Source organism: Polyodon spathula, chromosome 1 (genome assembly GCF_017654505.1).
Source record: "Polyodon spathula isolate WHYD16114869_AA chromosome 1, ASM1765450v1, whole genome shotgun sequence".
In the NCBI taxonomy this organism is placed as follows: domain Eukaryota; kingdom Metazoa; phylum Chordata; class Actinopteri; order Acipenseriformes; family Polyodontidae; genus Polyodon; species Polyodon spathula.
In genome coordinates, this window is record NC_054534.1 from 78,345,420 (window position 1) to 78,489,598 (window position 144,179).

Sequence of the window (144,179 nt, forward strand, 5' to 3'; positions counted from 1 at the left end):
CAACCTATCGATCTGCGCTTCAGCAGTTCACTCAACATCCCTCTGCCCTAAAGCTGCAATTACATCAACTTCTAAAGCACCCGGTTTCGCCACTAATTCATACAGATCTTCAGTACCTAATCCTATACATTCTTCAGCTCCCCTCGATCAATCCACAAGGAAAGACAAATACGGGCGCAGTGTTAGATTTTCAGAAAGAAGACAAATCTGCAACAATTTCAATACTGGCTTCTGTTCGAATAGGCAATGCAATCTTATCCACAGGTGCAGCAATTGCGGAGACGCTCACTCTACTCTCTACAATACACCCTTTAAAACGCAAGTGACTTTCCCCGATGCTCACAGTTTTTACTCCTATAAACATCCCGGCATTATCAAGTAAATTACAGAATCATCCCAACAGTAATTTAATCAATTACCTGATCGATGGATTAAAAAATGGTTTTTCAACCGGTCTGACTCAAATTCCTTCTTCCTCGTTCAAAAGTAAAAATCTTTATTCAGCGACTCAGGAACCACAATTAGTGCAATCTCTCATTGAAAAAGAAATTATAAAAGGATTTATAGTCGGTGCGTTTTTAGCTCCTCTTTTTCCAGTATATAGAATTAATCCTATTGGCATTGCCACGAGGAAAATGTCAGGAAAAAAAACCGTCTCATTATTGATTTATCAGCACCACGGGGAACAAGCACCAGCACCATTAACTCATTAATTCCCCAAGATCAATTTTCCCTGCATTACATCACTATGGATTCTTCTTAATGTCTGTCATGTCCCATTCTTGCTACACTTGCTGGATGATTTTTTAGTAATTTCTCCTCCTTCAGATGCACCAGCAGAAGCGATTTCCAATCTTAAAAGTTTATTTTCTGAAGTTGGCGTTCCGCTTTCAGAAGATAAATCAATCGGTCCCCTTCATTCTTTGGAATTCCTTGGAATCATTCTAGATACAGAAAAGTTTGAAGCTAGCCTGCCTGAGTTTAAACTTAACCATATTCGTTTGCTCATTGAGGATTTTCGGATCAGTAAAACAATTAAAAAACGGGCACTGCTTTCATTGCTGGGTTACTTTAACTTTGCAATACGTATCATTCCACAGGGGAGGACATTTATATCTCGACTGCTAGTGCTGGCATCAACAGCAAAAAATCTGGACTCCTATATAAATATCTCCTCAGAAGCTAGGAAAGACATTAAAATGTGGTCTGCGCTTATTCAGCACTGGAATGGTCTCTCTATGTTTTATGATGATTTCATTTCAGCTCCACGCGATATGGCTTTATTTACTGATGCCTCATCTCTGGGATTCGGAAGTCTATTTAACAATCAGTGGTTTTGCAGTACATGGCCTGAGGAAATCGAAAACATATCTCCTCATCTAAAATCCACAGCTCTGCTAAAGATATACCCAATAGTAGCAGCTGCCCAGCTATGGGGTCATCTCTGGTCTAAGAAATCAATACTATTTTACTGTGATAATTCAACTACAGTGCATATTATAAATAAAGGACGTTCCTCTTCTCTTCTTATCATGCAATTGCTGCGGCAGCTAGTATGGATTTCAGTCTCTAATAATTTCCTAATTCAAGCTCACCATCTACCGGGCATTTTTAATAATGCAGCTGACGCTCTATCTCGTTTACAGATTTCCAAATTCCACAGTTTTCTGCCCACAGCTTTGCAATATCCAACAGCAACGCCACTGTTCAGTCAGCTGATTTTCAACTAAATCCAACTATTAATAAACTTCTTAATTCAGCTCAAGATTACAAGGCATCAGCACTTGCCCCATCTACTAGATCCTCGTACTCTACAGGTTGGGCTTGTTATGTAACTTTTTGTTTACAAAGCAGGATTAATCCTACTCCATTCAAGCAGGACTGGATCATCGTATTCATAGTGCACGCAAAGGACTCTCTACATCTGGCACCAGCTACAATCAGACTATATTTGTCAGGAATTCAGCATCAATTTCGTTTGATGTCCATCAATTCCCCAACTCTACTATCAATTCCAGCAGTTCGTCTCCTTTTACGAGGAATTTCTAAGTGCTCTCCGGCTCCTTCTTCTGGTTGCCTGCCTATTTCTATAGACATTCTCAGTAACTTGATTTCAATTCTGCACCATGGCTGTTTTTCTCCATTTGATGATTTAACTATGGAAGTCATATGTCTATCTGCATTTTTGGGTTTTTTGAGATGTTCTGAATATACAGTTCCTTCTATTGCCACCTTTCCTACCCTCGGTATCTGCTTCAGTGACCTCAAGCTCATCCCAGATTCTCATTTCATCTTATTTCTTCGCATTTCAAAAACAGATCAACTGCGGCAAGGACAATGTATTCAGCTTTCTAAGATCAGCTCTCCTCTGTGTCCCTTCACTTCCATGTTGAAGTACATTGCAGAACGCAAGGCCATTTCATCCTCCGATCCTTTATTTATCAATTCCAGCCGGTCCATTGTATCAAAGCATTGGTTTTCAACACCCCTTTCCACCATGGTGTCCAGAGCAGGTCTTCCTTCGCAATTCTACACTCCTCATTAATTTAGAGTAGGGGCAGCTACTTCACCTGCAAAAGCCAACATTAACCAGCATTTAATTAAAAATATGGGGCGCTGGACTTCATCAGCAGTTGAAACGTATATTTGTTCTTCATCATCTGAAATATCCTCCGTACATCAGTCCATTGCTAGTATGTCCGGAGTTGGGACGACCTTTTTGCCTGAGCCACCAAAGATTTCCCCCTAAGAAATAAAATTAAAAGAAAGGTTTTTTTTCTTTCCACTGTGCAGAGGGTCTTCACATAGTCATTAGGGTACAGTCTACTAACCCCTTTGTCACGTTAAGTGTTTGTTTTCTTTTGTCTAAATGTTTTCTCTTCTTTCTTATGCATTGGCGGTTCTCTCTTTTTTCTTCTTCACGTTGAGTCAGCGGGGAGCCAGGGGTCCATCTTTTGGGGGGTTAGTGATTCCACTTTCTCCAACCCTTTGTTAAGCTCCGCTTCATTTACCTCATAGAGGAGGGTTCTCCATGAGTCAGAGGGGACCCCTGGCCAAACCCTTCCATCTGCATGTATGTTTCTTTTGGAATTCTTCTTTCATGTCTGATGCCTCTATGTGAGGGTCCCCAAGAGGTGGCATCCCTCGTGTTTGTCAGGTCTCCTCAAAGACGGTGGCCCCTCTTCTGTTTGTCAGGTCTCCTCAGTGACGGAACCCCCCTTCTATTATGTTGGGCTTTGAAGAGGCGGAACACCATGCATTATATGTTTTAACAAATACTAACTTTGTTTTCTTTCCGGTTCGCAAGCCTCTTCGTATGTCGGGTAACCTCAGAGACGGTGCCCCTCTTGGTATGTTGGGTCACCTCAAAGACGATGGCCCCCCTCCTGTTTGTCGGGTCTCCTCAGTGACGGAACCCCCTACTGTATATGTTGGGTCAGGAAGAGCCGGAACCTCTTTTGTGTTAACAACACCAATATGTGTTTTTCTTTCCGGTTCGCGAGCCTTTTCGTATGTCGGGTAACCTCAGAGACAGTGCCCCTCTCGTATGTCGGGTCACCTCAAAGACGGTGGCACCCCTCCTGTTTAACGTGTCTATCAATCAAGCAAATGTTTGGCCTTGAAGAGGCAGAACCCCTCTCTCCATGTGTATATGTTTACTAACTCTGTCAATAAACACTATCAGGGGCCATAGCTCCGCCCCGTGAAATTATAAAGATATTCATGTGTGGGAAACGACAATTGTAAAACTTGTCAGACTTAAAGATTTTGTACTTTTCCTAAAAACCATTTGATTTGACAATAAAAGGCTTGCAGTTTTTTGATACAACCCAACCCAGCTACAACTACTTACCCAGTTATTTGTCCCAATATATTTTTTTCACAACTGTAAATTGGTAGTTGTATTTGTATGCAATTTCCAAATTGTAATTCGTTAAAGAACCACCAGGCAAACAAAGCTAATTACTTATATATGAAAGAGTAGAAAAACACTGTCATGTTACTGTCCAAACCTGCCTACTTACATCATCAGGTACCTGTAAACTATTATGGTTAGTATAATGTTGTGTCCTATACAAAGTTAGGTTTTTGATTCTACTGAGCATCACAAAACCCAACTTTGTGCAAAACAACAATGAGTGTTTTATAGATTAATTTAGAAAGAAAGTTAATTGTCCTGGCTTTTAACATAATGACATGTACAAAAACAACATTGGCTTGGATTTTATCAGACTTTCATGAATTAGGCATGGCTTAGCCTAATCAATTACTAATTTGATAAAAAGACTTCCAAGTGAATCTATACTTTTGTATGTGTCTTTAACTAGAGGTCATCTGTCTCTCCTAATGTACTAATTAAGAGAGGTTGTTAAAAATAAAGGGTGCAGCAGTATAACATCCAAAAATAAAATAAATATGTTCTCTTTAGAAACTGCTACTTCTGGTCACATTGTAAAGTTGTTGTTTTACGAGCTTGCAGAAAATGGATGTATTTAAATTACAATTGCAGATTTTTTTTTTTTTTTTTTTTCAGAGGTGGCTTTAGAAAACATTGATGACAGCACCCTTATAAATGTGTAAAACACATTTTAGAGATCATCTTTCCTACAGTATAATTTGTTAAATACATGATTTGCGATTGGTATTTGACAGTGTTATTTAAGATGATGAAGAGCACATTTCTCCAGCTGCTACAGGTTTCCCATATCAGTATCTGTGTTTTTTCTATATTATTTATATCAATAATATATTGTTATATGGTTATAAAATTTGTAAACCCAAACATTTAAAATTTGAACAGCTGACATTTTTACCGTATCTATGATTTTAAAAAAATGTTATTTATTAAATATTAAAATTTTATAACATCTTTACATAAGCGCACTGAAAAGCTTAAATAGCAATGCACGCCGCTGTATTGCCTATCATTGTTATTATTTACTGCTGTTTCACCATCAGGCAATTGGATTATAAAACAAAACACCATTGCACCTGGATTACCATTGTCTGTCTGTTTATTGATCACCTGCACCAGCATACTGTTAACCACTTTCGGTGTTGTGTCGTGTATATATATATATATATATATATAATATATATATACATATATATATATATATATAATATATATAGATACATATTATACATAAATAACATATACAGCTTTCCTATAGTAGGACAGAGTAGCTTCCGCAATTCTGATACTTATGGTAGACTAGGAACAGAGCTAACTTTAACTTAATGATATAACAAATCTCCAGCAAAATGGACTGCAGAGTACTATCATTTTAGAAGTCGTCTACAAATGGCAATCAGTTGAAACACTGAATAAATTGTGACACACTAAAAAGAAAAGCTTACAAAATTAAGAGTCCTGTAAGCCCCTTGTATGCTTATTTTTTTTCTATTTGATTAAAGGAGCTTGCCAGCAGATCAGCAGATCAGCAGATCTCAGTTGTTATGAAGAATTGCTTAAAACAGCCTTTTTTTAATAGCAAGTTGTGCAAAGCCACGTCACAGACAACACTTTCCTGCTGAAGTCTTGTGAATATATGGTACGGCTTTCGAACTTGCGTGATATTCTTTTGGAATTTGGAGTGTCTAAATTGCATGTAAACCAAGCCATTAGTACAGTTGCAATATACAGGGGTATTCATGATACCAAAGTTATATAGCAAAATGTGTAAAGCTTAGAAAGTAACTTAATGTGAAATCATAATTTAGTCTAATCAGTCATACAAGAGGGAGGAGGCATGTTATCACAGTCACATGCTCGGTATCTGATATCTATTTTTTTGGCTTCTGATTTGAGGTTGGCACTTCATATATGTTTTCAAGTTCAAGCAAACGCTATTAGAAGACATTCTCTTTTTATGCTGCATTTACTGAGGTGAGATCATCATCAGCCACAGCAGAAACTGATTTTAAAGGTAATCTTTCAAAACTGTATTTGTTACAGAACCATTGTTAAATTCAGCTTTCCAATAATGGCATGTCAATAATATAATTAACATACAATGTTTGCATAATAATGTTTAGTAGGCTGTAATAAAAATTGTCACTGTATATTCTGAACAAAATGACACATTTTTTGTAAGGAATGTTAAATAGTTTTTTTCAGTGACTACAGAATGTTAAACACTTATAAAAATAAGTGTTACATTAGAACATAAGAAGAACATAAGAAAGTTTGCAAACGAGAGGAGGCCATTCGGCCCATCTTGCTCGTTTGGTTGTTAGTAGCTTATTGATCCCAGAATCTCATCAAGCAGCTTCTTGGAGGATCCCAGGGTGTCAGCTTCAACAACATTACTGGGGAGTTGATTCCAGACCCTCACAATTCTCTGTGTAAAAAAGTGCCTCCTATTTTCTGTTCTGAATGCCCCTTTGTCTAATCTCCATTTGTGACCCCTGGTCCTTGTTTCTTTTTTCAGGCTGAAAAAGTCCCTTGGGTCGACACTGTCAATACCTTTTAGAATTTTGAATGCTTGAATTAGGTCGCCACGTAGTCTTCTTTGTTCAAGACTGAACAGATTCAATTCTTTTAGCCTGTCTGCATATGACATGCCTTTTAAGCCCGGAATAATTCTGGTCGCTCTTCTTTGCACTCTTTCTAGAGCAGCAATATCTTTTTTATAGCAAGGTGACCAGAACTGCACACAATATTCAAGATGAGGTCTTACTAGTGCATTGTACAGTTTTAACATTACTTCCCTTGATTTAAATTCAACACTTTTCACAATTGTTCACTAGGAATCTATAATTACAATATCCACTTACCTAAAGCTGTCATCTAAGTAACAATATGATTTGGTTACTAACTGTAGTTTATGTATATTATACAATTAACTTTTGTGCCACATTAGTGCTGTTGAAGAGAAGGCTGTCTTTGTTCTCCAAATCTTCTGTGGTGATCTTGCCCACAATGAGGATGGTCTGCCTGGACTCAATCTAATCTGCTGACTGCAGCCACTATACCAGAATGAAGAATGGTTACATAAAAGAAACAGAAAACATCTGAATGTGAAATTGCTAACATCAACTTTCAAAAAGCTGTTTTAAGAATGAAAAAAAAAAGAATAATATTTTTTGCATATGGGAAAGTACGTACAAATAGTGGATAGCATCATAAACCAAACTCTGAATAAGACCCTGAAGAAAAGATTCCAGCAAGTGTTTGTTTGAGAAAAGTGCTGTTGGAGTTTTTATCCTTGATTTTTTTTTAAATTATTATTATTGTCTCTGCCTATGTCATAATATTATGAGTGGGGTTTTTTTGTGTGTGTGTAATGTGTGTCTTATTGAATAAGAGATGTCATCTTGTACAGTTTGGACAAGAGTACACAAAATGACATTGCTGGCTGTTCAAACTGTGCAGAACAGTGTCTGTTCACATAACCTATTAACTTGGTACCAAGTTAACCCAGGCTTAGGACATATGGTACAACAAGGTTTTTTCCACCTAATCTAGAAAAAGCCTCCAGCTTTATTCAAAATTTTGTGCATTCATCACATAACATTTGTTCCTACAGTTCACAGATGTTACAGTGGTTGGTGGAAAAGTGTTATACTTTAATGCAACTCAGATTGTCCACTCAACAGTTAACATAATTCTTCCCATTTCACAGTAATGCACTTTTCATTATTTTATTCGATTTCTTTTCATCAGTTTTAATTTAATTTGAACATGAAATCACATCTGTACCAGAGCCTATTGTTAGCAGTTCATGCTCGAGGGGACATACATTAGGGGTCAGATTTTCACACGTCTAAATAATTTGGTTTAGAAAGAACTTCAAGACAGGGTTTTTATGGAGTATATCTTCAAAAGCTCACAAAAGCACAGCTATTTACAATTACTTAGTGTACACACAGATTTAATGTAGTTATTTTTTGTTTCTGTCAAACAACTGGGCTTTTAAATAGCCCAAGCCTTCATGTTTCATTACAAGCAGAACGTAAAAACATGATCACCACATGTAAATAAGCACCTAATCTTTATAAAAGCTGTAATGAAAAATAAAGCATTTTTGGTGGACACTATTATAATCGTTATGACGAGTAACTGTATTTAAATTAATGAAGATGAGTCGCTTCGGTATTTAAATGGCGAATATTTACCTTCAGAGCTGGAGCCTTTGGTGTCTCGCAATGCGCTACAGGCTTGAATTTTTGCCCAAAGGTTGTGGACAGGTCCCCCCCCTCCTGACTACGGGATTAAACTAACCTTGCCTATGGGAAATTTTGTTGCTGTTATCAGCCTGGTAGATGTGGTTAATGGTCCAGTTTGCTTGTATTGTCTTATTTTTTTTAATGAATCTTGTCATTGTCTCGTGAACAGGATTGTCTTTTCTGTTTAAGAGCTAGCCTAGTTCCAGCACCCAAATAAAACTTCGAAAAGTGTTGTCTGCTTCTTCTGTGTGCACTGAGACAGACTGGGGGAAGAGGAGACAAAAATGGAGTCCAGGAGGGGCTAAAGGATTACATCCCCCAGAATGCCATGGGAGGGAGCCAGGATGAGACTCACCTGGCTCTAATAATAAATGAGTGTCACCTGCCTGTGATTAAACAGGCAGGTATAAAGAAAATTCACACCTGTTTGTTCAGGACAGTCTCCAGTCTGTTTTTAGGCTGTCGTTTGTGAAGAAACCTGTGTGGTTTTCTAAAAGGAAGAGGATAAAGTTTTTTGTTTGCATATGTGTAAAATAGTTTTGTTTAATCAGTAAATGGCTTAGCTGTCTAATGTGCAAGATAGTACTGAAAGAAAAAAACGTGTAGGTAGTACTCCATGAGTGAGTTAGGTTTTTATTTTGTTTTTGATTTTCTGTAATTATTAAAAATGGCACAAAAGTGCTTTAAACTTCAATTTGAGTATGTTACTCAAGCTTTCACAGCATGGTTGAACCTGCCAGTCAGGGGACCCCACTGTACTCCGTCTTGAGAAGTCGTTATCACCCTCGTTAAACCCTGCACCTGCAGGTGATAATTAACAATTAACAAGAAATAAAACAATTAAATTAAACAATTAGCTTAGCAGAGAGGCTTTTTAACCCTGTCCCTGCCATAAAACAAACTGTCCTGCTATATATATCAATGTAAATTGCCCTGTGGTTATTTTGTACACTGTGTCGTGATATTTTAAACTGGTAAGAACTATAGTGTAATATTATGTCATGAAACTTGACAATGTACAACTGATTTGTGATATGTAAAATAGATGTCCACATGCATAAAGCTTGAGTGAAAACTAATTTATGCTTTGAGAATTGAAGATTAAATAGGTTTCCAGGAAATATCATCATCAAATCCAAGCAAGAGCTTACTTGTTACTTGGAAGAAGATTACTTGTTGTTATCAGGTATGAAGACTGCTGTGTAGTTTCTATTATTTTGCACGTTTTCAGTAGTCCACAGTAGAAAATGTGCTTTTTCCAGGAATTATATATATATATCTATATAAGTCTACACCCGCTTGAACTTTTTTCACATTTTGTTGTGTCAGTGCCTCTGAGTTTCACGCATTTAAATGAAGATTTTTTTCCACTTATCTTCACACCATATTCCACACTGTTAAGGGGAAAAAAAGTTTTTATTGAGAATAATATTGCATAGTAAAAATACAAAACTGAAAGATCATAATTGGTTAAGTCTCCACACCCCTGAGCTAATATTTGGTGGAAGCACATTTGACAGCAATTACAGCTGTGAGTCTGTTGGGATACGTCTCTACCAACTATGCACAACTAAATTTGGTAATATTTGACCATTCTTCTTTACAGAACTGTTCAAGCTCTGTCAAGCTTCTTGGGGAGCTTTGATGGACAGCAATCTTCAAGTCATGCCACACATTTTCGATTGGATTTAGGTCAGGGCTCTAACTGGGCCACTCAGGGACATTCATTAGTGTAGCTTTGGCTGTGTGCTTTGGGTCGTTGTCATGCTGAAAGGTGAACTTCCGTCCCAGTTTCAGCTTTCTTGCAGAGGGCAGCAGGTTTTCTTCAAGGACTCTGTACTTTGCTCCATTCATTTTCCCTTCTAGCCTGACAAGTACCCCAGTCCCTGCCGATGAGAAACATCCCCATAACATGATGCTGCCACCATCTTGCTTCACAGTAGGGATGGTGTTCTTTGGGTGATGCGTTGTGTTGGGTTTGCGCCAATCAACGCTTTGCACTTAGGCCAAAAAGTTCCATTTTAGTTTCGTCAGACCTCAAAACTTTTTACCACTTTGCTACAGAATCTTCTGAATGTTTTTTTGCATATTTCAAACGGACTCAAGACTCAAGGTGGGTTTTCTTGAGTAATGGCTTACTTCTTGCCACCCTACCATACAGCCCAGATTTGTGGAATGCTTGGGATATTGTTGTCACATTCATACTTTGACCAGTCTTGGCCATGAACGCCTGTAGCTCTTGCAAAGTTGCCATTGGCCTCTTGGTAGCCTCTCTGATCAGTCTCTTCTTGCTTGGTCATCCAGTCTGGAGGGATGGCCTGATCTAGGCAGGGTTTGGTGGTGTCACACACCTTCCACTTCTTAAAAATTGTCTTGACAGTGCTCCAAGGGATATTCAAGGCCTTTGATATTTTTTTATACCCATTCCCTGATCCGTGCCTTTCAACAACTTTGTCCCAGAGTTCTTTTGAAAGCTCCTTGGTGCTCATGGTTGAGTCTTTGCTTTGAAATGCGCTACCCAGCAGAGGGAACCTACAGGAAATGCTGAATTTATCTGAAATCATGTGAATTACTACAATTTAACACAGGTGGAGGCCACTTAACTTTGTGTGTGATTTTGAAGGTGATTGGTTACACCTGAGCTAATTTAGGATTGCTATTACAAGGGGGGTGGACACTTATCCAAACAAGCTATTTCAGTTTTTAGTTTTAATTAATTTTCTACAACTTTCTAGAATATTTATTTTCAATTGGAAGTTGTGGGGTAGGATGTGTAGATAAATAAAAAAACAAAACTATTCTAATGCATTTTAATTCCAGGCTGCACACAGAAGAAAAACATAAGACACAATGGGTCCCAAGAATCATGGTTGGGAAGCCCTGTCCTAGAGGGTAAATGCATTTAAATCCAGAGTTTTGAGCAAAGGACATTTTTTGATTTTTTTTTTTTTGGTGTAAACTTCATTAACCTTTAAATCTGAAATCAATTACAAATCTCTTTTGGGGAATTGATTTAAAAAAAAAGAAAAAAAAAACTAAACAAAACCTGTACTATAATAGGCCATATGTATTCTCTGCTCTGCCTCAGATTCACATGAACAAGCCTGGAGTTCTATGTAAAATATCCTCCTTGAAATAGAGGTTTAAACAATATTAAGAAACAGTCATGTGACAAAAAAGCCAGCATGAAATGCACAGGAGTGCTCCTTGGTGGAAACAAATTTAAATAACATTGCACTATAAAATCAGTTATTTTATTTTCACCAGTTCATCGGGATACATGCAGGCTTTGGAAGATATTGTATCTGTAATGCTATGCCAATCTTATGACTAGACTTTTTTTTTTTAATTGCTTGACCCCCATCTTAACCCTAAATTAAAAAAAAAAGGTCCAGATAATATTAATAGTTATGTTAGTATTATTCTTCTGATCCCCTTCTTAACTTAGTACCACAAACTTAAAAAATGAGTCTGGGTATCTAAAACAACCTGTAAAAAGCCTTAATCCTTAGGTGTAAGCAAATAATGATTGTATCTAGAAGGCCTGTCTAAGTGCATGCTCTCTCGGCTTTTTTAATACATAGACAAAACAGCATTTAGCAGGTTTTGTTATGACATTAACATTCATCAAATAAAACATGTATTGTTGTATGTTTTTCTTATTGCTGTTGTTCATTGGATTAACAATATATTGGTTAACTAATTATGTGCTCATTTGATGGTTTCTCAAGTTGCATTAATGGATAGCCACCACATCTGTAAGCACAGAGCTACCAAATAAGTGAAGGTAATAATACTTTTGTCACCAGTGACAACTATTTAATTAATTATTTTACCCCACTGATGTCAGTGTTTCCCCCTGTGGTGGGAAAAAAAAACCTACCCTCTGGACAAGTCGCCAAAAGGTCAAATTTTATACTTGTATTTAGGTTGATCTCTCAACCTATAGTGGCGCAGTCAAACCATAAACACAAACAGGCATTTGGTAAATTACAGGTTGAAAGGTTTGGTAATAAGATGCAGCTGACATTCAAGATTTTTTTTCAGTGACACATAAATATTTAATATCAACCTGACACAGGTTTTAATGACTGTAAAAGCCACTAATACCAGCCTACAAACATCAGAAAATAACACAAACTACAGTGAATAGGTTCAAATGGAACTTGGCACATAGAGTAACAACTAAACTGTTCCACAATAACACATAAATTCATTTTACCCTCACCCCCCCCCCACCCCCTTACAACACACAATGCATATATATATATACACACACACACACACACACACACACACACACACACACACACACACACACACACACACCTTAACTAAAGTTCAGATATAGCCGTTTACATAACACATACATCAATGGTTCTTTGTTGAAATATTACCTTCTGCCACAACATACTCTAGAAAGATTGATTTTTTTTTACAATAAAATCTTCAAGTTCCTAAACCAATTATCAGAAAAAAGCAAAAACAAAACAGAAATATCTACAGAAAAATGATGTGCAAGAATATACATTTTTGTTCTAAGGCAATAGTTGTTGTTCCACAGGACTAGTGGTGTCAATGCGATGACGTTAACCGTCTTTGTTCTTCAGTTGCAGCCACACATCGTTCAACATTCATACATGTTTCTGCAGGTTGTTGGCTCATTAACTCAAAAAAGTTATTTATACTTGGAATAGCACCATAGGAAATCCCTTCAACAGCAACTGTCTTGCTTTCAAAGACTTGGTTTCATACTCCCAAAACGTTCTATTCACTATTCACTAGGAAATAGAACAAAAAACATCCAAGGGGTGGCTTGCCCATTTACCTTTAATGTTTCATATCGATGTAGACAATTCCTTATCTGTAACTATGGGATATTTCACTTATAACTGCAACATGCATAGCTATGTTGACTAAGTTTTGGTGATGTTCCCCATTGCCCAATTCCACTGATTAAAAGATCTGATTCCTTTCTAGCTTAATAGGGTCCTTACTTTAACAACTTAGAGGTGTTGGCCAGACCCAATGCATTTCTTTACATTTTAAGTGCAAAACAAGAGCTCAATACTATGGTAGCACACTTTGATATAAAGCCAACGCTTACAAAATGCATGGCTTCACAGTTGCTTTTTTTTTTTTTTTTTTTTTTTTTTAGGTGGACATTTGCACAAAGCCCTAAGAATGACACAGACAGAATCACGCGCACATACACGTACACACATTCATGCATGCACACGCACACTAACCAGTAAAGAAAAAAAAAACCACCAGTTTTGAGATGTAAAAGTCAGTTACAGTAAACAAGTCTGAATATACCAAAGGCTTCAATTCTATCCTCATTATTACATTGTTATATTTCTTTAGCCTGGTTCTATACTTTTTTTCTTGATTCAAAGCACAAACGCATAATTTTGACTTAAAGCAGCTGACCAAACAATGCAGATGCCAAAAATAGAATCAACTTTAGGGTGAATCTCTGAATAAAAAAAATGTTGAGGTACAACACTGTTTTCACCAGTAGAGAGTGCTAACATGTTTTACTTTATTTTGGCTGAAGTACCACCTGTTTGACACAAGGTGGCATTGCAGTTCTACTTGATGAAGCAACCCTCTAAACATTGAGGATTGGCAGGTCAGATATTTAATTAGACACAGTACATTTTTACAAGACAGAAATGCTGCAGTTTTTGACTACGTGTTGCTTTGTCAGACCAGCTGAGCTTTATTTCAAAGCAATTTCAGCTATGGAGTATGCGTTTTTAAAATGAATAGACTATTAACTATAGCTAGGCATACTGTAAGCATTAAGGGGGATACAGCTAAAAACAAGAACAAAAGCTTATATGTGACTGTACTGAACAAGCTTACTGAGTTGGTTAGTGAGGAAATAAGAAATATTACAAATACAGTAAACAAAATAAAGTCCTCAGCGGTTTATTTTAAAATACTTGTAACTGTAATGTTTCAGTCACCATAAATATATGTACGGTTTTACATCAAGCAGAACCACTTCAACACTTTCATTTATTAGTCAATGCTGCTCAGTAATCTCTGAAAAAGTATAAATTTACCAGTGGCCTCAAGTATCTTTTTCACAACGCCTGTCCAATTACCATGGTCCACATGGGCGCCTTCCTCCCATTTTAAATTTGCAGGCATCCACAGTAAACTCCAGCCACTGATAACAGTCTGTATAGTCTATCACGTGGCTGGATGCTGCTTTCACAAGATCCTCAATTGGCCTCCAACACAGAACATATCTTATTTAGTATCTACTCCACTTGGATACAAAACTTTCATTCTGCACTGAAGAGTTTAATTTACCTTTTCTGACTTTTTTTTCCAATGATAGAAAAAAATGTCGGTTTCCTTTTATATAAAAAAAAAAAAAAAAAAAAAAAAAAAAAAAAAAAAAAAAAAAAGTTGCTGTGTGATGATATTCCCCGATTTATTTTTTGGTACGGAGAGCCTCTTGAAACTTTGTGCTTGTGTATCGTATATGGAATCCTTTCTTGCTGATTGTGTCGTCAGAGTGGAAGTGAAGCAGGACAGCATCTCCTGCTGTGTAGATTTCTTCAGGTGGCTGGAAGAGGAAAGAAGTTTTACATAACATGTACGCTGAAAGTACATTCCAGAGTAGATATTCCACATTCTGTATTTTAAATTGTCATTAGTGTGAAAAATAAACTTGCTAACCCAGATATAAACAACAGAAAACATTTAATTTTGTGGCCTGCAGTTTTGTTTTAAGTTGTTTTCATATGTCAGAAAAATAGTAGAAAACTTTTCTAAACAGCATGAACCTGGAATTAAAAGTCCAACAAGCAGAACAAATTAGATACAAAACTATAAAACCATGTCATACTGTATACCTGATACTACATATATCTCTCTATTTTTTATTTATTTATTATCTCTGGAACTTATTATTGTTGTTTACCTTCAGAATGTTTTTTTGTGCTACATGTTTGTTGTACGAAAGGTTTTGGTTCAGAGATGTGTAATTACCTCCTTCTCTCATTTAAACTAGGGGACCAAATATGTATATGGATATATATATATATATATATATATAATATATATATATATATATATATATATATAGATTATAATTAAATTGTTTGCAGGTGCCTCATGTAGGGCAGCTGGGAATGAGAAGTGCTTGTCTAGCAGTAAACTAACAAGCTAAATATGTTTATGATGCCTGTTAGAAGCTTTATGGCATTTTGGGTGGAATTTACAGTTTTACTCAAACCTGTTTGCCAGTTTCACACGACATTATTGTATGGACTGGAACTCTATAGTACTGTATTATTAGGACTCAATGTACAAATAAACTGTGTCAAGAATCCCCCGCAGTGCCGTTACCCCAGATCCACAGAACCGTCCGAGCCTCTGCGATGTGCTGTCATAACCATCGAACAGTTCCACGTAGTCATAGCCACAGTCTGCTTCCTCTTCCACCTCAAATGTCTGGAAGGTCAGTTCTATGCCATATCCCTTCTCTGCAGTTATCATCCACTCACAATCCACCTGCCCTGGGTAGTTATTGTCTCCAAACTGTGCATGTGAGTACAGGTCTTTTAGTCTGGTCTCAGCTTTCAGCCTGCCTCCACATTCTGCAAGAATCCAAAAATGAGTGCACTGTTGAAGCCATTTCGGTAAACCAATGCACAACTACCATTAAACAGACTTATTATGTTCCCCCAAGCATTGCAAAACAGAAGAATGAAACCTTTCAATGACACCCATTAAGAAGGTTGCATCTGTGTGTGTGCGGTCTGTGATAGTGAGTGTAGAATGTAATTTTATATTGTAATTTTAATGCCCTTTTACTATTTTTGGATAAATACATGTCTCTTAGTAAACTCGCCATGTGATGACACTGACCATATTTACTGCACTGTTAAAACCTCACAACTTGAAAGTGAAACCTCTAGGCAGTTTTTTTTTTTTTTAGCCAAGTCTGTTTCTATTTAAAGAATATGTGTCTGTAATTAAGATCCCTCTCAAAAATAGCTGCCAAGAGAAACACTCAGCTTCCTGATGAAGATTATTATAGAAACCCCAATCAAAACCTCATTAGAGAAAACAAACAGCTGGGAAGCAGAGGGTCAAACCTTCTCAGTATTATGTTCTGTAAGGAACAGAAAGAACCAAAAAAGAGAAAATCAAAAAAGATTATTCAAGTATACCTACAATTTCTTACACTTTATGTTAATCCCTCTATTCATGCAAAATGTAATCTCAGCAAACATTTATTGTGCATCTCAGTAATTATGTACCAAATCTAACCATTCCCTTTACTTTTTTGCAATATAGTTACACATACCCTGACACCTCCATCTTTGCAGGGCCAAATGAAAAAATAAAATAGCTGTTATATAAATATCTTTGAATATAATTAATGGGATTGCCATTGGGCATATGTTACAGGAAATGATGCAAATCTAAATATTGAGTAATACAAAATATTTAGAAATAAATATTAATAAATAATAAAAAGTAATAGAGATTGAAGTTTTCATCTCAAGTACCAGTGTTTCCAACAGACACCACAAGGTGTACCAGTAACTATGTGCTATCTTAAACTGCTGTTGGAAAACCTACCCCAGTACAACCAAGTTTGTTGTGTCTGTACTCACTTGTTTGTTGTGTCTGTACTCACTTGTTTGTTGTGTCTGTACTCACTTGTTTGTTGCCTCATTCTGCTGACTGGTTAATCTATGCAGCTGATAACTGCAATGAACTCAGCATGTTTATATTTTAAATATTTTGCAAGTGTTGCGTAAATAATTGGTGACTGCACCTTTAACTGTGTACAGTTTTAATATGGGAAATGTCATGCTGCAGCTCCCATGCTCAGTGTTAGTGAAGTCCTGATCTGACATCATGTAACACAGACATATGATTACATGTTACCATTTATTTTTTAGTAAAAACCAAGTTTAAATTGCAGTGAGTACATTCTGCTACATTTATGATATGAAACACACCACAGCAAGCACATGTCTTATATTTGAAATATTTTCATTCTCAGAGCTAATTTTAATGAATGGCTTTTTTTTTTTTTTTTTTCAATCAAGTAAGCTGCAGTACATTTCATTTTGAATTCCCTTCTTTTTTTCTAGGCAGTACACTTCCTTATTACAGTCCCAATTCTTTCACATTTCTTAAAATGGTCAGTTTGAAAAAATAAACTTTGTTTTTCCCTGCAACAGCTCACCCTGCTTTAGTACAAAACTCACGTTACGTACTGTTTTACATAATGGTAACGGTACTCTTAAATTAATGTGTGTGCTTATTTGGCTGGAAAGATGATCAGCTTATCATGTAACTGGGAATCTCTATATCTGGGATGCAAGATGTAAAAAAAATCTGTTTGTGTTGACTCAAAACTTTATTTAGACATTTGCATGCCTAAATTTGACTGGCGAAAGACAACATTGGTTATTGGAGTTCACAAAGATAACCTTTTCACTTCCTTTTTTGTTTAATTGTTTAGGTTTTTGCTGCATTACAGCCCTTAATTAATGTTTCTTTATTTTAAGTTTCCAAGGCATTTTGTTAATGGCACTTGTGCAAACCTTAAGTGCATTTTTATTTTAGTTTTTTGCTCGTTCTAGGTTTCTTAAATGCAACTGTATATGTTACCTACATTTGTACACAACAGTACTCACACACGTTTGGTCACCATCACAACTATTGCAAGAAACTGGGGTTTGCATATTCTGCTGGTGTTAATACCTCCCTGCACTTACAAGCATTTCTATTCATTCAAATTGTTACTGTCTCGTACTTTATTAAAACATGTTTTTTTTTTTTTTTTTTTTTTTTTACAGACAAACGTCATGTCACATTCATAAATATTGACACATGCTTTTGGGAACGGCAGCATTTTTGTGCCTAACTGTGAAAAGACACTTGTCAGCGCCTGCAGCTCACTGAACCGCTTAGTGGAGGTGATAGACACGAAGGAAGGCTGTCTTCATAGACAGATACTTCAACTCTATGGAGTGTATGGGCTCAAATGGGGCCTTCGTGAGAGCCTCAAGTAGAATATCAAGGCTCCCTTTGGGGAGAACAGTCCTCGGAAGAGGACGTAATCGCTGAGCACCTTTAAGGAATCGCGTAGCCAAAAAATGCGTACCTGGAGACACCGAATCCAGGGGAGAATGGCATGCAGAAATAGCCGTTAAATACACCTTCAGAGTGGCAGGTGACCTACCAGCCTCAAGCAATTCTTGTAGAAACTGTAAGATAACTGGTAAGGGGCAAGAGACTGGGTCATGACTCCTGGCCAGACAGCAAGTCTGGAAATACTTCCATTTATAAGCGTACAACGACCTAGTGGAATCTGCCCTAGCATTCTGCTGTGTATCCACAGCTGCACCTGATAACCTTAGAGCTAACCAGCGGTCCCTTTTAGGGGCCAGACCAATAGCTGGAATCTGCCCGGTTCTGGGTGCCAAAGAGTGCCTCTTGACTGGCTGAGGAGATCCACGCAAAGCGGGATCTTGCAGGGGTGGCCTTGTAAGAGCTGGCGCAGGATCGAGAACCATATTCTTCTAGGCCACTTGGGGGCCAATAGAGGAACCAATGCCTTGTCTAACGGGACCTTTTCGAACAGCGGTATAGGTGGGAAAGCATACAAAAATGCTTTGGGCCATTCGTGTGCTCAGTGCTTCGACGGCGATTGGATCGAGTGTGTTGTCTCCCTGAGACTAAGTGATCGACCTGCATCTTCCCGAACTGTTACCAAATGCGCTTCACTACCTGAGGGAGGAGTCACCACTTCGATTGATGCGGGCCCTCCCTGGAGAGGAGGTCCGCTGCCCAGATGACCACTCCGGGAATGTGTGTCGCCCAGAGGGCCAGCAACTTCCTCCAAGGTGGCAAGTTGGATGCCCAGGCACTGAGCACATAGGGTGTGCCTGTCCTCCTGAGAGATGTTGGCCCTGCAGGACATACAGATGTGGAATCCGGTCTTGCTTGAAGTCATATTGGCGTGTTCTGCACTGACTGAACACAGTGTGCACGAACACTGTTTGCACTGGGTACTCAGTGAGCTATAATATACAGTGCCTATAGAAAGTCTACACCCCCTTTCAAATTTTTCACAATTTGTTGCCTTATAGTCTGGAATTAAAATGCATTAAAATATATATTTTTTCATTTATCTACACATCCTACCCCACAACTTCCAAGTGAAAAAAAATATTCTAGAAAGTTGTAGAAAATTAATTAAAAATAAAAACTGAAATAGTTTGGTTGGATAAGTGTCCACCCCCCCTTGTAATAGCAATCCTAAATTAGCTCAGGTGTAACCAATCACCTTCAAAATCACACACAAAGTTAACTGGCCTCCACCTGTGTTAAATTGTAGTAATTCACATGATTTCAGATAAATTCAGCAGTTCCTGTAGGTTCCCCCTGCTGGGTAGCGCATTTCAAAGCAAAGACTCAACCATGAGCACCAAAGAGCTTTCAAAAGAACTCTGGGACAAAGTTGTTGAAAGGCACGGATCAGGGAATGGGTATAAAAAAATATCAAAGGCCTTGAATATCCCTTGGAGCACGGTCAAGACAATTTTTAAGAAGTGGAAGGTGTATGGCACAACCAAGACCCTGCCTAAATTACGTCATGCCTCCAAACTGGATGACCGAGCAAGAAGGAGACAGATTAGAGAGGCTACCAAGAGGCCAATGGCAACTTTACAAGAGCTACAGGCTTTTATGGCCAAGACTGGTCAAAGTATGAATGTGACAACAATATCCCAAGCACTCCACAAATCTGTCTTGTATGGTAGGGTGGAAAGAAGGAAGCCATTATTGAAGAAAGCCCACCTTGAATCCTGTTTGAAGTATGCAAATAAAAACAATCAGGAGATTCTGTAGCCATGTGGTGAAAAGTTTTGTGGTCTGACAAATCTAAAATTGAACTTTTTGGCCTAAATGCAAAGTGTTATGTTTGGCGCAAACCAAACACTGCGCATGTTATGGGGATGTTTCTCATCGGCAGGGACTGAGGCACTTGTCTGGATAGAAGGGAAAATTAATGGAGCAAAGTACAGAGAAGTCCTTGAGTAAAATCCGCTGCCCTCTGCAAGAAAGCTGAAACTGGTATGGAAGTTCAACTTTCAGCATGACAACAACCCAAAGCACACAGGCAAAGCTACACTGGAGTGGCTAAGGAACCAAAAGGTAAATGTCCCTGAGTGGCCCAGTCACAGCCCCGACCTAAATCCAATCAAATATTTGTGGCATGACTTGAAGATTGCTGTCCATCAACACTCCCCAAGGAACCTGACACAGCCTGAACAGTTTTGTAAAGAAGAATGGACAAATATTGCCAAATTTAGGTGTGCAAAGTTGGTAGAGACCTATCCCAAAAGACTCACAGTTGTAATTGCTGCCGAAGGTGCTTCCACCAAGTATTAACTCAGGGGGTGGAAACTTATCCAATTATGATCGTTCAGTTTTGTATTTTTAATACAGAATTTTTTTCTCAATAAAATACTTTTTTCTCCTTAACAGTGTGGAGTATGTATGTAGATAAGTGTAAAATCCTCATTTAAATGCATGAAACTCTGATTGCACCGCGTGCACTGTGCATGCTCAGCACCGTGAGCATCGAGTACCGCGAGCATTATGTGCACTGCGTACCGTGCAGGACCATGCACTAGCGCTGTATCACTGTGCGCACCTAGTACTGTGAGCACTACGTGCATCGTGTGGCACCGTGCGTCCCTGCACTAGCGCTGTAGCACCGTGTGCTACCACGAGGCACTGTCCGCCAGTGCACTTGCGCTGTAGTGGTGGGTACTGAGCACCATGTGCATCGTGTGCAACGTATGCACTGTGCGTACTGAGTACCGTATATACAGAGTACTGCGGGCACTATGTGCACTGTGTACTGAGAGGCGCTGTGTCCATGCACTGGCACTGTAGCACTGGGCACTGTGTGTCTCATGCAATGAGCACAGTGCTCACCTAGATACTGAAGTACCAAGGGCTATGCGTGCACCACGGTGCCGAAGCACTGGGGGTGGCTGCCATGCAAGATTTAGTTAGGGTGAAAATCTGTTTAGATAGGACGAGAAAAAGGTTACTACTAAATAATGACCTGCTTATCAGCAAAATTTAGCTAAGATCTAAAATTGTAAAACTTAACTTATATTAATAAACACTGAGCAGACTATTTACGAAGATTTTCTGGGACAAAAATATTTTGCACTATAAATTATATTAAAAAAAAATATTTAAAAAAAATATATTCCCTGGGACTACTAGCATATATATATATATATATATATATATATATATATATATATATATATATATATATATAGAAAAAGTGATGCAGTAAAGGGTTAAGGGTTAAGGACTGTCGTATGTGTCCTGTTAGTGTTTGAGTCTAGCAGCAGCAGTACAATTAATGGAAAAAATGCACATTTTATGCTATTTAATGCTAAACTGAAAACCTGAAAACTGTTAATATACTAAAAGGAAAGCACTTGTGAAGCTTCAATCAAGAATTTCAATGAGTTCCTGAAATGCAGTATGATGTATTTGTACACCACATTGAGCCTATTTTAACACAGGGGAATCGAACAATGCATTGTCTTTTCCAGAACTCATTTAGGTCTGTAAAGAACACGACCTGGGATGTCTGTATCCTGATGTATTCAATCTACTGTTGCTTCTGGCCACGCTGCCTGTTACAGTTGCAACTGCAGAAAGATGTTTCAGTGTTAAAAAGCTCCACAGTGTATGGACTTTCATTGAAATGGCGAGCGTAATGCTATTTATATAACCATATCAACACACCTACATAAACCAGCACACACACACACACACACAAACACCATATATATATATATATATATATATATATATATATATATATATATATATATATATATATATTAGTTAACCCTTCTGGGGTTAATAATGTGCGAATGCACATTTGTGTGTTTGTTTGTTAATTGTTTGATTATTAATTATCCCCTCCACCTGGTGATTATTGTTAATTAGAGCCAGGTGCATGGCATTTAGAGAAAGGAAACAGTTTGCTCAGGGCTGCTGCTGTCTGGAGGGCCTGGCTGATGGTGTTTTCAATCGTTGGAAGAAAAAAAAAAAAGAAAGGGGTACCTTTTTGTTAACAGTTAAACAGCTTAGCTGTCCTGTTTATGTTTAGTTCTTGCTCAAAACAGAGCTAGGTGTTTTGTTATTTTGTGTTTGTTTGTTTTGGTGTAAATATTAAGAATAGCGTGTAAGTGCTGAAACTTCCATTTCCGTGTCCTGGGTCCTGCTTTCAAAGGGGCAACGAACCTGCGTGAGTTGCAATCTTATCACACATATATATATATATATATATATATATATATATATATATATATATATATATATATATATATATATATATATATATATATATACACACACTCACACACAAACACACACAGTGGTTTGCAGATGTATTCACCCCCCTGCAAAGTTTTCACATTTTGTGGCACCTGAGCGTACTCCACGACGCTTTCAAATTTGACTTTACATGTAGAATCTACACAAACTACTCCACATAAAGTGAAAAGTTAAAAAAAAAAAAAAGGCATATAGAATACGTAAGATATTCAGAGAAAAACAGATTAATCTCAGTTGCACAAGTATTCAACCCCATTGCTACTGCAGCCCTAAATCAGCTCAGGTGCAAATTATTTGTTTGAAAGGTCACAAAATTAGTGAAATGGTTCCAGCCTGTGTGTACCCAATGTGGTTTAACTTGTAGATCATTTCCCTCAGGTATACAAAGACTTTCAAGCTGCAGCTCACATAATGATCCAACAAAGCAATCATGAAGACCAAGGAGCTTTCGAAACAAGTCAGGGATAAAGTGGTAGAGAGGCACAGAGCAGGAGAAGGGTACAATTTTCCCTTTCCAGTCTGATATCATCAAAAAGATGTAAAGCACAGGTCTCTAGTAGTTATTTCAATGGAAAAAGCTGAGAAACCTTTCAATGGCCAAGTGAGACCAATAGGAGCAGAATGAAACTGGAAAAAAGAACGTATCTCATAGCCCCATCCACTACAGAATTAACAAAGGAGGTAGCTGCTTCTGCATCCAGCACTCAAAGAATATCACAGACACTTGCAGAGCTTTTTGAGATGTTAAAGTAATAAAATAATGACTTGGATCTCATTATTGAGGAGTTTGGTGATAAAATAAGTGATCAGGAGAGGATTTATCAGTATGCACGTCTATAAAGAGGTATGTGAAAAATACAGCGAACAAGGGGTGGAGCTTGGCTGGAGATGCAGTACTGAGTGTCCTTTTGCGATTCAATGCCTTTTAAACCTGTTTTACTGCTGGCAAGCAGGAAACTGTTCTGGGATGTCACTCTGAAGCCAACAATAACCTTGAAAGATCTGCAAAGCTCTGTGTCTCAGATGGGCATCAGTGTTCACACATCAACAATAAGCTGGTCCCTACACTAAGCTGACCCATATGGACGGGTAGCAAGAAAGAAGCCATTACCCCAAAAGATTCATCTTAAAGCACGTATTAGGTTTGCAAAAAAGCACGTAGATGATACTGCAGAAATGTGGAAAAAGGTTTTGTGGTCAGACAAGACAAAAATTGAATTTTCTAGTTTAAATTCCAAGCGTTAAGTCTGGTGCCAGCCCAACACTGTATATCATCCAGTTAACACCATCCCAATTGTCAAGCATGGTGGTGGCAGCATCATATTATGGGGATGCTTCTCTTTAGCAGGGACTAGGAAGCTTGTCAGGACAGAGGGAAGAATGGATGATGCAAAGTACAGAGAAACGTGTTTGAGTCAGCTAAGACATTCTTGAGTGGCCCAGTCAAAGTCCTGACTTGAATCCAATCGAAAACAAATGGTGAGACTTGATGATTGCAGTCCATCGACTATCCCCAACAAACTTGTCAGAACTGGAGCAATTTTCCCGTGAAGAATGGGCAAAAATTCACCACCCTACTGTGCAAAGCCAGTAGAGACCTATCCAAAAAGACTCATAGCAGTAATTGCTGCAAAAGTTGCTTCTACCAAGTACTAACTTAAGCGGCTAAATACTCAGGCAACCAGTACATTTCATTTTGTACATTTTCTTTACAAATTTTGCTGACATTTAACATCTGCCTCAGATAACAGTGTTTAGTTTAACCACTACAGGTTTGAATAAAAAAAAAAGTTTGTTTGAAAAACTGTGCATAGATTATTTGTAATTCAACAAAATGTGACATTATTGGTAAGGGGGGGGGGGGGGGGGGGTGAATACTTCTGCAAACCACTCTGTGTGTGTGTGTGTGTGTGTGTGTGTGTGTGTATATATATATATATATATATATATATATATATATATATATATATATATATATATATATATATATATATATATGTTCCTACATGGGGAGGTCCATAGCCGCAGTGGACCAATAAACATTTTTAGTTCGTGTGCATGGTGTGTGCGTTGAGGAATCATGTCATCAGTGCCGGTGTGTATCAGTTGCAAGCCACACATACCACAGGTTGAAAACCACTTGTCTAGGGTATTCTTAAAATTCAGATATTTTCTAAAACTCTTTAATTATGCAACCAACATATTTCACATATTTATTCTGTAAGGGTAAAGTGTTGTTTTTCACTAATATCCACTATGCTTTAGATTCTGTATTGTGTGAGATACATTTTATAAAAACTAACAAATTACCATCATTAAAATAGAAAAAAATCCAGAGCAGAAAACACTCAAGAAGACATGTCAGCATTAATACCACTAGGTGGCACCTGAATCCTTATTGTCTGAAAGGCGGTTTTATTTATTTTTTTAATTCAAATAAATAAATATTTCGGTTTCGGGCATTAGTCATTCATCAGCTAAAATGTCACGAGATGAAGGACTCTAATGTCAGAGACATCCTCAGTACTTTTGTATTTATGTTGTACTTCGTGCACCTTTACTATTTAAAGTTTTTTTTTTGTTTATTTCTAATATTCTAGTGTGCATTCATCTAGATAGAGAGATAGATAGATAGATAGATACACACACACACACACACACACACACACACACACACACACACACATATATATTAACCCTTTATTTCTGGTTGTATCAAATCTCACCTAGTATACAAAAGCAAACTGAAACTTAAAAAGGTTTCATTTAAATTACAAATGTCATGGCCTAGTTTATCCTGTTGTGAAAAAGAAATCTAACATCATTTTAGGAATGGCATGTTAGAATCTATTTAACTGTTTAAACCCTATCACAAAATAAGAAGACCTTCATTTTCTCCTATGTAGCAGGAAGAGTCGCCTCAGCAAACACATATCAAGCATGTTAATTGGTATTGTGATTTACTAACCTGTGGAATGGGTGGCCTGAAATCCCTTCCTTTGTACTGAGGCATCTGAAATGAACCTGAGATACATCTTGTTGCCAGTGGAGATAACAGGATCTGGTAGTTTGCTGCCACATAGCCGCCCCAGAATTGCGGCTTTGTCACTCTCTCCGTCAAACACCTCCAGATGGTCGTAGGCGCATTCCTGATGCTGTTCGATCTCAAACTCATTAAAAGACTGAAAAAAATAAAATAAAACAAGAGGTTTAGGAGATACCTACATCATCCTTTTGATAAGTATAAAGTTTGCTTCTGCACGCGAAAAACAAAAAAAACAAAACAAAAAACACTGCCACTCACAATAAAAATTTTTTTAAAAAATGTCTGGAACTTATTTAACTGAGACAGGGTAGTGTCACGACCCAGGATGTTATAGGCTAGGAGAGACTCAGAACACAGAAAGGTGAAGTTTAAGTGCAAATGCACACTTTATTTACAAACAAGAAACAAACACTAAACAAAACAACATTAACAAAACAATGCATTAACCAACAAAACGGCACAAGGGCCAAAACAAAAGGTTTGACAAAAACTCACGAAACGTAACAAACAGCACAACACGGAACACACAACACTGAACACAGCCTTCCACCTCTACTACCAACAGCAACTCTAATCCTCTCTTCTTACCACCTGTGAACACCTATTTTATACGCCCGTGGCTCCCACTTTTTTTGACAGGGAGAAATTCAACCCCCTCTCTGCCAACCCAATAGTCCCCATACCAACACAAACTTACACCAGCATGGGTTTTAACCCTGCCACACTGCCATACACCTCACCCCTTGTGCACAGAACACATGGCTGCCATCGGCCATCAACCCCCTCCCCTCATGTCCATCCTGTTCCATGTGGCTTCCTGTGGATGGGTTCGTAATTGGGGTTGTAGTGGAGGTGGTCAACTCACCTCCCCCTTCTGCTGCCGGGGTGTCCCAACCGCTAACGGCGGTGCAAGACATTGCGGCAGTGGCAATGCTGACCATGGTACCTCTAGCAGCGAAAATGCTGCTAGTGGTAACGCTAGCAGAGGACATGCTGGCTCCTCCGACCTGCAGCAAGCAGTGGCAACTTTGGCAGCAACAATGCTGACAGTGATGCGGGGCACGCCGGCATTGTCGTTGGACCTGGGCACTCCGGTAGTGCTGGCGCTGGCTGTGGCAATGCTAATATTCCCCAGCCACATTCCAACGTGTTTTGACAGAGAGAAATTTAACCCCCTTCTTGCCAACCCAATATTCCCCACACCATACACACACACACACACACACACACACACACACACACACACACACAGACAAACGTGCATTAACCTAAAGTGAATATTTGGAGGACCGACTGAAGACATTAAGGACCATATTCACATAACTTAAAGGGGTGTTTTAGACAACTAACTATTAACTGTTTTTTTTTTTTTATAAAGCCCTTCAAAAGACATATCCTGAAACAGTCCATAGTCCAAAGTTTTATAAATAGGGTACTATAGGGTTCGATTCTGTATAGTAAGGGTTGCTATGACAAAACACAAACACATGGTTTATGATCTTAAGGCGACAGTGACATGGAATACATAAATAAATACACCAATTGTAAATGTGTTACGTACAAAGCACGATTTCAATTATAATTTGTGTTTTGTTAAAATACAACAACAAATGTAATTAGTCTTTTGACACAGAAATTATTACCAGTATATTTCTGGCTGGGATAATACTGTTTGCATACCATTCCACACTCTACAAATTCATGCAACTGTTTTATTGCCTGATATATTAATGTACAAAGAACTTGTACATTGGCTGATCCAATTTCACTTCACTGCTATAGTTGCTAACTATTTCCTGTGACTCTGACCTAATGTGTGGGAGTGTGTTTAAAATATGTGGTAACAAACATCAGATCTGGATTTCAAAGACTTAGCCATGTTACAGCATGCGTACTTTCAAGACAACAGCTGTTTCTTTGTTCATAGAAGTGCAATGGTAAATGAACCAGAGGATTCTGGACAGATTTTATTTTATTTATTGTACTATGGAATAGAGTGCAATGGTAATGCCATTTGAGATCGAATCGGCGCCAACATTTTTATAGTACTTTTTTTTTAATAAGAATAATCATTTAAATATTCAAGATATAGCTCTACTACAAGTACTGAAGAAATTAATAAAGTTGAAATGTTTGTCAAATAATTGTACTAGTTTATTTTAGCATTACTTCTATCTAACTGTAATGATTGGAGTACCACCACTACTTAAAATGACCCCCCCACCCACCTGAAAATACAGTGATAATATTTTTAAGGGGAGGGTCACCAATATGTATGAGTATCCCTGTCACATGCAGATATCGGTTCTATTAGTCACTGAAGAAAACTGATACAAAGACTTCAATACTGCTGAAGCCTACCAAGTAACTACAAATATGAGGCATTACTATAAGCAAGCTTTCTGTGGTGAGGAATACGGTACAAATGGTCTACAATATGCCTAGTGCCTGTAACATGTGTACAGCTTCTGGAATATGTTGACTGTAGTGCAGTGTGTGTCACATACACAGCTCTGAGACCATTTGCCTTAACATGCATATGATAGCATTACCTCATTTGACACCAGTGGCGTCCCACTCAAATTCAGGTCATAGTATTACCTCAGCCTGAATAACTACATAAGTATTGTGTATATATGATGTTTTTGCACACATGCTTAACAATATTGGTGAAATAAACCATAGCATTCCACTGGGAAAACGGTATGCAATCTGTCATCACCCCTTTCTTTCTTAATGAATCATCACACTGTAACAACATATCATAATGTATGTATCTACACAGAGATATTTTCCATGTCTAAAATCTGGCAATGAACTGAATTCTCAAATGCAGCAGGCTGAAAGATTAAGCGGCAGTTTTTGTAAGGAATGAATGGAAAACAGTAAAACACTGTGCAAATAATAGTACATGTTCTGTCTAGTACAGCAAAACTGCCTTAATCTACATAATCCCTGCTGGAATCTAACCAGACCCAGAATGTGAACGCATTTTACATTAACAGCTGTCCTTGAAGACAAGTACATACTTAAACCTAAGAAGAAAATAATGCATTTTGAATTAATAACTTCATAATAGCTTTTTTCAATCACAGACACTGCAGAGGAGTGAAAGAGATTTCCTTAATCGCACCTATAATCCTCATTATAAATGAACCTAATGTATAATAAAAACAGTTCAAGGGACAGTCAAAAGCTGTGGCCTGATCCTGACAATTATTTATTTATTTATGTTTTGTTTGTTTATAAAATTACAAATCTGTATTATTCTTCATTTTAATTAATCCAATGTAAAAAAAAAACCATACATACATAAATAAATAAATCAATAAATAAATAGTTTTACTCAATCCTATTAGATGTGTCCAGTTTAATATTGTTCTTTTTAGTGAAAGTGATACAAGGAAAACTCACACGAGAAACACTGTAAATGAACTTCAGGTAAATAGTTATTTTTACTTCTTTTGTAATTTCTCACTTAAGTAAAAAGCTGTGATAAATGGAGACAAACATCATCAGGCTAGATAAGCACAGGCCTTTGTGCATTTTTAACCATACACATCACCCCTGTTAGATTTATCATGGCAGTGATATACAGTAGTTAATTTATTATCACTAGTACTGCACTTAAAAGCCAGAAAAATCACGTTAAAACCACAGGTTATAAACCAAAACATAAGAAAATAGCTGTATATAAAATGACCCACAAATGTAGATAATAAAATGATGAATAACCTTCCTCACGGAGTTCTAAATCTTGGAATAAGTGTTTTATCCCATGAGATCCCCCTAGTAACCTAGATTTTCATATCCGGCAACCTTTTTTTGTGGCAGTCTTCCTGTGGAGATTCTAGAATATTGCAAAATCTCCATCAGTAATGAGTTTTTTCTCACCCATTGAAATGGTTCTGAGATTAAGTGAAAAAAAAAAAGGTATTTTGAAAATGTATTTACTAGGTAGGCTTTTCTTATTACAAAATTCCAGATGAAGGAGTCATTTGATTATAATGTGGTGTGTTTATCTGCCCTGCACAGTACTCACTACTTTCACACGGTGCCCAGGAGTAGCTGTAACTGCCCATGTGCATTCCTTACGGCTTGGGTACTTGTCTGGCCAGTTGGGGCTGGTGATCACTCCACTGGGACTGTGGACACTGTGTTCGCATTCAGCTGTGGTAACAAATGATAGATGAAATGTTAGTTTCCATAAATATACAGTGGCAATAAAAATTTTAATGAAAGTGGATCTTGAGTTGTAGAATAAAACATTTTTTCTAATACTAGTGGTTAGCAGTAATGTGAACATCAAGCAAAGTTGGCATCAGACAAGACAGGCCCAATGCCTGGGAAATGTGTTTATATGACAATACAATTTATATTGTTAGCACTCAAATGTTACAGATTATTATCAAATCATTATTTTACAGTTGCTTATAAACAAGTGTGTGAGGTAGACCGTTCCTATTTCAAACGCAGATCTCATCCTCCCCAAAGGGATATATGTCAAACATGACATCTGACTGTCTTGTCCACGTATGCCTTTTTTTCCATCCAAGTATGATTTACTTACCCTTAGGAGAGATAAACATTCTGCCCCTAAGTGCTCACTTTAGACCTGCAGTTAACACTGACTGAGGATAAAACCAACAACCTCCCAATCTGCTAGCTACTACGTCATTTGGTTTGGTAATGAAGACCACTGGAATTGTTTGACATAGTTGAGAGGACTTAAAATATTTTAATAATGAAATAGAATCTTGAAAAAAAAAACAAGTGCAAATGGAAGTAATGCATTTGTTAGGGTTCAAGGGTGGAAGTCAAGACCATGTAAAAATATAACTTGACACATTAGAAAATAACCACTTGTTCTGCTTCCTTTAATATCTACAAACCAGGTTCTAATTAAAGGGATACAGGTTCAGTGTTTGTCAATTAAATAACATGAAATTGACAAACATGAAACATTAGGAGGTGTTCAGGTTCACAATCACTCAATTTGTCTGATTGAATTGGTGGTTTTACTATTCTTTGAAAAATTAACATATCTTCTGTGTATAGTATTTTTAAAAAGGATGCACAATAAGTGATTTTTTTAACACATTTGCTCAAAGAAATAACAACAGGTAACAGTTAACAGGAATTGTAAAAAGCACTTCTTATTACAATCACGGTTTCTATGGGGTTTTCTGTTACTTGTACTTGGAATTGCTTCTAAGAAGTATTTATTGGCAGTTATGCCAGCATGGCAACACAGTGTGAGAGCCCCAGATGAGACGAAAATGATCTTCCAGTCAGCTTTTAAAACGTTGTAAATGTGAAGGAATGGCCGCTTTTCTCGTTTTAAAATTAACGCGTTAATGAATGGATTTATTGAATACCTGTCTGGTTTCTGGAGATGGTATTTCATTGTGCTCACTGTCAATGCACAAAGATTAATTTTAATCTGTCCAATATTTGTAACCTTTATTACAAAAGATGAAAAAGAAATAGAACTTGTAGCACTATATTTTTCGGAACCCCACTGCTTACACTTTAAGGAGCTTGAAAAAAAAATCATGTCTGGATGTGGAGACCCTTCTAGGCCATTTTGATGTGGCGTTGCCTGCAAGCGAGTTAACTTCGTGTCAGTTTTTAATTGCAATCGTAACCTCTAGATCGTAATTATACAGAATTACACCGATTGCTTACTAGCATCAATTGTCAGTACAGTTAATGCATGTCTACAGTGATAGTCTAATTTAAGCATTAGGTCATTACCTAGTATGCTATATATACAATAGTCTAGGTGGAAAGTAGGAGAAAGAGAATGCCTCCCTTCTATCGTGGTATATATCATAGTTGGGTTAGATCTACAATTGTGAATCTTCTCTCTCTCTCTCTCTCCTCTCTCCTCTCCTCTCTCATTTTATGGTCATCATATAGATATATAACAGCTAATACAGTTATAATTATCTAGATATGATATAATATTATCCATAGCATATCGTCTGTAAAAACTCACTATACTAATATTCATCTCTCTCAATTTGGAGTTGATGTAATACACACATATATCCTAACATGTAGCTAATCCTATGACCAATATTAGTCTGTATCCAACATATTTGCCAGCCTCTATATGAGTATATTGTATAGTACTTTCATATCGAATAGTGTAATCACCGTGGATCTATATTCTAGCTATCGTCAAAGTTAGCATGTTCTGAGACTTTAAGTATTGTTACCGTCATCGCTATCCCTTCTAAATACGCTGACACTACATGAGATACCAGTAGATCCTCCATAATATACTCGCTAAGTTCATAGTAACTAACTATCCAAGCAATGAATACTCATTCTACCTATCATATATCAACCTCATAGCTGCAATATTATATTATATGATGTAACTCTAGTTTTTTGATTTGTCTGTTTTACATTCACCCCCAACAAGGTAAACCCAGAATCTATTTCGACCTTTATTGTTCTAGACATCTTTCAGCTAGTGCTATCCATGTTTTACGAAGTAACAGAGAGTTCTAACTGATCCACCCCCGCACACCTCGCCGCAGTGAGCTATACTACTGATCTGTATCGGACAGGAGACCCATCCAACTCTCGTCGATAGAGGACATGACCTGTCTCGTAAATATCGAGGGCAGCGTGGCATCTGCCCCCCACACCTGACTCACAGTGGCATGTACCGACTATATACATTTGTCTCCCCCCGAGCACGTCCTGGGTACCGAGTGCGCTGACCACGACCCCCCATGCTTATTTTTCCGGTGAGATTTAATGCTGTATGACAGCTGCAACCCCAAAAGATACCTCAGATAATTGTGTTACAGGTCGTTCTGACAAAGTTAAAACTCCCTCACACCGTTAACCGTTCTCATGTGACGTTTGCTAGCAGGTAGGTCCGATCGACACGGTCACTTAACACTCCTACAAAGAAAAGAGATGTCATTCTTCGCGAGTCAGTTCAGTATTGCAACATCTTCCTATCAAGCCGTGACATCGCCAGGTTCATAGTGGCAAGTGTAGAAACGTACTCAGTGTAACATTGAGTGCGGTCCGGCGTCCTGGAGGATGTAATTCGTCAGCACTCTGTGACCTGGACAATGGAAGAAGGTCGGTACCCACTCGATCAGAGTATGCAATTTGATGGGGGGGACAGGTGCGGGGTAGGCTACAACACAGACTAGCTGGTGTCTAGTTTGGTGTCGGAGCGAGTGAGACAATGGGGTAGAACATGACCAAAAACAAATGTGCTCTGTTCCATCCAGTGTATGCGTTCTCTAAAAGATCCTGCCTGCCGAACGTCCTGTCGCTTATTTTGTGTCTGTTTAAGATTATGTCATTCAATAGCAAGCCAACTTGGCTAGTAGTCCAATCACCTCACCATCGCAGCCAAAAGTCAGGAGGCGATACCCAGAACTGTGACTGAACTCTCAAAGTTCGCAACTGCACATTATCCAGGTGTGGCTGAATTTGAGGAACCCGCACTGTATACGGCAGCGTCGACGGACGGTGACCGTAGACTACTCTTCACAACGCAGAAAGACTGCCACTTAGGGATTTCTAGTTGACCATGACCTAGTCTAGACAAGGGTCTGTCGCACATACCGCAAAACAGCACGCTCGTTGGATACGACCACTAAGAAGTGGTCACTGACTGTCTGCACGGGGTACGGTCCGACGTATGACCAATACCATACACGTCCAGATTCGAGACGCGGTTCCACATTGTGTGCTCAACTGAAACATTACGGTGTGCTTCCAAGGTCATAGGGCGGTACAGGCTGCGTTCATAGCGGTTGTGGTAACTCTTCTCCTACCACGATGTAGTAACAAGCGTGATCCGCGTTCTCTAGTTGTAGTGACCTAGTTGAGTATAGAGGAAGTACGCTTCCCTCTAACCCACAGTCGAAGACGCTCGTTTACGCACTCAAAGTAGTCGGTCTAATGAATACGGAGACACGGCGAACTAAGGTGAATGGGGATGGACAAAAAAAAATGTCCCATACGACACATGGTGTGCTACGGAACATAGCATAAGGGTCAGTACACTCTTAGGCTATCGATTCGGATTACTATGCATACAAAGTAAACCCCGTTCTAATCGTCAATGTACTTGGTACATTGCGGTAATTATTAGCCACTTTTGAACCATTTACGTACAGTACCAATGCATACAAACACACGCTCAACACAACCCACCCCCACCACACACAGGTATCTAGTCGATACTCTGAGTATTACATGCAATCACACTATGTTATATGATACTTAACTCTCATATAGTACTCTATCTATATTAATTGACGTTTATACTATGGTGATCGCGTGTTCAAGTCAGATGTGTCTTCGGTACAAGCATAATTGATAGATTGTTTCTATATGTACAATTACGTACAATCCTAAACAGTACACAACAAGATCGGCTCCACTATCAATTATTTTGGTGTTCACCAATCACATATAAATGATAGGTATCGTTACTATTGTCAGGACGTGAGTGCAAGTCAAGCATAGCGTACGTCGGATAACTAGTACTTACGACTGTACTCAATTAAGTCATACATCCACGCCGTTATCATAACCGGTGTAGAAGAACAGGCCAATTATCTCGCTGACCAAATGTAGACCCGACTGCCATCATTAACGTCAGTTCCTGCCCTTCCATCGTAAAATGTGTTACTACTACCACGCTTATCATTGACAGTTATGTTTTAACTATTTATCATTGACAGTTAACTAAATAAGTACAGTACGTGTGTGTGTCAGTCTAAATGTGTATACATTATAAATATTTCTTTAGTTACCGATATTTGTAATTACCGTAATTGTCTAAACCTTCCTGGAAATATTTATGTTAGCTTTAGTCTCAGAGAACACCTGAAATACCCATTAGGAAGACTGTGTTGAGAATATATCAAGGTAGAATGTAACTAAAATGTGGTGGTTGTATAAATAGGACACCAACATCCATATTAGAATTATACCTTTGATTGTATAGATTACAGTTCTAAAATTATAAATTATTCATGTCTAGAAAAACCTATTATGGCACATAACACTAATTTCTATTTTAAATGCCCTAATTACTGTATTTTTAAAAATAATTTTGATGAGGGTCTACTGAACACAACCTAAGGAAATGTATATCCAAACTTAAACGGTAAGTATAGATTTTTGGTTTTGAAACATCACCTAAATGAATCTTGTTTTGGGAAATCAAAAGGAGAAACAGGAATGCCTCTTCGTTATTATTTTTTCACTATCCTTTTTCAAAACCGATTGCTGTTTTTTAACTTTATTTTCCTGTTTTTCATTTTTAACTAAATCATAAGACTTAATATCAAGGTCGTATGTTGTTTTTTGAACATCAGTTATTTCCCAATGCCATTGTTGAACTTTACAGAAAAATTACAGTACAAGCCAGCAGTCTGACAACTAACCCTTGTCTGACCCCTGCATAGTATATGTTGTAACCCTGCACCCTAATTTCTCTTGATCTATACAGACCCCCAATGTATAGATCTGAGAATATATGCATGGAATATAAAATGAGGGTTCAGAGACCCTGAAAAAGCTGCCCTAGAAAAATTGCAATTCAACTGACACAAGACACAAACTTAACTTATAAGATGTACAAATGAAAAGTGTATCACATACCTTCTTTGCAGTCATGTTTGTTTTCATGTAGCACAAATCCATTGCGGCACTGGCATACATAGCTCCCTATAGTGTTGATGCAGTCATGCTGACAGCCGCCATTGTCCTTGGAGCACTCATCCTTGTCTGTGGGAGAGTGTGAATTGCTTATTTCGGAAACAAGCAGAAAAATAAGACAAGATGCTGGTGTGTTTGTCCAGAACAGAGTAAGCCATGGCAAGTGTCTCTGCAGCCTTCTAGAAAAAGAAGCCCAGCATATTTTGTCATAGTTGTACCCATTCATTAGCCTATTTCTTTGAGTAGCTTACAGCTATTGCCAGTCCGATATGGTTCTTCTGTATTACTGCTTGTGCTACATGTTTTTGTTACATAACTCATAAGCTTGTCTACTGTAGATGCATTACCATATTTTACACTATTAGATATAGTACCATCAAAGATCATACACGTGGCAAATGTTGCAGCTAATATTACTGTGTTGCTACGTTATGAATTTTTTTTCACAACCAAATTGTGAAATATATTGATATCACATCTTGCTGATGATAATGTACAATTATATTTTTTATGTGATTAATTAAAATAGAAAATCAAAGCAGGTGTCAATTCTTTTTTATTCACTGCTAATGATATTTACTTTTGACAATTTAAATAAATCATTAAATAAATGGTTGACAATGTGCTTAGCTCTTGATGAATCTGGACATATTAAAACACACAAAGAATTCAGAAGTAGTTTTCAGAAACTAGAGAGTAAAGAGACTCATTTTTTCCCCCAAAAAATGGCGTATTAAATGTAGCTGGCTCAAGGCAACCACTAAGCAGACCATTCTGTTTATTAGCAAACAAATCCTCTAAGAGAGGTTTTACTGGGTTAGACAGGAAGCTGAGGTTAGCGGAGGAAATATGACGTGAGTAAAACAGCCACTTAATTTCCCACAGCAGGAAGAAAAGCCAAACTACATTAGCAGATAGTCATTTCAAGAACAGGTAGTCATTTCAGGCAGGACTGGCCCGCCCATTAAACCAAAGCTGGCAGACTGTTTCTGACACATACTTACTGTACTGCCATGTTGCAAATAGCTCCTGTCATTTCAACATGCGGTGAAATGAAAGCGCAGTTATTTGTTACAAAAACATCTAAAAATCAGAGGATGTTGAAACTGAAAAGGAAGCTCAATGTCTTTTTCATGTGTTACTAGGAGAAATGTTGATTGCTGGTATCCTTTGGGTGTAAACAGACTAAAATAGAATACACTTTTATGTTTGTTTTCTTTTGTTTTAGATCTCCCATACTTAACAAGAGTCTTCTCAATTAATTTCCCCCTTATACAGTTGGATGTACATTTTATTTAGTCGATGGACGTCGATACTTATATGTAGTAACATCATATTGTGAAATTTCACAGTAAAATGCTTCAGAAAATTCCATACATAACTTCCATGCAAGTCATTAATCTTGCAGGGCCTGTATGTTTCTAAGCCCTGCATGATACCTACAGTGGCTCTTAAAAGTATTCACCCCCCTTGGACTTTTCCACATTTTATTGTGTTACAACATGGAAACAAAATGGATTTAATTAGGAGTTTTTGCACTGATCAACACAAAAAAAAGTATACATAATGTCAAAGTGAAAACTAAAATCTACAAACTGTTCTAAATTAATTATGAATATAAAACAGAAAATAATTGATTGCTTAAGTATTCACTCCCCTTTACTATGACACACCTAAATAAGCTCTGGTGCAACCAATTGTCTTTAGAAGTGACATAATTATTTGAATGGAGTCCACCTGTGTGCAAATAAGGTGTTTCACATGATTTCAGGTTAAATACACCTGTCTCTGGGAGGTCTCACAGTTGGTTAGTACATTTCCTAACAAAAACTACATCATGAAGACGAAGGAGCAGTCAAAGCAAATCCGGAATAAAAGCACCAATCAGGAGTAGGATATAAAAACATTTCCAAGTCATTGAATATCCTCCCGAGCACAGTAAAGTCCATTATTAAGAAATGGAGAGAATATGGCACAACTGTGAATCTGTCTAGGACAGGCCATCCTCAAAAAAGTATCCGGGAGAGAAGGGCACTAGTCAGGGAGGCCACCAAGCGGTCTGTGGCAACTCTAAAGGAGTTACAGTCTTCCACGGCTGATCTGGGAGACTGTGCATATGGCAACAATAACCCGGGTGCTTTACAAAACTGACCTTTGTGGGAGAGTGGCAAAAAGAAAGCCATTGTTGAAAAAAGTGCACATCAAATCTCTGCTAGAGTTTGCCAGAAGGCATGTGGGAGACTCTCAGACAAAGTGGAAGAAGATTTTATGGTATGATGAGACCAAAATAGAGCTTTTTGGCCTCAACGCTAAGCTCTATGTTTGGTGCTAGCTTAATGCCACACAATATCATAAGAACACCATCCCTACTGTGAAGCATGGTGGTGACAGCATCATGCTATGGGGTTGCTTCTCTGCATCAGGGTCTGGAAAGCTTGTGAAGATAGAGGGCAAAATGGATGCAGCAAAATACAGAGAAATCCTGGAGGAAAACCTGCTGAAATCTGCAAGAGACCTGGGATTTGGAAGAAGATTCATCTTCCAGCAGGACAATGACCCCAAAAATACAATCAAAATTCACACTGGAGTGGCTTAAAAACAAAAAGGTCAATGTCCTGGAGTGGCCCAGTCAAAGCCCAGACCTCAATCCAATTGAAAATATGTGGAAATAGTTGAAAATTGCTGTTCACCAAAGGTCCCCATCCAACTTGACGGAACTTGAGCAATTTTGCAAAGAAGAATGGGCAAAAATTGCAGTGTCCAGATGTGCAAAGCTGGTAGAGACTTATCTAAATAGACTCATAGCTGTAATTGCTGCCAAAGGTGCCGCTACCAAATATTGACTCAAGGGGGTGAATACTTATGCAATCAATTATTTTCTGTTTTGTATTTGTAACTAATTTAGAACAATTTGTAGATTAGATTTTTTTCACTTGGACATTATGGACATTTCTTGTGATGATCAGTGGCAAAAACTTCTAATTAATTCCATTTTGATTCCATGTTGTAACACAATAAAATGAGGACAAGTCCAAGGGGGGTGAATACTTTTGAGAGCCACCGTATACCTTTCTTTACAGGTTATTCCAAGTTCTTTTTTATATACCAGTTGATTGGTAAGCTTTTTTTTTTTTTGCTGGAACGCTGGTACAGTTTTACACCATAATAGTAAACAGCTCCAGATAACGTGGCATTCATCATCAGGTGCATGCATCTTTAGGAAATGATTCTTGAGTGTTTTTTGAAAACAAGGCTGAGTTTCCTCTCTCAGTTAGCAATAGTGATTCATTTGAAATCTAGTAAAATAAACATAATGAAATGTAAAATAAAAACACATAAATAAGCACTGTGAATGGAGTTACGGTGAAAGTTAAATATTGACAATGCTTGAAATTAAAAAAAAAGGATTTTGAGGAAATAAAATGGCTAGTGAGATTAATTCTGTTCAAGCTTCAAAGGCTAAGGCCATACTTTTTTTTTATGGAGGATAACCTTTTTTTTTTTTTTTTTTACAGAGCCCTATAATGTGATACAAACAAAAGACAGTTTAAATAAGATATGCTTTTATGATACCCAACAAAATATATACCCTTTAAAACTTTGTTAATAATTTAAAAACAAGGGATTTAAATATAACCGTGTTAATATTAGAGAACAAATGTTTGGTTGCAAGAAAACATTTGTTGCTGATAGATGGAAATCAGTCTCCCAGTTTTGAATGGATGCTTTTTCAGTCCGAGAGAGTAAAGAAAGATCCATTCCCAGTAATACGTGTTAGATTCTGAAGCAGTCAGAGGACATGTGGTCGTACCTCTGAGACCCTCAGAGGCCGCCAGTCTCTCAATAATACGTACTCGGCCTGAAGTGGCAACCTGCCCCAAGTCCTTGCAAGATTCAAAAACAAAAATTTTCTCTTTGCAGGAAGCTTCCTTGTCTGTGAAAGAAAATGTACCAAGATGGCACCAGAGGTGAGTGTGTGCTCGCCACATCAATTAATGAACTGATATTTTGTACTTTTTGTTTTAAAACCCCTTATAAACCATCACAATGCAGTACTTAGTCATACACAATTAAAGTTGTTACTACTTTGCAACAAACCATTTTTAATATGTTAATACAAATGGTAGTCATACACACACAGTTTGTGATTTTGTTTTGAAAAAAAAAAGATATAATGTTAAAAATACATTTTCCTTGTGATATTTAGTTGAGCACGATCCACTGTTTGAAAAACATTAAATTTATATTATCTCTATACAGTTATAAAGTGAAGTATATTTAACTGCTTTTAAATAGCATACTTGCTATTTACTTGTTTGCAGACTCGTTATCACCACGGCAATCAAAGGATATTTTGACCATCAAGTTGTGCTAAAGCATTGCTAAAAACCTATTGATTGTAGCTTTTTATTTTAAACATCTGTTTACAATTTTGCACTGAGGATTTAATGGGCTTCAGGTAGAAACATTTGCTAAACATTAAAAGGCAGATTTACGACCCCTCTGCCTGCCTCTGAAAGTAAATGACTGAAACATGCACAGCAGATATTCTTTATCACATTCTGACAGTAAATGACAGAAAATGCCACATTTAAGACTTTGCAAAACTTTTTTATAAATAAAAAATAGAGAAAACATTTGCAAATCATAATAAATCTTGCTCGTCATTCCAATACCTTTACAATTCTCACAGCAAAACTGAGCAAGTAGAATAATAAACTCTGTGTGGTTAAATGGTGGCTGTTAAGAATGCTCTGTTTGTTATCCCTTGGTGTTGGGCAGTTTTAAGTTGCAGTCACACATACAGCACAGGCAAAGAAAACACACACACACAAAACCCATGCACTTCAATATGTGCACATGTACACCAAGCTAGTGAGAAGAGCTTTCAAAGAACAGGATTTAGTACAGTAGGGTAGGAACAGAAGCTGAATGGGGTTCCATTTCACATTATTCTGAGCTTGATGGCACTTACTTATAACCAAGTACATAACCTTACACTGCCTGAACATGGACGTATTGTTGAGGGTCAGTCCAATAAATTATCTGGGACAACTACCAGATCACTGGATTATTTGGCATTTGGTACAACGCTTTTCACTGTAGAATAAAATGCATTCAGACTAAACAAACATAGACTCTGCCATAACCAGGATACACAGATGAAGATTAACCTAACCCATGAGGAAAAATACGTCACCTGTCAATTGCCATACTAAGAAAAGATGTCACCTTGTCACATCCGTCCGATATGCTTCACCTCTTCATTATAGACAGACACCTAGTTATCTCTGTGACATTTCTTTTTAGTAAACTGTCACTTTCCATTAGGGTATCTACTAGGTACAATAACTGGTGCCAGTAAAGTAAGTAGACAGGTTTAATTGCTAGACTACTTCATATCCATCTGCCCCATCTATACCACAAATAATGCTGAAAAAAGAGATTGGCATTTCAAAATTGCATTACAATCTGTGGTCAGGCACACTGAAAATCAGCTTTCCTGCAAATGCTATATTTCTGGTATTGCATGAAGAATATTATAGTGTACAGTATAGTACGATTTTTAAAGGCCCTATTTTTAATTAGCACTATTATAAATAGCATTTATGCAGTATTTCTCAAAATGCAAAAAGGAAACAAAATAATAGAGAACATAATTTATGGCCTTTACATCCAGTAAATGATGACCCTACATTTGACATTTGGTTACTATGCAATACATTTGGAGATTTACTCTGAAACAACAATATAAACCATATTGAAAACCATGAAATCTTATGTAACTGCTGTATTAGTGGCAATTACCTCTTGATGGACTCAATGAAAAAAAAGGGAAATAAGGACAGTGTCATACCTGAAAAGAAATGTGCCTTGAAGCCCTTCTTTGATACTGTGTTGTCAGATTTGAACTCTATTCTCATGTTGTTGTACTGGGATGTGATGACTTCAGGCACTTCTGTCCCACAGTACTTTCCATGCAGTTTGGAATCTGAGGAAAGGCCACTGCGGACTTCTATATAATCATACTTGCAAATCTAAGTTAGAGGAAAAGTTATTCTCGTTATCAGTTACATGATCTCTTGACTTCACACTAAACATGTACATTCCAGCACATTAAAAGGCAAATTAATACACATAAATAATTTCTTATTAAGAAAATCTAAATATCAAGTAATTAATTAACAAATTAATTTTCATATTGTTATAAGGACAGACTTGTCAAGTCTAAGTGGGAAAATGTATCCTTCCCACTCTCTCTCCTTTTATCCTGTATGGCCGAGACACACTGACGGCCATTTTTCGGGATATCAGTTTAACAGTTGTCATTTGCACATAAATACAAATCTTTTCTCAGAAACCAAAGGATTACCCCCTTCTTTGTTAAGCACAATTTGTTACAGCCTTCCTACACAAAAACTGATAAGCTCCTTAGAATGGCATTTCAATAATGTAATAATGATTATGTCTGGAGGGTTTTGATAGCTGTATCAGCCTAAAAGAAGCAAGATCGTTTTGTTAGGACTAAACAGGAATAAATGGCAACAACTGCATGTACATCGATTACTATGACTGGAAGATGATCACTTGAACTTTAAAATACCATTAAATACACTCTATAAATCTGAATGAAAGCTTTTAAATACCTCTATTTTTTCAAGATTAAAACATGCTGCTATCTCACTGAAAGCTATCGCAGCAGAAATCGTAAAAGACTTCCCAGGCTACAGGTCCCAATACCGGTTTAAATTTGAAAGGCACTTGTAGAAAGACTTATGTTAAATAGCTAATAATATCACTTGTGAATAACTTATGTGTGTGTTTGGGTGGAGGTGTTGGGAAGTTAAGAAATCACTTACTTCATTTCCCTCAAGCTCAAAAAACTCAAACTGCATGGAGATCCGGTACTGAGTAGGAGCAACCACTTGCCACACACAGTTCTTATTGGGAGGGTATTCCTTGGGCCAGCCTGGCGTTGTAATAGTTCCATTTAGCTTGGTCAGGAGACCACCACAGGCAGCTTAAATTAAAAAAAAAAAAAAATCATAGAATGATATTTATTGCCAACAATTTAATGTTCAGATTGCATTCTGGTTCGCTGTTTTTTTTTTTCTGTTCCAGAGTTTCTTTAACCTCAACAACTTTTACTTTCTGTGCCTGGTTCTAATCATGGTCCCATTCAAGTAGGAGCTATCTATTCCATGGAAAGCTTGCTTGTTCCTCACTATTCACTAATGACCATCAAGTTCTGGCCTGGTCATTGGCATCCCAGTATAGTTTGGTTGTTGAACTACATATTATTTGCAGAGCTACATAAATATTATAGTATACCCATTATAGCTTTTAAACATTTAAGTGCAACCCCTCATCTTCTTCTACCCAAGCCTGCATTCTTCTAACAAAAGCATGATCAGAGGCGCTTGTTTCTGCAATCGTAGTACAGAAAGGAAGAATTGGGATAACAAAGATTTTCTTGGTTTTACACAAGGTTAGTGTTTAGAGCTGGGTTGATAAAGGTTGTCATACACATTATTTGTTTGTAACTGTAATTCCATGAAAGGGGTCAGAACTCTAGAGATTAAAATACAATGTTAAAAGCTTTCTTTCATTTGTTATGATATGATATATAACATACATATAACGCATACTGTTAAACTTAGATTGAAGTGCAGTATATGGAGCTGTTCATGTCTTGGCAGCTGTCTGAGTGCTTCAAGCATGACTTGTAATAAAAAGACACCCACTCTCAATGAAGCACTCCAGTAGTTTACTAGAATGAGGTTAATAACTTAGAGAAAAAAAAATATATTTGCCTTGTTGTGTTCATTGAACCAGCATACAGTTCTGAATGTATACTGTACCTTCACAACTCTTCTTGTCTGGAGCAAGTTCATAGCCAGGATCACAGGTGCACTTGTAGCTACCCAGTGTGTTCACGCATTGCTGTTCGCACCCTCCATTGTCAGGTTTGGCACATTCATCTTCCTCTGTGAAGAAAAGAAGGAATCAGAGCACATTAATTAAGAACCATCGCGTTCCTGAGCTGAGGAAGTAAAACAATAAATGGATGTTACCCTAGGGGGCAAGGAGTTGTGTGTACACCATTATTACTGTCTGGGATGATTTATTTCTGCTGAGCGGCGCACTTTACAAACACTAAAGACATGCAACTGAAAAAATAAGTCATATTCGGCCATTTCAAACAAAAGCTGATGACAACTGCAGTTCTAATTTATAAGAACCTCTGAGAGGTTGTGTAACAGTAACAATGAAAGGGTCATGTACATAATTATGTGACTGACTGGAAATCTAGACATATGACATGTTTTTCTAGCACATGTTATCTGCAACCTTATGGTTTTCTATTAAATTATTATTAAAAGGTTACCCATAAGGCTGCCTAATTGAGACTATAATAGTCCTTGGGCAGTGCCAGATTGATATAAAAACATCATCAATACTGCTGAGAGGGAGCATTCTGAACAATGCTAAAGCTAAAGCAAAGTTAAAGCAGTACATCCTTACTACAGTTACACTAAATAATGTACTCCTATCAGGTTATAATAGTAACTATTCAATAGATTTCGTAACTTGTATTGCAGCTTTTGGATTTGTAAAGTGTGTAACAGATTTTAAATGCACAATCCTTGCACAAGTTCATAATCATACAGTTAAGACTTTGTGAGACTTTTGCACAGACCAGATTTTTCTTTTTTTATTTATCTCTTAAGCCTCTCCTGTTACTGTCTAAGCACAAAGCAATAAGCATCGACTGTGAAGAAATCTGTTATCTTACCTTTTTCTAATAACTTGCTGCAAGAAGGCAATATCAAACCCAAGGTTTTGGGATTCAGACCTGCCTAGTTCCCCAGGCTGTGTTATATTTATTAAAATAAACACATATATATATATATATATTTATTATATATAATCTATATAATATATATTTATTATATATATTATATTATATATTTCTCGACAACAGACCTCGGTTACTCCAAACCTGATTAAGGTGGGAGTAGTAGTGTGATATAGCAAACATTATGGAAACACTGACCCTTTTTCACATAGCTTATTCTAGACAATAGGTGTCCTAAAATTAAGAAATAAATCATGCTTGGTGAATACAAGTTTATTTTTTATAATGATTTGTGTTTTACTGCGTAACATTAAGAGAGTAACTGCAATGTAATTTATGTTTTTTTTTTTTTTTTGTTTGTTTTTTCAGAATCACAGTTTGATAGTATTTTGAATGCCCTTCTAGTAATAAAAACTGAACATACAAGTTCAAATGGCACCATCAAAAACACTGTTACCAAACTAGCTGGTTTTAGTTCTTAATTGTCATTATATTAGACAGCAGCTACAGTGCACTGTGAACTAATTATCTGTTGCAGTCAAAAGATAATTCTGGCAAAAATAAAGATTTTCTCATCAACATGCATGACCTTCCTAAAATAGGAGATTTGAGCAAGACACATCTATGGGATTTATATGCATGTGCTTCTGCCGCAAAGGTTTCCATATTTTCTGAAACATATTGCATTTGGTATACTTCTAAATACATTAAACTGAAGTTTGAATAGGATCGCATATACGATTGTACTGGCCTTCAGTTTAAAACAGTAGTCTCGTAGCTGTTAAATCAATAAATAATAGACATTAAAAACATGTTTTGCTTTTTTTTTATTTTTGTATTTCTTCTTGCTTATTTTCTAGGTGGTTCTTTAAATGTATTTATGTATTTATTTATTTATTTGCATTAGCGCATTTATACATTTAAATATGATTATAAAAGGGCATATTTTTGAGGAAGAAGTGTGGCAGGGCGAAAGATCTAAATGTAAATTGTGCGTGTCTGTTTGTTGGGAATATAGGGTTTGCAGAGAGGGGGTTAAAAGCCTTAATTGAATGATTAATGGTTAATTAGGCTCCAGCCACATGGTAATTAGGGAGGGGAAAAGCCTTTGTTTGGGCGTTGGTGTGGTGTGTAGGTGAGTTTGAAACTGTGTGTATACTGTGTTTGGAAGTCTGTAGTGAAGGCGAATGCCCAGCCTACAGTCTCTTGTTGTATTGTTTTGTTTAATCCTTTTATTTTGGCCCTTGTGTTTGTTTATTTGTTCCTGTTTTGGGTTACTAAAAGTGTGCAACAGCACTTAAACTGCAGCTTTTCTTATCCCGGAATCTCATTCCTGACATTACCCTGCTAGAAAGTGATAAAACAAAAATGTCTGATTTCATAAAGATTGTACCTTTGAAGAAGTTTGCAGCAAATCCAGCCTTGTTGACTGTTCCATCCGAAATGAATTTCATCCATAAGATATTTGAGGTAGATCGGATATCTTCTGGTTTATCATAGCCACAAAAACGGCCAATGAGAGGGCTGTTCTCTGTGCTCCCATCTCGCACCTCCAGGTAGTCATAGGCACAGTTATCATGTCTCTCGATCTGCCAGAACATACAATCAATATCAGGGCATATGCTTTCTATTCTGATACTTGCTCTATTATTAAAACTTGGTTTTAATAATAATCCCAATTTACCTAATTTTTTGTATTATTCAATAACTATTGCAAAACAAGAAACTCTGGATTCTGAAATCCTTTACAAATTGAGTTACTGTACCATTAGTGCTGCATGTCTATTGCTTTTAGAACACGACAAGAAAATTACAGGTTGACAAAAAATTGACAATATTGTTTTACTGCGAAATAATTCAGTATTATAATAGAGAATATATAATAAGAGATATTAATACTACTCATATTTTTACTTAATAAAACATTAAACATTTTATCATGAAAACAATATTATCTTTCACCAGCATGTGGCTTTCTCCATTATTAACATTTGAAAACATTTACATAGCAGTTTTAAGGCTGGGATCTTGTCCAATATAAACAGTGTCTTACAGATCACATAACTTTCAAAACTAATAAGTGTCAGCACCTGTACTAATTGAGTTGTGGGAGTTAGAATTTCATATTCTGCCTGCACGCTGCCTCTTCTAAATCCTTACATTTATGTGAATGAAATGATAGTTTGTTGCCAGTGTGCTTCCTATGAATTTTGTCAATGTTTCACTGGATAGACTGATTCTGAACCTGGAATTCCGCTGCACTGTGTACACTGAAGAAGTCCTATGCATCACAAGCAGGTGAAAGCTATCAGGGTTATTTATTTGCTTTACTTTCAGTTCTGTCCTGTACTTTCTGTAAGGATAGTATTAGTGTTTCTAATTTGTTTTAAGAAAAGTGATCATATTTTCAACAGCAAGAATTTTGACAAGTTTGCCAGTTAGTGTCATTTGACCACTTTTTGTATTGAAACATTTTTGGCAGAAGTAATATATGTGTACAGTGGCAAAAAAGCAAAGGGCAGTCATCTGAGACTGAGCTGGTTTGCAGACTAATCAAAAGGCCCTTGTGAATTGATTTCTCATAAGTTGGTACCCCATAATGCCAAAAGTCACTGCTGAGGGGGGAAAGGCTAGAAGCATTAATTTTAATGTGTTTGCATTTAATGGCAAATATGTAAAAATTGATTCATTCATGGCATATTTCATGTGCTATAAGGCGTAATTATTTTTTGTTTAAAGTTGTTCGGGTTATGGGGTTAGCAGTGCTGGGAAAACACGTACCATAAAATGCAATGCTTTACCTAACTTTAAAAGAAGTTATTATGCTCTACCTAAGCTTTGATAGAATTATCTACACAAACACATGTAGATTTAATTGTTCACTTTATTCAAGGACAATAATAGCATGAGTTTTAGTAATTAGAACACACTCTAAATAGACAAACATACACAGTAATCTGATTTACAGATTATGCCACCCAGTGAGCTTAATGTTCCTGAGATGTTCATCTTCCATTGTCTCATTCTGTACTTACAGGTACTGCTTTTTTATTGCTCACTCTGCTACTGCTGAGCATTCAGAGAAGCAAGAAAACTAATAGACAGAGATCACAAAACACCAGTGATTTCCTTGAAACTTTTTCTCAGGCTCTACTCTGCTTTTATACTCTGCAAGTTGCAAAGAGAAGCAGAGTGCCCATTTATTTTAATATATTGTAATATAAATGTGTGAGTGTGTGCTTGCTCGTGTACGTGAGTGGTACTATGATAAAAGGAAGCCAGAGAGGTGAGGGAAGTAGCTAAAAGTAATCAACTGATAATAATCCAGTGCTCCTAAGGCCTTAGAGAAAGAGAATAATTCAAAGCTTTTACCTCAAAAGCCTGAAAGCTTAATCCCAAATTGTAGTTTTCTGGCACTGTTATCTTCCATACACAGTCCTTCATTGGTCTGTAGTCATCTGGATAGTTGGGGGATTGAATCTGGCCCTCGTCTTTGCTGATCTCACCTCCGCAGATGGCTGATAAAAAATTGATTTAGAACACGGTTGTCAGGAGGCTCAAATCCGGTTGGCAGGCTTCCTGGTTCAGAAGTCATAATATACGTTCACTGCACTGAATAGAGCATTCTGTTCCAAGACCCTGTATTTAGGATATTTTATAGCGGTCGGAGGTTAACACTGTTCCTACAGCCATCTCACTTTATGACGAACTTCCAAGGACCAGAAATTATATATTTTTGTAAACCGTATAGTTCCCATTAAAATTCAAACCTTTTGAGGACTGTCCTCTTTAAAACATGTTGACTATATTTCCTCTACAACTACTCAAATGATGTGAAGAATATCTACTACTGGTACTTTGAAATGCACACTATCCCCTTCAGGCCCTGGGTCTACAAATACAGACATAACATAATGTGTTACACATACCATATAAGAGGACTTGTGTTTAATACTGAAAAGTATTTAAGTAATATATTATATATATATATATATATATATATATATATATATATATATATTATATATATATTATAATTGTACAATAAATAATTATTTTGTATGATGTTTTAATAAAAATGCAATTAGATTTGTGTTTGATTTACACTGAATAATTATTAATCCTATTTTTCATTATAGTGATCATACTGTCATTCTTTATTGCTTTATTTAACAACTGCATAATATATCATCATTAGAATACCTTCATAGACAGCAGCAAAGCCTTTCCCCACCCAGTTACTGCTACTGCGGAACTCTATCCACATACGACTCTCTGAAGATGTCAGAACCTCCAGGGCTTTGTCCCCACAGAATCTACCTGTAAAAGACAAAGGCTGCTTAATTTTTTTCATTTTTTTTTTTTTTGTCAGTGCAGATCAAATACGTTAGACACTGACATGTGAGAACTTCTTTTTTCTTGTTTAAAATGGAAGTAATTGTAGATTCAAATTAACTATAAATTTCATTCCTGCTGTGAGGAAATAAAATGTGGTCCTCATGGCAACAAATGAAATGAACATGGCGTTCAAGGACATACTAAATAAATCACCTCTTTATAGAAGAAAGAAACAATATGTGTTCCCTTTTACGTTGACCTTACTTCAGCTCAAGCCACATACATCACCTTCTCTTTGTTTAGAACAAAGTGTTTCATGGTGAGGGACTGAATAGTATATTTAAAGGGGTCCTCAACAGTATCACATCTTTTTTTTTTTTTTTTAAATGGTTCTCATTTTGAATTTCATGCCCTCTTTAGCTTGTAAGGCATAGGCTTCTAAGTTTGAAAATAACCTACTTCAGACAAGTCAAGGGGCCTCAATTCATATAGGGCTTCGTTCTCAAACTATTTCTAATTAACTAAGTTTGAACATTGTAGTTTTTCACAATTTGTAGACGTAAATTTGAATACGATAACAGGAGATTTTCAAACAGTTACGAGACTACCCAGCTGTCTGACAATGTTTCAATGAAGTAACTGAAGCATTTTCCTTGACGGTACTAAAGAAACAAATCCATACAATTTAGTAAAACATTAAACACAAACGTAATTCAACCATTAGTATACGTTAGTATAAGATTTGCATATCCATATCTATTAAGGCTTACATTATGAAAACTTGAAAATATTTAAAATGTAAAACTGCAAAGCATGTTTTATATATAACAGTTAGAGATACTGTGGTTACAACACCTTCTAGGATACGTAAGTTGGAGCAAATGCACAAGTTAAAAAAAGGATTTATTACCAAGTAAGGGTGCTTTCCTCCAGTAGCCATCTCTGACTTCTATGTAGTCATACCAGCACAAACTGCTTTTATAAAGATCCATTGTTGTAAAGTTCAGGACAATCTGGAACACAAATAGATACAGACAAATAAACACATTTTCTCTTTGTGTGTATTATTTACAATACATCCTTCCCATCCATACAGCTACATCAGGAGCCCCTACTGGAAAGAGATGTTGTATCTCAGTGGGATATAGTAGTATATAAATATACCTAAAGGAAGTTGCATCTGGCAAAAAGTCCAAAGAACTTCTATTTTATGCTCTGCTGTTCAAGAACACACACCACAGGCTAAAACACAACCACAAATTTAAAAAAAAAAAAAGTAATATTTAAACCGATATGTGTTAAAAAGTGTTTTGTCTTTTATTCCTAACATTGATGGTCAGTGTTACAATTAAATAAAGGAAACAGACAGGACAGACTATGAGCTGAAATTTGCCACTGTCTTCACTGAATAGTCAGTATAATTCTGAGCAAGGAAGCAGACTTTCAGCTATCATGAAAAAAAAGCCCATTGGTTGGTATCAGTGTGGTAATCGCGTCACAAAAACTGTGACTCAAGTTGAGTTGAGTCACTGGGGGGGGCAAGACTCTAGTGAAGTCACAGTCACCTATCTGGCTTGAGTCAATTCAAGTCACTAGTTCTGACAGTTTGAGACAGTTTGACTTAATCAGATGCATTTTACAGGAGATTACCAATCTACAAGTAAAAAGAAAACAACATTTTAATTAAAAATACAAAATAGAGATGCACAATAATGTGGTCATACTTGCCCACTGATGTTCACCATTAAAGGTCCATGGTTTCTGCCTTGTGTTTTGTCTCTCAATTTCAGTGAATTCATGATTCCTTTGCCTATTTATAAGCAAGTTTTGTTATTGACCATGCAGAGGCCCTTTTACCTATGCTCATTTTGGTTGGATGTACAGTAATGGGTACCACAAAACAAAATAATGCATTTAACCATTTATTTACGATTTTACTGATGGCAGTCTGAATGTTTTTGACCTCTTCTCAACAGTGAAACTCCCTGACAGTTTTTTTTTTTCAGATACCTTAACCATATAAAAAGGGCATTTTGTGTAATTTAATTTAATATGTGATATAAATATCTTGCTTCTAAGCTTAAAACATAGCAGCTACAAGAAAACAGTCCAGGTAATGCAACTGAGGTGAAATCAGAGTTTTTAAACCATTACATACTCACACACACTCACACATATATGCTCCAGTTCAAAATCAATAAACTCATGTGCTTAATATTACAGAAAGAAAGGCTTCAAAGGCTGAGTCTAGCATAATAATCTGTGTTACAAAATACCAGTAAGTAATTTTCTTTATATTCAGATAAAAAAGGATTGTTTACTAATGAGCTTTAAAAAAATAGCGAAAATATTTCACAAAGAGCACATTGCACCACAAACCTTTAATAACCTATACTTAACTCAATAAAATCTCAGTTGTTTGTCAAAATAAAATCATCAATGTAGTTAAAATGCGCATTACCAGTGTATAATTGATCTGTGCATCCACTATGACAAAATCCACAGACCACTTCTTAAGAATTCATTGCAAACAATACAGTTCCATCCTCCTTTCGTCTGGCAATGTTGATTGTGCCTTTTCCCAAAATCATGCTCCTGTGGTCTGGTCTGCCCATTTTCGTTTTTATGAATGTATTCGTTAAAAAAGCAAGACGTTTTTAACCAAACTAACTCTAAAACATCTATCCAGGATGCAAACCACGATGTATTACATTAATCAAACACGTCTAGCTCTGATTAATTCAGTTCGGGAATTCTAGAAAACAAAGATGACCGTGCAACAGCTTCATTGATCTTCTTTACCGTGTGATATAGTGCTAGTGGCAGGGTTGCCAGATGCTACTCATAAAATCCCCTATTGGTGAACCAATTTCCCCCCATTTTCAGACTTATCCCGCCATTTACATAATGCCTGGAAAGGGGAAGTTGCGTGTATTTACTGCCCTAGGATTCAAAAATAATTCAGGTGTTTTTGTAATTAACTAAAATATTAGGAATCACTAAGAAAGTTTTTTAGTCCTTGCTGCTAGAAATGCTGTAAATGTGGCTTGTGAATTTCTGGAGTATATGTGTGGTTGGCTGAAAGCTCTTGCAATCTTAACATGCAGGAGGCTTACTGCCTTCACTGACTGACAGCCTTGAGAAGGCAGAGACAAGGATGATTAAAGTGTTAATGAATCCTGTATATTTTGAGCACTTTTAGATAATTGAATAAACTATTATAATTTATGAGGGAGTGTAAAATTTAACTAAATCGTAAATGCAGTAGAATTGTATTTATTTATTTATTTATTTTAATGAAGCAACTGCCGTATGTTTATTTATTGAGTTGTTAAAAAGTAAAGTTTTAGTTTGGATTAGTTTGGAATAAATAATAATAATAATAATAATAATATAATAATAATAATAATAATAATGTAGTACAGAATTTCTATGAAAATATTTTCTGTAAATCAAACAAAGCAACACAAAATCTACATGTTACCTATCTACTATATTCAATGCAGTGGAAGACTGTGCCTGTGTGAATGGTGGAGGAGTCAAGTGTAAGGCAGGACTTATTGTAAAAGGCATGTACTTTTGGCTATTGCATAAGCCATCACTGTCATAGGGCAGGATTAATATTTTTAAAGGATCATGAGAACACTATGGAAAAGTACTAAGGAGCTCACTACAGGGGACATAAAATCCCCCATTTTTTAACTCTAGCCCCCAATTTGAAAAATATTTCCCCCTACATTTACCCCCATTTTTCCCCCGTGGCTTTGGTTTACCCCCAATCTGGCAAGTGGCTCTAAACTATGGGAAAAATAAAAACACAATTATTAAAGCTCCAGACGGTTGTTGGTGTACTCATTTCTTGTACAGTGCATTGTTACCTTAAAATTCATGTACAACATCTTTTTTTAAAGTTTATAAGCTTGTACATGAGTTTGGATTCGCAAGGGGTAGTTTGGATTTTAAAAACAGCTTATAATTTTAACAAAATGTTGGGGTTTTTTTTGCCAGTTATTTATTGCTTTCTAAAACAATTTTTTTTTTTTTTTAAAACATATTATAGATTACATATGAGAAATCAGCCAATCAAACAGCAGCATTTCCAAACATTCCTATACCTTTTATAAATGCCATCCAGTGCATAGCATTTCTGGTATTTTGAAAATATAACGCTCTAAATAAAAACATAGCAAAATGGAAAATCCTGTTATTAACTTCAACCTTTGTTTTAATTTGGAAAAGTAATTGGGACATATTACGTACCGATGTCAATGGCTGTGAATATGTCACTGAAGCATCAGCATTACAGACCAAAAATCACCAAGGTGGTCTACAGACAGTCCCAATATCACTGATATAGGAATGTACTCACAGCCAGATTTCGAAAAATGTTCTACTGCATTTAAGTTTTAAGCTTATGTAAATAAAAATCTATTGATTGACCCGCCAAATAATTATTGACTGGTAAGAAATAATACAAAAGACCAAAAATGATTTCAATTATTTTAGACACAGTTTATTTTAGTTTGTCATTTCTCAGTGCTGGCATGGTGCAGGCTGCTTATTTCTCTCCCTGTCTACTCCACAGTTCTCGCAAACTCATCGAGCGCAGCTACTCTAGATTTACCTTCCATGCTGCTGACACTCCTCTCTGTCTTTATGTTGTCATGTGTTCCTCTGTACAGAACACATAGATTACTTCTGTCACCAGAGCTGTTCAAACAGCATTTTCTGAAACAGTTATTTCATTGTAACACATGGCAAGAAAAAATTTGAGTTTTAATACGTCTTACTACAATTACAGTTGATGACGCCAAACAGTTGCTTCATGCTTTCAACCCCCGGACTGCAAACAAAATCACACACAGAAATAATAGCCTCAGCGTCAATGTTATAACAAATAACATCTCCACCCCCAGCTCCATCCAGGGATTTTGTAGTCTTTTAGCCTGCAATTATATTACTCAAATTATTTTGTGAAGCATTTAAACATTGCAATTTTCTTCAGAAGCCAAAAAATCCCTCTGGAACAATTTACAAGGGTAAAGACAAAGCATTGCATAAAAACATCAGAAGCTAACAGTGAGGCGTATTTACACAATTTGGCCTGTGACTAAGGAAATGAAACAATTGTATCTTTCAGGCGCATACACCATTTGAAATCCTAGAGGTATCATTTGATGAAACAGTATTTTTTTTTTGTTTCCATTCGTAGCTTTAAAATGTATTATTTGGGTATGAAGCTGGTTGCTTCATACTTGTATTATTTTATTCTAAATGTTAAGCAGATCAGCCAGAGGGTGTTTATTTAATCTGTTGATTTTAGGAGGCTAATATGTTATTCATTATCTACAGCTGTTGCACAGTTACAAAAATTGTGTAAAATTCATGCGAGTTTGGATTCCCAAGATTTGTTTTTGAAAAGCTTCAAATGGAAATATAAAAGAAAAAGATGCCTGAGACATCACTTCACATAATTGAACTCCTCAGAGGTGTTTCATTTTAAATTCTTAGTACAGGGAAACAAAATGAACTGTTCTGTTTCTGATGGCATGTACATGCCAACTGTTAAACACGTGAATTCACTTTAAAACATTGCATATGGTATAGTTATTCTTAAATTTTCTTAGGTTATGAGAGAGAAGTGTGTATGTGATCTTTAATTCCTGATTACCCTGTATGTTGAAGGAGGTTACTTCAAAGGGGGGGGGGGGGGGGTTTACAGTACTCTCGTAAGCAAGTGATAAGCTGACTGCACACTGAGCACCACGCTGGGTTTCAATTACAAAGACCCCAGGCATGATTGTCTGCCTTTAAATGTGTGTGTGTGTGTATTTATCTATCTATCTATCTATCTATCTATCTATCTATCTATCTATCTATCTATCTATCTATCTATCTATCTATATGTGTGTGTGTGTGTGTGTGTGTGTGTATTCAAAAATTATAATAATAAATAAGAGATTGTATTTTACCATTAATCTTACTATTCCTAGCCTCAGCAGGTGGGCTGCTCACACTAACTATAAGACCAAAAGAAAAAGCTGAAAAAGATATGTTGTTTATCAGTAGCAAAATATCAAAGAAAGAGTAATTGCTGGGTTATTGGAGATGAGCAGGCTTTGAAAAGGAGCCTTCTGCAACACTGCAGAATTCTGGAGCCAAAGGGACAAGGCAGCCTGCAGTTCAAGGGGACAGGATGGCCCAGTCTCCCTGGAGAGGACAATCAATGGATGTGTGTCAGCAAGATTCCGAAAATATTGGCTATGTAAGCACATTCTTCTGTGCCACTGAAGGCTGAATGCAAATAATGCATTGGTTTGGTTCTTCCTGGGACAGCAGAGGGTCACTCAGAACGCATAGCTTTATGCTTCTCTGCCATACAGCAAGACTCATGGCCAAAATAGTTATTGATAAGTGACTGTTGCAAAGACTTTCTGTAAGGAAATTTGCTTGGATAGGGTTTATTTGTTAATTTGATGAAACACTCTTTTCACAACAAAGTTTTTAAATCAGATATGTTCCACTAAGCATAGTCCGGGCAATTCTGCCAACACTGCACTTCAGGTAATATTTTTGAATAGACAAGCCTTTAGACCTGCTAAAACGAGTATCATTGTGTTGTTATTATTATTGTGTTTGTGTTTTGTTCTGATCTTGCTATCTGTCTCAGGGTAATGTTTTAGTTTTTGATTTGATTGACATTTTTTGTTTCATTTTTTGTTTTGTTTTTAATGTTTAATGCCTGGCAAACTTTGCAATGCAAATACCAGTTTGCTTTTTTTCTTTAGATTGTCACAGACCGTTCTGACATGTCCCTTCTGTGATATGGAAGGCCTCAGTTGCAAGGGTGTGCGGTTCTTTGATGGAACCAGATTCAGTTAAAATGTATTTGCCCACTGACAATGGGAATGAGAATGTAGAGACGGGAGCCCGGCTAACAAGATTTAAGTTTTTGCAGGTACTGTTCTTTTATAGACTAACACAGCTACTGGAAGGAGGAGGATCTTTGGGATACAAATTGAACATTTGTGAAACTGCAACAAATATTATAATGACTGTAATGTGTTTTAAAGAATATAAAACCAGTAGCAAATATTATTTGCAGATATGTGTAAGGACTGTGAGAAGGAGTTAATTGCATTGAAGGTCAGACTGGTCTGCCGAAAGTTCCAAACCTCCCTTATCAGGCAAAAGCATTTTTTTAATTAGAATGAGAGCCTTAAGAGAGAGCAGGATGGCAAACTCTATGGAACAGAATTAATATGCCAGAAGCAATCGGACTAGGTTCAATTATAGTAAGAAAAAACAAACGCATTTAAATAAGAAACCTGATATAATAACATTAAGTAAACGCAGTCCTAAGTTTTAATATCAAAAGTTGCATTTGCTGCTAAGCAGGTGCCTAATTAAAAATTAATCCCTTTCCTTCTGTGTGTATCAGTGGAGTAAAATAAAATTACAATTTATAAAATAGATTGCTTTATTGAAGTATCTGAATTAGAAATACATGTTATAAAGTAATTTAAAGTTAAACTGTTGAACATTATGATTGACAACTATTAATATATATATATACTATATATATATGATATAGATATATATATATATAATATATATATATATATATAAATTATATTTATATCTATTATTAATAAATTTACCGTAACTATTTATATTAACGACACTAACCGATATTATAACAGAATAACGTGCCGATACTGTAGTATCTGGTTGAATAAATTATACTAGATCTATTATCATTATAATGACTACGGAATATATAACATAAATTAATAGATTTCACAAGGTCCAAGGTTGAATCATACAACTGAAACAGCATTTAAATCACTTAAGAATCCATTTTTTTGTTCATCTCTGTCACTAAGAATTACAGAAAAATTGGCAAATATACTGTGGTATTTATTTAGTCAGAGAACAGAACAAAGAAAGCTTAGAGGCAAGCAGTAGTAGTAAAACTATTCAAAAGTCATCTGAGAAATCACCATTCACTCAGCAGTGGCATCTACTTATTAAACTAAATATCACTTTATAAAACTGACTAGCGAGTATGCAATGTTTAAACTCGACATATCACACATACATCTCGCCACTACCCTCTGATTTCAGAAACATATTTAAAACAAAATTAAAATCTCTACTGCTGTCTGCTGACACAACTATTGGGCTTTTAAACAAGGTCGGGTTTGGCATAGAATTCTATTGTTTGCTGCGGACGGGATGGCCAGGATATCCTCGGCTCACCGTACACCAGCAACCCCTGTAGTCTGGCCGGTCGCCTGCGGGCTTGCCTGTAAGCTGCTTGGGAGCTGCATTGTCCTCCTACACTGTAGCTCCTGGGTGGCTGCATGGTGAATCTGCAGTGTGTAAAGAAGCGGTCGGCTGACGGCACACACTTTGGAAGACAACGTGTGTTCATTTTCACCGCTCCCGAGTCAGCGCAGGGGTGGTAGTGGTGAGCTAAGCCTAAATAATAATTGGGCATTTCAAATTGCGAGAAAAAATAAACAAAAAAAAATGTATAAAAATAAATAAATAAATAAAATAATTGGCAACGACTAAATTATATAAAAAATAATTGTCTTACTGCACACCCTGTCGTGGGTTATTTCTTGTGTAAATGTGTAAAAAGAGGGCACTGGCTTGAGGTCACACTGAACAAAAAACACCTGTGCTTTCCCTTATTTAATAACTGCTGATGTAGAAGTCTGTAATCTTGGCAGAAGCAGGCATCTCATTTAATTAGCTTGAAAATGGAGACATATTTTTTTTAAAACTAAACCAGGGGCTAGGTATTGCAAATTAGCTAAAACAAAAAAGTAACCCTTTTTAGACAGATATTTGAAACTAAAAAAAACTATTTGATTTTATTTGATTGTGTTGTTACTAAGCATAGAGGTTTTAATAATTACAGAAAAAAGGTATTCTGATCTAATAATAGACTAAACTCTCTGAAGAGAAATAATATAAGTAAATGGAAACAATATTTAAACTAAGTGTTTTTGCTTGTTTAAGGCTATACTGTAATAGAAACAGACTGTAAAAGCAGGAGCGAACATTTAATGTAATCAATTTAAGAATTAGTTCAGTTTCTGTCTTCAACTAAACTAAGTATTTTATTTATAAAAGCAGTGTTGGAGATGACTAATTGGTTTTGGCCGTTGAAGCAGGAATTTCTTGGTGGTCAGCGATTTAAAAGCCAAGGTCCTTTAGTTCAGTTGCTATAAGACTATTACATTCTAATATGTTAACAGTAGCCTTAATTTAGATGAAAATAACTGGACCTTCCACTGACTTCATAACAAAAGCCTATGGCAACCCCCCCCCCCCACACACAATTCCTATTAACTATCCTGTTAACACATTTGTATATGAAATTAAACTGGTCCATTGACAACACACTGAAAAGGTAACATAATATGCTACTCAGGGAATTATTGTAAACCCAGGTTAATAAAATCAAACAAAAAACTTGATTATATATATATATATATATATATATATATATATATATATATATATATATATATATATATATATATATATATATATATACATACACACACACACACACACACAACAAAATCATCATCCCAGCTAGAAGCAAGCATATGGTGTTGTTCAATAATAATTGTACCTTTACTTCTGCTACACCCACGTTGCTTCCGCAAACTCGCTCGCCAGATTCCCTCCTCTTCAATGCAGCACAGCGCAACTGAACAGATCCCATCCTTTAGCTTCATAACAGCATTTTTGTGGACATGAGTGAAGTCCTTCATTCACCTCATCGCTGTCTCAATTGCTTCATTTAATACACAACTCAACGATATGGACAAACGGGTTGCTTCCAACACTGCAGCAATCTCCATTACTTCAAGCCCAGTATTCACCACTTCAATCATGGCTGCCTTCTTTGGGTTCAGTCCCCACAGCTGACTTTCCCACATACAACTGGACACCAGCCACCCTCACTGGTCAACAGCAGGCGCCTGCAGTCAGAAATCAAGTCCAGCGAACACATATGGTTTCTTCTTTTGATATTTGTGCAACACCAAGGGTTATTTTCCAAGCTCATTTTATTTTTCTAAAAGGAGACATTTTCAAGTACAATTTTGATTTAGACTGCTTCCAAGTACTAAAAAATGGCTGATTTGTTGTTCCTGTCAAGTATAATTTTTGGAAACAGGCTTCACACTACTATTTTACTGGGCTTTCCCATCCTGTACACTTCCAGTTTTCACTGCTACTTAACTAAAGATATTTTCATAATTTCGATTCTACCCCGGCAAAGCCGAATTTCACTCACCGTCCTGCCCCTGCTCACTCAGCAGCACCAGCATTGCCTTGTCAGCAATAAACACTTGTTTAGATGGCTTAGAAAATTGCTCCAGCACCATTGCAGTTCCCCCTTCAGTCTCTCTTGCCAATCTCCGCCCTTTCTTCATTACATCTTCTGTTTCAGTGGATACATTGCTTGGCTCAGCCCAGGCAGTTCCAGCCCTGCCCCCATCTATAAGCATTCCTGGTTACAGCATTAGCTTCAGGATTCCAATCAGCAGCCGCCATCCGATGCCACACCCTCTGATTGATCCAAAGGCAATAGAAGATAGCCAAGTTCCACACACGCTCCGCATTCACAGACACACATACACTCTGCACCGCCTAGCGGTCACAGACACAAACAAGCTCTGCACCGCCCCGCGGTCACAGACACACATACGCTCTGCACTGCCCCTCTGCACAGACTCACCCCATTTTAAAACCCTTGGCCTCCCTTCGTAATCTCCCTTTGTCCCATTCATATGCAAAAATCTTTGTTCTGCTTCCTCCAAACCCAGAATCACTGAGTCTCTAATTCAAGTCGAAATGGACAAAGAATTTATGGCCAGCTTTCTCACTCTCGCCTCAACTGCAAAAACCTAGATTCTCATGTAAAAATACCTTTCAAAAGCAAGAAACCCTCCTTCAGAGCTTCCAACACTCCAGCCATTTCCGCAGTCAGGCTAACGCTAATTCCCATCTAATATGTCCGCTCATCTTCTCAAATATTACAAATATTAATACATGGTGAGAGACGTGGTACAAGACTGTAAATATGTCTTGATTATGAGTTAAGGAGTTCCACTATTAGGAGAATGACTGGAGTTGTGAAACTCAAATCTCTGAATGTGAGTTCACCTTTTTTTATTGCAAGCAGACTGATAGTAGCAAACCGCTGATCGATCCTGTTTTAGCTAACCCATAGAATGGTCAACATCTCATCTCTCTAGACATCAGAATGAGGTACACCTTGCTGCAACACTGGAACAATCACCGAATGAAGTTCCAGCAGCTCACCTTTAATTGTTTGGATATCAGTTTCACACAATTTCATCATCCAAGCATCTACAATAATGTAGTCATCCCAGCAGTACGTCTGACACTCCGTGGAGACACCAAGAATTCCCCTGCATCTTCTTTAAGACTTCCTATAATTGTTCTAAAAGCATTATTACCACACACTGGCTCTGTTTCCACCTGGTTCTCTTCCCAACTCTCCACTCTTGTCACCAGAGCAGGTCTTTCTCCCCTATTTTACACCAGACACTCCTTCAGGACTGGCACAGCCTCTTCAGCAGCTAAGCCTGAATGGCTGACATATAGCTTGTTCATCTAGCCATCTATTTTTATTTATTTTGTTTGTCATTGTTTCTCTTTGCTTGCTACTGTTTGTATCTTCTTGCTTTTATATTATTTATTGGCATGCAGCCTTTGTTTGTCTTCGCAGGTGCGGGTTCTGCGGGGAGCTAGTGGTCCATTTTTTGGGGGGATAGTGAGTTTCACTTCCCTGAGTTCCAGTAACATTATTCTTTTGCAGCTCACACGCTATATCTTGCCTCAAGAAAGAAGGCTCAGTCTTCCTTCCTCCTTTACTCTCCTTTAATGGCCCTCTTACTCAGTGCTCGAGTCCCATAACTAACAATTATTTGTGTTCTTTCAGATTCTCTTTTCTTCCTTACGTCAAGGCTTTGTATGAGCCGTACTGTCCTCTGAGGGTCGAACCTGGTCAATAATTGGGACCGTCTCTAGACCGAGCCTATAACGACTCAGAGAACCCTGTCTTTTCAGGGGCCTGGAGGTCATTAAGGCTAGGCTCGACTCCATAAGGGAGGCTCTCTTGTTTGGAGTCCAGCCCATCCTTATATCTCTTTTACATTGGAATCATTGCTATACGGTATATAAATTATGTTTTAGTCTTAAGAGAGTGGTATATTGAATGTTCTAGAACATAGCTGTGGGTGCTATAGTTTTTTGCATGTTATGGCCTGAAGGCTAAGCATATGATAATTATATTTGTATTATTGTATTGAAGTATTAATGCTATTAAACCTGTAAAGGCACTGGATCGTCCAGATTTATTATTATTTGGGATTTACGGTGGTCTGCACAAACCAACCAATCCAATTTTTAAAGCATTTAATAAACCGAAAAGCAGTACTACTGCTCTGATTCTTTAAAACTTCACACATCTGTGTGATTTTCTTGATTATTAAAACATTTTCTGAACATATAGCACACCCAGTGCACGAACTAAACCACTTACAGGAGTTTAAAACATCTCTGTCCTCCTTAAACGTCTCCCCTGAGTTTAAGAGTGTGCACAGAGCATACATATAAACTAAAAGAGTATGTGCAAATTCTGATAAGATGTTTTGAAAAAAAAATATTCAGAATATAAACAAGGCATACGTTCCAAGAAACTACCATTTTTTTGTAGCCTATTTTGCTTGACTGCAATCTGCAACCTTATATTTTTTCTATTTTCCTTCCTAGTGTCTATTTGCAGAACCCCTGGCGATAAAGGGTTGGTTTCTCCAAACCTTGCCCCTACCCCCACAGATTAGACAATATCATCCATACTCCCTCAGATCCATGCAAAAGATAAAAGTGATCATTGCATTATTGATCATTTGCAAACCATAAGTAAATAACTAATGGTAAACTAATCAATGATCCATATATTCATTTAAAATATCTGTATTTGATAACCTTTAGACAAATGCCTTTAGTCAATGTAGCTTTTTTCAGATCATAATAAGCATCTCTGAAACACCAGAAATGAAGGAAGGATTACCTTTTCTCCTGGGGTAACTGAGATTCTCCAAACACAGTGAGTGTAAGAGGGGTATCCATTAGGGAATCCAGGAGATGAGAAATTGCCACTTGACTCCTGTAATGTTTCTCCACATGCTGTAATACACACAATAATTAGTTTTATGTATTGTCACTTGCTGGATTGATAAAGTTGGCAAACTGCCATTCACAAATATTGAGCAATATTAAAAAAAGTGGAAAATGTGGCTGTCATATTGTCTATTTTGGGCACTGCATATTCTTACAATTGATGGTGTTAGGCAACAAACCATTTACTATTACACCACAGAAATTGATATCAACTCAGTTTGTTTGTCTTTAACTAGGTACAAGTCTCCAGGTAGCATTGCTGAGCAGATGCAATTTTAAATTACATTTAAATTATGGTAGATGTATTCCAAGATATTTAATTTTATCTATACTGTCATGGTCTCAGTGTGCCTTATTTCCTAATAAATCTTTTACTACTACTATTACTACAACTAATAATAATAATAATAATAATAATAATAATAATAATAATAATAATAATAATAATAATAATAATAATTCCATTAAGACAACTGACATCCAGAGTTTCTACTGCAAATGCATAATAAAACACCCTTAAACAGCATTAAAATATATACACTATTTTCTGACCACAGCGCTGTTTTAGAGAGTTGACTTGTGTAGCTTGTTTAGGAATGAACTGTGATGGCAGTATACTGGTAGTAGGAAATTGCTTATGATGGACAGCTCAGAAATATACAAATGTATTTAGGGAGCTTAAGTGGGTTTGAAAAATACAATTCCATTTCTCATAAGAGTGATTAGCCTAGCACTTGTAGTTTCACCTGTCAATCACTTTGCCAGCTCCTGGGGGATTGATTAATAATTTTCCTACCCGTGGTGCATCAGCTGCTGCCATTTTCCTATCAATTAATGACAGCTTCAATTAGACCGCCACTCAGCAGCCATCCACCCTTATGGCTTTCAATCAACAAGTTATTTCACCTGATGAATTGCTGGTCTATCTTAAACGAAGCCAACCTTTCCCCCATGAAAATGTAATCAGAACCGAAGTACCTTGCAATTACAGAGCATTGACAGTCAGCAGGCAATCCAGGCATCATAATAATCTCAATGAATTATAGATGATGAAAATATCTTTAGATAAAACTGGACAAGTGATGTGGCTCTGCTTTTAAAGGGAAGACAATAAATCTTTAAAATGGAGGTTGCCTTGTTAGACTGAATGAGAGATTAGATTTGACAAGGGCTCTGAAACAGTGGGGGGAATCTTCACGCTGAGCAATAAATAAGGCATTTCAACATGCGGCAGACCACCAGGTAAACAGGGAAAGCAGATGCTCTACTGTGCAACAGACAAACAGGACACTGAGTGCAGATTTACAATTAACAGGGGGTTGAAAAAAGACTGTCACTATCAGAAAATGTATTTTGAAGATAAGTATCATAAATGAATACACAAAGTGGAAACAGCGTCCCACATTCCTTCTTTGTTACAAAAATATTAAACTTAATTTATATGGATGGAATTTTTGAAAAAAAGGAAATGGTACAGGTCTATTATGCCATGGCACCACTTTTCACACACCGTTAAACCAAAAAAATGTTCTCTAAATAAGAAAGATACTATTATTCCCATCACCTGTATCAAGAATTTGACTATTGTCACAAGCATTGGCTTTATAAGGCAATTCAAACTTTACAAAAATAAGGTAAAAAAAAAAAGGTGTTCACTCATATGTAAAAGGTTTCTATGTCAATTGGAACAAGGCCGTCGTATATATATATTTTAGTGTTCATGCAGGGCCTTGACTAACAAGCGCTCGTTAGACTGATTGCACTGACTGAAACTGAAATCAAAGGTACATCTGACATTCTCATTACTCGAGTGAACTTGACTAACATTGGCTGAAGGGAAATGGCTGTCGCATTGCTACATGTGTTACTGAAATGCTATGGGGGAGGTCTGTCAAAGAAAATAATGGCATGCAGAAGATACATTCTTACAACTTCCTTGTTTAAGGGCAGCTTTAATAATTCAGTTATACTTCAAGAACCAAAAGCAATCACGACTGGAAGATTTTTTTTTGTTCTATGCTAATTAATACCGAACAAACTGTAAGCCATGGGTTGAGTATGATGGTGTTGTTCAAAGATGAATATGAACATTAAATGGCTTAACAGACTGATCCTAATTTGTGTACGTTTACATGGCAATACCTGGACATCTATACAGCTTCCTTGCCTGTGCAATGTCTCCTGTACTTAATCGTGTTCGCTGGCCAATGGCAGGTCTTATACCATTTTCATCGCGGGAGGGCAGAATAGTATCCAGAAACATGCCCCTAGAACAAAAACACACAGCATCTCATTTTGTGCTCATTTTCAGTTACATATTGATTTACATATTTTTGGTTAACATTTTTTGTTGCAATGCAAATTATACATCAGGCCTTCTGTCAACATCTCTAAATATATTGTTGAACACTTTTAAAATACTGGTTTGCAGTAACTGGTTACATATACATATGGCTATAATTTTGTCATGGGGTCACAGAAATGATTAAAATCGTGAATTGGATGTAAAAACACACTTGATTCGGCGCTTCCTTTATTTCTTTTAAAAAATACAGTATGTCATGCACTGAAAATACAAATTTGCAAGTATCACTAAATTGTTTGGTTGTGTGAATGCATTTTCCAGTAGCTGTTGGTCAATGAATGAGATTTGTAGCTGACCAAGCATGTAAATCCCAAGTCCCAAATCCCAAGGGACTTTTTCAGCCTGAAAAAAGAAACAAGGACCAGGGGTCACAAATGGAGTTTAGAAAAAGGGGCATTCAGAACAGAAAATAGGAGCCACTTTTTTACACAGAGAATTGTGAGGGTCTGGAATCAACTCCCCAGTAATGTTGTTGAAGCTGACACCCTGGGATCCTTCAAGAAGCTGCTTGATGAGATTTTGGGATCAATAAGCTACTAACAACCAAACGAGCAAGATGGGCCGAATGGCCTCCTCTCGTTTGTAAACTTTCTTATGTTCTTATGCTCTTAAATGGGTGACAACTAGACTACAAAACAATTGTGAGTCAGCTGTTTTCTGTAAAGACAGAAGAACATATGCATCGGAGAACAGACGTGTACCGACTTACAGAGGCTTTCTTTACAACATGCTGTTTCAGAATCGTTAAACTAAAGCCTGGTTCATACTTCTGCACAGATGAATGTGATATGTAAGGTGCAGACAGCTATACATTCTGTGCAGCTTTCACTATTTGGTGTACAAAGAACGTATCGTGTTGCAGCCCTTTTGACTGCGCAAAGTGGTTACAGCTGTTGTTCATACTTTAAATACAGACTGCATTTGTGGAATTAGATAAATTGGCATTTAAGTAGATGTGCTGAGTTTGTACCTCTTATTCAAAAGGTTTTTAAAAAATTTAAAGCAACGTCAATGGTACTTCCTTCTTCGTAACCAACAGAACAGCCGAAAGGGAGAATTTCATACATTCATTTGAGAGATGTGGGTATGTGACATTCAGTATGTTTACATGAGATCAGGTTTTCAGAAAACTAATGTATGCAGAAAACTGAATCAGAAAATTGGTTTTCCAGATAATCCAATTACACTTCCAATAATTTTTCGGAAAACGTATTTGCGCATACACAGTAACGACTAGGATGGGAACAGACAGGGCTCGGTTCAGTGTACAATAAGACTGAGGTATGAATTATCAGGTATTTTAGATTTAGCGAAGTTGCAAATTCCTATGCTGTATTCAACAGATTATTATCCTGTACATCTCTTGTTCTAATTCCCCAGCGTGTGCAAACTGTCCACTCCTTGCAACAGCTCATCTGTTTCTTCATATAGCTACTGCACCTTACATACTGTAAACTCTCAATGCATTTTACCTAGCTAGAATTAATTTGTGGCACCAATAGTATAAATAATTTCTGTGTGAACAACTATAGTTGTAATAATGGAGTTTTCTTTTGATCAGATACTATTACTTTATTAAAATGAATAATATAACTGTATCCTTAACTAAACAAATTGATTCATGTAAACTGATTGGTGACTGAAATCTGACATACATGTATAATTATTTTATTGATTTTCAGACAAATAAATACAACACCAAATGGAAAAGCATCCCTTGGGCTACATATTATTATATAATCTGAAATCGTTACGCGGTTCCCATTATGTGCCACTCGTCTGCATTTTATCTCCACCCTTCTACAAGTCGCCGTTCTATAACTTGCCAAGAAAAACTGGTAAAATAGTTCTCACACTTTCCTTTCTTCTCATTTTGATCTTGTTTTGTTGATCTTTTTACAATCAACAAATTAAGTTGTTGGGTTGTAATATTTACAAAAAGTACTACTGCCCCCAACATTTTGACCTATGGACATTGAAATAGGAATGTAACAAAATAAAACTAGTTCTCCCAACTCCCATTGTTCAGGTACAAAGTCTGGTTTCTGTGGTCCTGAATATCAAAGCTTTTCTGACCGCTGGGAGGGCTTTTGTGTCTGTTTGAACTTTCCGACAGTTTTTTGTGCAAAAATAAAAAAATGGCCAGGAAAGAAGAGAATAGTCGCAAAACTCCAATTGCGACATGATGAGGAATGTTATGCAAATAAAGTGGGTACCTAATTAACATACCGCCCGTGCAAAAATCAAAAGGGGGGTCACGTGGCTGGATTGACTATTTTTCGTCTAAGGTGTTTTCACGTGTTTCAAAGAATCCTAATGTAGTTGGGAGCCTATTTCAAACAGACTCTATGCTAAAATAAAAAGGGTCTGTTGTAGGTGGAGTTACTCTTTGACTATACTAATGGTGATGGTGCCCACTGTGCTGCTAGGCATTGCTGTGATTTTTGAGGATGAAAGGGATAATGTAGCTACACCCCCAGTATAGAATCACAGCCGAAAGTATACCCTACCAGTGTATCGTCAGAGGGCCACCTGTTTGGATCTTAAAGAAGACCAAGTGCTACAGAGACATCAGATAGATAAAGCTACAATATTGTACTTATGTGATGAATTCAGGATTTAGTCAAGCACCCTGAGGGGTCCTGCATTGCCAGTATCGCTCACAGCCGTGCCATTCTTTACCACTGGTTGTTTGTATGATATCCTATTATACACTCACGTGTCATTCATTTTCATAGTGCAATTGGGCATGCAGGATATTTTATGTCAAAATGAAAAATAAATAAATAAATGAATGAATAAAATGGCATAAAATATCTGCCATAACCGGATACATTAAAATATATTTAATACAAAGCACCCATTTACAAAATTAGGCTACATTAAAATGATCTCTAACTTTACTTTTTTTTTTTCTTTTTGCCCTGAAGTATTTGCTTTATTATTATGTTCTATTAAATGTATCTTCTATTGTTTCTCCATATCTCCTAAAACAAACATCTGTTTTGTTTTTCTCCGACTTTGTTGCCTTTCAATCCCACCTGTCCATTGATTGAAATCCCAAAATGACGTAAAAACTGTCATTTGTGTCATTAACATAGGTTTCTCATTTAAATACTGAATAGTTATTCCGCCACCTTTATATAAATGACACCCATTCCACGTGTTGGGGGGGAAAAAAAGCAGAAAAGAGTTTTATTTTATGATGGAAATAAAGTTGCACATGAGCAGTACACTATCAGAATAAGTTTTCTGGAAAGTGTGTTTACATGACATAAAGTTTCTTTTCACAAAACTATTGCAACATTCTAGGTGGTGTTTTAAAAAAACCTCACTCTTGATATTGTAATTACTTTCCGGAAAATTATATATTCCAGAAAATATGGGAATTCATATGTTCATATAAACACACTGAGTGAGAGATATTTCAATTATTTTAGAATGGTACGTGAAAGGTTTGATGATTGGTTAAGGCTGTACGCCTTTCCAGAAAAAGACGCATGTCGCAAGATTGTAGATGACTTAATTCTGACTTGTCGCACCCTTGACTTCGACGAAAAATTTTAACTTGTCAGTAGTCAAAAGCCGTAATGGTTTTGTTATTGGTTATTATTGGTTTTGGTGTACTATTTAAATACGCTTGTGTAAATGTAGTTAAAATTACATTATTTGGTGACCTTTCCTAAATTCTTGGTTTTTCATCACACCTCGTCCATGAAATGAACAAAAAATGACCATGCCAAAATCGTACACTTACATATACATAATAATTGTATTTATTCAATGGTGCAGGATCCTACTGTATGCCTTTCTGACTCTGTCGTTGTTTTTGGTTTTATAAATAAAATATCAATTAGAGGGTAAACATGACCGATCTTCTACAATATTTAATGTGTCTTACAACACATTTGAATGGAATTTGTGAAAACAAGCCATTAAGAGCATTTCAGAGTGGCGGCAACAGGCTGAAAACACTCACAATGGACAATGGATCAGTCCGACTTTGATCGATAAGATTTTCTAGAGTCTAGTGTAAAGTTCCTAGTGCAACCTTCATAGGAAACACATCTTGATAATTTCAACTATATTTAACCCAGGGCTTATTTTCAGGCTAGAGCAGGAGATGTTGCCTGTCATTTCTAGCACTTTTTTTTTTTTTTGACAAAAAAAAGATGATTTTAAAGCTTAAAGATATGTAACCTTAGACTCTAACCTTGAGAAAGTGTTCCTGGCATAGTGCATAATGCTGTCAAAGTCATATTGTTCCCCAAGAGAATTCACTTCTCCAGGTTCCATCTTCAGGAAGTTGTATTCCTGACCTGCAAACAATTCATAACCAAAGATGCTGTTTAATCATCTAAGCTTCAACACGACCTTATTTGTGAATCAGTTAAAGTTATTTGATGTGTTATTTATTTATTTTTTGTATTACTCCCTAATATTCTAAATTACAAACAGTTTAACCTAAACTTTTTATTATAGTGCATTATATTTCTGAGGGATCAAATGTATTATTTGTGTAGCTGTTCAATTACCATAAATTACTTCATCCACACACTATATAAGACACACTATGCTGTCACTGTCAACATGTTTACATTTTCAAAAATGTGATACGCTCCATTATGTGTTTTTTTTTTTTTACCTTTGGTATGTAAGGTGTACAATGCCATGGATAACATATGACATGTCTGCACACATTTGATAAATGGGATAATCACTCCAGACAAAGAGCTAGACAGGAGTGGAGCCTATTTCAGCTGGATGCCCTTTTGTGGAATCTTACCTGGTTGGATGTTTTCTCTAATAATGGTTACATGATCATCACGGTCTGGCCGTGTGTGTTCATGCCAAAACCCGATCACATGTCCCAGTTCGTGCACAACAATTCCAAACTTATCACAGTTCTTGCCGATAGATATGGCCTGAGGACCATTTCCTCGTCTCCCCACATAGGAGCAGCACCTGCCATGGAAATAAAGGAAGGATCAGTGACACCAGCCAGCTTCCTTTCCCTCACCTTCAGCAAAATCTGATCTACTAAATTGATTTAGCTTCATAAAAAAGTGAACATAAGAGCATAATATATCTCTTTACATATAAAACATAATAACAAAGGTTACCACAGGCAGTTTTTTGTGGAATGTCTAAACTTAACCTGAAGAAGAGTGCTTCAGGGTTGGCAAAGTTCCCAAAGCAAAGGTAAACACATTTTGTATATTGCTGGAGCGAAGACAAGAAGTACTAAAAAGCCCCTAAGCCAACAAGCCACTGGAGAGGAGGAGGAATATGAACATCAGCCACAAATAAGCTACAAACCCCAATTCTTTTTTTGGCCAAGATTAGCCCAAACTATTTCCAAGTCATGATTCAAATTCTGATAACTGAAAAGATTTAAAACCAAATTACTGCATATGTATATCACACATTTGATTTGCACATCTGTTTTCATCGGACAGCTCTCTTATAAAATGCGCTCTCCTGTAAAATGAGATTATACATATAGCATGCCTCTCTGGACTGGTGACAGTAAACCAGTTATCCACCTTTACAGCCATTTTGAAAATCAACTCACCCAAGCCTGCAGTCAGAGAAATACATAATCCTTATTACCTCAGACACCAGTTAAGGACTGCATCTAGTTATACAAGTGATTAATTCTGTTTAGTCTTTGGTATCCACCAATGATAGCACAGAAAGAGCGACACATGGCAAAGAGAAAGACAAATATTGTGACCTCTGTACAGAATGTTACATATTAAATGTATGATTATTTATAGTCTCATTTTCTACCAAATCTTTGGACAAGTGATAACTAGTTGCAAAAGGTGCAATCATTTGAACCAGAACCAGTCCTGGCTCCAGCTCTGCTCGGATGGGAGGACCAGTAGAGCTGTTGTGTGGGCCACCATAACAGTGATATAGATTTACTCAAGCTATGAGCCAATATACCAGTTAAACAATGCAAAAACGCTTTACCTAATTTAAGACTCAAGATAGATGTGTCTTTAGATGTGTTCAGTGCCTCTCTGCCATCCATGTGTACATCACTTGAGAAGATGTCTTTATCTCTATCACTTTTTGCTATGTGCTGTCTTTGTTATTCCTTTAAACTTAAAAACATTCCTTTCCATAAATTTGATTTAAACTACTATACAGCAGATCTATATAATTGTTCTTAGTTTTATTTTTTATTCCTTTCAACTTTCAAAAGTAATGAAAAAACAGCACAAAAAAATAAAATAATTAAAGCGTCAGTTTTCTATTTGACTTGGAGAACTCCTTCACAGAGTCCTTCATGTTTAGGCACACAGTGATAGTAAGTACTTGTGACAGAGTGGAGAAGGAATTTTCACATGAAGCTGTAGATACACCATGCCAAAGTTTGCAAACAGTGACACAGTCTGCATCTTTGTTGAGTCTTTTAAGTAACATAGGTTTAGCTATGACAATTTCACTGGCCATGTCATTTTTGTCAACATCTGCTGTCATCTGAAGAGGCTCTAACATGGTAGCATCAAGACATGTACTGGATTGGATAAGGACAAAGCCTTCATTAAATCCAGATTCTTTTCCATCTCTGATACTGCTCTGTGTAGAATATTTAACATGGGAGTGTCCCACCCCCTTGTTTATATTATTATTTGTATTGTTATTATGAATATGATTTATATGTATTATGTCACAGCGAAAAAGCCTGTATTACCGTTTGCAGCGCGGATGAAAAGCTGCCGCCATTACTTGTTATTGTTTTGTATTATTTAATGTTGTTATTACCTTGTGAGAATGTGTGACTGTCAGCTACTGATTGTTTGACTAGCTGACAGAAATGCAGACTTAAAAAACCTGTGCAGAATGTGACAGAGGAATAATATAATAATTGAGAGCTAGTTAGTCCCTCGGTCACAAGTATAAAAAGCTTGCAGTTTTTCCTGTTCAAGGAGAGTGTTCAGAGTGGACAATGAGTGTGGAGTTAGGAGGTAATTCAATAACTAAAGATAACAATTGCTATGTATTCTGGTTTTGCAACCAACATAGTACTTTTTACTGTTTGTTGTTTGTTTGTTTGGCCAACGTGCCCTTTTGTTTTGTTTTGTTTAAATCTTTATTTTGTAATTATTTAATAAAAGCTGAGCGTTGTAGTGTCTCAGTTTCAACCACAGTACTGTCTGTCTGTGTGTTCCTTCCTGGTCTGACATTACCCCTACAGCTGTCTTTTTCACAGGGTCTGTTTAATATCAGACTAGCAGCAATGTCCTAGTGATGAAAGCACTATAGAATCAGCTAGCTGCTTACTCATGATTCTCTGTCTCTTTGCAGTACGCACATCTACAGCTATACTACAGTGCTCAGTCCAGAAATCTTTATCTTTACAATGCTTTTTTTAATGCATTTACTAATGCATTTGTCACCTCCCTAGCAGAGCACGGAACAACATATAGTGATGAAGAACAGCATGTGCTGGCTTTAAAATACCAAGAAGCATGTGAGCATGATGGCTTTGCAGGGGTGACGTCAGACCAGAAACACACGCCACAACAACGACTGGTGGGTGAAAACTGAGCCGTGGCGCTCACTATATTTATTAATAAACAAACAAAAGATTTAAACAAACAAAAACACAAAACAAAAGGTGCATTGGCCAAACAAATAAACAAATAATAAACAGCAATAAAACAAGTATTGTGCTGGTGTACAAAACCAGTACGCTAGCAATTGTTATATTCCTTTTACTACCTCTTTCACCGACTTACTTCTCTCCCCTGACACTCTCCCCCTAATGAGCCTGGAGTGTGCTTTTTATAGTCTGTGGCTGGAGCCTTAATTACCTAATTTGATATAATAATTACCATTAAGGCTCCAGCCACATTTCCACAAGGGTATTAGGGAAGGGGTTTCAACCCAATCCACACGACTACACAATATAAAAACCGGATTTTCGCCGGTCTCAAACAGTAAATAAGACGGACGGTGCTCGACCGCCTGCACATAAACACAATATAATAATAATAACAACAACAACAAAATAATCAAAGGGGCGGGAGACTCCGCCACAAAGCAATATCATCTTCTGAGACTTTGGACAGTATATCAAGAATAAAATCCTGATTATCACAACACATTTGGTCACTTCAAAATGGCTTGTCCAGCAAATTTCCATCTCTTTAGTGAAAGGCCATTGTACCTTTGAGTAATGTAGAGGTGTTGTAAGAATGCATACAGAGAATTAAAAAGGTTAATGTTCTGCACCCAACTCATGTAATTCAAGCAAGCCAATCAGATGTTCCTCAGGTATAGAATCACTAAAAAATCTTATCATGAAGGACAGATTTTCAACATTGCACTCGTGTCCCATCACTTTTGATACAGTACCCACTAGATTCAGAATGCATATATTTGTCTTTAATTTGATTAAGTACCATTTTACTTAATGTCTCTATCACCTCATTTTGTATATCATTTGATGCATACTTTGCATTCTGTGGTATAGTCTTTGCTATCTCTGCTAATGTAGGGTCTTTATGCAGAGTGTATTCAAATAGCTTTATGAAAAGCCCACTTGTAAAACAGTCCACATCCATTTTATCACTATCCCCATGAAGGGGCAGTTCATTAACAAGAAGAAAATGCACACTCTCCAATGCTTTTAACATAGTACCTGTTTTCCTTAACTTGTCTGGGGCCTAACAGAGAGCCAATGTTTTCTCTCATTGCCTGACTCTGTTAAACTCACTCCAAGTGGCAACAGCTTGTAAATGAGCATGACTCGTCGCATGTTTGTGAAAACCGCTTTTGCACTCAAGCACAGATTTTGTTAAACCCATATACTGTAAACACTGTATCCCTGTTATTTATTACCCCCAAAAATGCGACAAGGAAAACAAAAGCAAGAATCTCTTGTTACAGAATACAGGGACGTGTTCTATGCCAGCTAGCATTAAAGCGTCTCTCTCCATGTCCAAACATCCACTGACGTGGATAGGATTTTAAAACAGGCTGACTTGGATTATCTTTGTCATCAGCAGTTGCACTTGAACTAGAAGCAACAGCAGATTTTACTTTATTTTCCTCTGTATCCTTTTGTGACAGACTTTCATTATCGGTGCTAGGGTGAGACAGAGGTTATTTTTGAGAAACTAATCCATTGTGATGCAGAACTACGGTAAGCTGGTGTCAGTAAATAAAACTTAAAATCATTGTTATAACTAAATAAAATGAATGGATGGGAAAAATATGTATTTCCTTAGCAGTAATTAGTTTGATCATTTTAACTCTTGTATAGAAGAGCACTAATCTCAATTCACTAATCTTTTTCTTCACTCTCCAACTTTCCTGAACTACAGTATTTCTCTCTCTCACTGTCGCTAAAGGCTTCTTAAACCAGATGTGAGCTTTAGAAGTTGTCAAATTGAAATAGAGTAGGCGGGTATTTTTGGAATAATTTGACATGATTTGGAAGTTATCTACATTCAGGTGTGTCAGTATTTGTAAATAAATTGAAATTAGAAAATGAAATAGGCAAGATAATATACATTTTTGGCCCACCCAAGTTCACTCTCCTTAGTGGTTTAAATTATTATTATTATTATTATTATTATTATTATTATTATTATTATTATTATTATTATTATTATTAAAACTAGTGAACTTTGGTTGGCCAAAGGGATATTTGGTGGTGCAGGGCATACCCCAGCACCCCCCTAGTGCTGGCACTGCTCTGAATTCAAGTTGGCAAGAATTAAAGCATTATCTGGTTTGGCTGGATTCAGGATTAGGATTCATTAAACTTCAAAAAAAAAAAAAAAAACAGTAAAATGTTTCTATACTTTGATACTTGCTGTTAAGGCATTGTAATAATGCAATTGAAATCAATAAAATGCAAGTTCTTAGCTTCTCAATAACATAAACAGGATCTCCATCCCTTACTGATGAAATAGAAGAAAAATCAAGAACAAAGTGACTGTTACAATTTGCTTCACTGCAACAATTTAAAGCATGCAATGCTCCATCTAAAGTCTTGGTGGTCTGACTAATTCTGTAACTGTGTGCCTAATACAGGTAACTGGTAGCCCTAACATTTCTGTGCATTAAAGATAGCTTGTCAAATACAGAAGAATGGGTATTTAGTAAAATACCAGAGATAACCTGCACCCAAAGTAAAGTTTGGATTAGGGAAAGCTGCTCTTTGGACAGCAACATGAATGTGCAAAAGCCTTTTAGGAAAAAGTATCTTGCAACTACAAAGGTCAAAGAACAGAAAATACAAAGCATAAATGATGGAGCATGACCCAAACTGTTTTGGTGATTTCAATTACAGGCAACACTGTATGCTGAAAAGCAGGGTTTTAGGCTACAGAATAACTGCCCCAGCTAACCCGATTACCCAACCTGCTTAATGACTTTACCATAAAGATTAACAGGTCCTGACTGGAACTGAAGCTCTCACTTACCCACAAGGCCTATATGTGAAGACAATGTAACTTTCCTCATCTGTCCGCTCGATGAAAGTAACACATGTGTGTTTTTCCCAGTGTCTCATGGCCTGTTTGAACATAGCTCGCTGACTGCCTGGAGGAATCAGAGTGCTCATTTAAACAATAGGAAATGTGAGTTACATTCTATAACTTGACATTTAATCTCAGATCTAATCACACATACATTTTCATGCAAGATGGGATTCAACACGATAGTAACCTTTGGCATAATGATTAAGTAATGTCTAGGCTTGGTTTAGATTTTCTTCTATGGGTCACATCAACATTTATTACATTTTCTTTCAACCACAGAAGTACTCAGTAAATTTGTTTCCTCTCAGGTTAAAAGTCAGTTGTCAGTTTTAAGTCTGGACATCATTTATATCAGCTGAAGCTTTTCACAGGCTGGTACATTGGGGTATCTTTCTCAGTGTTTTATTACTGTAGCATTTTTTATTGTTGTCCCTTCTTTTCTGAGCTATAAGTGCCTGATTTATTTTAAGGAAACACGATAATCTAAAAAACATCAGGATAAAAACAATTTTACTTGAATTTGATCATGTTCAATACTAAATTAGTGGATTCTTTTTTTCAACTGAAAATAGACAGTAAAGTGAATATTATTGTTTCCACCTGTTTGCCTATGTTGGTGCTATTTTTTTGCCTACATGTTTTTAACAGTTGCTTAGGGTACTCTCCCTATGTATAAAGCATCTATGAAGGGTTTGTTTATCAACATGTGGAACATTTGTAATATTACTTGCATTACATGTAGTGATTTGATTTTACTTTCTATGGAATTAGTTGGATTTTGTAACTTGTGTAAATAAACTTGTAATTGTGTTTTAGTGCATTTTAACTTAATGTTGCTGCAGATTCTGAGTGGCTTATAATATTATGTGACAGTGAAATATATTGTGCCAAATGAAACTACTAAAAACAAGATAATATATTCCAATGTCTATTGTTTTATCAACTAGATAACAATAGGAGAGTGTTCTCATATTTAGTTCTTGAGAAGACCAATTTGTTTTATCATCATTACTTTTGCCCTCACCATTTTATCATCTTCAAACCCAGGCATTCAAATTTAGCATCCAAATATCCATACTGTGTAAGTGGTGTTTTTGTATTACACTTTACCACATACCTGTGAATTAGTAATACCTATCATTCTGTCTGAGCTGAGCAGGAACAGGACCCATGTACCTGCAGTTAGGTAAGGGTTTGTATTGGGAACAGCGAGGTAGTTGAGTTATGAAGCAAGACTAAAGAAATGAAGTTTAGCCAAAAACAAATGGGGATGGTCGTATGGATGGTCGTGTCAGTAAAAAAATAGTACTCAATCCAAAACCACTACACAATTCAACACAATTAGCACACTGCACCTATTTAAAGTTTCAAAAAGTAAGGCCAGGGATTGGATGAGTAAACAAATGCTCTCTAACACCCTAAGATGTTGGCAAACCTTGCGTTGCCACTGCCAAGGTCTCTTATTATCGAATGTTAACTATCTCTGCTCTGTGTACAGTAAAAGATTAATTGCAGTCCAGTACAACAACTTTAATGAGCTCTAAGAGTCATAAGAAATCATTACAAATCTACACTGTATATCCTATCATCCCCAGCTGATTTACAAGGCATTATAAAGTATGGCATCTTCTGTAAACACATGTGTCCTGTTATTCAATAAAAGCAAAGTATCTCACCAGTGAAATTGCCTCCAATAACAAATGGAATGACGCCTCCAGGCCATATTCTCTCAGCACGTGAAGTTGCAGCTCTGGAGATTCTGCTTTTCTTGCTTTTCCCAGAGGATTTTGTGCTCCCAGTTTCATTTGTTGTGTTTTTTCTCCCACTGTCTGCAAATGCAATTAGAGTGACAATTTTTCTTGCTGCTGACATATCTACAATGTCAGTACTGAATCCCAAAGTCTCTCATCAAAAATGAAGACTTTGTGGTTAAAAAGATTTTTAAAACCATGTAATTAATATGCTTTACCAAGGATTTGATGAGTAGCTGGCACTTTTAATATGGTTTAGTTACTCTTATTTACTGTTGAGGAACAGCTACACTGTGTATTAACAGAAACTATACTTTATAAATGCATAACAACTTTATAAATGCATCAGTATTTGATCATCACAATATTCTGTCAAATTAGTCAAACAAACACAAATGGTATTCTATATTTTTTGTCAACACTTATTAAATAATCCTAAATTCAACACACAGTTAAAATCATTTTTCTTTAGCTTGTCAAAGTTTCACATCAATGACCACTCCACAAGTTTACAGTACATCATAAGAAGAGTTCTCGCATGGTTATGTTTGACTTGTACACTATGTCAGAGAGTCTGCTAATTGAAACAGTTCAAGTAAATACCATGGCCAAATCTTCTTATCCTGTCTATAAGCTGATAAAGTGACACTTTCTTGGATATAGCATGCTCCTCTAAGCCACCTAGAAAAAGAAAGCGAGAGAGAGATTACAGTTATTTTTCTGAATATATCAGAAAGTTGTACTTGATTCATATTAACCTAGCTAACAGGTGGAGAAAGCAGATTATTGGTGATTTTAATATACAGTTGGTTATTATGAAATCTCTCACAGCATATTAAAATGGTGTTTAAAAAATGTTGAATATTTAAACACCTGGGATCCCACCTAATGATATAGTTTATATCATTTCAATTGTTGTCAGACTATATTAGTTTTAGTAAAAACTGACTTTATATTTGTTCTACTTTGGCAACTATAAAGATAAGTATCAGTCCACTAATAGCATTCTGTCATAAAAATAAATTTTATATTTTCATTATATGGACTGCTTTTATAGTATTGCAGATGAAATTGCTTGTTAAATATATTTAGGGAGGATTGTTGGGTATTTCAGATTGGAGACCATTCCAGGCTAGTTGACTCAGAAAGTAACTGAAGTGTGAGTTATTGCGTCTCCTCTGTATTGATGTCTTGCACAGTTCATTGGGCTTGTGCCAGACTTTTTCATCTTTTCCATACAAGGATTCTAAAGTTTCAGCCAATAGCAAGGCTGAGAACAAACAAATCTAAAAAAAAACAGAATCAAGGAAAAAGTTATACCCCTGTGTATCTGAGTACATATAAATATAAGATGACTAATACCAAAAGTTAAAATGAATGCGTGAAAATATATCAAATTTTAGCCCTTATTTAGGCAGTATTGAGAAGAAATTCAATGGGTGAATGGTTAGAGTTATGGTTCAGGATCTCTATACTCCCACTCCATATTTGTTTAAACAAATTGAGTTCCCAATTATTTTACGCCTTATTTTCTCCCCAATTCTGTCCCCTCACCACAGCAATTTCCCACACAACTCAGGAAAATTGAAGGTTCAGGGAGCATCTTCCCATTCCACAACCAATTTCCTTTTTTTAAATTTTTTTATTTGTCTCCCCCTGTGTATATTATCTGTTATGTGTTGCGTGTGGTGTGTTTAAATGTTGGTGTATAGAATTGGTACACATATGGGTCTGTGTAACACGTTTAAAAATGTATATGTGTATTTAGGCACGAGGATTGCACAGCATTCACGTGCAAGTAAAATATAATATGTGAGCACGGGGAATTGCACTTTATTAATTCACGTGCTGGGATTCAAGTGAATAATTAATTGGTAATTGAATCCCAGCACAATTATATATAGGCACATACTGGTGGTTGTGTTCGGTGAGCGGAGAACGGGATTGGAGACGGAGGAAATAAGGAAAGTAGTAGTAATAATAATAACAACAACAAAGTATCTGCTCACCGTGTTTGTCAGTGTCTGTCCGTGCACCGTTGTGTTAAGTTTAGTCTGTTTTCGTTTGTCTATTTATTTTGGCGTAGAGTGCCGTGTCCTGTGTTTTTCGTGTTTGTTAAACCTTTTATTTTGTATAACAGGCGTCTTCATCATTTCATTTCATCCGTCCTGTGTTTTGTGTATTGCATTACCTTTCCTGGTTCTGACGCCGCCCACTTCGGCCGTCTCTGTGACACGTGGTGTCCTGCGTGGGATAACAGCGCCTCCAAGCGTCAGACCAGGAGAGGTTTTTTTGTGTGGGAGAAAAAAAAAAAAAAAAAAAAAAAAAGGGCGTTTTTGGATTACAAAAAAAAAAAAAAAGAAAGAAATGGGGAGAAGCAGGAAAGAGGATAAAGAGGTGAGGGACAGGGAGGAGGAGTGCCGCCTAAGGGCCAGACATCCCCGGCGATGTAACCAGTCCTTGCCGGGGTGCCTCCTCTGCAACCAGGACCATCTCTTTGCCAATTGTCCCTTCCGCTGCCCCTACCAGGAGGGAGAGGAGGAACTGCCGCAGGAGAGGAAGGTGAGGAGGTGGCAGAGAAGGGGAAAGGGGAAGAGGAAGGCAGAGGTCCCACCGCTGTCTCCACAGCCGCACCAGTCCCCTGCAAGTGAGGAAGAGCCGCACCAGTCCCCTGCAAGTGAGGGAGAGCCGCACCAGTCCCCTGTATCAAGGGGAGACTACACACCGCTCCCACCTCCACCACCAGGAGACTACACGCCGCTCCCACCTCCATGGGCAGGAGCAGAGCAGCAGGAGCTGCCTCTGCCTCCGCCACCTCCACCGGCAGGTTTGCCTCTGCCTCCGCCACCTCCACCGGCAGGGGGAGAGCAGCAGGAGCTGCCTCTGCCTCCGCCACCTCCACCGGCAGGGGGAGAGCAGCAGGAGCTGCCTCTGCCTCCGCCACCTAAACCGGCAGGGGGAGAGCAGCAGGAGCTGCCTCTGCCTCCGCCACCTCCACCGGCAGGGGGAGAGCAGCAGGAGCTGCCTCTGCCTCCGCCACCTCCACCGGCAGGGGCAGAGCAGCAGGAGCTGCCTCTGCCTCCGTCCACCAGCAGAGGGTGAATGCCTGCTGGGTCCCTGTCCACCAGCAGAGGGTGAATGCCTGCTGGGTCATTTACCAGCAGAGGGTGAATGCCTGCTGGTATCACTTCCCCCACCAGCAGAGGGTGAATGCCTGCTGGGTCCCTGTCCACCAGCAGAGGGTGAATGCCTGCTGGGACCCTGTCCACCAGCAGAGGGTGAATGCCTGCTGGGTCCCTGTCCACCAGCAGAGGGTGAATGCCTGCTGGTATCACTTCCCCCACCAGCAGAGGGTGAATGCCTGCTGGTATCACTTCCCCCACCAGCAGAGGGTGAATGCCTGCTGGTATCACTTCCCCCACCAGCAGAGGGTGAATGCCTGCTGGTATCACTTCCCCCACCAGCAGAGGATGAATGCCTGCTGGTATCACTTCCCCCACCATCACGAGGAGAGGAGCTGGAGCTTCCTCTGCCTCCACCTCCATCAGGGGGAGAGGAGCAGGAGCTGCCTCTCCCTGCACCACAAGGGCCAGGACTAGATGCTGGCGGTCCTCAGCAGCCCTTGCATAGGCTGCTGAGGGAAGCACGGGGAAGAACCTCCCGGCTGCAGTGGCCGAAAAGAGGGCCAACACCCGCACCCCAGCTTGTCCTGACTGCCAGCCTCGCTTCGCCCAAGGATGCCAGCCTCGCTTCGCCCAAGGATGCCAGCCTCGCTTCGCCCAAGGATGCCAGCCTCGCTTCGCCCAAGGATGCCAGCCTCGCTTCGCCCAAGGATGCCAGCCTCGCTTCGCCCAAGGATGCCAGCCTCGCTTCGCCCAAGGATGCCTCTGCATCGCCTGGGGTTGCCCGCCGCTCCGCATCGCCTGGGGTTGCCCGCCGCTCCGCATCGCCTGGGGTTGCCCGCCGCTCATCGCCTGGGGTTGCCCGCCGCTCCGCATCGCCTGGGGTTGCCCGCCGCTCCGCATCGCCTGGGGTTGCCTGCCGCTCTGCATCGCCTGGGGTTGCCCGCCGCTCCGCATCACAGCCGGAAGTACTGTGGCCGGAACCCCACGAAGGGGAGCTGCCGGCCACGAAGAAGGGGGAGGAGGTCTGGAGACCGCCAACCCCAGCAGCAGTTTCGCTGCCGGAGAAGGGGGAGGAGGTCTGGAGACCGCCAACCCCAGCAGCAGTTTCGCTGCCGGAGAAGGGGGAGGAGGTCTGGAGACCGCCAACCCCAGCAGCAGTTTCGCTGCCGGAGGAGGGGGAGGAGGTCTGGAGACCGCCAACCCCAGCAGCAGTTTCGCTGCCGGAGGAGGGGGAGGAGGTCTGGAGACCGCCAACCCCAGCAGCAGTTTCGCTGCCGGAGAAGGGGGAGGAGGTCTGGAGACCGCCAACCCCAGCAGCAGTTTCTCCGCCGGAGATCGTGGGGGAGGTCCGGAGACCTGCTCCCTCTGCAGTTTCTTCCCTGCAGGAAGAACGGTGGTTGAAGCCCCACCAAGGGGAGCTGCCGGCGCCGAAGGAGGGGGAAGGTCAGGAGACCACACCCCAAGCAGCCTTTCCGCTGCTAGGACTACCCTGGCAGGAGAATGCTACCCTGCTGACAGCATTACGACCTGTGGGCCCCTGGAAGCCTCTGGTCCTGGCCAAGGACTTTGGGCGGGACTTTTGGGCTTTTAAGGGGGGAGGTGGCCATTGAGGCCATGTGTGCTTTGCACAGGAGGGGGTATATGTAACAAAGTGCCCGCCCCTGTGTATATTATCTGTTATATGTTGCGTGTGGTGTGTTAAATGTTGGTGTATAGTCATTGGTACACGGGATATAAACGGGTCTGTGTAACACGAGTGTTTAAAAATGTATATGTGTATTTAGGCACGAGGATTGCACAGCACTTCACGTGCAAGTAAAATGTAGTAATATGTGAGCACGGGGAATTGCACTTTATTAATTCACGTGCTGGGATTCAAGTGAATAATTAATTGGTAATTGAATCCCAGCACAATAGTATATATAGATGCACGTTGGCACATACTGGTGGTTGGGTGTTCGGTGAGCGGAGAACGGGATTGGAGACGGAGGAAATAAGGAAAGTAGTAGTAGTAATAATAACAACAACAAAGTATCTGCTCACCGTGTTTGTCAGTGTCTGTCCGTGCACCGTTTTGTTAAGTTTAGTCTGTTTTCGTTTGTCTATTTATTTTGGCGTAGAGTGCCGTGTCCTGTGTGTTTCGTGTTTGTTAAACCTTTTATTTTGCATTAAACCGGCGCCAACAGGCGTCTTCATCATTTCATTTCATCCGTCCTGTGTTCTGTGTATTGCATTACCTTTCCTGGTTCTGACGCCGCCCACTTCGGCCGTCTCTGTGACAGTCTCCTAAATGCAATGCTCAGTTTCCAGCATTATGATATATACCCTAACTTGGGTGTAATAGGGTTATTCTGGCAGTACAAGTAGAAACCAATGCTTTTGAAAAAGTAAGAATTATCTTCATAGAATTTAGATACATACCTGTTGTGTGACCTAGTCTTTCGTTTGTGTGTTGAGTGAGATCAACTGTTCTATCGATTTGAAACATTTTCAAGTCTTCTTCATCTAAGGCAATGTCTCCCCAAAAGACAGCTGTAAATGAAAGAGAAAGTCACTTATGAGAGGTTTGTACCTCTGTAAAGTACAGATTAGTCATGAGTACATGTTATAAAGATAGAGCACATGTTTTAATGTCCTGTTCTGTGGTGTGACATTTAAACATACTTTCCAAGGGTGTGATGTAGGTCTGTTTTAAATGCTTATAGAATGTTAACACACTTTCTAATGCAATGATGTGTTCAGGGAATGTCCTCTCATGTTGGCAGTTTGACTAAACAGAATAAAGAAAAGGAAAGGGGTCATATATTGACTGACTATTATATTGATTAATATTTATATTGTACTTTCCAAAATACAAACAGAAATGGAACTTACATTTTGGTTATTTATCAAACACAGCTTGTTAAAATTAATGTGAAATCCAATCAAAGTACATGTTACTGGGAGTTTATGTGACTTTGTGATTGAACCCACAGCATTTTGCATTTGAGACCAGAAAACAAGTTGACATTTTAATACTGTAATCCTCAGAATATAATATGCCCTCTTCATAATGGGTACGGTTGAGCATTGAATAACAATCATTGAGTAACAGACACCTATTTTTTATCACCCATGTTCCTCACCAAATATAAATTACTTGGAGAAAAAAACATTGTACACATAAATTAATTATGTTAACAGATTCTGTGCATCTGACTATATATACTTTATTGATTGTAAAAAAAGAAACAACAACATTGAAATCCACTGGCATCGTAGATCTATTTTTCAGTGAATTTAAAGCTTTTTTGACAATAATGTAACTTTTTATAAGCATTCAATGTCACAATCTACTGTTTCCAGTTAATTGGTCACAAGAGTGGACATTTATGTGGCATCCATTATTTCTTTCCCACACATCTTTAATTACAAATATTTATAAACAATACAACAAACGCTCAATTTAATATTAAAGATTAAAGATTTCCAAATTGTAGGTGAGGGGAGAAATGTATGTATGTAAACATAAAAATATATAAAATAAAATATAAACATAAAAATTTGTTTTATATATATGTATATATATATACATATATATATATATATATATATATATATATATATATATATATATATATATATATATATATATATATATATATATAAAAGGCTATTTAAAGACTAGATTTGTTTTTACATATGAATCTGCAAGACTGGTGCTTTTTGACAAACACAACATTATTTCAACATTTCAGTTACAAAACAACCCTGAAGGTACAGTTCATGAATGGAAGACACCTTCTTCAATGTCAACCAGTTCAAACGAGGCATTGATTTTGGAGTTCCTGTAAATCATGTGTTATATAAATAGAGATCAAACCTGTAACGGAACAACAGTTCAGTAGCTTAATGCAGCAGACATCCTTCAAGCCCCAGTGTGATTGATTTAGAAATGTAACTATTCCTGCTGACATGTGACTGAAGGCTTTGATAGCTCATGAGTTCAAAGTGAATGAGTGGATGGAAATACTGCACTCCTGTAATAGTTAAATGGCATGTCATTGCAGTTAACCCCTTCACACAGAGCATCTACATCTTGATTTGTGTAAAATCACAAAAATATGTTTGCAGATAAAAGTCAACTTGTGAACAGATCTTTAACTGTAATTTGGCAGCCCCAAAAAAGAGTCTTTCTGGTGTTATGCAAATGAAAGCTGGTGGCAAATGTGAACTACTGCAGTAGCTAATATGGTTTTGAATATGGTTGAAACTATTCAAATACAACCACAGACATATATGGGAGGTATAGGGAAACATTTGTAAATATGGAAAGTATAACAAATTGAACATATTTAGATTTAGGTTTTGTTCACAACTTAGTTTATGTCTAATCGAATCCTGTGATAATATGAGAAACAACATGTTAAAAGCATGTTAACAGTTTATATTGCCATGTGAGATTTACAGAGGTCTAATACTTTAATACTGAGCAGCATTAATACTTATTTAGAGCCTGTTTATAGTGTATGTCCTCATATTCTTCATCAAAGCAGTTTTGAGCTGATTTAGGCATTAGCAGTATGTGATATTATGAGATGTTCAGTATAGTCACTGGATGTCCAATGATTCAGATGGGGTTGGGATTGGGAGGCCTATCATTGAATAGGGATATGGTTAAAAAAGAATGAAATACTGCTAAGCAGCTTAATGCAAATTTGCAAAGTAAGGTGTTTGTATAGTTTGACAACCATAGGGCAGGTAACCTTTGCAAACATATATATTACATTAAATAACATTTCTACGAAATGATGTATGCACAAACCCCTGCTTGTTAGCTTCTCTGCCAAACTGAATTGAGTCTTGTATTTCCAGGGAAGAATGCCAACTCCTTACATTGCAGGATACCCCGGCACACATGGACAACCCCTGCCTCTGTTCTATACTAGGAACATATCAAGTAATTTGATTCTAATTTCCAGAAACAGACTGGAAAAATCCAAAGGAAAACATGCAAGCCTATATAAGGGGAAAATATGTGGTATGTAATACATTTTTTTAAACAGTTATATCAAAAATAAAATATATTTCCTTCTAATCACGATTATTTTGCTACCATATCAGCATGGTTTCTCTGCTTTGGATCAGAGACTGGAATATATCACTTTGTACAAGTTTAAAAACTAGGGCTACTCCGATTAACAGATTAATCGGACCAATTAAACTAATGAATCAATCGCTGATTATTTATTTATTTATTTATTTATTTATTTACAATTACTTGCAATGTTATATATATATATATATATATATATATATATATATATATATATATATATATATATATATATATATATAAAAATCACCAATGGGACAGTCAAAGACCTGCCACTTGTTATGCAGGTGTCCAATCATTAGTGAACAGAGGCAGGGCATAAATATGCTAGGGAGCACGGTGTAAGATTAGTTGAATTTCACACAATATTGCTAATATTATAGAGACTATGTGGAAGGGGTGTGGGTAATTCACTGACCAGGAGACAGACAGGTGTAATTGAAAACACCACACAGGTGTCCAGTTTTATTTCAGGGGCGCGTTGGGTTTCTTTAGCCCGCAGAGGGCGCTGTTGGTCCGCGGTCTGCTTACCAACTGTGGTAAACAGAACCACGGGAATACCAAGCAAGGGTAAACAGTTCAGGCGCACTCGCAGGTGCTTCAAAACAATACTACAAAAATCGAAGGCACAAAGAAACAGGAAAAAAAAAACAGTAACAAAACTACAAAGAAAAGGTGCTGCACTCTGCAGCAATATCCCGGTCGCCGCTGCCCGTGCGACCCGGATCACCGTCCTACACTGCCGGCTACCTAGCCTGCTCAGCTATCCTTATTCAGGGATCTGCCCAAGGGTTCCCCTCCCTCACTGTCTCGCTCTGAACCTCCGTTCCGTTCCGTTCGGTCGTGGACAAGCATTTCCGCGCACTCTACGCGTTTAAAAGGGCAGATCTGAAGCAACAACAGAGCGTTAATTTATAGGGCTAACAATCACCCAAGACGCACCTCTCAGCCATTCAGAGAGGGGGAAAGTCCACACACCCACTTTCCCACCTCCCCGTGTCACTGCCATGACTCACCCTCTTCCTGCAGCCCGTGAACACACCAGCAGAGTCAGCACAGATCTCTCCCTGTTATTAAGAATTATTGAGAGCTTCAAAGTAATATTTAAAATATTTTTTTACAAATTTTAAATTTGAGAGATCATAGTCAATGTGGTTATGAATCCATTTTTAAAAACTTCTGAAAAAGTGTAGATTATTAAAAAAGTTAGGTATACATCACAAATACCCAAATTGACACAGGAAGTGAATGGATGTACTCGGCACTTCCAGCATTCAAATTATGAAAGCTATCCATGGCTTACTGGTAGCTGTCAATTAAAAAAAATGATACTACTGGAACTGTTTTTTGTTCAGTACAGAACAGGAAAAGCACTAGCTACAGCAATCTAGGACGTATATCGATCAGCACAAAAACATGAGCGTTCCCAAAGTCACTTGCAAGCCACTGTAACACTCAAAACTTTTGGACAAACCCAGATTGATGTTGAACTGGATGAGCAGAAGCCTAGGCATACAATACATCACAATCGGCAAGTAAGAAAAAATCGTTAGGTTCTTAAACACTTGATTGATTCTGTTGTTTACCTTGGCAAGCAAGAACTGGCATTCAAAGGTCACAATGAAGGCACCAATTCCTCAAATAGAGGTAATTATGTGGAATTACTTTCTTTCATTTCTGACTATGACAGCAGGTTAAGCAATCGCTTGTCAGTAGCCACAGTATTCTCAGGTACCTCTAAGAAGATTCAGAATTAATAAAGGCAGAAGTACAGGAAGCCAAGTACATAGCTGTAATGGTAGATTAAACAACTGACAATGGAAACGCAGCTCAGCTGTCTTATGTTTTCAGGTACGTGACTGACAGTAGCCCTAAAGAATGTTCTGTAAAAATAATAATAAAAATGATTTTAAAATGACCAAATTCCTATTGGGCTTTTTTAAATTTTAGATTCTACTTATTTTTTAGTATTACTATGCAGGACAGCCGCTATAAGATTGTTACCAATTAAAAATGTGCACAGATTATTCTACCTATTAATCAACTAATGCCCATAAATTAACCATTCAAAAATTTTAATCATGTGACAGTCCTATTTAAAAACGATAAAAGTTATGTTAGCGATGAAAGAAAGAAGCAGTGTTGGGGTTGGAATCTTTTATTGAACCACCACAGAACAAGCATATTTATGAATAAATAAATAAATTGCACACTTTTTCTTGAGGGAAAATGTATTTTACAAAAGTGAAAGACAAAATCAGGGATTACTTAAACCTATAATTTACCAATTGTATTTGTTTTTTCTCTATTTACAGTAAAGTCTAAAAGGCCACAAATCAAAATGGAACTGGGTGACTCTCTTTGAGGTGTAATTGTACAATGTGGGTTGAAATGTCTAGTTTCAATCTTCTGAGAGGTTAGGCAGTTCCTATGATCCAAGACTGTTGTCCTCATTTAATGTTTTTCTATTTCTCACCAGATGCCTGGATTTTCTCTTCACAGATCTCTAAAACAGTTTGGATTATTTTTCAACTTTTCAGTTCATAAGAACTTTGGGGAAGGTGACCAACTAAACCCACTTGTCTTGGCCCTTGATTATGTTTGGCTAGGGATCTCAAGAGTCATAAGATAATTTTCATAATCTCATAAATTACTGTTCCATCACTGTGCTGTTTAGGTGTGTTTTATATGTTGTCATCCTGTACAATTTACATTAACAGAGGAATCACTTCGGGTCAATGGTTTTTTACAATGCTGTCCTCTCTGCCAGAATTTCCAGGAAAAAACTAGCTGCCAGCCAAGACTTTGCATGATTTTGCATGCTGTGTTTTTGCAACTTTTTAAAACTTTCTTTTTAATTTTAAGAGACAAACTACTGAATCACTAAACCAAAATGAAAACACACTTTACATATACCTATATGGGTACTGTATTCCTAAGCTCTAACAGTTCACATTTTTGCTTTCTCCCACAGTTGAATTACTAAAAACACACCTACTGTACAATAGGATGGAGGAGGGTAATTAAGTACATTATATTAAAACAATAGCTTTAAAATAACTAATTGTATGACACTTACAAAAGACAAAACAATTAAATTACTGTTTACTAGCTGATAAAATACATAGCAGTTTTTGCAATGTTCCAGGTCTTGATCTCACTAATGTGTGAGTTGCTTAGATAGTCCACCTATCCCTTAGGAAGTAAATCCAACATTGAGATATAAATACTGTACTAAAACATAAACTCTGGAAAACCAGCAGACACTGAAAAACAGTAGCTATGGGTAAAGCTGTACTGTTATTGCTTTTCTTCTCAGCAGGTGCTGTTGCTAGGGAGCAGTGTGGGCAAAGGGGCTTTGTTCCAACTATAGCTCATAAACTAATTAAACCAAATAAACGTCCACCCAGGTCCCATAATAATTCATTATTTATTATTACCATTAAACATGGAGTCTCTGAGGACTGGATATGCCCACCACTGTGGAGTTAATGTATAGCATGGGCATTCATTGTAGGTAAAAAAGAAATGGTACATAAATTAATCTCACTAAAATCAATAAAACAATACAGACAAGCAAACAACCCCTATTTTATGTTTGTTCCATATTCTTGTATATTTAATTCTAATCATTTTTTTTGTATTTTAGCCCCTTATTTTAGTTGTACTGTGTTTGATACAACATGTACAAAGCTGGATTCTATGGAGCACATTTAAAGATCAATCAACTCACAATGTCTGGTATGACTCTTGGATAAGGAATTAATCGAAAAGAGAACAGCACACCTGCATCATAAGAGAACTGGCACGTGAAAGTGACACTTTTTCCAGATGACATCCTTAGCTAAAATAGTTTTATAGCGTGCATTGAGATACGCCTGAAACATGGAAAGACTGCAACGTATCTGAGAGGGCAGCCAGCTGTATGCCCTGGAGCTGTTCCCACTGGCCACTTGTGAGGGTACTCTTGTTTTGTAACAAGTGTTTACACTCCACCCCATTACAACATTCGCTCTCATATAGAGCTACTAGGTCTACTTGGTTGTCACCTATAATAACCTTTCACATTACTCGTGACTTTTCATGTTACTGCAGCTCATAAAGACTAACTTTTGACAAATTATAAATAAGATGGCAATACAGTTACAACATTAACATTAACGCAACTGGAAATGTTTTTTTTTTTTTTTCTTACTGCAGAAACATGAAAATATACAATGGCCAGACATGGAAAATATGTATTGGCCAGCACCTGTGCGCTATGGGGGCTGACAGCAAACCAATCACTTTGATTTGTTAACCAAATGTTAAGGAATATAATTTGTTCTGTGATAAGCAAAAGCAAAAAAAAATTCAATTTGTTTTTCGGTAATTTTATAACATTGAACAAATGTTGTCCTGTAAAGTAAAATTCAATTAAATGATATTTACATTGTACCTTTAATTACGTTATTTTTATAAGTACCTATTATTTTTTTAAAACAAGCAGTTTCAACAGCTTTGGACCAGTTATTAGGAGAAATTGAGTCTCTTATACTCACTTATACAAAATGATCACTTGCACTATTTTGGATGCGTATTAGCTTCCTAGCTTGACTTAGTATGTTCTAACATAGTTTCGATCATTTGATTAGGTGTTGAAATGAAAAGACAGACTTCATTCTTGCAGTTCAAGATCTATTTGACACAAGAAACAAATATTCTCAACACCTCTCATGGAGCATTTCTCTGACGACAATTCCACAGGGCTTTCAAACCACTGCTTATGTTAACTGTACACTTTTACAAAGTGCCTCTATAGAAAATATGCAGTAGACTTTTGTAACAAAAACGTAAAACATTTGGATATACTAAACAAAAAGTTGAGCAATACATTTGAATATGGACTAAAACAGTAACCACGTAAACATAGATCCTGATAGAGGAAGCTGCGATCCCATTTGGGTTTTAAAACACCCCATAGTCTGAGCTGTGGAATGATGGGAAGATGAATATTTTTTTTGGCAATTAGTTACAAGCAATGAACACTGACCAAAGAACCTCTGATCTCACACATGAAAACAACACTCCCCAGCTAAACAAGACATCCTTCCAGGACAGTGTAAAGTGTCATCCTTTAACTGATTTTATCTTCATGAATCTCCACTAACAAAACATGCACTTGATATCCATGCATTCATTTTATTTTATTTTATTTTATTTTATTTTATGTTCAGTGTACAATATGGTGGAAATGTTTAGTGAAGATAAACCACAATAGTTTGACTGATGCCACAAATATTTAAAGAAACAGCCTGTCTGCTTGAATGTTCACAGAAAAAAACAAACTTTTCCAGTCCATTATAAACATGTATGCTAAATAAACTGAGCTAGCTATTGTTATATTGTCCTATATACATACATATATAGCACAAGTATGGAGAAGATTTCCAGGGAATTTAACAGCCCTCAAATTTCAATTGTATGCAAACTGCCCAAAAAATATTAAATGCATGCAGGTATTGTGGTTTATGAATTTATGAGTTTATTTGATTTCAATCAGTTAGTATTAATACTTATTCTAGGAAGGGTTGCGTGATCCAATTATGCAGTTGCAGTACTTTCACTGACTGACATGCTCTGGGAACCAGAACTACAATGAGGTCTCCCTTCTCCCTTTCCTCTGTAAAACCTTTGAGTGAGCGGTACATCACCAGCTCTCTGCTTTCCTGTCAAAACATTCTCTGCTCGATCCCTTCCAATCAGGTTTTTGCCTGGCACACTCCACTGAAACTGCTCTTCTCTCTGTCACCAACTCTCTACTCTCTGCCCATGCCACCTCCCTCTCCTCTGTCCTAATTCTCCTCGACCTCTCTGCTGCCTTTATTACATTCGACCACTCTATTCTCCTATCCTCCCTCACTGACCTGGGACTCTCTGGCACTGCACTTGTCTGGTGCTCCTCCTACCTCTCTGATTGCACGTACCGGGTATCCTGGCTTGGATCACTCTCTCCCTCTTACTCTCTTTAGACAGGTGTTCCCCAAGGCTGAGTCCTGGGACCCCTCCTGTGATCTTCTCCCATGACTTCTCATGTCATTTCTATGCTGGTGATGCCCAGATGTTCCTCTCCTTTACCCCCCTGACTCCGATATCCTCCTGGATGCACTTCCATCATCTTAAACTCAACCTCTCCAAATCAAACCTTATTTTCTTTACCCTCTTCCTACCCCACTCCTGATCTGTCTCTCTCTAATCCTCTTGAATCCACCACCCTATCTCCCTCATTATCCACCAAGAACCTTGGTGTCACCCTCGACCCCTCCCTCTCCTACTCTCAGCACATCTCTATTCTGGCACGCTCCTGTCGCTTCTTCCTCAGCAACATATACAGAATTTGCCACTTCCTCACCGATTAATCAACACAGCTCCTAGTTCAGGCCCTGGTACCATCTCACCTTGATTACTGCAACTCCCTCCTGGCCAGCCTCCCTGCCTCTGCTATCTGTCCGCTCCAACCCATGCCCACCTTGTCTTGTCCCTTTCTCGTTTCTCCCAAGCTACACCGCTGCTCTGCTCCCTCCACTAGCTCTCTATCGCCACTCGCATCCAATTCAAAACTCTTGTACTCGCCTGCTTTGACTTTTCTGCTCCCTCCTATCTCCAGACAATTATTTCTCCCTACACCCCCTCTCGCACCCATCTCTCCTCTGGCCACCTTCTGGAACCTCCTCAAGACAAACCTTTTCAGACAGCATCAGTAAACCTCACAACCCTTGACTATACTAGACTATATAACACCCAATTGTACAATTACTTGCATCATCTTGTACTTGTACGTAAATGCTCCATATTTTGCCCTGTTCTACTGCTGTTCTTAATTATAACTATTCTCTGCATCTTGTACTTGATCTTACTCTTAAAGGTATCCTGTGATGAATTCTTACTGGAGCAGGACTCATCAGCTGGAGGCTTGGCAGCAGGTCTGAGTCGGACATACCATATTGTTGGGAATCCAGTATGATATTCCTCAGTAAGTCACACATAACTTGGTGCCATGCAGGACATCCATTCCTCTACAAAGTAGCTGCCGAACCATACTTCCCCCAAAGGATCAGGAGACTATATATCGTCTCCTCCCACCCAAACTCTCTGTGTCTCGCGACAGTAAGCTATTACATTGCTATTGCTTACAACAACGCCCAACAATAGTATAAAGTGATCATCAAAATCTGTATACACGTTTTTTGTAATTGCTATTATCTGAAATCGTTCTTATCCATTTATTTTTTAAAACAAGTCCTACTTAAGAGATATAAAGTCCTACGTAGGAGATTTTTTTTTGTTAATTTTATTTTTTATTGGCTCTAGGACGCTTCCGTTCTTAGTGGAATTTACTCTTGTAAGCAAATATTTGAACTATAAGTTTAACCGCTCTTAATCAAATTCGCTCCTTAATGTAATTAATTATTGTATTTTTTTTTTGCTTTGCTTTTATTTGAATTTGATCTTATTTTGTACTGATTTTACTGTACTTTTTAAATGCTCTTATCTCTAATGTGATATTTTGTAATGTGATACTTTGTATCAACTGTAGTGTCTGATAAGAAATAATAATAATAATAATAATAATAATAATAATAATAATAATAATAATAATAATAATCAGGGTTTGGTCGATGTGCTCCTTTATCACTGCTGTTTCTGATAAATGCAACAATAAATAGCAGTTGGTATTACAGCTTTAAAAGAAACCCCAGATTTATCCTTATCCTTATTTATCCTTTCCCACACAGTATTCTTGTCACTTGGGTGGCATATTTAACATCTCATTATAAGACTGAAGAGTGCATGACTGGGACTATACATTATGAAACAATCACATTAAAGTGGATATAAATAAAACACATGAGCTAAGTTTAACATTCCATTTTTTGTGTGATGGATCACTAATGCTAAGTGATCTTCTGTTGAGAGGCGGGAGCCATCTGGATTAATTGACATGTTTTGAAGTACAAAGTAAATCATTATTGATAGAATGACCACATGTACCTTGGGGATGTGCCTTTACGCTTCAATAATAATACAGAATATGGCAGTCACATGAAATATATGCAAGTGTTGCAAAATTATTTGCTGAATTATTAAAATACATTATCAAGGAGTCTGGCAAGCGTGCTGTATAATAAACTGGATTGATCCATAGCAAACATTTCCTTTTGTGGTCAATAACCATTTTGGATAAGATCTAGAAAGCATTATGTCAGTTAATTTTGGTCCTGAATAACTTAAAATACAATTTTAAGGTTTAACTTGCTTTTTCATTCATGATTTAAATAAAGTCGCATGGCCAACCTAAAGTAAGCAAGTGTATTTCATTGATAAGCTCAGCTAACTGAAACAGTAAAGTAAATGGCAGTTTTACATTGTTAAATATTGCAGGATAGAAATAATTAATATACCTAGGTGGGGAGGGAATGTAGAGAGGCTGTTATTACAAAGTTCTTCTGGATGCATTATTTGGGGACTGAAAATCCTAAGGGACTAACGTACATGAACGTACAGAGTTGTCCTCATTTTTATGAATTGAATCAATTAATGGTTTAAAAAGTATATAATGAAGACTTTTAACAATTAACTTAAATATTCTACATTAGGCTAATGGATATTTTTATACAGTGCCGAGAAAAAGTTTGTGAACCCCAATGATAATTATGGAAATTCCATAGTTTTACTATGATATTCTTCTTGAATCTTCTTAAATATCCAATAGCGTTTATATTAACCAATTCCATGTCTTTTGAAACAAAATGATGTATGAATTAGACAAGCAATGAGTAATAAAGATTCAGAGTATGTGAAAAAGTAAGTGAACACCTTGTTTGTTCAACTCAATTAAGAGGATAATTAGGTGTTTAAATAATTAGGTAGATCTTCAGGGGTGAGTTTGGGAGGCTCCACCCTATATAAAGATCAGAAACTTTGCCATGTCATGCCATGATCAAAATAAATCTCTGAGGACCTCAGAAAAACAGTTTTTGATGCTCATCAGTCTAGAATGGGTTACAAAACCATTTCTAAGGATTTGGGCCTCCACCAATCCACTGTCAGACAGTCTACAAATGGAGAAAGTTCAAGACCACAGTCACTCTATCCAGGAGCAGTGATCCTACCAAAATCTCTCCAAGAACAAACCAGAAAATCATCAAGGAAGTCACAAAGAACCCAAGAGTAACATCCAAGGAACTGCAGGCCACTCTTGCCTTGGCTAATTTGAGTGTTCATGACTCAAATATCTAAGACTGAACAAGAACGGTATTCATGGAAGGATAGGTAGGAGGAAACCACTGCTCACTAAAAAAAAAACACTGCCTGTCTGAAGTTTGCCAAAGACCACATAGACCATCCACAAGACTTCTGGAACAATATTCTCTGGACAGATGAGTCAAATGTAGAACTTTTTGGCCTCAATGAGAAACATTATATTTGGCGAAAACCAAACACTGCGTTCGAATAGAAGAATCTCATCCCAAACATCAAGCATAGTGGTGGAAGTGTGATGGTTTGGGGGGCTGCTTTGCTGCCTCAGGACCTGGACGGTTTGCCATCATTGACACAACCATGAATTCTGCATTGTATCAGAAGATTCTAGAGGAGAATGTCAGGCCATCCGTCCGTGATCTGAAGCTGAAGCGAAAGTGGGTCATGCAGCAAGAAAATGATCCTAAACATACACGCAGATCTACAAAAGAATTGCTGCAGAAGAAGAAATTCTAAGTTTTAGAAAGGCCTAGTCAAAGTCCGGACCTAAACCCCATCAAAATGTTGTGGCAAGACCTGAAGTGAGCTGTCCATGCAAGGAAGCCCTCAAATGTCACAGAGTTGAAGCAGTTCTGTAAAGGGCCAAAATTCCTCAAAACCGTAAAAAAAAAAAAAGTCATTGCTGCTCAAGGGGGTGCCACCAGTTACTGAATCTAAAGGTTCACATACTTTTTCACACATGGATATTGAATGTTGAATCATTTGTGGATAAATAGATGTTGAAAAAGTATCATGTTTTTATGTAATTTGTTTAATCAGGTTATCTTTATCTATTATTAGGACTTAGATTAAGATCTAATAACACTTTTCTCAGTACTGTATGTGGAGTAGGGATTTAAAACTCTTGTGTGCAAATAAAAAACTTTGAATTTTTTACTTTGTTTAATTGCTAATGGACTAGATCTTTAAAATAACCAAATACATTACTTTTTAAAGTGTTAAATGTGAGAATGCCTTCATTTGAAAATGTTTTGAAGCTGATTTTGTACTGTGGGTAGCTTATTTTGAGATTTCGATTGGGTGAACTGTTGATTAACAAATTGTGTTTCCCCCATTAGGGAATGAGAAATGCTTGTTTAAACATTAAGTTAGGTCGAAACATTAGGTTCAGATTTTTCTTTTTAATTACTTGTATGTCCGGGAACCAAATAAAACATAAAAAAGATATATAAATTTCAGTTGTTCATTGTGGTTGATGAATGGGAAAGGGCTGAGTTTTTTCTGCTATATATGATGCTCTATTTCGATGTTCGAGTGATGACTGGTTGATGTGCACCTTACGGATCTTCGTGTAAACCCCTGAAATTAAACATAACCAAGGGTATGCAAACCTGTGCAGAAATAAAGTTATCAAACCAGAAATAAACAACAAAGGCATTAAAAGTAGGGGATAGTAAGTTGTCTTTTTTTAAATGTTTTTTTTTTTTTTTTATAAAGTTTTGAAATTGGCTTCTTTCAGAACAAATAACAAAAAAAAAAAAACACTTTGGAATAAAAAAGTAAAACGTTTTGATACTCTTTTTCCATAGTTATATTCTGGTTAATTCATACCAATTGTACATCAGTACAATTGCACTACATTTGCTCTTGACTGTCATCAGACAAGGTCAGTGGTTAAGGAAACAGGCTTGATACCAGGAGATCCCCAGTTCTAATCCCCGCTCACCCATTGACTAACTGCGTGTGACCCTGAGCAAGTCACTTAACCTCTTTGTGCTCCGTTCTGCAACAGTTGTTGATGCACAGTTCACCTCCTAGTCTCTGCAAGTCGCTTTGGAAAAAAGAGTCTGCTAAATGACTAATAATACAAAGTATACTGCAAAGTAAACATGATAATGCTTTACTTCAGACATTTACTGGTAAATCTCAAGAATAACCAAGTTCCTTTGTCTAATGATTGAATGTCTCACTTTTGCACATTGTAAGGCTTCAGGAGTCCCATGTAACTCCAAGTGAAACAACAGTCTACCACGATGCAATAAGTATGTAAATATCTATTCAGTGCCTGTACTTGTCGTGTTTTGTGTCATAACCAAAGTGTGATTTTCTGTTGAAAAAATAAAGATCCTAAATGTTTTAATTTACATTTAACAGAATGTTATTTTTCATCAAATTACTATGTATTAGAATACAATATGCAAATTTGCCAGAATGTTGGTTGTTCTGCATTAGTGGATAACAATATTGTTCAGTACCGTGCTGAATTGCTCAATTAAGCATTACTGTAAGCTCATTAACGATTATTTTGTTAATGGAAAATGTCTATATAGAAATACATATATTGTTTGACATTAATGTTTTTTGTTATTGGAACACTTGTATTGTTATTCAGGGGGAGGTGCAGGGGGTTCTCCTTAATTAACCAAACAATATATCAGTGAACCAACCTATCAAGTAACCCCCCTATTTAAGCCCTGGGTCAAACATTCATTCTCTCTGTTTATTACGTTTTCCGCATTCCTTCCCTCTTCCTCCATAACTCAGCACAACCCCTGCAATGATCTCCTTCTGATATATCTGCATTTACCAATATGCTTCAGTAAATCATAAGATTAACTGGTAAATGTCTGAAAAGTAATTTATTTCTTCATAATTTCTGGCACTTACTGTAACTGATTCTGACTTGTACTGTAACACACACACAAACACACACACACACACACACACACACACACACACACACATATATATATATATATATATATATATATATATATATATATATATATATATATATATATATATATATATATATATATATATGCTTTCTTTAAACTAAAAGATTTGAACCATCTAAAAAAACGAACCCCATATGTACATTAGAATGTTGTGTTGTCCCCCTTTTTCAAATGGGGGCGGGGGGGGGGGGGGGGGGGGGGTTTGGTTTTGGAGGAATTAAAAAATGAAAAATCTATCTGTAGAGAAGAGCAAGGAAAGCTTAGCTGGATATATAGTTCCGCTTTCACCTTTTAAAAGCAAACAGTGTATAAATGTGCACTTTGTAAAGCCACAAGTAAGGCCCATTCACTATTGTGATTAATTAGCCCAGTAGAAGTTTAAATATTATGCTTCAAGGAATTTCTGCATGACTAGAAATTAGGAAAGCAAACAGTGATAGTGCACTTTGGATAGTTAATGTCAGCTAAAATTTTGAAGTGTAACGAGGTGCTGGCCTTCCCAGTGTTTATTTTGCTTTGTGTACATTTTTTATAAAAACAATTATTTGTAGGAAGCATGAATGAGCAAGAGTGTATGACATTTCCAGCTAAGTGGCAGGATGCAGACTACCAGGAAGAGATAACTGAGTCAATGGTGAGTGCTTGCAAAAAAGTTACAGAGCTTGGCAAAGCCTTGCATGGTACTGTATACAAGTTGGGAAACTAGATAACAAAAGGTTGGAAATGTGCATTCTGCACTTTAATAGAAGAGGAGATAATATCAGATAAGCAGACAGCCAAATATTCACATTATGTTTTTCCTAACAATAACATGAGCAGGAATACCTGGCACTGCTAACATTTCCATGCTGATGTTTTACTTCCACTTCAAATGGCCATACAGCCAGCCATATTCCTATTTCCAAAGGAGTAACTACAACAGTCAACTTAAAAGCATTATTAAGTTTTGTAATGAAGGCATTAGTTATGCTGTATTAGAAATGGACAGTTTTGTGGTCACCGTTGTACAAGTAAGTACCTTAAAGTTAGTAAACTAACTAGTAAACTAATGCATGTAAATATGTTTTCAGAAGCTAATATTGTTGAATATAAATTTAGATCTGCCACCTGGTTTCTTTTTATATCAATATACTTCAATGTCATAAATGTAAACCTGATCATGTCTTTCTTTTTTATGCAGTCAGGACATCGCTCTTTTTGTATTTCATTTTTCTTAAAATCTGTTGTGTAATTCAAAGAACAAACATATCAATAAAGTTTCCTGTTTCTCAAACATGTCTACAGTTTTAGTCATCTATGTTGGGGCTCACATCGTTCAAATATTTACTTTCTAACTGACTTTAGTAAGAAACCAAAGCAATTAGCAATCCTAATCCTAGCAAATAGAGATGTTAATGTAAACAGTATTCAGCTGAGTTAGAATCTCGCTCAAGTGATAAGGGATTAAGCATGTGCACACAGAGACTCACTCATACATCCGATATTAAGCAATAACATCGGTTTTAAACCACAAAAAGCTTTGGCAATGTCCATGACCTCCATGTTATCTTGGTTTGTTATCGTTTACTGATTAAAGTTCTATCAACCAAGTGTGGGCTAATATACTTTCAAATTGTCTTTTAGACAAGGGTCTTACAGTTTTCCCCTCATCTTTACAAACTCTTCCACTCCCATGATTCCAGTTGTCCATTGTACACCTCACTGCTTTATCTTAATTGCCACCCTTAAATCATTCAAGAGAGACTGACAAGTAATACAAAACCTGGAGGTCAAGATGTCTGTCTTGACTGTCAGTGAAGACATCAGAGCATTATCCAATTTATAGAAAGCGCTTAAGAGATTCAAATTCTAAAGCTTTATTTACTTGGAGGAAGATTCCTTTCCTGTTTTCCAGAAAAGTTCTGAAAATGTTTTTTTTTTCTTTACAATATCCAGTGTTTGAGTGTAGGAAAGAAAATCCATATTCCAGTGGATCATGTTTAACACTCCCACTCACATCATGAATTTAGTTTCCTACTGACAAGCTATATTTGTTGATGTTAAATGAGAGTTTATACTGTATCCTTCAATGTTCTCTGTTGAATATAGTATGAAAATGCTTAGAAATCCTCCCCCTCAAAAGGAAATCCATTTTATTATAGTTTAAAACTGCACGTGAATACATTTCTACAAAATAAAAGCATTACAGTCTATTTAACATTTATCAAGTACTTTTGGTACATGCAACAACAAAAGATTAAAGACACTGTAAAAAATGATTTTTTTGCGGCAACTTAATTTCGCTAATGGCCTTCAAGGTCAATTTTTGCTGCAATAAATGTTTGTACTTCTTTTTTCTTTTAATGTACGGCACATGTATGAATAATATATTTCACGGTACATTCATTTTGCTGATTTTTAATAAAAGCAAAATTAGCAAACATATCTTGCTCACAAAATTTTCTTATTTTACAGTAACCATAAAAAGAAAACAGATAAAGTTACAAAATATTAGGTTACTTTTGATCAATTAGGTACCCACATGCTGAAAGAGATCATGAAAAAAGATAGCCAAAACCTCAACATTCTGCAGCCAAATGACACTGGCTCAGCCAAAATAAACATTTGTAATATAACTTTCATTGTAGGCTTGTGTACAGTACGATACTGAGAATATAAATATAGGTCAACATTATCTACCCATGAAGTTATTAAATTTACAAACCACGTAAGTCTCCTTCTTCATGATGGTACCCATGGTGGCAGGGAGTTAATTTCAAATAGAAGTGCAATGGACACAACCTTGTCCACAGAATGCCTTAGCCACAGTAACAGGAGCCTGTTTAAACCATTCCCATAGAAAGACATTCACTTGTTTGTACCTGTATGTGGGATTCAATTGCTTGCTGCAGGCATTTTCTGTATTGCTCTTAAGTAGGCATCTTTGGTTTTTATAATCTCGAAACGGTTTGCCTTGCAGTTTTGAATTTTTAATTTAGTTATTTTTGTGTTGGTGTTTGAACGTTCACATTTTTTGATAAGTCCACATGTTCTTTCAAGAAATAACTTGTTGTATGGACATTTAGACATTCCAAATGGCACCAGCGGGACATGTGAGTAAATATGCAATTTTTTTAAATGCAATTTTTGTATAAATTTAGTATGCCCAATTATTTTATCCCTAATTTTCTCCCCAAGATCTGAAGTTTTAGTGGACTTCCTCCAATCCCACGATCAAGACAGCTTCCTCTTTTACACCTAAGAACTCGAGAGCGGATATCAACGACAAAGTCCAGCCCTGCAGGTGTCTGCTCTGAGTTCACTGCACCCCCGGCCAGCAGGGTTCGCTGTAGCGCGATGAGGAGAAACAATCCCTGCCAGTTAAAATGTGTATTTTTTTAATGACGGTCCATAAATTTACGAACAATTAGCAGCCTTGCCTCAGGGTCCTATATTTTGAAAACTGTAAATGTGGCTGCAGATGAGACCAGCAAGAATACAATATAACTAACACTAAATTGCTGCCTTGGTGACCCTCCCCCCTCTGGGACCTTTGAGTGTCAATCCCAAAGCAAAAAAACTGAGATCATTAGCATTGAAAAGTTGTGCAAATCTCTCGTGGAATGAGTTCAGACAGCCAAAGCCCAGTCCCTGGAATACAAACCTACAAGTTGCAAAACCAACAGAGATTGGAAGCAATTCTACAATATGAACTCTGACAACACCCAAGGTTATAGGAGCTAAAAGAACAGCAATATCTAGTCAGCTAAAGTCAAACTGAGGTAGTACGCTATGCTGACAGAGTTCCTGTAACCAGGTTTCACAGTTTAAATCTCACATTCTAAAAATCTCAGTCTTATTCTCATCTGGTAATAAAACTTCCCAATCTTTTAGGGTTCTAACACGAGATTTAACTCTTTGTTTTGCATCAAAAACTAAAATGACTTTAAAAAAAATATCTAACTACAATTCTTATTTCTGTCTCAGCTCACTTAATCCAATTTTAAAGCTGGGGAGATGCACATTGAGGTTAAATGACACCTGTCCAATGTCACTGTAAGTAAAGTTAATAAGATTGGATTTGAAACAAGTACCCATCATTTTGTAGTCTTCCATTCTACAGATAAATCAGTGCAGGAAACCTCATAGCTGTGAATAGTTTGTGGATTTATTAATTTTTTTAACGGTAACAGTTCAAGCTGTTGCCTCTGGCTCCTGGAGGTAATGAGTGCGTAATGAGTGGGTTATCTGGCTGGCTCCGTTTGCAATGTGATACTACAAAAAATTAATCCAATTACTTTCAATGATATGACAGCATACTTGAACAATCTCTTTGTTTGGGTGAAGTAACAGAAGAAGACCCATATATCCAAGTAAAAGAAAAACTTCTAAATAACACACAGGTGACAACAGTTGAAAATGCATGTATACTGCATTTTTATTAACTTCCAGTACAATTTGTATAAAAGGTCATTTAGCTCCAGTGTAGTCACCTGAGCAAAGGGGAGGTGGGATGGGTGAAATGCTTAATCCTCCCACAGTTTCATTAATCCTTTTATGAGAACAATGGGGCATAAAATTTGCTAATTTCCTAAAAGACAAGGTCTGAAAAGCTTGATGTTTTTAACAAACAAAACCAAACTTCTTTAAGACCCCGTTTTGCAAAGAAATAACAACCTCTCTTCACCAATGCCCGATGGAGTTAATCTTGATGTTGTTTGTGTAACTAAAGATAGTTATACAAATGTGTTTAAAGGCTAGTCTACACTTGCAGTACAGTGACGATTTAAAACCCATTAATAGTATTAGAAAATAAATTAGTAAAGCTGAAAAACAAACCAATCAATGTAAGTCTTTCAATGGAAGATGTACCTATGCAACTCCGCCACCTCCTATTTTTTTTTTTAAACATACAAAACAAGATAGGCTGTTGACATTATATTTATCTTACTGTGGACACGGCAAATGGGCCATTAATCAGTAGAACAGCAAATAACTAATATTTGATTAGCATAAACTAACATTTAAAAGTAACAGAAGGGTTTTAGAATCAGGTCATTTATAAAACACTATTATTTCTGTTTGACAGAAATATATCACAACAGATAAAGGGATTAGATTGCAGAAAAGTTACATAGTATTTATTATTTTGTATTAGTTTGTGGAACAAAATGTCAAGATACAGTTATTTATTGTAATTTTAATTTAATACATCATACAGATGTTAAAAAATATATATTGATGGAAGTTTCTTTTGATCTGTACACCACAACATAGTCAAAAACACAACAATAAAAAACAAACCTAATACATATGTTTGTAGTTCATTAACCTTGATGAATGTGGTGTATTTAATGATATTATTTTATTGTGTGTTGTTGCTGATGAGAACCGCATCGACACCATTCCGTCTCTGACTCGGGACCCGCTGCCATTCTGTCTCGGACGCTGGAATTGCTGCCTCACTGCTCATACACTGGATCTGCTACCTATGAGTCTCATTGTCACCTGTTCCATCTGACTCAGGAATCGCTGGCTGCTCACTCTGCTTTCACGCTGGATCTGCTTCTGCCAAGTCACGCTGGCTGCTCACTCTGCTTCACGCTGGATCTGCTTCTGCCAAGTCGCATCGCCGAACTGTTCTATCTCAGACTCAGGAATCGCTGGCTGCTCACTCTGCTTTCACGCTGGATCTGCTTCTGCCAAGTCGCATCGCCGAACTGTTCTATCTCAGACTCAGGAATCGCTGGCTGCTCACTCTGCTGCTGGGTCCGCTTCTGCCAAGTCGCATCGCCGAACTGTTCTGCTCAGACTCAGGAATCGCTGGCTGCTCACTCTGCTTTCACGCTGGGTCTTCTGCCAAGTCGCATCGCCGAACTGTTCTGTCTCAGACTCAGGAATCGCTGGCTGCTCACTCTGCTTTCACGCTGGGTCCGCTTCTGCCAAGTCGCATCGCCGAACTGTTCTATCTCAGACTCAGGAATCGCTGGCTGCTCACTCTGCTTTCACGCTGGGTCCGCTGCTGCCACGCTGGGTCCGCTTCTGCCAAGTCGCATCGCCGAACTGTTCTGTCTCAGACTCAGGAATCGCTGGCTGCTCACTCTGCTTTCACGCTGGGTCCGCTTCTGCCAAGTCGCATCGCCGACTGTTCTGTCTCAGACTCAGGAATGGCTGGCTGCTCACATTGCTCCACGCTGGATCTGCTGCTGCCGCTCCTCAACGCACCGCTCCGTCTCAGACTCGGGAAATGCTGGATTCTGGAACTCTGCTTTGCACGCTTGAGTTTAATGGGAAGCTCTTTGTCTTGTTTGGTTTTGAAAATGCTTTATTAAAATAGTAAAAGTTACACAAAATAACAATCTTCAATACAGGAATCCAAAGGATCCCTCGGTTGGACTCCAGACACCGAGCTCAGTACAACTTTTCATTCATATTTTCCGGGGTTAAATAGCCCTAGTTCCACCCCTAGTCCCTGTAGCAGGAAACCTATAGAAAGTAAGGTGTCCTCTCTCTGATTGGTCAAAATCCAAAAGAGCTTGGCTCCACTCAGTCTGGGCTCACGCTGCGACTAAATGGTTGTCATGTGTACCGCAGCGTGTGTGACTAATGCTTTTGTGTTCTTACATTCCATCTTATCATACATAATTATACCAAACTAACATTAAATAGTGTCTGATTACAACATTGTACAGTACATAACAACTAGAATTAAATTGTGTTCCAGGATTACAGATAATACCACATATATTTGCTTTTTAATACAGTGTGTTACAGGGTATTGTCAATAGTGTGCAATTCCTGCAATATAGTAGTAATAAAACAAAGCTAATTTGCTTACAATGTTAGTGTTATTTCTGTTGTAGCTAGCATTTGTCCTGTTCTAGTTTACCTTACTGTTAAAGATAGGGCCTTCTAAGCTTCAGTTTTATCTTTCAGCCAGTGATATTTTTCTGTCTTTTAATAAGTGATTTCTTTTTAGTGTTTTAGTGAACAAAATTATCCACAGTTAAAACCTTATACATGACTTTTAATGACCTTATACAATCAACTTTTTAAAACATTTTTCTTATTAAAAAGAAAAGTTTCATCCAGGATTGTGTAACAAGCTTTTCTGCTTTCTCTCATTTAAGCCATTCCTTTACCTAATTTTATATTTGTGTTTCCAACAGTAAAGAAATTACATTTGACAATATTATAATATATTTTCTATGTGTGATTGTTATTTTCATTACAGAAGTTAAAGTCAAAGTCCACGAACTTGCCAAAAAAGAGCATGCAGTTACGTTTCTTAGTTAAGTTAGAAGCTTTTCACGCTCATAAAAAGAACACTTTAAAAAATGTACTTGACTCTTGCCCTACTCGTTACTATTTTGGCCTTTAAGGGCCTTTACACAATATAAAGCATATCATATGGTTCTAATATAATTTGGACACAAAGCAGTCTTTTTATAAATGTACCCAGCATCAAATAGATACATCATTGTTTAAACAGTATTGGAGGGCAGAACACGTACTATCCAAGTGCATTTATAATCACATCTAAATCAATGAAATATACATTTCTTCAGTTACAATACCCAAATGACACAAAACACGGAGTACAATTATTTACTTGTGTATTGAATCATTCTGTTGCTTTTTCCCCAGGACAACCATTGACCATCCCCCACCACCCAAGGGAAGAAAAGGTTTCGTTTGTATTCTGAAGATACCAGAACATCTTGCATAGTATACATAAATTGAGCATGTAATACATAATTAGTGCTTTGTTTTGGCATCTAAATTATATCAGATAGATGGTGAAAAATTACATACATGCAGGTGAATGCAAGTCATGCAATTACACATTTTAAAATAAAGTTTTTTTTTGGCTTTTAACGCTATCCAATTTTTTGTTTTTTGGGGGATGTTGAAAGCACTTGTGAAAATGGGCGGCAGGTGAAAATCTGTTAAGAGAGAGAGTTTTAAAAAGCAACTAGAAAAAGCTGCAGCAAAACTTAAAAGCAGATCTTTCAATACTTCTTGGGTGAAACTAATACTTAGTTTTTAAATGGTCCAGGTATGCAATGGGTTGCAGTGGTTTTCAGGAATAAAAGAAAATATTATTTTGAGAATGCACTTTTACTCTGAACAAAATGTGCATAACACTGAAAAACACAAGGGTAGCTTGCACTTTTAGGAACATTCTTTAAAGAGGTGACTGTAAAGTATCTGACTTTACTGAGGCTCGTGTTAATGCTGCTGAAGTATGACAGGGTAAATCAAAAATCTGCACATTGCAATATTCCTACCTGTTATGTATATACAGAATTCACCAAAATGATACAGGCATATTGTATCTAAAACACATATAAATTAGCAGTGGACTGTAATTATTTACATCTAACTAAACTTTTTATATAGTTAACAAAATAGGTTATTTCGGGGAAAAAAGTGCAAGGTTTCATTTGGTTCAGATTTCATACAAAACTGCACACACTTATTACCCTTAATAAACAATATCACAGCCTTGTTTCTTTAACACTAAAACAAACATGGCCATTCAAACCCTTTCGTGCTCCTTTCTCTCGCATTTGAGTCTGAATGGAGGAGTAGTCGCTTCTCACAATGAATGTTGGTGAATATAGTTCAGTTCGTGTCATGTAATTTCGTATAGTAAATTCAATCTGACCTTTCAAAATCCTGCTAAAAAATTGTTACATTCATACTTGCGTTTCAAAAGTAGGGGCCAAACCATATACTGCCCCTCCCCCGGTAGAAAAGGGGCCCCTTTGGCTCTCATGCTGGCGGCATCCATGGGGTCAAGTGTATGTCGGCATTTGTAAACTTGGACCAAAAAGACAGACAGAATAATATCTGTCTTCTTTGGCAAAATCATTTACAACAGGTAGTGTCTTTAAAGAAATTGCCACAAAAATCTACCCTGATTTTGCTGCCTTTTAAAGACTGCACTGTAAAGCAAAAACTGTTGCCAGAAACACTGAGAACATTGGCAGCTACCTTTTCAGTAAAACCCTGAAATCAGTGGTAAATGCACTGTCTGTGTGATGAAAGCACTGACCAAAGTGACAAGAGTTGACTTATTATTTACCATTGTTTTGTAAATGTTGAAGCAGGTGAAATTCGTTTTGAACCTAAAGAGATATTTGAACACTGTAATGCGGAAAATCGGAGTGCAGCCACATTCCGTTGTTTGGAAAATGAACAAAAAAATCTAGTACAGAAAATTGTGGCGATTACATCGGACAGAGATTTAGATTTGCAATACATCTGTGCCAAAAAATTAATTTCATAGCCCTATCATAGCACAAGTTACAGTATAAGCAAAACATATCAATCTGAAATATCAACAGCTTCTTTAAAACAGCAGTGGTACAGTAGCTTGGTGGTGATGTCTATTTTAGCATTGTTGCAATGTGTGTTGTTCAAATAAATATTGTATAGAGGATTATTTTACTTTTGATGCATGGCCACTGATATATACTTTATATGTTGCTTACTCTCATATCTGATTGTTACTGCTAGTACTTTAGCTTTGCTCTAGTTCTATGAAGATATATGGATTCGGATGTTTTGTATCTTCGTTTTCTAAATCCTGCATTCTAGATTTGCTGGTATTATATCTAAGAGAGGCACAGAGGGCAAAACCTCCATCGGAAGCAATACTACCCACATATACATCTGAAGGAACAGCCGGACTGCTACATTTCTAACAGTTTACTTGGCCATAACAGTGTTACTATTGCCTACTGTAAGTAAACATTCACAGAAATGTTGCACAGAGAAATATTTTTAATAAATCAGATCAGAACATTCTGCAGTTTTTCTTTTATTGTGACCAGGAGGTACAGCGAAAAAGCATTGAATAGCAAGAGGAAAACAGAACTGCTGCATACTACAAATAAATAAACAAGAGATTCAATGGGGTTCTAATGCAAATCAATAAATCAATACCCTCCCCAGTTTTCTCATATCATTTGAAATTCAGATTAACCTCCCTGGATGCTATACACCTAAGAATGCTGACATATTCGCAAAGTAATCTTTCGTTCTTTTTAAATGAGGCTGGTACAGGTACTGCTACAGAATAAATACCTCTAAATTGCCTGTTTGCAGAAATATTTAAGCAGTGGAACACCAAGATTAGTGAAATACCTTTTTTACAATCTAGGCGATAATGTTAAAGGAATAAATAAACTGGTGGACTGATGCATTTTAGATCTAGAGACTATTATACAATCCTGTCTTCTGTCTCAGCCCAGTCCCAGTCCCACATTTCAATTATGCACATAACTAAACTACCACATGATTTGGCACAAATGTAAATTATTAGTATATCAATTATTACTTTTAAATTCCAACTACTAATTTCAGCACTTTTCAGCACAATAACAAGAAAATATGACATCAGGGAAACTCTAATGCAAGCCTACCTATACATATGTATGGACCATTATATTACTAATTAAACAGTTAATTTGGCATTGAATCCTGTGTCCACCTAATTAAAAGATCCAAAGACATTCCTACGGCAATCATTCAAAACAATACATTGTTGGCACAATGATGTCATGAGTGATGCATGTGGCAAATAGCTATTTTATTCAGTCGCTGCTGAGTCATAGAATTACAAAGCCATGACTCCAGGCTTCAAAGAGCACGAAGCTCCACTTAGATCGAGCCTAGATCCAGGATCAAATCCCTTATAGGCCCCAGAGGCTAGCACCAGTGTGGCATAATGCAGATTTAATGAAAGGGATGAGAATTGCCCTTTAAATATATTTCTATAAACACTGAGGGTTTCCCCACAATTGAAATACTTAAGATAAATACAGTATTGCTATTAGAATTATGCTAGTACTGTATTGGTATAAGAAAAGAGTGTTTTTAAAAAGTATTTTCAACTTCTATCCACTTAGCAGATGCACTTGTAGCTTGAGCCTCAAACTGCAGTGTATCGATGATAATATAAATAAACACCAAGCTCTAGACAATGAGTTTCAAACTTTAAATGTGTTCCTGTTTACAGGTAAGACCTCAGCTTTACTATGATGAAAACGATAATGTTATGGTAGAGTATGTATGATAATGTTATAGAGTTATGGTAATTGCTTATTTATTAGTTTTAAAATGTTTAGTAAAACGTGACAGATATTTTGGGACACTGATAAATAGAGATGTGAGAGTCTGTGCGATGTATTTAAACACGCAGAATAATTAAGAATCAATAATATATTGTCATTGATTTTGTATAATTGTATAAAAAAGTGGCCATGTATTTAGTTTTTATTGATGTCTATATTTATTTGCATAAAGGTCATTTTTCTGTTTTAGGTTTACTGTACACTGTAATTAGACAGAAACCTCAGTGTGATAACATTAGTAAACAACATAAGCTATGGTGAATTACAAACTGAACCATTTCCCTGTGTTTTGGATACAGCAGCGTAGTGCATCCTCCTCTATCTTTGTCCATCCACTTGCCATTTTCCCCCAGCATTTCTGTGATCTCAGGCTGTGTACGCGCCATGTATGTTCACTTATCATTGGTCAGTTTTCCTAGTTAAGGTGTGGAGCCTAATCCAGATCCTCGTTGTAAAACACCATCTAATGATCTCACTACAGTGATCCCATTTTTCTTCCCATTTACTTCTGTACTGACTAGTGATTATACCAATACTTTTCTGTAAAAGTTTTAGTACTCCTACAATGTGAGGGGGACATTTCCCCATCCTTCAGAAAGTGAGGGGGACATGTCCCCAGTGTAAATTACACCTATGGATCCTGGTGTATGTCTGAAGACCGGAGGCTCAGGAACCATACAGCTGACAACTGTTAGGACATGTGGCGTCCCAGATTAAAATAAGGTAAATAGTATATTAATGTGTAAATCTACCAAATGCACATACCCCCAGGCTGTAACAGACTGTAACAAATCGCTTAAATATGTTTATACTATACTTTATATTATACTTAACAATTGACATCATTAAGATCACTTCAAACATGTTTGGGAATTACAGTGTTAATATTCTCAAAACATATTCTGATATTTGTAATCCTTTTGAATGGTTCTTATTACAGTTACTAAGATACTGCTCTAGATAAGCCAACATGTCTTTATATTAGTAAGAACCAGCACCATCTAGTGCACAGCAATTTACTGCAAGCAAAACTAAACTAAACTTGTTTCCAAAGTGGAAGATCATTAGATAGCGCTGGCTCCCAGTTATATAAGCAAACTGTGGCTGATGTAGCTCACTTTTACATATATCAGTGGCTGACAAATGGGACTAAAGTGCAGCTCCTGAACTCAGGGGAAAGACCTTAACACAGACTTATCAAAAGCACCACATTTAAGTATTTGCAGTAAAAAAACTAATAAATGAAATTTGAAGCTAAGTACTCTTTAAATTGCATTGACAAAAAAGATGTAAAGGCTTTAAGATTGAATGCATCCGAATGTCTCTGGTATATTTATGCACATCTCTTATTACCATGCCCTTTTTATAGTTTAAAATAATTTCTAATGAAGGGAGGCAGTTATTGTTTTTTGTTAAAGCCTTACAAAATTGCACCAACAATAATTGTTAAAGCTCTATTAATCACTAAACCAATCAGATCAATTTGTACCTGGTGTTGTTCTCTCTATAAGACTGTAGAACAGTAGACGCACATTTTAAAACAGTGGCATCACTTTATTTTTGAGGTTAGGAAGTTCAAGATATTAAATCAATGTCAAAAATGACTACTTCAGAGCCAAAGGCAGTACAGTGGGCCCATTCATGAGGCTTCACATCTTAAGGTCTGTGTTTGAATATACAGTAGCTTAAGTCACAAATAAAATCAATATGATGATCTTAAATTAGTTCTCAGCAGACAACAGTGAACTGTTCTCTGAGGACTAAAAAATCACTGAGATTCTTCACAATGTGTCACTATCAACAGTCTCTGCTTGGGTAAAAGTAACTTTTTCTGAACACTAAACACCCAAGCAGGGCCTTTAATTTAATGATAATATGGTACAACTAGCATGAAGAAGTAGACCCTATGACCTACGTTGAAATGTGTAGACAGATGGAAACATGATTTCATATATTCCTACATTCCGCTATGTGTGTTTCAGTGATTACCAAAATTGATCATTATTGGATTCTCTCAACTAGTCAAGGTTAACGTCTAATACATGCAAAATCGGCGTACGCACCTTCCTCTTAATGGGATAATTAAGAGATCCTTCCCAATTTATCACTTCAGCATGGAGACTACATCACTCAGTGTTAAAGGTATGTGAACCAAAACCATGTTCTGCATTGAGAAAGATGTTTTTGCCAAAACATAATTAATATAATAAGTTTATTTTTAGCATTTCTAAATTCAACACAATTAAATGTTTTTTTTTTTTTTTTTTTTTTTTTGGATGATGATCTAGACATATGCAAATATTTAATGAATAATCATTAAAAACAAAATTAAAAACCCAAGTTCTTAGAGCTCTTTTAGAGCCCAGGCTCAAATTTGTTTTGGTACATACATATAAAGTATTTATTATGACTTCTCTGTTTAGGTTTTATCTATTTTAATGATATAAATAGTACTATTAACATTCTTAATAACAGACTACATTATGGCGAGCTACCAGTTATTCTTACATGCTGGCACCACTCTAAGGTCATGACTCAAATTCCATAACAAGTCCTAGCATGTAATTACTCTTATGCTTAAGACATCCAATCTACAACTGGTAAGCAGCGGGGGCAGTAGGGGGGGCTACCCAGTGGACAAAATTAATACATCTGTAAAACTATTAATCTGGCACACTATTTTCTTATTATTTGCCTGCTTACTTGCAACTATAGCAAAACAGTAGGATTTTCACAGCAGCATATGATTTATTTAAGATTTCAGGACTAATGCCAATTGGGCCATGACTACCCATTCAACCCACTCCACTGCAATCAGAACATACACAGTTTACCTGCTTAGATAAATAGACACATATGCCTTTATTATGTAAGTTATTTTTTTTCAATATACATTACCTTCTGGGTTATTATATACTACAGAAGTGCACCTTGCAACAGTTTACAAAATAGAAATATAAAAAAAAAGTTATTTTAAAAGGGGAAGGTGATAATCCAGGCAGTGATTACATTTAAACTATAGCACCACTCTCATTTTATCAGTTTTTAAAAAAATGCTCTGATTAACAAACCAAAAAAAACAAACTGTCATAAAGACAAATGCGGGTTTGGGCATTTTATTGCCATTCTAGTATGAGTTGATTTCAATTATCTTTGTGAAATCTAAAGAAAAGTAAATATCGTGCAAAGTGTATTACAACAACTGCAAATGTGTTCTTCTGTTTGAGTAGAATAAGAATCTCCAATCTGGAAATTGCTAAACACTTACTGAGTAATACACTGCCCTTCACTACATTCAGATATCTGACCAAAGCGTAGCAGATTGGCTAAATAAGTACTTCTAGAGCCAAGCTGGCATTGCTGTAGTCAAGGGTGGCACATAATTCCTGCTCTTAAGACAAAACACCTGCTGATGACTCTCATGGACAGAAAGCAGTTAGGATACAGTTATGAGAGCTGACTAGGATTATTCACAAGCCTTACCATTTAAAATAACAAGCACTGATACAGGTACAAAACAGTCTGATGTATCGGGGATAGGCATTCTTGACTTCACATCATTCCATTAAATAACGTTTTTTTTTTTTTTCTTCAACAATTGCATTGACTATAATATAGTTGACCCTGCTTCAGATTAATTAAATAATGAAGGAAGTAGTTAAAAATATTGCAAAAAAAAAAAAAAAAAAAAAAAAAAAAAAAATCGACAAGGAGAGGGAGTGGACAATACAGGACAGCAGAAGCCAATGTAAAGTTTATTTACTGTACTTTACTGTTAATGTAGCTACTGAAAAATAAAGACTGCATCAAAAAGAAACAAAAAATCTGATCGTTTAAAACTGAATGCTTTCTGGTACTTTTTATAAGCGTCTTAAAATACGTATTTAAAAAGGTATGCCTGGCATGTTAAGCCTGTGGTATGACTTGAATCGGAATGATTCTAACGGTGAACACAAATCGCAGGTGGCTTCTCGCATGATGCGGGACATGGGAGGAATTACGTGCATACTTCACCTGTAGCAAAAAAGGACCAGTCGCAAAAAAGAAAGTGTGAAAACTTTAACCTTGTCTTATTTAATATTTCATAATCATTTGCATACAACACTAAAGAAAGCAATTGCTCACGTGCTTAAGTAGCCATCGATTTCAAACCCGGAGTCACACCCTTAACGGTCTGTAATAGTAAGGTGGGAGGACAGTGTGAAAACCAATACATTGTAAAATGACCTGCCACGTGCATGTACCGTTACGCGAGAGGGGATATAGTGCATAGAAGCAAACTGCTTGGTAAGTATAATACGGTGTTAGAATGATACAAGCATCTTGGACCTTCACCACTACACATTTGCTACATCACATGCTTTGCACAGTGAAACGCGATCTTGTCTGTCAACTAAGTTGAGAGTATTCGGATAAATAAAACATTGTACAAACCACCTGGGAGATGAGATAATCCGAATTCAGTATAATAGCTACTCTACTATGGTCATCTAAACTATGTGAGCTGCACCACACTTACACACACGCACACGCACACGCACACATATTATATTTATAACATCGATATGCAAATCGGCCCAATACTTGGATAGAAGTATGTAGGTTGTAGCCTATATGCATCAATGGGATCTAAGGAAAACACAACGTTTGCATACTTTTAAATGATTAAACTATAATACTTAAATTCATGCTAGAATAGAGCACTCAATTAAATAATATATATGAGTTATATATATTATATATAATATAATTAATATATATATATATATATATACTATAGATATATATATCATATATATATATCCGATAAAGATCACTTACCAGCTTTGCAAGGATCCTTGTAATCAATCGTGTCACTTTTCTCTTCGTCATAAGAATCATAACTATAATCATAATCTAAGCCATTGTACATTGACAGTTTTCCGCAAAAAGTCAATCCGGCAAGCACAATCGTGACCCAATGCATTTTAAAAGGAAATACCAGATGACTGCAGACCAAGCAAAGTAAGTAATGAATGAAAAAGGTGATTCTTCTCCACGAGTATATGTATTCTTTCTAAGCTCGCCACTCTGAAAGTGAGTGATGTTGGAATTTAGAGGGTTATTGCAAAGCCACTGTAGCTCGGAGCGTGTATCACTTGATTGATGACAGCGTTACAAGTTACTACCGAGGTAGCAATTCCTTCCCTTTAAGCATCAGTGTTTTTCTCAGGACTTCTGAATCCGGTGGATTTCTTGTTCTTCAGAAAATGAAAATCCTGTTTGAATATCCTGCTGGGAAAAAGGGACTCAGTTGAATTATAATAACTGATATTTAATGTACAACAGGACGTGCATTTTCATAAAACAACACACATGACTGTGCTTCTGATGACAAGCACTACAGGGCGGAGTGCCAGCACTAGCACTTTTTCCTAACTTACGAAAATCCTATAGGCATCTAACAATCGTCAGCATCCTGCTTACTTATTCATACAATCAGGGTCAGGATCCGGACCGCCTCTGATCTGGTCTCTTGATAATAAAAGCACTAACTTCACACAAATCGTGAGAAACACTGGAAGTGCTGTAAAGAAGATGCTGTTAATTGAGAAATATACAGTAAACTGGATGTAGACGCTATAACATAAATTGTTGACCCTGATTATAAACTACGATATGTCTGTTTAGATTTTTGCACAATAAAAATAATACATTTTGTAAAGCTATATATTTGTTTAGACACACATAAACACGCACATATACAGTGTTCTTCTATTCATTGTTCCAGCCTGACTAGCTTTTATGATGACAAAGGTTGCTTTTTACTCAGTTATAATAATAATAATAATAATAATAATAATAATAATAATAATAATAATAATAATAATAATAATAATAATATAAAGTAAACAAATAAATAAATATATAAATATATGCAAAAACTAAAATTTGCAGAAGGAAAAATACCGGATTCCTTGGTACCTGACGGCAATTTCCATCAAGGTGAGAATCCAGTAATAAACCCTCTCTCTACCCCACTTCTTCACGTGCTACACAGGGGGAGGTGAATGGGAGTTTCATTTTGATGGTGTTACATTTAACAGATTAACACACTATTGTTTCTGTACTGATACCCCCACCCCAACAAAAAGGGAGTTTGTTACACAATAATGTACCTAGCTTTGACTGTGCATATACGCGATCTAGTGGATATACGCGATAATAATAATAATAATAATAATAATAATAATAATAATAATAATAATAATAATAATAATAATAATAATAATTATTATAATACTTAAGTGAGTGGCCACAGTTACTGTTAATTTTATATTTATTATTTATTATATATTATATTATATATTAGTATTATTTATTATTATTATTATTATTATTATTATTTAAAAACGATCTAAATCTTTCATTGATTATTAACTGAACAAGCCTCTCGCGCAAGATTGAGGCAGATCGGACATTTCTTATGTGCACCTTGCGCGAGCACAGGGTGTTAGCTATGTAATTGATAATGCCATTTATTTATGTGTATTATTAAAACTAGTTAGAAACCGCTCTCAGTTCGGAACCAAAAACTGTTGTTCTGCAATATATTATCTCAGTCCTTTCAGCTGTACCGAGGTGTGTGGCTTTAATTTAACAGGCAATATTTGAGGGTGGGATGGGACAATGGGTGGGCGGAGATAACTATTTAAATACTGTACAATGTAAAACAGTTGATTAAAGCAGCGTCTGTCTGCTTCCATGAGCAGTCTGTGCGTATGTCCCGACTAGAAAACCACATATCAGAATAAAAGAATGGAGAAAATGCACATTCAGTTAGGAAATAATCGCAGTGTTAACAATTTTTGTACTAGCAATTATACAAGTATCGTGTCATTTAGCCTTTGTTTGTCAACAATGCTTTCTTCAGGCGTATGTCTCTAAGGCTTTTATAACCATCCAGTATATCAACAGTAATAATAATAATAATAGTGGAATTTAAATACTGACCTTTAATTGAGGACGATAACACACACACACACACACACACACACACACACACACACACACACTAAACTGCCTATGACTATGCTGCTGTGCACAGTTCTGTAAATACTATCATAATAGTTATAACATGGTTTTAATTTTTTTTTTTTTTTTTTGTTTTTGTTTTTGTTTTTTTTTTTTCTCCGATAAACAAACGCTATAGCTTTAACTATACTCGTCGCTTCAGCACTGCAAGTGGAATTTCCTGACCCCTACTCTATAACTCGATTTAGAAACGACTGGTTCTGTTCAAGATCTCTCTATATTATTAATGCTACAAAAACAACTTTCTTACGACAGCCTCGTTAGGTTTCTGTTGCCAAAATGAGTTTTTGACTTTCCCAGAAAATTGTAAATAACACTTAGCCGACATCAGAATACAAAAAAAGCTTTTACCGTTATACCCAGGGCTAGGGATTGAAACGTCTTTTGACTTCAATTTACCACAATTTAATAATTGTTATACTTATTAAAATGTCTAGCTAAATTGTAACAGTACTTTAGGCAAACATAAAATACAGGAATACAGATGCATTTATACATACCGTGTATCTAATGCTCTACTGTTTTATAGCTTCTGTTAAATTTATCTTGAACTTGTGGAGCAGCATATGTATGGTTTTGTAACTAATTAGCAATAATACTCGTATATCTGTTGGCAGTTGCTGTGTGGAACATCTGAGTCCAAACGTGCCCATTTCCCTTGTGAGATTAGACTGTCTTCGGCAGGAGATTAATTCTCCAAGCAAAGTGCGTGCTTACGTCACTCCATCGATCTATCTGAACCTCATTACTACTGAGTAAATCCCTCAAGATAGATCTGCCCCTGTATCTAGACGTGCGTTGTTTTCACTGATATGCACCGAGTGGGTCCATGAACGTCATGTTTTACTGTACTGTATAATGAGATTGGGAAAATTAACATTGACGGACTTCCCTGGATGTAGTTAAGATGCATCTCTCTTTAACGAGGACACAATGGACTGATTGAAACGGTGATACATATGGCTGGTATGTTTTTGATTAATGTAGATGTGTATTTAATTAATAAACTCATGTAGTGTATGTAGTATAGCCTACATTTAAGTGATGTATTGTGTTGCTATAATATTGTGTAACATATTTATTACAAAAAAGGTACCATCTCCACGTTGCACAAGTACTTGTAACTGACATGAGATAGCTGATTTATAGTATAATGATGTCATGGGCCAAAATAATATTATAAATGATTTATAGTATAATCATGTCATGGGCCAAAATAAGATTATAAATGATGTGACATCTAAAAGGTTTAACCTAAGATATACTGGGGCACTGGAAAAACTGTGGTAGAAACCCAGCAGAGAAACACACCAGACCAATGAATACAACATAAAGAAGTTTTATTTTGTACATTCAAGCAGGAAATGTATTAAAAAAGAAAACTCCAATACTTTATATAACACATACAATCTTCAGTTTACACACAAACATAAGTCTGCAGATTTCATTAAAACATCACTTTACAATCTAGTTTTCAAATGTACCTAATAAAATAAATAATCCCAGCCCATTATTAGATTAGTGTCACGTTATTTATAATATTCTTTTGGGCCGTGGCATATTTTGTATAGGGCACTGGACTGGATGTAATCAGTTGAGAAGTGTACAATGAGCAATGCGAATGAAAGAAGATTGGGGCTGGAATGTATTATTTCATATAAAATGAGGGAAGACACGACTCTTGCTGAACTGGTAAGGCTCTGAAGGTTTTACGTAAATGTAACTGAGATAAAATGTAAACTTGTTGAAGGTGATTTCTAAATTTAAAAAAAAAAATGGAAGAATAAGACCGAGTAATACAGATTTGGAATCCTGACATTATGCCTGGTATTTTTTTCAATCTGCTAATTGTGTTGTGCCCCACCCTGCAGTAGGTGCTGACTGCAATTGGGCAGGACCCCCAGAGTACCGACAGAAGGTGCTCCCCAGGTGGTATGCCATTCCCGAAGGGTGAAGACAAGGCTGGGCACTAGGCCTTAAGGTCAAAGGTAGGCCAAGATAGCCACTCAACTAGATGCTCATACCAGTCTGTAGTGCCTGTAGATGCTGTGGAAAGAAAGGATGTTCAGAAGGTACAGGGCTATCATGGTAAGTGGGTGTGTTGTGGTGACTGTAAAGGGACACACTGCTCTTTGCCATGGGGAAGCAGAGGTACCACACAAAGTGTCTATCTGAATTGCCCCACTAAGGAGCAGGAGTAAGGTTGAAAAGGGTGAGCTGAGAAGATGTGTGCATTGTAAAGCGTGCTACAGGTGAGTGGAGCACTTACAAATGGCAGAAGTGTTGTTTTTCTGTTGTTTTTTTATAATAGGGAAAGCAGGCTTGCTTTGGAAATTTGCTGAGCCCTTACTAAGCATGATGAGCGGTGTTTGGGTTGGTCACTCCTCCAAGCGAGTACAGGTGATTTTTTTTCTGGGGAATGTGGGGACAACCGTGGGAGGGTTTTTGTGTCTTTCAGGTACAGCTGTTGAGCCTGTGATGGAAGTCCCACGATGGCAAGCTCTGGTCCCCAACAGCAGTTGCATTGCCCTTCGAGATAACTAGTGAAACCCCAATGTTACCTGGACTAGTAAAAAGTTCTTAAAATAATTGAGCCGAGTCTTGGTTTCAGTAATCCAAGGGGGTTGGGGGTTATATTTTATGTGTCATTGTGACGAAGTGCCCACCCCTGTGTATATTATCTGTTATGTTGCGTGTGGTTTGTTAAATGTTGGTGTATAGTCATTGGTACACGGGATATAAACGGGTCTGTGTAACACGAGTGTTTAAAATGTATATTTGTATTTAGGCAATGGATTGTACATCACTTCACGTACATTTAAAGTAGTTAATATGTGAGCACGAGGTTGCACATAATTAATTCACATGCTCGGATTCAAGTGAATAATTAATTAGTAATTGAATCCCAGCACAACAGTATATATAGATGCACGTTTCACTCACCCGCGGTTGGGTGTTCGGTGAGTGGAGAACGGGAGAGAGAGGAGGAGAAATAATTTACAATTGCTATTGCGTGCTGGTGGGACTAGCACGATACTTGTGTGTTCAAAACTCACCGTGTTTGTCAATGTGTCTGTCCGTGCACCGTTTTGTTAAGTATAGTCCGTTTTTGTTTGTCTCTTTTATTTTGGCGTAGAGTGCCGTGTCCTGTTGTTTCGTTTGTTCAACTGTTTTATTTTACAATAAACCGACGCAAGCAAGCGCCATCATCATTCCGTCCTGTCTGTGTATTTCATTCATTTCCTGGTTCTGACACCGCCCACTTCAGCAGTCTTTGTGACTCGTGCTCACATATTAACTACTTTAAACGTACGTGAAGTGATGTACAATCCCGTGCCTAAATACAAATATACATTTTAAACACTCTTGTTACACAGACCCGTTTATATCCCGTGTACCAATGCTTATACACCAACATTTAACAAACCACACGCAACATAACAGGTAATATACACAGGGGCGTGCACAGTTTTTTTTTCTTAATGTGAGGACACATTTTTTTAAAAGGCCAGGATGAATATGATGGATCTCCACTATGTTTGTTTATTTTTTTTGTAATTGTTTTTGTTTTAGGACGGTAGTTTACTGGGTGATTTATCCACTGCTGACACAGTACAGGTGTATTTAATTACCAAGTAAGTAGTATGTATTCATAGCAATTCCAAATTGAGTCAGGTCTTTCACAGGATATTATCATTAAAAACCTTCCCACTAAACACAATACACAACATAAACTAAAATCAGGGGTGTCTCTACAAGAAAGAACAGAAGCTAAAATAAATGAAAACAAACCTCCCTCTAATCTACAGAATGACAGGCTGTTGGGGACTACACTATATACCAAGCTTGTGTGTAAATGTAAACTTGCTGAGTTTTGAACAGTACATTTCACCAGTCACTTCACTTATGAATTTACTCCCTGTAGCTAACCAATTACTAAAGATATTACAACACAGAGCTGATGGCTCCACTGCAGAACTGCAGGTGCCCTATCAGCCACAGGGGTTGCTGGTGTGCCCATCTGTGGATTCCTGTGCTGACCTAAGCCCTCCCTACCTGGGCAGCACTTGACTAATTGTGTGCCACCCCCTAGGAACCCCTGGTTGTGGTTGGCACTGACATAGCCTGGATTTGAATCTGTGATCTCCAGCCTATAGGGTGCACCCTTAACTCCACGTGGAGTGTCTTTGCTGGATGCGCCACTTGGGAACCCCCTTCATTCTGTTTTTTGATTATTCTCCTTTGAGAAAACAGATGTTTCACATTCTCTGCTCAACAGATAATGTATAAAGTGTGAAAGGGAAGAGTAACTTTGCAGAAGTGTAGGCCTAGATAGACTCCTGTAGACGTTGTTCTCATTTCTCATCATGTGAATTTCCATCCACTCATTGTTATATTAAAATAATTATGCTGTATAGAAATCGTACACAACAATTAGCATTTCAATACCTCAATATCACGAATTGCAGATTTCAGAAGAAAAAAGCAGCTTTGAAATCTGGAGTTCAATGCTTTTCTATTGGCGCGTTAGACCTTTCACTTTCTGACACTGCGAGAGAGATCAGGTTAACAGAGACCACTCCAAGGACTGTCAGATTTTGATTGACAGGTACTGGGATGGCAAGTTACGGAGTTAGCTCAACAACAGATAGAAAGTTATGATCTATTAAACCTTTCAATTTGGCTGATTTTAGTAGCTTACCAGATGCTTTTTTTATGACAATTTCTCCAATAATTAGATTGCCTTTTAGCAATACATTCTAGCTTTGTCAGGATAAATGCAACAAAGTGATCGATATACAAGCAAGAAATGTGTTGAAAAAAATCTTTACTCACATTCAGTTTGTTACAGTAGGCTACAATAAATAACGTGGTAAGGAATATAACCCAAACAACTTTGTAGGCTTGTATTTCCACACATGCTTATCCACCAGTGCTGGATTTTGGGTTGCGCTCAGAACACGTTATTGTGAATAATATAATAATAATAATAATAATAATAATAATAATAAATAATAATAATAATAATAATAATAATAAAATAATAATAATAATAATAATATAATAATATAATACTTAGATCAGAATATATTATCATTCTGTTATAAAAACTCTGCTGGAAAAATTCAACATTATCCCTCATAGTTGACCTCTGGCCTCATATCGACACAGACCACCAACTTTTTCATATTTATTGTACTTAATCTTTTGATTTGAGATGCACTTCCACTTACATTATGGGGGGACGACGATGACGACGTTATCCCAACAAGAAGTTAATGTTCATTTGGTTACTGTATTGTCTCTTTTCCATCATGAAAAGCCACTTACCCTACTACAGTAACACCCATCTGAAATGTACCAGTGTATGGGCATGTTTACAATTAAGTGTTGAAAAATTTGAGCTGCTGGCAATAAAAACACTCATTTTGTACTGTATAATTATACCAACAGGTTATTTTACTGGAGATTGTGTCACAGCTTTTATGATATATATATTTCAGTAAAAAAAAAAAAAAAATGTAAACAGAAGTGCATCACTGATGTTTTTAAGCTGTTAAGTATACACAGTTATATAAAGTTTACTTTTTGTAGAGTTCAACAGGGTTATTGGAGATTATGTCATTCGGTCATATTTTCCACTGAGTAGTCCAGGTATGAGAGTTAATTGATCTACTTGGCATTTAGCATCAGTGTATTTATATTTGGACACAGTGTCATCAAAGGATTTTAGCATGTAGGGAATGTAAAGAAGACAAGCTCATGCCTACTTGTTACACAGGTCAACAAGGACAATTAACCCATTTAATGGCGACCTAATTCAAGCATTCAAAATTCTAAAAGGTATTGACAGTGTCGACCCAAGGGACTTTTTCAGCCTGAAAAAAGAAACAAGGACCAGGGGTCACAAATGGAGTTTAGAAAAAGGGGCATTCAGAACAGAAAATAGGAGCCACTTTTTTACACAGAGAATTGTGAGGGTCTGGAATCAACTCCCCAGTAATGTTGTTGAAGCTGACACCCTGGGATCCTTCAAGAAGCTGCTTGATGAGATTTTGGGATCAATAAGCTACTAACAACCAAACGAGCAAGATGGGCCGAATGGCCTCCTCTCGTTTGTAAACTTTCTTATGTTCTTATGTTCTTAATAATAATAATAGTTATGTTATGATACTTGTACTCTGCATTCTGCTTTACAATTTGGGATTATCAAATGATTTAAGACTACTTCTCCCACATTACCACACTTTTCCATAACATTATGTGTAACTCTTCACCTGCTCCTCTGTTGAGAAACAGCTGAGGTCAGTTGCTTATGATATTGACATGTAATTTGGTACCTATTGCACTGACATATCCCCTTTCAGATTATAATCCTATGTGGTGATTATAGTCACTTGGTTCCTTTTCGCAGCTGAATATCTTAAGTGAGGTGGTTTGAAAAATGACCTCTCGGGACAATTGTAATTTCTGCCTCTTCTGTGGCACTTGTGAGTTAGTAAATGGCAAACCTCTATACAAAAGCACATTTTACAACTGTGAATCCATAGTGGTCAAACCATCTCACTTCAGAAAATCAGTGTTGATAAAAGGGTTTAGTTTGTAAGTTTGCAAATAATGGCCCAAGCAGAAAGAAACAACAGGGTTATATGACATTAGAATATACATGATACATGGTATTAAACAAGTATTCCATTACAAGAACAGTACCTAATGATAGCCATAGTGGTAGTCCTTGAATGTGATGGTTGTTTCCAGGGTACCTTTTTGTTTGACAGGCAAGAATTATACAGTTTGCAAATGAACCATATGAAAAAAAAAAAAAAAAAAAAAAACATTGTTAGAAAAGGAACTCTATATACATAACATGTACAATAACAAATGCTTTCCTGTTCCATTAATTGAATGGCAAAACTGTTTTGTAACTATATTTTAGGATGCGACAATCTATGAATAAGACAATTACTAGGTTTTTTTGACAAAAACTAGCATTTATCGCTCCTGTTCATCACTTCATGTTAAAGCATTTCTAGGCAAAGGTCAGCATGCAGGGACAGTACCTACACCAACAATAAGCACAAAACCAACAAGCAGAACTTAAAGTAAATATGGAAGCAACTGCAAATGAAGATCAGTACATCGCTGTCTGTGGCAAACCGGGTTGAGCTTGTCACATGCAGGATCGTCTTCACTTGTCTTTTGTGTAAAAAAAAGAAACAGCACTCCACACAAGCACAGGTCAGTTTTCAACAAGGCAGGCCTGTATGTTTATTTTAAATTCCAAAACAAAATTAAACAAAACTAAAACCCTAACTCCTTCCAGGAGTGCTAACTAAGCTGTTGCAGGTCTAAGCTATACTGGACAGCTAAGCTAAACAGTTATTGTTTAGAAGTGGATCACAAACCTATCTGGTTCCAGCTCCCTGACATTCTCTCTCCTAATGGAGCCTCCTTTTATAGGATGTGGCTGCTGCCAATTATCACACATTTTTCAATTAAGGAGCAGCCACATTCTCACATGTTACAGGCAGAGCTCTCACTATGCCATATATCCCCCCTCACCCCCAGCGTGGGACACGCTGTCAGTGGCGGCACCGCTGCGTTTTCTGCCAGTAAAACGGCTACTAGTGGAGGTTGTCTCCTGACCTCCATCCCTTCTCTGTAGCTGGAGGCTCCCTCTTCTTGGGCTCTGGCCCAAGAGTTTCTGGCAGTGAAACTGCTGCTGGTGAACACCACAAATCCCTGTGTGATGATGACCAGGCATCCCAGGGCAGTGACGAGCTGGGCAGGAGCTGATCCTCGGGAGGCGACGGCCAAGGAGGCGGCAGCAACTCTGCAGGCTGATGCGGGAGCAACAAGTACTCTCCCTCTAGTGGTGGAGGTGGAAGCAACATGTAGTTACCCTCTGATGGTGGAAGCAGGAGCGGCATACAGTCTCACTGGGATGGTGGAGGCGGGAGCGGCAGATAGTTTCTAGCAGTGGAGTCAGAAGCAGCAGGTACTCTCCCTCTAGTGCTGGAGGAAGGAGCAGCTCCCCCTCGGTCACTGGAGACTGATGCGACTCTCCCTTGGTCACTGTAGAGACAGCAAGTCATGGTGGTTAGACAGCCAGTCTTCTCAGGCGGTCAAGCTTGCCATCAAGCCCCAATTATGTGGTTGCCTGAACTTGGCCTGCTTGTGGAGTAGCAGCTGAAAAAAATCCTGCACGTACCTCAGCTCCTCAGGCGTAGGCAATCCACGATGGCCCCAGTCAGCTTCCATTTTTTTATTTATTTTTTTAAACTACAGTTCCCTCTGAGTTTCCCTGGAGGTGCTTGAATCCGTCCTGACGCCATATGTGACAAACCGGGTTGAGCTTGTCAAATGCAGGTCCGTCTTTACTTGTTTTTTGTGTAAAAGGAACAGTATTCCACACAAGCACTGGTCAGTTTTCAACAGGGCAGGCCTGTATGTTTATTTAAAAAATAAACAAAACCAAAATCCTAACTCCTTCCAGGACTGCTAATTAAACTGTTGCAGGTCTAAGCTATACTGGACAGCTAAGCTGTTTCCCCATCAAAAAAAAGCCAAAAAAACAACATTTATTGTTTAAGTACATTACAAACACTTACTTGTTTTTGGCAGGGACAGGAATTAACCCCATCCCTGCCAACCACCACCAAAACATACACATGCACCACAATATTTACAGGCAGAGCTCTCACTCTGCCACGCTGTTCTTCTTCCTTAATTATAACTGGTAGATCTGGAACATTTTTAATTACAAATTAACCCCTGGCTCTTTGTATGTATCTTCATATTTCACTGCTCTGCTGAGATTGTGTCAAGCTAACTTTAAAATAAATACATTATTCATCCCAAATAAAAATATAATTCATTGCATCATTGAAACTAGTTTTACAATAACAAAAGGTCAAGAAATACATTTTGTTCTGTGTCCTGTATTAATGTTCTTAAAATGTTCTGTCCTCATAACTCATGCCATCCCAATCACAAAAGTTTAGCTGTGATGCTGTCTCTTACGTCTTGACTGGGAGAAGTTACAGAGTGAATCACTATAGCAAAAAAAATATCTGCAGGCACACAGATTTGGGCCATATGAACCAACAATGAGCAGGGTATCAGAACGTCAGTTCCCTTGTGGTTCCCCAGTCTAATTTGGAGGGTCTAAATTGTGTACATTGGTGAAAAATTTGCAATAGAATATTCAAGTCAGGGCCCTAGAAGATATCTTTCATTATCTTGGTAAAACTGAAAGTGTGTGCCCCCAGCTATTGTTTGCCACCTCCCTGCCTCAACTCACTGTGAACATTATCAGCACTCCTACATCAGTGTTACATACACTGTATTTATACTGAAGCATACATTTCCATTGAGGATTACGTGGAGGATAAATGTAGTTTATGATTGAAAATTAAGTAAATGCCATTGAAACAGATTTCCCACATTTAGTGGAATAATCAGGGTTAACAACTGCACGTTGTTATATTGTAGGATTTAATTTATCATAGTACAAAATGATCATTGATATATTCTTACTATACTTGCTAATACAACTAAGAAACAAAATAAGACACACTATCCTATTCATAGGACGATTACATTGTTTGGTTTGTAATTTGTAAAGTGCATTCAACTGAAAAGGAAAACAACGGTAAACAACAGTTACAAGTTTTCAGCCATCCTCAGTAAGCATCCCAGTGAGGGGACCGTGCATTAGTTTAAAAGCCTGCCATCACATCTACTGCTCTGCTGCTAATATCTCAACTGAAAACGTTGTATTTTCAGTGTTATGATAGCTCATCAACAGTACCCTTCACTTTGACTTGTGACGTAAAATGAGTGCCCTATTGGGATTGTGTGGCTTTTTGGTTTCCAGATGATACAGATCTAATACTTCTAGGTATTGCTTTCATACCCTGTACACAGCATTCTGTGATTATCTCGGCCAGTGTCAATCAGTGGTATCGAAGAAAAAACTTGTTCGTGACAGTTATTTTATAAACTTTGAGTTATTGCCTTAATGTTTGGTACAGTTTTCTTTGATTTTCTTTTTTAAATTCCATTACCAATTTCAGTTCCAGTAAAAAATTAACCCTTTGCACTGCCACATTGCTTTAATCTCTGGCCACATGAATGATACAGACCACAAGTTTTGACATTGTGTTTTTGTAGTTGGTATACTGTTGTATTGTATTACTCTCTCATTAAAGTTCCAGTTGATACAGTATTAACCATTTCACTGCCATATTGTTTCACTCTCCAGATACATACAGTTTTATATATCCATTTAACTTAATTTCACCTCAGACATTTTACAAAATATATTAGGTTAACAATGTAATAACTCTGTCTTGACAATATATACATATATATATATATGAATAATACACACACAACGCCGAGTACCCACCACCGTGTATATATATGTGTTGTGTGGGTGGGTGGGTGTGTGTGTGTGCGCATGTCGGTGGGTGTGTGCATTCTAATTTAAAGAGACCAGAGCTAAAATAAAACACAGTTGTTGCTGAACAGTGGCATTTTAAATAAACATGTCTTTCAAATTATGGGTCACTGTAAAACCACCTGCAGCTGTATAGTTATGGGTGTGTACAAAAATTACACAAAATACACAAACCAAATTAATACCTTTCCAACAATTGCAGCTAGATTTTCTTTACTGATACATTTCACATATACAGCATACAGGTTTTAACAGCTGAACTGATCAGCTTGTGGCTTTCATTTTAACAGCCATAACATAGTTTTTGACAATTTGCCCTGTTTGAAATAAATAACAAAGAATACCAATTTAAATAGTAATGAAAATCTATATTTTCTTGCCTTTACCCATCTTGCTAAAAATGGTTTGTTGTCTTTATATTTGCTACATATTCAATTTCTATGATTTTCTCATTCAATATTTTTGTACACATTTCTGGAGATTTTGGAAAGAAGTAAGATTGTAATGTGCTAGCAGAAAGTAGTTTTCCATTTTGAACAACTTTAAGCTGTCAAGCTGTGAGCAAGCGCATGAAGAGAGAGAGAGAGAGCACTTTGACAGTTTGATGTAAGAGATGATCCCTGGAAGTGGGAACATTCTGCCATGTGTGAAGGGTTAAGAATGATACCCTGTACTGTATAGAGTGAAAAACAAGAACATGCATACCAAAAAAAAAAAAAAAAAAAACCTAGACTAGAGCCATTATGTTAAAGAAGCTGTACCTTAGAATAATCTGAATGTTTAACATTATTGGCCATATCATGAACTACTGAACATTTTACTGCCATGCATTGATCCCCACAGGACAGCATTTCTGCAGTACTGGTTTGTTATACAAGAATACAACCAGCACAAGTATAATGTTGTATTTATACATGTTTTATTTGAGTGTGTGTCTTGTTCTGAAATTGTTAGTCACAAGGCAAAACAAGCATCTGGCTATGCTAGAATTTCACTACAACCTCACCAGTGGCACTGGAACAATTTTTAAAATGGGGGTGCTGAAGCCATTGAACAAACCTGTAACCCCTGTATATGATGGAAGCCAGGTGTGAAAAAGTTAATGCCCCCCCTAGTTAACTTGAACCAATTAAAGGAATAATTAGTGTCAGCTGTTTGAATACTTTGGTTAACAATCAGGCATTTGCCAATATAAATCTGACTAACTTTGGCCCTTATCATCAGAGTGAAGTTGTCTGCACACAGATTCTAGAAGCACATCATTCCACGATCAAAAGAAATTCCTGTTGTTCATGTCTGTCTGTCTGGAAAGGGTTACAAAGTCATTTCTAAGGCTCAGGGGCTCCACCAAACCACAGTCAGAGCTTTATTCTCCAAATGGAGAAAGTTTGGGACAGCAATGATCCTTCCTAGGAGTCACTGTCCTGCCAAAATCTCTCCAAGAGCAAGGTGTAAAATCATCCAGGAAGTCACAAAGAACCCTAGAACAACATCCAGGGATCTGCAGGCCTCTTTCACCTCCGTTAAGGTCAGTGGAACCTTTTGACCAACATGGAACCCATTATGTCTGGAAAAAAACAAACACTGCATTCCACAGTAAGAACCTCCTACCAATGGTCAAGCATGGTGGTGGTAGTGTCATGATTTGGGGATGCTTTGCTGCTTCAGGACCTGGACAACTTGCAGTCATTGAAGGAACCATGAATTCTGCTCTGTATCAGAGAATTCTACAGGAGAATGTCAGGCCATCCTTCCGTGAGCTGAAGCTGAAGTGTAGCTGGGTCATGCAGCAAGACAATGATCCATAACACACAAGCAAGTCTACATCAGAATGGTTGAAGAACAAGAAATTTAAAGTTTTGAAGGGCCTAGTCAAAGTCCAGACCTAAACCCCATTGAGATGTTGTGGCAGGACTTGAAACAAGCAGTTTATGCTCGAAAACCCACAAATGTCATTGAGTTGAAGCAGTTCTGCATAAAGAAGTGGGCCAAAATTCCTCCACGGCACTGTGAGAGACTGATCAATAACTACAGGAAGCATTTGGTTGCAGTTATTGCTGCTAAAGTTGGCGTAACCAGTTATTGAGTCTAAGGGGGTGATTACTTTTTCACACTGGGGCATTAGGTGTTGGATAACTTTCTTTAATAAATAAATGAAATAAGTATAAACATTTTCTGTTATTTGTTCACTCAGGGTCCTTTTTATCTAATATTAGATTTTGGTTGAAGACCTGATAACATTCAGTGTAGAAAATACGCAAAATTGCAGAAAATAAGACAAGGGGAAAATACTTTTTCATGGTACTATATATTTACCAGAGGGGAAGGAATGTACTTTACGTTCCTGTATTTATTTTCATAAGAATACTGCTGTCTTAAGACACAACAGAACCTTTATCCAATGAGTCACACTATCAAAAGCAATGAGGAATTTTTCGCCCTGACAGATGATGAATAACCTCGCTCAGAAGATACATGTTCTGTAGGCAACACATGTTGCATGCTGCGTTTGCTTATTCATAAATTTACTCTTTTACATAAATTTGATCTCAACTGATTTTTTTTTTTTTTTTGGTGACGTATAACTTTTTATGTTACACTGGACTTACACAAGTTAAGTGGTATGGATATATGTAATTTGACACTTCCTTTTACCTGGATAAATAATGTTTGGATATTTTAAAAGAAAACTGACTTTTTAACATATGGAGTTCTATTTAAAAATCGAAAAATCAGGATGACACGTGACCTGTGAGAACGATGGCAGTTTAGGATTTTCTCTCCTCACCTCCCCTCGTCTTTTTCAATATTAAGCCTTTGCTGTCCTATGTCACACCAGGTCTGACATTACAATTTTCCTATTCCAGTCTAAAAGCAAAAAATACATAAAGCATAGGTCTAGTCATTTTTAATCCGGAAAAAGCAGAGAAAACCTTTCAATGGCCGAGTGTGACCAATAGGAGCCGAATGAAGCTAAAAAAAAGGGGGTGTATCTGATCACTAGTATACCCCAGCATATCGACCAACCTGAAAAAGAGACCTTCCACACACTCTTCCTCAGCATCCAAGGAAAAGAATAAGATGGACTGTGAGGCGAGAGTGTATTAAATGGAATGTCCAGACAGTAATTTATGTGTACAGAAATAAAGTAATTTATTTTTATTTTCTATACACAACAAAAGGATTAAATAACAAACGAAAAACAAAATGGTGTGAGGGAAGGAGTGCAGGGGTGGGATCCAAAACAAACTGTGATGACTCGTCTTTAATTTGTCTTCGTGGTGACCCATACATAAACAAAAAAAAAGACAAAAGAAATGTTAGTGTTTCAAAAATCCCGCTGCACAAAACCAGACTCTCCCTCCACCCGTTACTCCTCCTATTTTACTTTCGGACCAACCCCGAACACAGTAGTACGTTCCCTTTAGTATGTAATGTCCCGCCTCTGTAGTCAGTGGAACACCAATCCCCAACCGACACGTGTCCTTATCCTTCACTTGACTCCAGTGGCTGGAATTTACATACTCGTACTTCCGCCCCTCACCAAGGTGCCGCCCCTCAAAAGATGACTTTTGCCATGGTCACGAGATCTTGGTAAGGGAAGTCCCGAGTTGGTTTGATGCCATCTACTGTCGGGAGGCTGAATCACAGACCGAAAACCCTTTGACTCATCACATGGACTCTGACCCATCTGCCATCATAGAGTCCTGTATGGCGCAGACTTGGCAGTACTTTGACCTGTTGTCACGTATCGAGGGCATGGGTCTCGAAACTCCTGCCAAAATTACTGCCATGCAAAATCAATTCCTAACTTTCACCCAGGAATTCAAGACCCTCAAGACGGACTTGACGGCTCTCCACTCATCTATATACCACAAAAAGAAAGTGATTACATCTTGTTAAGCTAGAACTGACCGTTTGGAATCTAAGATGACAGACCTCGAGGATAAAGCCCGAAGGAACAATCTTCACCTGATTGAACTGAAGGAGGGAGGTGAAGGCTCTGATCACATTGAATTTCTGATGAAATCTCTACATCTGTGGTTCCCGTATCTCTTTGGCATGGCTATTGAGATAATGCATGCACATCACATATACTCGCACATAAAAAGCCCTGCATGCTTATCTTCCATCTCCTAAAGTATTCTGATCATCAGGCTATATTGCATGCTGCCAGGAAGGACTCCTCTCACTCTGTTGCCAGTAATATCAGGTTCTTTTCCCAACTTCAGAAACTTCATGGCAAAACCTTTCCCACCCCATTGGCTTTGCTCGCTCCCAAGGTCTGCAGGCATTCCTTCTTTACCCGGCAGTTGACAAGATTCAACATGACTCTAAACCACCTCTTTCATTCTCCTGAGGATGCCCAGGTCTTTCTGGAATACCTTGGGTTTGTTGTTCTGTCCCAGGACCGGAGTCTCTCTCCTGCTCCTGCTGGTGAGCTACACCCTGTCGGCACAAGGAGGAGTGGATCTGCTAATTACCTATTCATCTAAGGTTGAACCGCAAAGAAAAACTGCTGCCACAAAGCATTCCCTAAATAGTCACTAACAGCATTGTGCTTGGTTAGTAAATTTCACCTGACTTCCAACTAGTTTGCAACTGATTTGCGACTATTGCAACAGGCGCAACACTTTAGTACATCTACCCCCAAGTTATGTTTAATACTTCAGTTGTTTTGCAAAGGATATCCCTGTGCTGACAGCTTTCTATGTGGTTTGTAATGGGAGAGGTAAGAATCTAAAGTTGGCCAAAATACACAGACACAAGTTTGCTTTGTCAGCTCAAGCAAGTCTGTGTTTTGAATGAGTGCAGTTGTTAAGCTGATCTAGAAAATATTTACCTCTAGTTTGTGTCAACAGTACATTGCTAAACTCAAAAATATGGTCAAGAATTTTAAGACAAAATTGTGTGAAAATAAAAATGTTATATAGTCCTTCTAGTGGTGTTTGATATAATTCATTATCATGGTTTACATCAGAGGCCAGAATACATTTTACTTAGACCATAAAGTGATAGGAAATGGTAAATCGCTACTGTTGAGCTGTGATGTCACACTACCCCACATTTTATGGCAAGTGATATGGTACAGTTTGAATCAAGAGTCCAAAGATCAAAGTGATTGTCATATAATAGCAGCAACAAGTAGACGCAAGAGAAGATTGTTATTTCCTTATATGCTTAATGCTTATTAATGTTAACTATGGGGCAAAAACCCATTCTTCCCCAATATGTTTTATAAATGTATTTACATAACCCAAAAAATCATTAATCTAGGGTTCTTTGTTTTTGGTGGGGTTTATTTTTTTAGGACAACACAAAATGCTGTAAATAAATCACTGTATTATGTATTATGTATTTCTAAGAGCTGACTTAGGTTCAACACCTGTAAGGATTTTACACTTAAAGCAATAACTAAAGAACATATGCAAGTAAACAAGAGGAAAGAAGTTGGATGACAAATATAGCTATCAACTTTCACATTTTAGCCCTTATGTATTCCTTCTATGTAAATATTCAATTAAACGTATCTATGTTATGTAGAAAAAAGAAAAAAAAAATGTAAAACTACGAACCCTTAATTTGTGCTCTACTGTTTTTATTCTTGGCCTTTTAGAGTTTGAAACAAGTAAACTGTAATAGAGGTAAATAATAACACTACAGATAAGAATAAACTGTACTTATGGTTTTCTTTTTAACAATTCAGATTAAATAACCAATTCATCATCATTATAAAGAGCAGTTTTGTAGGTGAGGAGATGAACTACTCTATATAAACAAATAGCATCATCTAGTAAAAAGGACATAATGTATGCAGGAAAAAAGTAAACCCTGAGACACAATGAAAGGAAGCAGAGTTGCAAAGTTTTTAAACATTCAACATTCAATCTGGAGTCAGCCAACAATTTTGAATGGCTCTGCTCACTACCCTTTTATCTGAGGTATCAGACTTGTGAAGCATTAAAATATATATATATATATATATATATATATATATATATATATATATATATATATATATATATATATATATATATATATTATACTGCAGAATTGCTGAACAAAAAGACATTGTAAAACATTTCAATAAACACCCTTGCACCTGTTCGTAATTGGCTGTATGTTTTGTACCTGCACTGCACTGAACTCACCTATATCTACTCACCACTTTGCCACACAGTCGATAAACATTAATAGTTAGACTCATACACAGGAAAGTTTATTATTAATATGTAAATAGTACAATTAATACTATCTACTACAGATTTTTTTACTGACTGCATACAATATTCAAATATTCAAACCTGGTTGTGTACGTCTTTACACCCTGTCTTCCTTGTGGTTACGCGTAACACTATATCCGTAAGTAAGGCTGTGGATATGTTTCTGTCTATTCCCTAAACTACTAAATTACTGTGCTGGCTTAACTAGCAGCTTTGCCTTGTTGAAATGACCCTATAATGAAATGTACAACAATGTGACCATTGCTGAGGACTCCTAGATGAAAACAAAAATCATTAAGTTAACGTTTACATTTTAAATGTGCTGTTAATGTCTCAATCATGGTATATAAAGTATATACTGAATTCTCATTGTGTACCGAGAATTGTCCCACTCCAACAGCCCCCTCGATACACAATAAAGATTCAATACATAACCTATATATATATATATATATATATATATATATATATATATATATATATATATATATATATATATATATATATTGTGTTTTTTTTTTTCTAGGATCTAGAATGAGTTTATAAATATTTACTATGTCTTCACATGGTAATACTATCACATGCACAGTACTTTTACAAGATATTAATACCAAGGTAGCTCACCCATGCATGACATGCACAAGGTGTGTGTTACCCTGTGTATAACTTTTTCAAGGACTTTTTCAGTCCCCAGGCCCATACGTATGTGTTGCTAATAACAAAAATGATTTAAATAAAAATATATCTTAGGGCAACTGTCAAGCTGATTAATATAATTGTGCTTGACTTCAACTGAAGGATACGCTTGTTTTCTTTGTTTTAAAGGTAAAAAAAGTGTTTTATGATTCATTCGGATATGTTTCTGACAAGATAATAAATACAAATTGATAAGTGTTGGATTTCTATTCCCATAGGGTGCACAAGTGGCTACAGGCTCATAGTGCCTAAGGCCTAATGTATCTCCACTTCTAACCTCAACCCTTCCTTGGCACATTCTTCTTATTAGTTCTGTGGCTCTTTTTCCTCATTTAGAATGGTAAAAAAAAATAATAATACCTTTTATAACCTTCCACATTTCTTTGAAGAACATGTTCAAACTCCAATTTCTCTGACTAAACGTCACTGAAGTATCTTGCCCAAGTTGGCTCTGATTGGTTGACAGTATTGCAGTGACTCGTTCAGCTTGTTGACAGAGCTGGTGACATTTTAATAGATCAATAATATATGCTTGTTATATAAATTGGATCCAAATTTGATCTGATTTGTTAGACCATGAAAACTCAACTTTAATAACATTTCTTTGACTGTGAACACATACTTTTATCCAAGTAAGAGGTTGACTTCGGCAGGGATGGGGTTAAATCTTATCCCTGCCAACAATCACAGGTGTGGTCTTTCTCATATGCCCATAGTCTGTATTGTTTTGTGTAAGCCTTTTGTTTTCCAGCTAAACAAAATCAACATAATTTTAACAATAATTCCCCCATGGTCAAATCCTTTCTTAAAAGTAATCACTCTATTGGCCACTTGGATAAACTTGGCATACATTTTCTCATAGTTTCCTGAACTCATACCTCGTTTTTAGATAACCTGGACAAAATTCCATCTACCAATGCCCTAGTGTGGCAGGATGCACTGCTATCAGAGAGACGCCTTCCTTCGACAGCAATTAACAACACTAGAAGATTTCAATGGTCTTGTCAAAGAGGAGGAGAACCTATTTTTTGCAAGTCAGAATTTCTTCAAGAAACTTCTTTTGTCCATCCCAGCTCTGGGGCAGGGGTCATGTACATGCATATGCAAGAATACCATAGGCAAGTGACAATGACTTGGATTTCAAAGACATGCTAGTGTATATTAAATGTAGTTTTTATGGGCTGACATGGACACGACTCTTTCAAAATCAATCCTTTTTTAACATTTGTTCTGTGATTATTGCTAACCTAAATATATTCATTGTGTCCTTAATTTTAAGCTGTTCAATGAAATAAAGAGTATTTAAATGTTCACTGGTGCTCTGACATTCAGAGGAGGGGAGTCTCTAACCACATCAATACACTGATACATATCAAGGGAAAGTGCTTCACAGGAGCAGGAAACTGTGAAACAAGATTGTAAGGAAACAAGAACTATAATATTTGATTTAACTACTTTCTGATAGGTCGGTCAATGGTCACTATTTAAATATCTTTTCCTGTCAGCTCGGCACTGACAGTCACACCAGTTTTTAATTCCAGCTCTTTGTTTATTCACATTGCAGAGCCTCTTCCTGTGAAATATGTCCTGAAGAAAAATTCTCCTGTGAGGTTTATGTTGCTTCAAGATGTTTGCTTTTTTACTATGGGTTATCATTGACACTTGTATTATAAATTAAACCAAAAAAGTTTCCTGGAATTAGTAAGGAGTCTTATTTAAATATTATGGATCCTCTGACACAGTAGTTATGCTAAATAGATCACTTGTACCATATTCTTTTTTATAATTTATACTTTATTCTTTACCATGCTTAACAACTATTCCAGCAACAACAACAAAAAAAAAATCCTTCAATTACTATAATAGATTTTTGAAGCGACATGATTTTAAGCAGCTCTGAGTTAGTAAATTGAAAATTCATAATCACAGCTGGTACATAAAATGGTACTAGTATGATATCAATCACAATAATAGATTCTGGTGTTATTCTTCATTAACAGGGGGAAGCAGTGGAACCATTACTCATACTTAGTGCCAATCAATAAAATTAAGACAGTGTCTTCCGGCATTGTGATTTAATATAAAATGATTTAATACCCTGTCATGAACTTGTATCTGTTTATTATAAATCTTTTTTTTTTCTTTTTATTAAAATCTTAATTTTAATACCTTTGATTTTATAATCAAAAATATTGCCTTGGGCCTTCCTCGTCTACATAATGTCCAATAATTGAACACTTCCAGTGGCTTGTATGCAATGAACTTCTTTATTCTGTGATATCACTTGAAACAAGTTTGTGGTAGCAGTTAGAGGTTCACTGATGAATTATTGGACACTCCATAGAAGCGGGATGGAGAGACTTCAGGAAGTGTAATGAGAAAATTAGAGAAGATAGAAGAATATTACATTCTTAATATTCTTAAGAACTTAACCAGGCTACCTCTTCCTAAAACTGCAGATGACAATGACATCTCTTTGCTGTTTTATAGCTGTAAACACTTACTATTGAAAAGGAAGTACAGTGAATCTTATTGTTACAGAAGTTTCTTGGTAGGGGTTAAGTCCATTTATTTTCGACCTTAGCTTTGCTGATTATACATTTTTGAAAACTGGATGAAGCTAGCAGAAAGAAAACTGTTTTCACTGTATGTTTGTTTTGCATTACACTCACACACAGAATAAGGTCCAAAACATATTGCACTTTCGAATAACTTATTTTGCACATTGCTCTCAAACCATGTTTGATTTCATTTGTTATACCTAAGCTATTATCTTAAAAGAGGCTAAGGAAGGAAGAAGTCAGGAACATCTTATCTGTAGAGTAGAGTTTATGACCTTAAAACATAATTCTGAGAAAACACAAGTGATAAATGCAGGTAAACAAAACATTCTTTATTAAACATTATTCAACATTCATTATTAATCAGTATGAACCATAAGCACAAAAAATGTGGTTGCTAAATAGTTTTTCTATGAGTTTGTTTTCCTACGGCATGCTTTATACAAAGGTGATAAACATTAATACATTAAGTAATGTTTCTGTATCTGTTCAGATAATTGAATACCTTACAATTTATCTCCCATATTTTCTTTTTATTTATGTATGGATTGAATAGAGCCCAGAGATTAAAAAATATGAATGCAGTGTTCTGTGTATATATCAAGGGATTGATCATTGCCTATCTATCAACAAACTTCATGAGATCAGGCAAGGAGGAACAAGACATTAAGAAAAGAGGTGCCACTTTTGCATTGACGGCCATAGAAAATACATTTACAAAATATGTTCAATGTATAAAAATCTGATTTATTTTTCACATAAGTGTCAGAAAGCTATAGACTTACTAGCTAGCAGAAATTTATTTAACCAGACTTAATAAACCTTATGAAGAGAAACCACCTGCTTCACAGACAGCAAAGTGACGTACAAAGCTAATTAGAAAGAATGTCACAAATGAACCTCAAACCCCTTCTCTCTTGTATAAGGTAATGGTACCTTTTGAATGGGCCAATGCAGCCAAGTGGGCCAAGTAATTGGTCCTTTGATCGAACTAACTTAATTTCTAGGGGTGTTACCCACTGATGATAATGAAGCTTGAGAACCCTCTGCTACATAAAGCTGTAGGAGAGGGTTCTCAAGGGACTTTTTTGACCTGAAAAAAGAAACAAGTAACAGGGGTCACAAATGGAGATTAGACAAAGCGGCATTCAGAGCAGAAAATAGGAGGCATTTTTTACACAGAGAATAGTGAGGGTCTGGAATCAACTCCCCAGTAATGTTGTTGAAGCTGACACCCTGGGATCCTTCAAGAAGCTGCTTACTAGGCCTACTAAGCTACTAACAACCAAACAAGCAAGATGGGCCGAATGGCCTCCTCTCGTTTGCAAATTGTCTTATGTTCTTATGTTCTTATGAATGCTGGCCAACTAAGTTTTTTTGGATGGAAGGAAGCCTAACAAAATAGCCCTCTGTGAACAAATTGAAATGTATAAACAAAATAGTTATCAGTCCAGAACCATTACTCCTTGTGGGAAACTCTCTCTGAAAAGGGGGACAGGCAGGCATGTGTCCAGACTAATATGTGGATGTCAAAGATGCAGAACTGGGTTGTCACTACCCATATGGTAAAGCATTGTAGAATAATGCTTGAGTGTGCCCATGATGAGCCGACGGGGATTATCATTTTCCCATTTAAATGTTAATTAGACAATGTAGGGAGAATTGATTGTTTGGGATGTGATCAGACTCACCAAGTGATATGGGGTCATTTGGGAAAGTTAGAATTTAAACAGAGTTTAAGGTGTCCTGCAGTGACAGCTATTTGAGACTGTGACACACACTTGCAATGCTCAGCGCTGGATACCAGACCATGTGATGGCTTTTAAGGAACCTTTGAGAGCAGAGTTATATTATTAAATTTATTTTTTTTTAAATAATTTTTCATTTTATTTTTCACATTTGCTAAAAATGTTGTTTTATTTAGTTTTATTACAAGTACACGTTAATAAAATAACTAATTATAGATGTATATAAATAAAAACAAAGAATGTGTCATGTTTTAACTATATATCTGCTTTTTTAAATTTTTTTTGACATAAACAGTCCTAGCACAGAAAAATTATTTAGTTACCGTAATTTCTCATTAGGGGCAGTAACAGTAATGTACGTGAAGTCCCCCACTATTTTGAATTAACTGCCTATTTACAGTAAATACTGTACTATAAAAATACAATAAGCTAAAATAATAAAAAAAAATTATACATATACACCTTCCTAATATTGGGTTCCACCCCCTTTTGCCCCCCTTTCAAAACAGCCTCAATTCATCGGGGCATGGACTCGACAAGGTGTCGAAAGCGTTCCACAAGGATGCTGGCCCATGTTGACTCCAATGCTTCCCACAGTTGTGTCAAGTTGGCTGGTAGTGGATCTCTACTCTGAATATCTCATTCCGTCTAAACCCACAGATGCTCAATTGGATTGAGATCTGGTGACTGGGCAGGCCACTGCACTAAGCTGAATTCACTGTCATGTTCGTGGAACCATTCCTGGACAATCCTACCCTTGTGGCATGGGGCATTATCCTGCTGAAAAAAATCCATTAGCAGATGGATACACTGCTGCCATGAAGGGATGCACCTGATTGGCAATGATGTTCAGATATCCTGTGGCATTCAAACGTTGCTCCACTTTTATCAAGGGGCCCAATGTGTGCCATGAAAACACACCCCATACCATCACACCACCACCACCAGCCTGCAATGTTGACATGCGGCATGACGGATGCATGTACTCTTGTGTTTTTCTCCATACCCTAGTCCCCCCATCACCGTGAAACAGCAGCTACCGGGATTCATCAGACCAGGCAATGTTTTTCTAATCCTTCAGTGTCCAGTGTTTTCGTTCCTTAGCCCACTTTATATATTATTAATGCTGTTAGTTTGCAAAGACATCAGACTCCCTGGACTGACTATGAGCTAGGATTAGAAGTAGCTCTGCAATCATTCGATCCATTTAAGTGTTAATGAACTGAAGGAGTAAATATGTACTCAGATTTGTTAAATATACTTGTGTATACTTGATTGTTTTTGATTAACTGTTGTCTGGGTATATGAAAATTTGTAAGCCAGTACACAAACAATGCATTATAGGAGTTTATGCAAGCAATTTGTCCTCCTGTTTGCCTCCACTGATTCTACTAGAAAATAAAAGAAGTGCACAAACATGACAATAAGTACCCACTCAACTGGATTAAATGTTATTTGGTAAATGTACCCCTTATCAGAGATAAGAATCCTCTGTGCCTTTGTGAATGCAGTTTAACACTGCATTCACCAAGCTGAGAGAATTATTTTATCAAGCTTAAAAATAAAAGCCCAATATTTTTCCCCACAGTCATTGTGAGATAAGCCTCTCTGAGAACATATGGATTTGAAATGATTCTTTAACATGAATGTCAATTACTTCATAGAGAGTAATTGTATCTTTTCTGCCTAAAACATTGCACCTTAAATCTAAATGGAGGACTTTAAGATGATGCTTCTTAAGGATGTGTGTGTGTGTGTGCTTGTTCAAGATTAATCCTTGCTTGTCAAGGAACCCATTGAAGAAGAACATACAGTCAACTCTGAATGTATTGTGGGATGTTTCTTTACAGACCAGGGGATGCTGGTTGGATAGAACCAGAAACAGAGGCAAGACTGAAAAAAAACAGGGACAGTGGGCTTGACCAGAACAGAAAAAAACAGCTGAGAGAGTGGAAGAGTGATATTATAAAGTACATTGGAAGTAAGAATTGGGCACATAAAAATGCACAGTGGCAGACTTCTTATGATACAGTCTCATATTTCATCAATAAAAGAATAGCTGAAGCATTGTCATTTTTACACCTGACTTGTATTATTTAACTGTAAATGTACTGTTAAATAACAATACAATGATTACAATACAATCTAATGATTCAATAATTAAAAATACTGTTATTTTTCAAATTTCTAGTTTTTAAAAAACTGTTGTAGATAAATCTAATACTTTCTGTGTGATAACTCACATGACCTGAATATTGGCAAGAAATCTTAAACAGTTTACAAAAGCCATGTCTACAAACACGATTCACTGAAATTATATATAATTTTTAAATATGGTAACTGGTGTGTCGTCAGAATGATTAATGGGTAGCATATATGCCCAGGTACTCCCGAAATGCTGTAATTTTAGTTTTACCAGATACATGGGTAAAAAGATATTGCCACCTTTCTAACAGCTGCTTTTTTGTGGACTGGATCTGACAATTCAACAAAGGGTTATTCATATTATAATCATACATCAAAACACTAGAAATTAATTTCTGATTCTTCAGATTTTGGCTTCATTTTGAAGTAGTTTGATTCTTATTTCTCTAGAATTAGCTGCAACAATGAAAATGACAGCTGCTAATAGTTCACTAGCAGGAGACAGACATCTTTCTTCAGTGCTTTCAGGATAAAAGCAAGTAGGAAATCATAATTGTAGCTATAAGTCATAATTTAGCTTAGGACCTGCCACATTTCAACCAAAATATGTTTGAGAACAACATCAATATCACAGTCAATTGTAGTGGAAGTATTTGTTAAGTATTTTTTTTGGTAAAAGGATTTTGGAAACATAAAGGAGATTGAACATTTGGACACGCACAAAAAAAAAAAAAAAAAAAACATCCACAAATAATACGACCAGCCCAGAAACAGCTGTTATGACACTCCACTATCAAGCTTCCCATCAGCTTCAATCAGACCCTTCGGAGGACACTGAGAATGAATACAGGTAGCTTTGAAAAACTTAAATTTCACAGTTTAATCACAATTTTTTAAGAATAATTTCTACTGTATTCTATAGATTCCAGTCCATCATTGATATTGAAAAAAACAATGCCCCTGAATTCCCTAAACATAATAATAATAATAATAATAATAATAATAATAATAATAATAATAATAATAATAATAATAATAATAATAAAGGGGTGTGGGATTATAGACTCTCAAAACCACAAGGTTACTTATTATCAAAAGCTAGTTGGTAAAAACAGTTGGTAATCTTGAAGGGTAAGTAGCTTGCTTTTTTATATGTGAGTATTTTAGGGTGTTTGCAATCATCCCGGGTGCTTGTTCATTATGTTGTTCTAGTATGGAGTTCTTATCATTGATCTTTAAATCATCCTTTTCCTGACATTGACTGCTTTGAGTTTGTCTGGACAAGGGCTGACAGAGATGAAAGGTCACACGTTTCCATACGTGTCAATGTACACGTGAAATGGCGATGCGCATGCACGTTTGGGAAAATTACTTATGAAAATCAGGTTTGTGGCCAAAAAACAGCCAAAGAGAGGGATAGGGTAAATCTAATTTACTTGTGTAAATGACAAAACTCACAGGAAAATTCACACCCAGTTTGACAAGGAAACCTGCATTTCACATGTAAATGTTAATGAGAGTGTTTATCCTTAACTATAAATATTGCAAGAGAGCAGCAGGTCAGCTGTTACTGTGGATTCCAGGACAGCAGAAAGTAGTGGCTTATGGGTGATTTTATGGTTAGCAGTGGTGTAGTTCACCTTAATGATAATGCGTTTTTTGTTTTTTGCTGTGTCTGGTCTGTCATGTTGTATATCCCTTGTGGGTTTACAGTTTTATATTAAAACCACTTATCATGAACTGCGTTATGCCCTTGTTATATTATTAAAGTAGCTGTTTGAGAATATGCTTGCTGTAAAAACTATACTAAAGTTAAACATGAAGATCAAGTGAGCTCCTTAAATGTAACTGAATTAATTCCTGTCCTTTTTTTGATCCTAGCTATGTCCAAAGACAACGCGTGTCTGCCCTCCACATTATAAATATAGTTGGTGAAGTGGATGTCATGCGCCAGCTTGATCGCCCAAAACAATGCAACAGCATCCAATAGGTTGCTGATGCCCTCTCAGAACTGACCAAATAAAATTGCAAATTAACGTATTGATTGTGTTTTATTTGTTTGCATCATTAATACTTAGCACAACAGTAAATCTAATACAACTTAAAAGAAAGGAGAGAATCTCTGACAGCACGAGCCTCCTCAGATTGCTCCTGTCCAATTGAAACTGGTAGCTGAGGTAACCTTCACAGTTGCCAAGTCTGCTTATTTTGAAAGGCAGTGCAGCTTTTTTTTTTTTTTCATGAGACTTGGAAACACTGGTAACCTTCCTCGTCTGTCTCACGGGCAGCCACTGATTTCTGAACACCTCATTTTGTTGTTGACAGGAGTTTGTGCATGATACAGCAGGCAGTGGCAATTTTGGAAATTAACTAATAATAATAATAATAATAATAATAATAATAATAATAATAATAATAATAATAATAATTGTATATAGTGTCTTTCATAGTGGCCCATTTAATGTTGCACTTCAATCCGCATCAGTATCCACCACCTTCCTCTCAAGTGCCCACTACCCATATTTGCCCAAACGTGGTATTGAATGCTTCCTCAGCAGCTGTCAGCCATCCAGACAGGTACGGTTCCTATGCCAGGGTAGTATACACAGCATCACCTGATCCCCTATATGCTGTATTGCCTGAATGAAAGGGAATATAACATCTCCGCCGGTTTCTAGCCATGGTGAGCTACAATACCTGTTGGTCAGTTTCATTTTATACCTCTGAGTTCATTTTTAATTAATGAGTCATAAGATAAATTTGTTGAAACAGTTCATTACCAACGACATGACACCCCACTAATGACATTTGAAAAACAATTTGGGCAAGAGCAGTAAAACACCTTATTAACCAGCCAGGCACAAGGTATTTTGCTTTATTATAGCAGCTTAGATTCACTTGTGTACCAGTTCTCTGGGCCTGGAAATCACATTTTCATATAATTTAGCTAGTAATCTTCAAAAACAGCATGAGTACTTTACGCATAGTTAATTTACATATCAATCCCCACCTTTCCCATTCATTTGCATGATGTTGGATGAAAAGCCCGGTTTATTTGAGTAAAATAAACTGTGCAAAACCCCAAAAAACATTTTATGAGACATTTTTCTCAAGCTAAAAAAAAAAAAAACATGCATGGAAACCCCATGATGAAGGTTTTTTTTAGTCATAACACTTGGGATTCTCCAGACAAGTTCAATGTAGCTCAAAGCAGCTCAAAGCCAGAGAAGAAACTGAGAAACTTAACCAAAACCACTACATGGTTTTCTTTGCAAAACATTAAATATTTTGGACTAAATCAATCTTCTTGTAGTACAAGTGAAGAACTTGTTGCATAGTTTAGCATACAATTACATGTAGCTTTACTGTATTCTTTATCAGAACAAATAATGGACAGATAGGAAATGCTATTTTTTTGTTTCTTTTTTCAGAATTTCTCAGTGTTTTCTCATTTTTCATTTCCCAAGATATACTTCTTATCTGGAATTCTTATTTCACTTACTTCAATAGTTCCTGGAATAGAATAAAGTACATGCCAAAAGATATCAGTGTAAACAATAACTGGACTGAATGGTACAATTAACCAGGTCACTGAATTTGCTCTATTTTTATTAAAATGCTTGTATGGGAAGTCATAAATAACCAATGACTTTGACTTTATTTATCAGAAGTTCAATGAAGACCTTTCCATGGCCAATCCGCTTCCTCTGCAATCAAGACCAATATGGCCATGAAATAACAATACCTTGCGGATATACACTGAACAAGGAGAAAAACCTTTGTTTGTGATGTCAATGGAAACATTGATAACCTTGAGATAATTTGCCTTTGGTCTAAGTCTCACAAACACTACTACAGTAACTGTATCAGCACTAAGTAACCTGTTTTTTTGTTTTGTATTTTGCTTTACTTTTCTGACTATATTAAATGGGAGCATACTACATACTGGGATTGCCTAAATGGTCTGCTTTTGAATGGAGTTATTTGTCCTAGACCTAGAGTTACATCTTTTATATATACTTTTGTTTTTGTTTTTATTTTTTTTTTAAATAAATTTAGAGCGCCCAATTATTTTACCACCAATTTTCTCCCCAATTTAGAATGTCCAATTATGTTCCCCACACATCTCAGGAGAACTGAAGGGTCATGACAAAACTAAATTCCTCCTTTACTCCCAGGGACTCAAGAGCAGATGTCATTGATCTACTGGCCTCTGGAGAACAAAGGCCAGTCCTCCAGGTGTCCACTTCAGCTCACCAGGTGCCTGACCAGTAGGGTCCGCTGTAGAGCGATGAGAAGCAGTCACTGTCATTTTTTCCTCCCTAACCTGCAGGAGCCAATCCATGACAGAGCCATTAATGACACTACTAAAATCTGGTATCTAAATTACTTATTGCAAAAAAAAAAAAAAAATAGAAAAATCTATCCCACATCTTCAGAAGATGGTCCATATAATTGGAAGTTTCAAAACAGCTGGTTAAAGAAAAACAAGAGAGAGGAAATAGAATGTCTAGCCAAGTGAATCAGTGTGGACAGGTTAAGTACAGAAACTGCTACTCTATTGGTGGCTTTTGTAAAATTGCTCTCAAACCATCTGTGGTGGAGTGTCCCACCCCTTTGTGTTTATTAGTGTTTTATGTTGTATGTAGTGTGTTAATGTTGGTGTTTATGTATACAATACACAGGATATAAATATGGGTTATGAGCACGAGTGTTATAAAGTGTAATTTGTATTTAGGCACGTGGATTGCACACAACTTCACGTGCAGGTAAAATGTAATATGTGAACAGGGCAAATTGCACTTCATTAATTCACGTGCAGTTGTATCGATGTTCCAACTGAATGACTGATTAGCAATCGAGTCTCGGTACAGCTGCATAAAAGCAGCATGTTTTTACTCACACGGGGTTGTGTGTACGGGAAGTGGAGAATGGGTGAGAGAGAGTTAATTTAAAATAATATAGCAATTGCTATAGCGTGCTGGGTAAAAAACAGCACGGTACTTGTTTGTTGGGCTCGTCCACATCCGTTTTGTTAGTCTGTTTGTTTGGCCAACGTGCTCTTTCAGCGTTGTGCATTTTGTTTATATCTTGTTTGTTTATTATTTTGTAAAATGCTGGACGTTGTATCGTCTTAGGTTCACCACCATTACATGTTTTGGTTTCTGTGTTCTTCCAGTCATAATTTAATTGAATTCAATAAAATTGAGTACACTATAATGCATGCCAATGGACAATACTGTATTGTAGTTATTGTAGTTACCAGTGACAAGCGAACAGAATGCAGACTTAAAACTTTCTTAGCCTGGCAGTCTGAATATGAAGAGCAGTTGCGACAATTCAAGACTCAGAGCAAGATCAGTGACTTTTTTAAACCATCTCTTTCTGCCTCTGAACAACACTGATTATGTACAGTATATATTTTGACCATTGTTGGGACATTATATTTTATTTTTATTATTGCATTTTTAGCACTAACAGCACCGGGATTTCGGCAAGTCCATGTTTTTCAATAATTC

At 37.1% G+C, this 144,179-nt stretch overlaps 1 protein-coding gene across 2 annotated transcripts; it reads right to left on the reverse strand.

Moving 5' to 3' along the window:
- Positions 1-14,572: 14,572 nt before the first annotated feature.
- LOC121322823 (dorsal-ventral patterning tolloid-like protein 1) lies at positions 14,573-113,125 on the reverse strand. Of its 2 annotated transcripts, XM_041263172.1 has the most exons (22): positions 112,569-113,125; positions 81,973-82,083; positions 77,030-77,107; positions 76,352-76,504; positions 74,619-74,736; positions 68,954-69,132; positions 68,381-68,486; positions 63,945-64,069; positions 61,693-61,808; positions 49,471-49,573; positions 48,426-48,542; positions 47,595-47,740; positions 45,616-45,811; positions 43,225-43,350; positions 42,223-42,383; positions 41,220-41,400; positions 39,174-39,296; positions 35,306-35,431; positions 29,691-29,818; positions 25,571-25,784; positions 15,544-15,794; positions 14,573-14,758 (listed from the first exon to the last, which is right to left on the reverse strand). In XM_041263172.1, exons 1-22 carry the CDS (start codon positions 112,711-112,713, stop codon positions 14,624-14,626), a joined length of 3,138 nt encoding a protein of 1,045 aa, XP_041119106.1. In that variant the 5' UTR covers positions 112,714-113,125; the 3' UTR covers positions 14,573-14,623. The 2 variants fall into 2 exon arrangements, with proteins under 2 accessions (XP_041119106.1, XP_041119113.1); XM_041263179.1 differs by lacking the exon at positions 39,174-39,296.
- Positions 113,126-144,179: the final 31,054 nt, after the last annotated feature.

Coding starts and splice junctions, on each gene's coding strand:
- LOC121322823 (XM_041263172.1), bottom strand. CDS start 112,713: ATGCATTGGGTCACGATTGTGCTTGCCGGATTGACTTTTTGCGGAAAA. Junction 49,574..61,692: donor CAGTTACCCCAGGAGAAAAG/GTAATCCTTCCT, acceptor TTTGTGTTCCAG/ATTGTCCTGAACTTTACAAC. Junction 45,812..47,594: donor TAAGCTTTCAGGCTTTTGAG/GTAAAAGCTTTG, acceptor ATGTTCTGGCAG/ATCGAGAGACATGATAACTG.